Source organism: Triturus cristatus, chromosome 3_1 (genome assembly GCF_964204655.1).
Source record: "Triturus cristatus chromosome 3_1, aTriCri1.1, whole genome shotgun sequence".
Taxonomy (NCBI): Eukaryota; Metazoa; Chordata; class Amphibia; order Caudata; family Salamandridae; genus Triturus; species Triturus cristatus.
The window spans coordinates 1,048,813,860-1,048,958,038 of record NC_140583.1 but is presented as its reverse complement, the minus strand read 5'-3'; the positions used below and the strand labels follow the sequence as shown (position 1 = coordinate 1,048,958,038).

At 43.0% G+C, this 144,179-nt stretch overlaps 1 protein-coding gene across 1 annotated transcript; it reads left to right on the top strand.

Annotated features, from left to right (window-relative positions):
* The first annotated feature begins 57,338 nt into the window (after positions 1 to 57,338).
* Positions 57,339 to 120,531, top strand: LOC146861490 (uncharacterized). Its single transcript, XM_085645814.1, has 11 exons — positions 57,339 to 57,840; positions 61,231 to 61,352; positions 73,526 to 73,562; positions 76,911 to 76,954; positions 77,112 to 77,689; positions 87,035 to 87,140; positions 88,310 to 88,456; positions 91,201 to 91,261; positions 93,932 to 94,098; positions 113,076 to 113,193; positions 117,038 to 120,531. The coding sequence occupies exons 1-10, from the start codon at positions 57,597 to 57,599 to the stop codon at positions 113,175 to 113,177; spliced, it is 1,608 nt and encodes a 535-aa protein (XP_085501940.1). The 5' UTR covers positions 57,339 to 57,596; the 3' UTR covers positions 113,178 to 113,193; positions 117,038 to 120,531.
* The last annotated feature ends 23,648 nt before the right edge of the window (positions 120,532 to 144,179 follow it).

The window sequence follows — 144,179 nt, the reverse complement described above, 5'->3', positions numbered from 1 at the left end:
AATCTAAAAGAACAAAGGGGCATATCAGCAAGCAGGCGATAAAAAATTATCGCCGCTTTTGCGTCCGTTTTCGGACGAAAAGCAGCGATAATTTTATCGCCTTATCAGCAAGGTCACGCTATCGCGTGTAATCTTGCCTTATCGCCATTTCCCTTAACGCCCATCTTTGCATCTCTAATGAGATGCAAAGTGGGTGTTCCTCCCCAGGATAACAGGAGAAATGTCGCTAAGCGACATTTCTCCTCTTATAAAGCCTCACGCAAAGCAGCATAGTGACAAGAAAAGTAGAGATAACCTCTGTTATCGCTACTTTCCTTACGCCTGCTTTGAAACTGACTTAGCTATGATATCCTATGGAAGGTGGATATCATGGCTAAGTATGTGAGGCCCTATCAGCAAGCTATCGCCAAACTTCGTGGGATTATCACTGGGTTTCCAGCGATAGTCTCACGTTTGGCAGTTAGCGCTAGGATTTTCATCGCTTTTGAGCTAAGCGTTGCTAATAGCACGCTATCTCAGCTATAAAAATCCACGCTAGCCGGCGATAATTATCCTAGCGCTAAGTGAGCTTAGCGATAATTATCGCCGGTTGTTGCTGATATGCCCCAAAGCTTTTTTTGGAAACCCTTCTCAAACGATTCTAGAAAAGTTATTAGAGAGAATTAAGTAATGAATTCTAATACCTGAACTGTTTTGTATTTATTAAGACTCAGGATTTTCTCAGAAGTCATTTTGTGTGCTGAAAGAAAGTGGGGGAAGAATTATTGTAAAGTTTGCCAAACTGATATATGTAAAAATGTAATCAGTTTTGTTAGAACATAGTGCTTACTCTGGTCTTACTTTAGCTGCATGGACTTTGGTTCTCAGGTGCCAGACTGTATTCTTGTAGCAGCGCGCTGTATTTTTCATTAGAACCTATTTTAGATAGCTGAAAGGAAGCACAAATGAAAGAGCTCCTAAAACTGGCGTATATGTGCTCGCATTTCTGAATCATTAATCAGAGGAAGCCACATAGTTAGGCTTACTTGCGGATACAATGTTGCAGCAGCCCCCAGGCACGGAAACTTTAAGCAGTATGCAGGTTCGTAGAATGTCAATTTCCACTTGGCTCTGGAGAAAAGGAAAAAGCACTTTGCGTGCGAGTCTTTTGAACTTTGGTTCCCAGTTGAAAATACCTTTGTTGGGAAACTTACTTTAATTATCAGCAAACCCTTGAACTCTTCGCCAACTCTAAAGGCACCTGGCTTCGAAAAGCGATGGTGAACATTGTTAACAAGTGACAAATAGGGCTGCATATGTGAGCTTTACCTCAGTGTTATATATTTTCTCACTGAGGGCTTAGCAAGCTCCATACGCCCCCTTTCCCCCTGCTGCCTAGTCAGAAACAGATGTTTAATGTTACTCATGTCACTGGGGCGTAAAGGCATGGGGTTTGGATACAAATCAGGACAGCCTGGCTGCCTCATCTTTTTATTTTAGCAGAATAAGGACCAATATAACTTCTTTTCATTGGTCCTGGCTATTATTCGCCAGACCTTTATATTTCAGAAAGTTATTTATCTTATTTCAAACTGTTTGCCTGGAAAGTGATACACATAAATCAATTTACATGAAAAACAGTCGTAAACACAAACTGTCATAAACACATTGCAAATATAGCAATTACTGGAAACAATAAAATATCAAGTGCAAAAAATCATTAACGGATAATAATGTTACACCAACAGTTTGTCAGACCAACAATTATTTGGAACTCTATCCAACACTTATTTTTCATCCTTTCATAGAGTTCCGATAGCCATGGGGTTGAGCTCAAAGCATGATTGGAGTTGTAGTCCAACTGTTCTCCCTATGATGCTATTTTGGCTGTATTCATCACCCTCATGGAGTATTTTTAACAAGGGGTTTGTATACAAATCAGGACAGCCTGGCTGCCTCATCTGCTCGAAGATATACCTTAACCAAGGAATATGCAAAGCCCCCTCAAGTGCAGTACAATCCGCTATTACGAGTTGATTTAAAGTGAGAGCTGGGTTAGAGATATGATCGGAGATGTATCCCAGACCAACATCCTCGTGCATCATGAAGGCAGGGGGCAGCGGGGGACAGCAAGGAGTCTACACATACATTTGTTTTCCACCACCTTCAAGTCTCTCACATCCTTGTACACCCACACATCGCATTCATGAGTGGCCATTGGAATACATGTATCAATATACACCTTTAACAGGGCAGGTACAGGCTTTGCAAAGTCCATGGTTGCCCCAACTGCCCTTGCCAAAATGTTCTTTTTGTGTGCTCTTTACGCGACCTACAACCCTCTGTCATCAACCAGCAAACCCAAGTAGGGGAAGGTTGAGACTTTAGTTAGTTCTATCCCTGCAGAAAAACTTACGCCTAACAGCCTTCTAGTTATCGATCGTTATGGTATGAGATTTGGAAAAATTAGTTGCGAGGTCAAGGGAGTCCATAAAATCTATAAAAGCATTTAAGAGCTTTTGAAGACCTGCTGGCAAACAACACTGCGTTATCTGCATAGAGAAGTGCAGGAATAAGTTTGGACCCTGCCCTAGGGATGTCTTTACTGGTTACCGAAAGGACATCTCCAGGCTTGTTGATGTAGAGCATAAAAAGCAAGGGGGCCAATATACAACCCTCCCTGACCCCTCTCTGACCTCTCAAGAGGCTGACAGACAGCCATCCTCATTGTACCTCACAGCAGATGTAATGTTAGCATGGGCAGTGTTAGACCTGGCACCATTGGCGTGAGTCTCCTTTCCATTTTTCGCTGTCTCCCCTCTGTTTTTGCTGGTTATAGATGCTCTGGGCACTGTGCCACTGCCATTCAGTGCCACAGCGCGATGCTCCCTTTGTAAAGATGACATGTGAATTGGTACATCCATGATTGGCTTATTTGGTTTACCTGTTAGTCCCTAGTAGCGTGGCCCGTGTGTGCCCAGGGCTGGTAAACCGAATGCTGCTGGTGGGCCTGCAGCACTGGTTTGTGCCACCCACAGAAGCAGCTTGTAAAGTGTGTCTCAGACCTGCCACTGCAGTGTCTGCGTGCAGTCCAGAACTGCCATCTTGGCTGTGAAGTGCACCCACTTCCCAGCCTCTAAACCTTCCCTTGGCATCCTGTAAGTCCCCCTTATGATAGGGTACATTGTATGTGTAAGGTAGGACATGCCCTGATGTGTGTAGCAAGTCCTAGTAGTGAATTACACCCAATTTCGTTTTTCACTACTGTAAGGCTATCTGTTCTCCATAGGTCAGAATGGGAGGTCTGGGCTATTACATTCTATAGTCCTAACTGACCCACAGAACATGGTAGAAAAACGAATTTAGTATGCCTGAGTTCAGAATATTAAAATACATCTTTTAGTGAAGGTTATTTTTATATTCTGTGTTTGAAACTACCACTTTTAGAGTATAGGTACTTTCGTGCCTAAGCCTTCCAGTTTGCTCTGCTATTATGTGTATTGGCTGTCTGGTTTTGGAGGGACAGGGCAGGCTGAGTCAGACCTGGGTTGAATAGAGAGATCTGCCTTGGAGTGAGGGGAGGGGTAGCTTCTGCACTTGAATAGGGCTGTGCCTGGCAAGGTGAATGCTGGCTCCACCTCCCACTGTGCATCTGAAGGCAGACCCCCTCTTTCTGAAAGGAAGGATGCAGCCTGGTAAACAAAGTGCTCCAGGGCTGGGCATAACTGGTTCTGGCTGGGTTCAGAGACTTGTGACCCCTAAGAACAAAGACTTTGGGGGTATAAATATTTGTGCCCAAACCCCTACAATTTGTATTGCTCCTGGACAACAAGAAGAACCTCTGTCCGTGTGACTACAGGAATCTGCAGGAGAAGGACTGTCCTTGTGCTTGTGTGCTGTTTCTGGGACTGGCCTGCATTGGTTACTACTGGACTTGGAAGAAGAGGAAAAGGACTTTGAAGGAACTTTTATTTTGTGGCTACAGCAATCACCCAAGGGCTAGAAGAGAGCTAGCCTCCTCCAGGAGTCTCAGGCACATCAGACTCCACCACCAGCCTCCTGTTTCCTCCCAGTGAGGATTTCTATCTGCAGGGGAGGCTCCTGTGAGTTCCAGGGCCACTAGTTCTACTGCTGCGAAGAGAGTGTTGAAAAACGTCGCCAACCCCCGTTAGCGAGCCGCTGCAGCTGGTGAGCGTGAGAAAAATCATCGCTCTGCTATCGCCGAGCGCTCGCTAACCCCGAAGATTATCGCATCATCCGTCAGCGGGCCTGAAAATGCCCGCTATCCCGAAGATCATCGCATCACCTGTCAGCAGGCCTGAAAACGCCCGCAATCCCAAAGTTCGTCGCAGCACCTGTCTGCGGGCCTGAAAACGCCCGCTATCCCAAAGATTGTCGCATTGCTTGTTAGCGGGCCCCAAAGCGCTCGCTAACCCCGAATCCTCGCATCAAGCTCATCGCAGCGCGGACGCCGAGCGTTCGCCATTTTCCCTGCATCGCATCAGGATCGTCGCTTTCTCGCGGAACGCCATTTTCCTTCATCGCAGCAAGATCGCACACGCAACAGGCTCGGTGCATCATCCTCCCTTAGCGGCAAGGATTTTATCGCATCACCGGCTTAGCGTGAAGAAGTTTGTCGCTTTGTCCCGCCCGCAATCCAGCGCATCATCCTCCCTTGCGGTAAGGATTCATCGCATCGCTGGTTAGCGGGAGGAAATTTATCGCTACAACTCCTTAGCGACATTTTTGTTGCTTTGCTACAGAATCCAGATACTTTGTGAGTAAAAGGGGCGCAGAGACCACTGCATTGAACTGAACATCATTTTGTGCATCTTGAACTATTTTTGCAGCATTTTTAAAGTAACCCTATTTTTCTAGTATTGTGGATTTTTACTGTTATTGTTCTTGTGATTAAGTCTATATAAATATACCTATTTTTTATAACTACTTGAGTGGTGTCCATTTGTAGTGTTCCTCATTATATTACTGTGTATGGTCATAAATGCTTCACACACTGCCTCTGAGATAAGCCTAGCTGCTCGTGCTACGTTACCACAGGGTTGAGCAGAGGTTGTCAAAGGGTGTAGGCTGCTTACTCTGACTTAGGAAGAAGGGTCCCTACATGGACAGTGGCCAGCCATTGCCAACTAGAGACCCCCATTTCTAACAGGCAGTGTGTAGAAACGGCACCAAATCTACACCCATGCCCAGATCCAAGAGAATAGACCACAGCTTGAATCTGTTGACGCAGTCGAATGCCAAAGTTAGGTCCATAAATACCATATTCAGGGATCCCCTCTTGGCTAATTTATATTTCCCCACCACCAAATGTGCATTGATCTAACGTCCCGCTGCCCTGTCTAAACCACAGTGTAAGTCTGAAATGACCTTAAAATTATCTAACCAGGAGGTAAACCAGGAGGTTAAACGCTCCAGGATCACCTTTACCATAATATTTGCAACTGAATCTAAAAGGGAAATGGGTCGATAGCATGCTGGGTCATCCCTCATGCCTATAAAAATCGGTAAAAAGATAGCCTTTGACCAAGAAGAGGGAAAACCACAGAGACAGACCGCATTAAAGTCCCATGTCAATATCTTGCCCCAGGTCAGAGGGTCAGCTTTGTACAGGTCCGAAGGGATCCCATCCGAGCCCGTGCTTTTCCCCCAGCCGTGGCCAAGATGGCTTTATGCACCTCATCTATATTGAAATGCTTTGGCACAGTGACTGTGCCAAATTCCCATGGTGAATCTGAGCCTTCTAAATCGTCGCCACTGTACCTCCCTTCAAACTGGTGGACCCATCTCTCAGCAGCTACAGTGCAATCTACTCTAGAGTTTGCTGTGTCTGAAAAAAAGGGACTATTGAACACTTCCCAAAACTTGGTGCTATCTGCCAGCACAATTGCCTGACCTCGGAACTCCCATGCCCGCTCCCTGACAGCCTTCTTCCTCTGCTAGGTTGCCAGTTTGTAGGCCCTCCTACAAGACCTGACCCTTACCTCATCCCTCAGGTTTTGCTTAAGGGCCAGCATTAAATTCCTGTGAGCCTTAGAGCAGGTGCCATCAAACCACTTTTTCTCCTTAACTCCATTCGACCTATGGTTAGTGGTTAGGTTATCAGCTATCTGCTTGGTTAGTTTGTTAAAAGCAACTAATACAGTTCTGTCCTGTGTTCCCATGTCCAGACAGAAGGAGATCTCGTCTGCACATTCTACATACAAATTATCTAGAAAAGCCTAAGGTATAACCGTCTCCCATTTTAACCTGCACGCTTGAGCTTTTGTGCTGATAGCAGTATTTGGGATGCTCCTTCCTTCCCCTCTATGTGAGTCTAAGGAATGAGCCAGTTCAAGCGTTAGGGGATTATGATTACTATACCTGCTCCAGAAGACACTCAGTTTGTGAACTGCAGACGCTAGAGGGGCAGAGAGCATTATAAAGTCAATAGTGGTGGAGGAACCCCTGCCTGAGTAGGTGGGAACAGGAGCATTCACTCCAGTCTGTTCTAGGCAAAGCAAATTGCTAGCTGCAAGGAGCTCGTCTATGCTATGACTTGATTCTGAGTGCACAAAATGGGCAACCAGTATAATGTATCCACATGCCCCTTTACAGAAGTGCAATCAAGCTGACATTGATGTGTGCTAAAATCACCTAAGATTATGACCTCATAGTAAGAGTGTTTCCTCTCCCCATATTGTTCTAGAAACCCCTTAAATGCTGCGATATGTTCATTATCAAAATTTGTACAAAAGGAATTGTAAAGATTTACTACCAACAGGGGGGCAGGATGGTTTATGAAGAACAGCTCTACTGCTAATAAGTGGGGTGATTTACTGTCTAGCACTCTGTTGGTGCAAGTTAATTTGAGTGAAACCATAAGAGGGAGACCACCCTTAGCTCTGTCCACTGGAGAGGGGACTGCACTTAAAAATGCAGAAAAGCCATCTAAGAAAAAAGTCATGTTAGTATCCCATGTTTCTTGCAAAGCAATATGTGTCAAAGAACAAGGGACCTCCACCACAATGTGTAGTCTCTTTTAGACCTCAGTCCCGCTATATTCCAGGACATAATCTTTATACAAGAGGGAAAAGGAGTGATGGAAGCTGGCTTGGGGGGTGAAATAGATGCATTACCTACCAGACCCACGAGCATTGGGCTTAACAACTCTGCCAGAGCAGATACTAGTCTATCATTGCCATCTAGCCCATTTAGACCTAGCAAGGGTTTGAACCTGTTGGCTAGTGGAAGTGCGAACCTACCATTATTGCCCTGAGAAAGTCTCGATGGCCTGAATACAGACTGTCTACAGCAATCAAGAAGAAGGGAGTTAGTGGGATAAAACTATTAAAGGAGAACAATCTTGATTGTTGTATTAGAGACTTGCATGAAATTACTCTCAGCCAATGCTTTGACATTTACAGTGTGTCTTACATTAACTACGACAGCCCACCTCAACATTTTTCGTCACCCTATGAGCCACCCACCCCACTCTTCTAGACATTATAACATCAGGGACAAGAGTTACCCATTTACTATGTAACTGTCGTACCAGTGAGTAACCTTGTGAATAAGATCCATCGTGGATTCTTTCGATCCTTGCATAATTGGTGGGACTCCCAATAAGATGGCCACTAGAGGTGCTGATTCTGGCAAGAGTTCTAAGGAGATCAGAATTCCCACTCAGGTCATTAGGGGTCTGTTTGTGTAGGATATATTAGCTTTGCTCCCGTTTGATGATTGTGCCACCTGAATGGTGATGCACGGGATCTCAGTGGCATGGCTGATCCCTGTCCCTTGGCCCTCCCCCTGAGTGGGTAATGTACTGATTTGACTCTCCTGGTTTGAACGACTTGCCTCGTGTGATGTTCTTCCTATGCTAAGTGATTCTGTAGATGTGAGCCAAGCTGCACAACTGGTCCACGCAGCCACAGGCTTCGTACCGTTGATTGGAGCACCAGGGGCAAGCAGGGGTAAAGAACCGAGCTTGGCCTCTATACCTTCAAGCTGTGACAAAATGGGGGCAAACAGCGCTTTAAACTGGGATGTCAACCTAGGAAAAAGATTGTCTGAAAATTGTAAAATAGTCAATATTGGCTGATGGAGAAGCCTAGTTCTGTGATTGGGACTGGGTTGTTCTTTTTCCCCCTGGCCTTCTTCCTTATGACTGGGGGTTCAACCGGGGCAATATCATCCTCTGCCATTAACTCTCCAGCCTTGTCATTCATGACCAGAGTTGATGATATTACTGTTGACAAAGAACTTCCCCTGCTGCATCATGAATGTCCTGGGGAGTAGAATCTGGAGTAATATTCTCAATTTCCAGGAAAAGCCTCCTCTCGGTCAGGGCTATCTCCTTGGAGATTACACTAGCTGCCCTGACTAGGAAAGAGTCTATAGTAGTTACAGTGTCCCCCGAATTGCGCCGGAGGTCATTTTCTTTTTGCCCATTATTGCAAACTTTGCGCACGTTTAGGTAGAGGATAGAGGGTCATGGGGAATTGACGTGTATTATATACCATGCTGTAGGCCTTGTTGCCTTGAATTGGCTGTTAGGCCCACCCCAAACACCAAGTTATGCGATGCTCTTGAGATAAACTAGGGTGGGCAAAACACTCATACAGCCTACACGGAGCCAACTACAGAGCACCAAGGGATTCAATAAAAAGTGGAAAACTGTACCTTAGTCCTGTAAAGGAGTCAAGAGATATGGCCCAGCCCAGTCTCTGTCATCTGTTGATGGGCGCAGATGGGCCAATCTTGCCCCAGTCTTCGCGCAGGCATGTCCCATGCAGCGGGAGCTCCAACCTGCAGATAAGTGTGCCTCCAGGCGCAGAGCAGCAACATGGGCGTTTGCCGCAACGGACTCTGGGGCTTGTGGTCCTCCTACCCCCTCCTCTGCTGAGCAACAACAAGCGTCTGTGAGATACAGTGCATTCCTGTCCTATTTCACTGTGCGGGCACCCAATGGTTGCCTTACCTCAATGCAGGCATCCTCACGCCTTGGTGAAATGGTGTCCGTGTTGTAGGACTTATTGTTTTTATGCAGGAAAGTACGCCTTCCTGCACAAAAACAATCAATGGAGGCATGTTCCTTTCTGCAGCACACATAGAAAGAGGAAAAAACAAGGAGAAATAAAGTTATTTCTCCTTGTTGCACCACCCCTGGGGAGGCACACGGTTTAGACACATTCCCAAATTTACACCATGTTGTAAATGTGTGAATTTTTCATAATCCATGGGCGTTGCATGGGAACACCCACCACAACGCCCATGGCATGCCTCCCTGATGCAGTGTGAGGCAACGCAGTGACTTGTGTTGCGTTGACTCACACCATATCTATGAGGCCATGAAAAGGCACTCAGGGTGGCTTTGCGTGGCCTCATAGATATGATTGAGAGGCCTGCACCAACGGAGCATCATTAAAAGTGATGCCCCAGTGGCACATGCCTGTTGTAAATGAGGACCTAAGTTTTCTAAGGGCTTATTGACTTGGTTTCTGGTGCTAAAGTCTCAGGGATATCAAAGACTTCACTTTCATCTCAACTTAGCACCTCTATATTACCTGCTGTAAGTCTTGCTCTGCCAAGTGGTGCCAGTCAAGTCCAGGGCCCATGGAAGTGTGTTTAAAGTGCTGTCCCTGCAAGAACCTGCGTATCCATACCATTGAGGCCCTTACACCTTACAATTAGGTCTTCCTCAGAAGATATACAATATCTATAACACTGATTTAGGGTATGGTACTATCCACATGAACCAATTTACCATCCCTACATGAGTAGATAAGGATTCTTTGGTCCTGATGAAAAGCCATGATCCTTCGGACAATAATAGTCACGAAACATGTTGACACACATTCACTAGGGCTGGAGTGAATCATCATATCCTTCTCTCGCCTTGACTTTTGGTTTTTAATCATAACAAAGGAACCCAGTGAATAAAGAGTCATCTGGATTCCTTTAATTATTTTTATAAACATACCTATTGTGATGTGTGACAAGTAGCCCAGGAGTATCTTTGAAGATTCTTTATTAAGTCTTAGTTATAGGTTAGCATCCATGTAAAGCAGTTGCACCAGGAGCATCCTGCCTGCTGCTCAGTCCATCTTCAACTGTCACACCTCACCACATAGGCAACCAAACATTCCATTCATCTCCATCACACCAACATACCACTCTGTACACTCATGCTGGCTGAGCAGCTAGGAGCCAAGTAACAAAGGAGATGCATTAATACCTAAGCAGGATATAATAAGACCTTTTCTCCACTTCTATTCAGACTCAAGCACTACACCCCCCGCCACACCTCACACTTCACGTTGGCAAAAAAAAAGAACTCCGGCAAAGAGCCCCCCCGCGTGGGCCATTGGGCATTGCAGTGCCGGACCAACGAGGAGCTGCCCAATGATAAAGCATGACACTCCTTGGAGTGCATGAGGGCCATTGCTCCTAAAAGGAGAAACTCCCCTTCTACCTCCCTTCTGGTAGACATAGACTCCCCCTTAGAAACTGCATACTTTTTGTCTTGCTAGGTTGGAAGAGAAAGGCATAACGTGAGCTCAAAACTACATTCCATCTCCACTGTCCCCCAGGGACATTCCTGAGAGAAAAAATAGACATGACAATGCTATCAAGAAATGTTATTCATGTTCTAGGTGATTTCCCCTTCAGCAAAGGACTGTCTGGGCTATTTTTGACTTCCTGGTGAGAGTTTTCTAGATGACGCAAATAGTTTTAACTATGCTCAATTCTCCACAGGAAACAACTGTACACTGAACTAATGAGAAGTTAAATGTGCAAAGTGTTTTTGCCATAAAAAGATTGCTTTTGCTGCTGTGAATGGATAGCAATGAGTAAGGGGATTGTCTGAGGAGGCCTGGGCAGCACCATTTTGGGCTGTTCTGCGCAGCCCAGAGCCGTGCATTTATCGATTTAATGTGCATGCAGGGCGAAAAGTGAATGTGTTTAACCTGAAATTTCTTTGAGTTAGTGTTTTATTTTTAGAGAATACAGCACCAAAACAGAAAAAGGGAAGCCCTGCTCACTGTTTTCAGCTGTACTATTTGAAAATAATGCAAATAATACATCTGAGAAAAAAGGAGTCAAATGAATTCACCTTACAGACTGCAGGCACATAAAAGAGACTCTTGGTTCTGCTTTGTGCGAGCGAAGCCCTTCATGTTATCAGATTCTGACTAGCCTATAGGGCACTCAGGCGGTGCTCGATGGGCCGGTCTTTCACACCAGTGTGTGGGCCGTGCTTTTGGCTGTTTGTAGGCCTGTTTTATGGTCAGGTGGGCCACTTTTTATTCTAGATTTCCCTGATATTAAAACAAATATTGCTTGTAGTAAGCTAAAATCTATGCAGTCCTCCATCCCTTGTGAAACATGTATACAGCGTGTTTTTACAAGTAAAAAAAATGCCCCAGTTTGCAAATCTGGGCCACTTTTCAGTAATGGGGGCCAAATATATTTTGGGGTCAGGCCTATTATTTATTCCAGTCAGACCCTGAATGATACGGCCCCAGATTGGAATAGTGAACAAGATCACAAAGGGGCATATCAGCAAGGAACGACGATGAATAAGGCAAAGCGCACTTAGCGCTTTGTTATTCATTGCCGTCTATCTCTGGAATTTATCGCCCTGGTCGCGCGTTATCAACAACGCGTTGCTCCAGGGCGATAAAAATTCCAGGGATAGCGGGGGAAATCGCCTTTTTGCAGGGAACATCGCTGGTTTTCCAGCGATGTTCCCTGCAAAAGGGCGATAACCTTGCTGATACGACCCTGTGGTCGTAGCAGCAAAATCCACCCCCTATGTTAGGGATTGGTAAGTCAGGATTTTAGCAGACGTTAGTTTTGGGAGAAAACAGCGGTTTCTCCAAAAACTAACATCTGCTAAAATGCTGGGGCAGCCTTGTAAATATCGCGATGTGCACCTCAGCGATATTTGCAAGGCTGTACTACCCAGTGACGCCCACTTTGCATCTCATTAGAGATGCAAAGGGAGGCGGCGGGAAAAAGGGTGCTAACATGCGATTATGCATGTTAGCACCCTCTTGTAAATAGGGCGATAGTTTTCTCTCTGCTTTTTTGGCTTTTAAAGCCAAAAAAGTGGAGATAAAGCCCTTGTTAATATGCCCCAAACATTTTTGACCTGCGCTATCAAATGTCCTTGTGGGTATGTTAGGCAGTACTTGGTGCAAACACCTTTTGTCAAGATAATATGAAAGAAAATTGTGGAGCTGGCAATCTGTGAAAATAATGGGGCATATCAGCAAGGAACGGCGATGAATAACGCAAAGCGCGCTTAGCGCTTTGTTATTCATCACGTCTATCTCTGGAATTTATCGCCCTGGTAGCGCGTTATCAACAACGCGTTGCTCCAGGATGATAAAAATTCCAGAAATAGCGGGGGAAATCGCCGTTTTGCAGGGAACATCGCTGGTTTTCCAGCAATGTTCCCTGCAAAAGGGCGATAACCTTGCTGATACGACCCTGTGGTCGTAGCAGCAAAATCCACCCCCTATGTTAGGGATGGGTAAGTCAGGATTTTAGCAGACGTTAGTTTTGGGAGAAAACAGCGGTTTCTCCAAAAACTAACGTCTGCTAAAATGCTGGGGCAGCCTTGTAAATATCGCGATGTGCACCTCAGCGATATTTGCAAGGCTGTACTACCCAGTGACGCCCACTTTGCATCTCATTAGAGATGCAAAGGGAGGCGGCGGGAAAAAGGGTGCTAACATGCGATTATGCATGTTAGCACCCTCTTGTAAATAGGGCGATAGTTTTCTCTCTGCTTTTTTGGCTTTTAAAGCCAAAAAAGTGGAGATAAAGCCCTTGTTAATATGCCCCAAACATTTTTGACCTGCGCTATCAAATGTCCTTGTGGGTATGTTAGGCAGTACTTGGTGCAAACACCTTTTGTCAAGATAATATGAAAGAAAATTGTGGAGCTGGCAATCTGTGAAAATAATGGGGCATATCAGCAAGGAACGGCGATGAATAACGCAAAGCGCGCTTAGCGCTTTGTTATTCATCACCGTCTATCTCTGGAATTTATCGCCCTGGTAGCGCGTTATCAACAATGCGTTGCTCCAGGATGATAAAAATTACAGAAATAGCGGGGGAAATCGCCGTTTTGCAGGGAACATCGCTGGTTTTCCAGCGATGTTCCCTGCAAAAGGGCGATAACCTTGCTGATACGTCCCTGTGGCCGTAGCAGCAAAATCCACCCCCTATGTTAGGGATGGGTAAGTCAGGATTTTAGCAGACGTTAGTTTTTGGAGAAAACAGCGGTTTTCTCCAAAAACTAACGTCTGCTAAAATGCTGGAGTAGCCTTGTAAATATTGCGATGTGCACCTCAGCGATATTTGCAAGGCTGTACTACCCAGTGACGCCCACTTTGCATCTCATTAGAGATGCAAAGGGAGGCGTCGGGAAAAAGGGTGCTAACATGCGATTATGCATGTTAGCACCCTCTTGTAAATAGGGCAATAGTTTTATCACCGCTTTTTTGGCTTTTAAAGCCAAAAAAGTGGAGATAAAGCCCTTGTTAATATGCCCCAAACATTTTTGACCTGCGCTATCAAATGTCCTTGTGGGTATGTTAGGCAATACTTGGTGCAAACACCTTTTGTCAAGATAATATGAAAGAAAATTGTGGAGCTGGCAATCTGTGAAAATAATGGGGCATATCAGCAAGGAACGGCGATGAATAACGCAAAGCGCGCTTAGCGCTTTGTTATTCATCACCGTCTATCTCTGGAATTTATCGCCCTGGTAGCGCGTTATCAACAATGCGTTGCTCCAGGATGATAAAAATTCCAGAAATAGCGGGGGAAATCGCCGTTTTGCAGGGAACATCGCTGGTTTTCCAGCGATGTTCCCTGCAAAAGGGCGATAACCTTGCTGATACGTCCCTGTGGCCGTAGCAGCAAAATCCACCCCCTATGTTAGGGATGGGTAAGTCAGGATTTTAGCAGACGTTAGTTTTTGGAGAAAACAGCGGTTTTCTCCAAAAACTAACGTCTGCTAAAATGCTGGGGTAGCCTTGTAAATATTGCGATGTGCACCTCAGCGATATTTGCAAGGCTGTACTACCCAGTGACGCCCACTTTGCATCTCATTAGAGATGCAAAGGGAGGCGTCGGGAAAAAGGGTGCTAACATGCGATTATGCATGTTAGCACCCTCTTGTAAATAGGGCAATAGTTTTATCACCGCTTTTTTGGCTTTTAAAGCCAAAAAAGCGGAGATAAAGCCCTTGTTAATATGCCCCAATATCCGTCCATTTATAAGTAATGAGAATTCAAATGAGATGATGCAACAGCGCAAAACCATAGCACGATAAAACATTATATTAACAGCAAGTCAAAGTAACAAAACACTACACTCAGGTCTTAATTTGAGTTGCATTTGCACCGCCACTTTTTTGTCCACAAAGGCACTTTCTATTTGAAAATAAAAAAATGTAATCCTATTTTCAGCATGGGATTCATCTACATGGCGGGAGAAGCATTATTTGGTTTTTATTGTCCATCGCTGCCAGGTTATGTCATGTTTTTACTTTTCGTCACTCACTGCCAGGTAATTGCCTGGCGGTATTCCATCACCACCGCCAGGAATAAGCTGGCGGTGATGGAATGTAAAAATATGGCTGCATGTCCACCCATCATTATTGGGCAGGACGACATAAAGCCATTTCCCCAACGGCCCTTACTGCGTCGAGTGGTCTGAGAGGTTTGGCTAAGGCAGTGACGGAGTAGTCACTGCCATAACCAAATCAAAGGTCTGCCTACATTAAATTAGAGTGGGCAGACCTTCATGTTGGCAGTATGTATACTCTGATACCATTGTGGCGGAGTATACATAACAAACACAAGGAGATGATGAACAGGGTGCTGAAACATTTCAGACACTCACCCCCAGTCATAGATCTGAGTTGAATCCATCATCGTTCTTTAGCTCACTTCGCCACCCCAGTTCAGAGTACATATCGCCAACTTATAAATCAGGCCCATAGTACCTTGTGTATGGTTTTTGTGTATTGTTGAATTGTGTAGGATTGTGCTTTTTCTCCTTCTGGAATGCCGATATCCACTGGTATTGACCTGTGTTTTACTCTTGAGTGATGAGGCTGATAGAGGAATTTGGTAAACCTTGTGTATGATGCTTTTTGTGTCAGGCACACCTGCCTTCTTGCATGTGAGGGCACTTTGTAACTATGTTATGGTTTTTGTGTCATCTTTGTAGTTTAGACACAACCTCTTTGAATGGATTATTAGTGGCAATAGTCTGGTATGCGAGTGCTTAATTTATAGAAAAAAATGGCAGTGCCCAACTTTTTAGGTCTTGCCTAGAAAGTGGATGCACTATCTCTTCGAGGCATGTTGCATACAGATAGAGAGCTACGGCTAGCGCACAGGCTTACCATTTGTTAGCTGCAACGTCCCTCTCATATCCTTTGCTGCAGTTTGCCTTAACATGCATGTGTCATGGCTCTTGTGTTTGGCCATCCTCTAGAGCATGGACCAAGTACTTGTGTTCATCAACTGCTCCCATTTTTAGAGCTACTTTCTAAATTGTGTTTAGACACTCCATAAATGTGCTTGTATTATCACCTGCTCCTTTCCCCATTCGTGTTGCTTCCTCTCTGTCTCCTTCCTCACCCAATCTGTTTTTTTACCTCCCCACCCCGCCGTCCTTTTAAATGTGTATAAGTACTCCATACGAGTGCTTGCTACTTAGGATCAATTTCTATTTTTTTTATAATAACAAACAAGCAAATGTCACTGACTCTATATTCCATGTTCTTCCTCCAACCCCACACTCTACTTCCCAATAGCTGTTGTTGCTTCCCCATCACACTTGGAAGCAGGAGAAGCTGCAATGTTTTGCAAGCAGAATGTGAGCTGCACCAAAATAATTTAGCACAGTAGATAAAGCCCTAATCTGAGAAGTTTTTAAAGTGGGAGTAAGTGGGAAAACTAGAACCCATGCACTCTGTTCTCTCTACTGGCAACTTTCAAACATATTGCTGGTGTGGCTAAAAGACAATTAAAAGCATGACACAGCTTAAATCGGCAGTTAGAGCCCATGGCATTATTGCCATGCAAATGAACTCGAATGGCTTTCTCAACATTTGTTGGAAGGTGGTTTATTAGTAGGTATAGGTAGGCACCTACAGCTAGTAATAACACCACAATCACAAATAAGGTCCAGTCAAGTTATCAATACATGAATCCTTTCTTAACCCTTGGTAGCTTGACTGCGAGAAGACAGTCTTAACTTAGGATTCAGGTGTGCAAAGCATTTAAAAACACCAATACACTGAATAAGTAAAACACAAAACACAGTAAAAATCTAAAAAAAATGGGAACTATTTTTATGGTTAAAATGACACCAAACAACCAATATCCAATGTAGGGAATAGGAGACATACATGTTTAATGATTATAAGTGAAACTAGTGCTTTGAAGAAATAGCACTCAAAGGGTTAAAAAAGGGTCGCACTAGAGGGGGACAAAGTCAAGAGAACAGGCTTCCTGTGATGTAGCACTTTTACACTTACTTCCAGAATTGTTTCTTGATGTAGGAAAGTGATCCACAGCCCCACCCAACTGTTTAGTAGCTCCGAATTGCCTCTTGTGGTCTGGGACTACAACTCCCACAATCCACCTGCTCAATCCAAGTAAAATTCAGGTGAAGCCTGACAGCCATAATTGCCCTTGTTGTTGATGTTGCAGGTAGCCCTTCCAGCACTTTTCTACTTATTGCTGTTCAGGGAGTCCACTCCTTACCCTTTGAGACAGGTAAAATCCTTCTGTTGTGAAGCCTTGTGAGTGCATCAGACGCAGTCCTTATGACTACAGTCCCCTCTTGTGCAGACCAAAGGTCCAGTAGGGCACATTCCTCTCTAGATGTTTCTTTTGCGTCTTTGAGGATGCACAACACCAGCCAAGGATACAGAATCTCTGAATTGCCCAAAATTTGGTATACCTCCCCCATTCTGCATGAAAATACTAATTGAATAATCTATTAATTATAATATTATTAAATGAGTTTGCATGAATATTAAACCAACATTACTAATATCCAAATTACACATGAGTTTGCATATTGCATGGCTAAATAACCTTTATGACTAAAATCTGTATGCATACTAACAGTAGTATATGTAATAAATAGAATACTGCATGATATATGTTGCTTCGTGATGTCTTTGTAATGTTGCTCGAGAGGAGGACCAAAAGGGTGAATATAAATGCTTTAAATGTTGCTATACGCTAGATAAATACAAGCACTTAGAGGGATTAGTAAGGGGTCAATATTAGATTTATTAATTCTATGCATTAATTATTGTTTTGTGTTTGTTTCGCTTAAATTGGCGTTTGGGCCTAAAACCCAAAATGGCCGCCGACACGACGAAGTGGCCACTGTCCCATGAGGCATGGAGTGAAGTGCGCAGAAGCGACAAAGTCTTCCAGACCTCGTCGTGAACCATGATCTCCGTGTACCAAAGCAAGGACACTGTGGGATGACGGCAAAGATGAAAGACAATAGACTTTCACAGTAAACCAGAACGGACTGACGTTAAATGAACTTGTGACATCACCCCTTGAACTGTACCAAAATCCCAAAAAGATTCTATCGGACGATCTCAACCAACCAATCACAACCGTATTAAAATAACGAAATATATCTTCTTGCTTTGATTTTATTATAAAAATACACGGTAGAATAGAGAGGCTCTCAATCGTTCTTTCCGATGACAACAACGGTGACGCTACCCGAACTCTACTACTTAGGGTGACTGCTGCGATTTCCTGAATCCTAGATGCTCCGGATGCTGCCCAATTATCTGAAGACTGCGAACTTTTCCTAATTCTATGGGCACTGGCAGATGCTTGCACGTCTCTGGTCTTTACCGATCCTTTGAGACTGTAGCGTGCTGAGCAAAGAACTTTGAACTTTTAGACGAATGACGACAGATCTGAGTATGCAGACCTAATGATTTAGAGGACTTCAGATAGCCAGATTAGGTAAATATGATGTTCTGCGATTTACTTGAAATTTATTATAAACTTTCCAAATGCAAACCTAAAACAGATATTGATTAACAAGAATTGAGTTTGTGGTTTATCAAGAAGGGTAAGATCTAAATCTTGAAATGTGTTTTAGCTGGTTCTAGATCACCATCAACCAATCCAACTTTTTGGTCCTTTGACCACGTGGGAGGAGTGCCTTGATGTTTAGGATTGAGATCTGTAGGTGGAAGGGGTATTGATGTATATTTTGTAAATTAACTTTTCTTTCCCTATAGGTTATAAGGTGTTCCCCCACATGTCGAGCGCTCGAACCGCTCATCCCTCCAACTGCGTGCAGACTGGTGAATGGTTAGTGTGAATGTTGGTGTTATGGGCTCCACCAATGACTGCATGTGTGAATGAGTTAGTGTGAAGTCGGGTCTGTGACGCAGGGGAGGATACCGGTACGGGTTTTGCTTTTCCCCGTTACCAGGGTTTTCGCGCTCCATCACAGACATGAGCTTAAGCAGGACAGTCCTTCTTATCTTAATGTTTCTAGGTAGGGATCTCGATTGCTAGGCATCTCTCCCATATTTATTGCAGTTTCTGAGCTAGCAAGCACGGGGCACCCCTGGCTGATGAGGTGAATGGTACCACCTTCTGTGATGACAACTTACTTAGAAGTGTGACATGTTTTTGTCCCAGAAAGCACTTATGAACAAAAATCAAAATGGAGAAAATCTCTCCTGTAGGGGCAGGTATGGCTAACCCAACCCACAGGTATGACTAACTTTTCCATACACTCCCCTTCTAGCTCCTCTCCTAATTCAATTACAGGGGCTCCCATCTAACTGTGGTTACAGGTAGAGCCCTGGTTCCAGTTGTAATTGTCTTTCTCCCTTTCAAGGCCAGTTTGGCTACCAGCCCCCTTCCTGTTCTGACATCTGCAAGCAGCAGATCTCTTCCCACCAGATCTCCTTTGTCTCAGTACGTGCCACTTCACACCTCATCAGACCAGCTTGGCTCAGCCTGTCAAAGGCTTGCCAATCGGAAGAGGATGCTACTGGGCTGAACTGGGTAACTTTAGGAAAGCAGTTCTATAACCTCTTTCCTACAATAGTTATAATAAATCCCACATTGGCAAGTTTTTGGATTCATTGGAACTATTAATGTGACTCTTTGGGATATTATTTTAGCTCACTCCTGTCAAAAAATAAACTTTATTAATGTTAAATAAAGCCTTCTCATGTTAGCCTATAGAGATAATGTACTACAATGGAGAAAAGCAAAATTGGTTGTTTTTCCCTCACTAGGGCATATAAAAACCATATTTTATAATGTTCCTGCTTATTTTAACATATTTTAGGTGTGACATATGTGTATAAATAAGGTGGTTTAAGACTCTGGAAGTACCATTAATTCTAAAGTCGAATCTAGACATGGTTTTATTTTAAAAGCAGCCTGCAGACACACCTGGCTGTTAAAATCACAGCTGGCACTACAGCAGTGCACACTTAAGCGCATTAAATTCAAGGCAAATGTAAACCAACTTGCCCTACCATATACCAGGGACTTACAGGTAGGTTGTCAAAACCAATGACCAAATTACTATGTACCTTTTAATAGAGCACTGGCCCTGGGCCTGGTTAGCAGGTTCCTGGGCACATTCAGAGTCAGTAAACACCAGTATCAGTCAAAAATGGGGCAGAAAGTGGGTGGACGCTGCAAAAAGCAGTTTTCTCACAAAATTGCAGTTATGGACTAGTACGAAATGACTGCTGATATGCACTGAAACAAAATTTGTCAATAATGCAGTTGTTGGCCTGGAGCAACATACATTTTAGGCAAAGTCAAAAAATTACACAAAATGAATTAGTCATATTATCAAAATACCAACACTTGGAACAGCTCCCAAGCATTTGAAACTGGATCGTTGGTATTTCGTTCTGTACCTGCAATGGGATAACTGTGTCATGGGCCGGAAAAGTCTTATTTTCACTTTTTAAACAAATTGCCTACACAGCTATTGATAATAGAAAGGAACGTGCACTTCATCGTAATAATGCCCTCACTTCCTCATTGCACCGCTGGCCACTCTCTTCATTGCACTACTGCTCCTCCATATTGATGGCACTGTTTCTCACGTTTACTCCATGTGATACTGCTCCCCTGCTTCATCGCATCGCACATGCACCACTCCAATCTACCCTATTCCACCCCACTTCAATCTGCCCCAGTCTACCCCACTCCAATCTACCCCACCAAATCTGCCCTACTCCAATCTACCCCACTCTACCCCACTACAATCTACCCCATTCTACCCCACTAAAATCGACATCACTTCAAACAACAGCAATCTACACCACTCCAATTGACTTCATTCTACCCAACCTACCCCACTCCAATCTACCTTAACCTATCCCACTCTAATCTATCCCAATATACCCCACTCCATTTTAGGCCACTCCAATCTACTACTCCCCTATCAACCCCACCTAATCTACCTCACTCCAGTCTTCCCCATATATCCCACTCCACTTTACCCCTCTCCAATCCACCCCATCCAGTCTAACCCAATCTACCACACCTACCCAAATCTACCCCCTTCCACCTTACCCCATACACCCCACTTCAATCTACTACACTCCAATTTAACCCACTCTACCCCACTACAATCACCCCACTCTAATCTGCTGCAATCCACCACACTCCAATCTACCTCAATCTACCGTGCTCTTCCCCACTCCAATCTATTCCATGACAATCTACCCCACACCAATCAACCACAGTGTATCACAATCCAAATTACCCCAACCTATTGTACTCCAATCTTCCCCACTCCAATCTACGGCACTCCAATCTACTTTAAACTACCCAACTCTAATCTAAACTCAAACTACCCCATTCCAATCTTCCACAATCTACCACATTCCAATCTACCATAATCTACTCCACTCCAATCTACCCCTCCCATCCTATCTCAATCTACCCCACTCAATCTACCCTACCCCAATTTACGCCAATCTGCTCCAATCTACACCACTCCAATCTACCCCACCCAATCAACCTCAATCTACCTAACCCAATCTACCCCACACACATCTGCCCCAATCTACCATACCTCAATCTACCCCATCCAATCTACCCCACTCCAATCTACCCCAATCTACTGCACTCCAATCTACCCCAATATATACCCCACTCCAATCAAACCCACTCCAGTCTAACTCAATTTACCCCACTCAGTCTTCCCAAATCTACCCCACTCAAATCTACCACAGTTTACCACATTCCAATCTACCATAATCTATCCCACTCAAATCTATCCCACCCATCCTACCCCAATCTACTCCACTCAATCTACCCCACCCAAATCTACTCCAATCTGCCTCAATGCACACCATTCCAATCTGCCCACGCAATCTACTTCAATCTACCTACCCCAATTCAATTAATTACAAATCTGCCCACCCCAATCTACCTCCATCTGCTCCAATCTACCGCAACTCAATTTACCACAATCTACCATATTCAATTTATCCCACTTCAATCTACTCTAATCTTCTGCACACCGATCTACCCCACTCCAATCAAACCCGCTCCAATCTAACCAACTCCAATCCAACTCAATCTACCCCACTCCAATCTTTCCCAATCTACCCCACTCCACTCCACCCCAATCTACCCCACTCTCCAATCTACTCCACAGCAGTCTACCCCTCTCCAATCTACCCCATTCTATCCCAAGCCAATTTACTCCAATCTACCACATACAACCTACCCTGTCCAACCTATCGCACTTCAGTCTTTTCCATCTACTCCAACTCCAATGTACCCTACCCAGTCTGCACAATCTACCCCATCCAATCTAACCAAGCTACCCCACTCTAATATACCCCATCTACCCCATTTTAATCTACCCCACTCCAATTTAGCCCACTCTACCCCACGATAATCACCTCACTCCAATCCACCATAATCCACCCCACTCCAATCTACTCCACAGCAATCTACCCCACACCAATATATGCCAATCTATTACAATCCAAATTACCCCAATCTAACACACTGCAATCTACGCCACTCCAATCTACCTCAAACTAGCCCCCAATCTGCCCTAAACTGCCCCACTTCAATCTACCACATTCCAATCTACCACAATCTATCCCACCCATCATATCTCAATCTACCCCCTCAATGTACCCCACCCCAGTCTACCCCAATCTACACCACTCCAATCTACCCCACTGAATCTACCTACCCCAATTTACCACATCCCAATCTACCACACCTCCATTGCCCCAATCTACCACACCTCTATCTACCCCAATCTACCACACCCAATCTACCCCAGTCCAATCTACCCCACTCCAATTTTAACTCAATCTACCCCGCTCCAACTTTTCCCAATCCACCCCATTCCAATCCACCCCAATCTACCACACTATACCCCACAACAATCTACCCCTCTCCAATCTACTCCATTCTCCCCAATATACCCCTCCAACTACTCCAATCTACACAATCTACCCCACTTTAATCTGTCCCACTCACTCAACCCCACTCCAATCTACTCCACTCCAATGTACCCCACCCACCCTACCCCAATCTATTCTACCCAATCTATGTCACCCCAATCTACTCCAATCTGCCCCAGTCTCCCCATCCAAATCTACTTTAATCTGCCTACCCCAATCTACCCCACACAAATCTGCCCAAGCCAATCTACCCCACCCCAATCTACTGCAACTCGACCTTCCCCAATAAACCACACCCCAATCTACTCAATTCTGCCACACCCAATATACCCCACTCCAATATACCCCAATCTGCCCCTCTCCAATCTACCCCACTATACCCAATCCAATCTATCCCACACCAATCTACCCCACCTGCCTACCCCACTCAATCTTCCACAATCTACCACATTGCAATCTACCATAATCTACTGCACTCCAATCTACCCCACCCATCCTGTTCCAATCTATTCCACTCAATCTACCCCAACCCACCCCAATCTACCCCCATCTGCCCCAATGTACACCCCTTCAATTTGTCCCACCAAATCTACCTCTATCTACCTATCCCAATGTACCCCACACAAATCTGCCCACCCCATCTATATCACCTCCATCTGCTCCAATCTACCACACTGCAATCTACCACACTCAATCCACCCCACTCCAATCTAAACCAATCTACTATACTCCAATCTACCTGACTCCAATCAAACCCACTCCAATCTAGCTCAATCTACCCCACTCCAATCTTTCCCAATCTCGCCCATTCCAATCCACCCCAATCTACCCCACTCTACCACACTCCAATCTACTCCACAACAATCTACCCCACTCTATCCCACTCCAATTTACCCCAGTCTTCCCCACCCAACCTACCCCTCTCCAATCTATCCCACTCCAGTCTTCCCCATGGACTCCACTCAAATCTACCCCACCCAGCCTGCTCAATAAACCTCACCCAACCTAACCCAATCTACCCAATTCCAGTCTACCCCATCTGCCCATTTCAATCTACCCCACTCCAAATTAGCCCACTCTTCCCCACTCAAATTACCTCACTCCAATCCACCCCAATACCCTACACTCCAATCTACCTCAATCTACCACACTCTACCACACTCCAGTCTACTTCACGACAATCTACCCCAATCTGTCACAATCCAAATTACCCCAATCTACAGCACTCCTATCCACCCCAATCTAGCCCATTGCATTCTACGCCACTCCAATCTACCTCAAACTATTGAACTCCAATCTAACCCCCAATCTGCCCCACTCACATTTTCCACAATCTACCCCATTCCAATGTACTATAATCTACCCCACTCCAATCTACCCCACCCATCCTACCCCAATCTAACTCACTCAATCTACCCCATCCTATTCTACCGCAATCTGTCCCAATCCACACCACTCTAATCTACCCACCCAATCTTCCTCAATCTACCTACCCCAATCTACCCTGCACAAATCTCCCCACCCCAATCTACCACACCTCCATTGCCCCAATATACCACACTCTAAACAAACACACTACAATCTAACCCACTCCAATCTAACTCAATCTAACCCACTCCAGCCTTAGTCAATCTACCCCACTCCAATCCACCCCAATCTACCACACTCTATCCCACAACAATCTGCCCCACTGCAATCTACTCCATTCTATCCCACTCCAATTTACCCCCTCTACCAACTCCAATCTACTCCTATCTACTATCTCCAACTACGCCATTCCACACAATCTTCCCCACTCCAATATGCCCCACTCAAGCTACCTCAACCAACCCCACTCCAATCTACAACAATCTACTCCAATCCAATGTACCTCACCGATCCCACCCCAATCTTCCCCACCCAATCGTCACCCCAATCTACCCCAATCTGCACACACCTCAATCTACCCCATCCCAATCTACTTAAATCTGCCGTCCACAATCTACCCCACACAAATCTGCCCAAGCCAGTCTACCCCACCCCAATCTCAACCTTCCTTAATCTACCACACCCCAATCTACCCCCATTCTGCCACTCCCAATCTACCCCACTCCAATTTACAACAATCTGCCCCTCTCCAATCTACCCCAATATACCCCAATTTAATCTAATCCACTCTACTCTACCCCACTCCAACAGTCCCAATCGACCCCACTCCAATCTACCCTAATCTACCACACTCTACCTTACTCCAATCTACTCCATGACAATGTACCCCACTCCAATCTACCCCAATCTATCCCACTCCAATTTAATCCAACATATCCCTCTCCAATCTACAGCAATCTGCCCCACTCTAATCAACTCCTCTCAGCCCCAATCTACCCCCTCCAACTACTCCAATCTACACAATCTACCCCACTCCAATCTACCCCACTCACTCTACCCCAACCTTCCCCACTCCAATCTACCATACTCTGCCCCATTCTAGTCTACTCCACCCACTCCAATCTACCTCACTCCAGTCTATCCCAATATACCCCACTCCAATCTACACAATTCTCTCTACCTCACTCCAAACTACCCCAATCTACCCCACTCCAATCTACCCCAACCTGCCCCACTTCAATCTACCCTCCCCAATCCACACCACCCCAATGTACACCTTCCCAAACTACCCCAACCTGCCCCAATATACCCCACAACAACCTACTCCACCCCAGCCTAGCCCACCACAACCTGATTCAATCGACCTAACCCAATGTACCCCAATCTACCCACCCCAATCTACCCCACTCCAATCTACCCCACCCCAATCTACTACACCACACCCCACCACACTCACCTTTAGCCATGTTGAACAGCAGCGACAGTGGTGTACAACATGGCTAAAACACATTGCCAAAGCCAATAGCTCTCGCATAGGTGAGACCTAGTGCCTTTACCAATTCTTGTTTCTTGAGAAGCTACTGCTGGCATTCGCTGTTGACCCCACCAACCACAGAAATCATAATGCTGCTCACTTCCATCAATTTCAGTGCCAGCACTATGAATCTCTCCTCCCTTCGATTGGCTTTCTCTCATGTCCCCCTTCCAGACTGGCTACAAGGCACCCATTGGGACAGCTGATAGTTTGGTGATAGCAATATCTTCATCCTGCTTCCTCATCTCTTTACTACCTCTCTTTAATGCCTAGCACCCAGAAGCTGTACAAAGCATCCATTCATTTAGTTATTCAGTCAAAAGGAAAGGCAGGTATTCACAGATTTCCACGCTTGCTCCTGGAAAACATTTGAGAATGTGTGGTAGTGGCCCCAATTGCAAATCATGCAGAATGCTAATATTACTTGTTTTATGTGGTGATACTGTTCCAGGAGATTACAAATAATTTTACCAGCAGTGTTAGCACATGTGGTGATACTGATGGAGCAAGGATTCAAAAAACGAAACTTGCTCGGAGAAATCCTTCCTTAACATTTACTAATAGCTAAAACTATAGATAAGATGAGACTAATACGCACCCGACAAACACATGGGGAGCAAAGCTTTACGCATGCTTAACTAATGTGGAATAAAATGCAGCGCGACTAAAACCCATTCTAAATCAGAAAAACGCTTTGCACATATGCAACCCGGAATGACGTAGAAATAACATGACTAACACGCTTTAAGAGGAAAACTCTCACGCATGCACAGGAAGAACTAATATGTAGTTTCGAGGAGCCACATGCCCGACATATGCTTGCTTGAACTTAAAAGAAAGCTGCTATTGTTAACGCTTTTGCCCAAAAGAATAATAATAACATGGGATAGAGTAGAAATGGGTGGTGATGGTGAACAGTGAGAACTATATATTTGAGAAATTTACATCTGTTTATGTTTTCTTTATTAATAGAGTATATTTGGGCCTATCGCAACCAGTAGCAATAGGAAAAGATTGTGACTCGCGCATGCTCAGTGATTACGTGAGATGACCCGATGACCGCAAGAGCTGAATGACTGCCAAGGAGCAAGGATAGCAGACGTGAGAAACGGCAAAGAGAATCTCGCATTAATGGAGCCTGTACATAATATTAATTAAAAAATTTGCAATAATACATGTATGAAAATAAAAGTAGTTAATGAGCTAAATGGGAAGGGCTAGCAAATAAAAGGAACCTTAATAAAGGTGAGTGTGCCAGCATGGTGTGACAAAAACTCCCCTGGCCCGTCCAATCATATCCCGTATTTCATCCATATTTGCAACTTTTGAGGGTGGGCCATGAAAAATAACGACTATAAGTAGACTGGCTTAAGTTAATTAAGCAGCGCAGTCCACATACATCGATGCTGAGAGAAAGGAGACAGCTGCTAGAAGAAGAGAAAAGAGAGCAGACTGGGAAGATTCAGATCCAAAGACAGCCTGATTAGATTAGAAGATTCCAGAAGAATATCGAGGAGGCATAGAGTGTAAGAGAGGGATGCACCCTGGTGCGTCGGGTTTATAGAGAAGTCTAGTAAGTATCTGCCCTGTCCTAATCCAGTCCTATAGTTCTTTGTCTTCTGATCCTAAATCAGGTGACCTCTACCAGTCCTTTGGCCAGAGGGGTGGTTTTCCAGTATTTCACTAGGTAAATGTCACTTTGTCTTAAAATTTGCATATTTCTCTGCAAATGTATCTTATTTTGTGCCTTTTGTCTCTTCACCTATCCACTCTTTGCATTTTAAATTGTTGAATGAAGTCTGTGTAAGTGAATGTAATTGCTAAATGAGATTTTTTTCTCAAGTTAAAGAGTAATGGAGTTTGCACTGTGAATCTGTATTAAATCAGTGTTCGATTCATGACAAACATTTGAGATAAAACTTTATGAATCTTACCAAGAGTCTGTGGTGATTTCACTAAGATCTGTGATTTTAGATAGATAGTTGTTATTATCGCCATCAACTAACTCAACTAATGGTCCAGAGGAAAGAATGTTGATTTTTGAAGATTAGTAGGCATAAAAGTTCTATGGAATATTTTATATTTCACAGAAACCTAACTAATCAGAACCTAGGTGAACTATAAAACTTAACTTCCCGTGGATTACCCAGGGATTGTGTATAAACATTTGAGTAAAAGTGTATTGGCCCTATTGAAATATCTGTTTTGTGAATTTGTTCATCCCAGGGGCTTTCCGCTGGATCAGTTTTTCTTATAGCAGATTTATCGCTATTATTGATTAGTTTGGTGATTATTGATTATAGTTTATTGATTATCATCTATATGTTTAACACTAAGAGTTAGTGTTGCGTTCTATGTTGTCTGGAAGTACTGGTACAGAGATACCTGGGAATCCCAGGAATGGAATTTAGAAAAGAGTGGTAAGGAAATCACACTGCGGAAGGTTACTCGTCGGTTGTCATAATACCTAAAAAGCTACGGAGGGCTGTAGGTGTTTTATTAGGGACTATATTATATAAGAGTAGAGTGTGAATGATAGCGAAGGGTCTACCTCTGAATCTTTGGCCTCCTCAAAGGAGGAGTATCCCAAGAGGAGTAATAGGTCCTCCCGAGCTTAAGTGAAGGGTTAACAGTGGTTTTTGCTCATAGTGAAAGGAAGTACTTTCTCTTTGAAGCAAGAGAAGAATATTATCTTTGGTTTAGTGGAGCAGACAGAGTAGCGCTGTTTTTACGTTGTCACAAACCAAAGTTTTTGTAAAGGAAAAGTGAGAATATGCATTATCGAATTACCTTGTGAAGGAATGGTCAGTAGCAGGAGTAGTACTGCCGTCACAAAGAGCCACGCTGTAATTGGTTGAGACAGCGGGCATGTAACAAGTGCAGATTGTAAAGGGAGAGTCAGTAGTAGGAGTAATACTGACATCACAAAGAGCCGCGCTGGCATTGGTCAGACAAGTGGGTGGGTTATAAACGCTGACTGGCCAGTAGACGAGAACTGCGCTGGTATTGGTTGCAGAAGAGGAAACGTAGAGAGCCCGGATTGGATTGTTGGTGTGAGTCGCGCTGGTATAGGATGAGTGTTAGCAAATAGGAAAGAGTTTCCTGAAATTGCTTATTGAGGTGGTTAAGTTTAGGCCTGGGCAAAATTTCCGTTCCGTTCGCGGAATTTGCGATAATTTGGCATTTCTGCGTTCTGCGGAGAGCGCGGAAATGTCAAAATTTCCGCATTCCGCAGCTTTGCGATAATTTGGTTCTTGCTCGCGCTGTAAAATAATACATTCTCGCGCGCGCGAGATCGCCTTACCTGAATCCCCGCGTTCGCCGACAAGTTTTCCCGATCCGGTCGCGTTCTCCATGAGATGTTGTATTGTTTTAGCCATTTGCGCTGTCTCGCGACAGTTCGCGTCCGCAGTGACGTCATGCGTCGCGCGATCACGTCTTTTTTCTCGCAATCATGCACCGCGAGACAACTGAAAACAAGATGGCCGCGCCCGCGAGCAACCGCAGGGGTAAGTTAGCGACCCGCAACCATGCAAAAAATATCGCGAACGGGCGGGAAAAAAACTTCCGCATCTTCGCGATATTTACGCTTGTTTGCGGAGATTTTTAACATTTTCGCGATAATTTTCCGAAAGTCGCTTTCGCAAATTCCGCCCACCCCTAGTTAAGTTACAGGAGTCGGAAAAATTAAGTTGATTAATAAAATCAAGAATTTCTTTAAGAAGGATAAGCGTGTAGTAACTTGGGAGGGAATTCTTATGCCACCTACTAACACGCCTGCTTCCTGTATGATGATGGAACGAGGATACCATACATGTGTTTGGTTGGAAAATTGGATGGAATATACAAAAGGTGACAGTGTTTTAGCTTTTCCAGAACATGGTAAGTTCAATGTAAGGATTCTTCCGAATTTGAGAAATCGAATGAATTCATTAGAACCAAATCCTAGGTTGACACAGTATGAAGCTTTGGAGGAATGGGAAGTTGAGGCATTTGAGCGAGAAAAATACAGAGGAGGTAGAAGGATTAATAGAGGATTCTTACCTAGATACCCATTTGACACTCAAGGGGATCAGATGAAAAGATGGAGGAGAGCCGTAGTAACGGAGGGTTTGTATCCAGTGTTGATGACTGAGGATCAAGTAGAGAATAAGTGTAAAGAAAAGATGAAACACATAGGTATGACAGGAACAGGATGTGATGAATCTGATGATGAGTTATTAGAAGACATTTTAGTTAAAAGACCTCCACCTTATCAAGAAAGTGCTAGAGATGCAACCCCAGGTGTACCAATTATGGGAACTCCATTAGTTCCACAGGTTCTATATGATCCAACAGTCACCTGAGTACCACAGGAAAAAGAAAGGGAAGCCTTGAATAAGACGAAAGAAGAAATAATTCAGAAAATAAATCAGTTTGGTTTGAATGCTGAAGCATTGACAGTACCAGTAACAATTGGTCCTGTTATCTCATTGTATGGTGATAACCGAGATACCCAGAAACTGCAAACAGTAACAGTCCCACAGAATAGTGCTATAAAAGAGGTAGTGATGCTAGAAGATACAATTAGTGAGAGTGATTTGAATGGCTCATTACTAGATCTTCCTAATCTTGAGACAGTGACTGAAACTCTGAATAGAATTTCACCAGTGAATATAAGAAGAAAAGAACCAATTATCACTCCAGTAGCAGGGAATTCTAAAGGGTTTTCACCAGAGTACCTAGAGGAATGGGTAAAGGGACTTGAGAAGAAAAAGCACCGGAAACAAAATATTGATGTAAGCAAGTTGAGAGCAGATTTGGAAGAAATGATTATTGGTACGATAAATTCAGATAGATTAGGTTTGTATGAGGATGAGGAATTGTTGCTTTTGTGTAAAAGTATAATTTGGAGAGCAAAGAATCTCCAAGAAAGGATAGTACATGTAGCTACAGAATTTGGAATAGACGTAAAAAAGTCAAAAATATTACAAAAACCATATAGGTCAGAATTTACAGGAAAAGATTTGGAAAGTCTGAATGCGTCAGGAAGGAGATTGCAGACAAAAGAATTGATGTCTATTTTGAAGAAATTGGGAGATGTAGGCAAATGGAGAGGTAGATGGACAAGAAGAGGGGATGAAGCAGCTACGAAGGAAACATCTGCATTTCTATTAAAAGAAACAGAACAGGCTGAGAGAATGTGTCCAATGAGAGAAGTTCCTGGTGGTTGATATGTTCATGTTCCTTGGTCTAGAGAGGATATTTTGTCTTTTACAAATTATTTTCCCAGATTAAGAGAGAAACCAGTTGAATGGTATAAACGGGTAGAAAGGTTTGTGAAAGTCTCAAAGGTTTTGTTAAAAGATTTGGATGGCCTGTTTGACATAGTGGTGCCAACTGATTTGTGGACAGAATGTAAGATTACTGTTGATTTGCCAGCTGAAGAGTATCCTAGGGATGCAAGGACAGGTGCACCTTCAGAGGAGGTGATGAAAAAGTATCATCAGGTGATTACTTTCTTGAAAGGCCAAATTCCTCCGCAAGAAACAGATTGGGTTAAGATAGACAGAACAACTCAAGAACCAAAAGAGTCAGTGCATGCGTATTATGAAAGTTTGTTACAGGTGTTCAAGCAGTATAGTGAATTTGAAAATATTGGTGATAAGGATTTGGGACATTTTGTGTATCGGTTTGTGTATGGAATAAGATCAGAAATTAGTCAGATGATTCAGCAACATATGCTTTGTTGGCAAGGCAAGCACGTAGATGACATTTTAAAGTATGCCAGGTATTGTAGTGGTGATATTGATGTAAAGCACAAGAAGCTGAAAGAGAAGATGATGTGGGCACAAGTGAAGTTGGCAGAACATCAAGAGACAAATTCTGGTTCTCATATGATAACCAGTCGAATGATCAGAATCAAAATAGTCAAGTTTCGAACGGAAATAAGGGAAAAATGACTGAGATAAAGAATAAGAGAATGGAGAAAAAGAGGAAAAGGGAAGAAATTGAAATGGAAGAAATAAAAGGAAGTCTACATGATAAAATGAAAGCTAATTCTTTCATTTTATCATGTAGACTTCCTTTTATTTCTTCCTTTGTAGAAGAAGAGAGAGACACTAAAATTAGATAAATTAAGTTGGTACTTCGTTATGATTGGTATTTTATGATGCCTCAAAAATGCCATCAGAGGGGAATTGATGGAGCAAGGATTCAAGAAAACCAAACTTGCTCGTAGAAATCCTTCCTTAATGTTTACTAATAGCTAAAACTATAGATAAGATGAGACTAAAATGCATCAGACACCAACACATGGGGAGAAAAGCTTTACACATGCTTAACTAATATGGACTAATATGCAACAGGACTAAAACCTCCTCTAAATCAGAAAAATGCTTTGCACATATGCAACCCGGAATGATTTAAAAAAAATAACGTGCGAGGGAAACTCTCACGAATGCGCAGGAATAACTAATATGTGGTCTCGAGGAGCCACATGCCCAACATATTCTTGCTTGGACTTAAAAGAAAGCTGCTATTGTTAACGCTTTAGCCCAAAAGAATAATACTAACATGGGATAGAGTAGAAGTGGGTGGTGAACAGTGAGAAATTTACATCTGTTTATGTTTTCTTTATTAATAGAGTATATTTGGGCCTACCTAAAACAGTAGCAATAAGAAAAGATGGCAACTCGCGCATGCTCAGTAAATACGTGAGATGACCTGATGACCGCAAGAGCTGAATGACTGCTAAGGAGCAAGGACAGAAGACGTGAGAAACGGCAAAGAGAATCCCTCGTCATTGGAGCCTGTATATAATGTTAATAAAAATTTGCAACAATACATGTATGAGAATAAAAGTAGTAAATGAGTTAAAGGGGAAGGGCTAGCAACAAAAGGAACCTTAATAAAGAGCATGGTGAGACGGAAACTCCCCTGGCCCCCTCAATCATATGCTGTATTTCATCCATATTTGCAACTTTTGAGGGTGAGACATGAAAAATAAAGACTATAACTAGAATGGCTTAAGTTAATTAAGCAGCGCAGTCCACATACATCACTGCTGAGAGAAAGGAGAGAGCTGCTAGAATAAGAGAAAAGAGAGAAGACTGGGAAGATTCAGATCCAAAGACAGTCTGATTAGATTCGAAGACTCCGGAAGAATATCGAGGAGGGAGAGAGTGTAAGAGAGGGATGCACCCTGGTGTGGCGGGTTTATAGAGAAGTCTAGTAAGTATCTGCCCTGTCCTAATCCTGTCCTATAGTTCTTTGTCTCCTGATTCTAAATCAGGAGACATCTACCAGTCCTTTGTCCAGAGGGGTGGTTTACTAGTATTTCACTAGGTAAATGTCACTTTGTCTTAAAATTTGCATATTCTCTGCAAATGTATCTTATTTTGTGCCTTTTGTCTCTTCACCTATCCACTCTTTGCATTTTAAATTGTTGAATGAAGTCTGTGTAAGTGAATGTAATTTCTAAATGAGATTTTTCTCTCAAGTTAAAGAGTAATGGAGTTTGCGCTGTGAATCTGTATTAATTGAGCGTTCGATTTATGACTAAAAGTTTAGATAAATCTTATGAATCTTACCCAGAGTCTGTGGTTATTTCTGTAAGATCTGTGGATTTAGATAGATAGTTGTTATTATCACCATCAACTAACTCAACTAATGGTCCATCGACCAGAGGAAAGAGTGTTGATTCGTAAAGATTAGTTAGGCATTGAAGTTCTAGAGAATATTTTATATTTCACAGGAAACTAACTAATCAGAACCTAGGTGAACTATAAAACTTGACTTCCCGCGAATTACCCAGGAATTTTGTAAGAACATTTGAGTAAAAGTGTATGGGCCCTATTGAAATATCTGTTTTGTGAATTTGTTCATCCCTGGGGCTTTCTGCTGGATCAATACGATGTACATGGGTGGGTATCACCACTTGCAACAATACTGCATGTAGGAATAAGGAGCCCATATATAACAACTCAGAACAAAATCAAATACTGAAAATTATTAGCATTTGTTTCTATATCAGGCTAAGCACAAATGGTTCCATTTTCCCGGAAATGAAAACATGAGATATTAATCCAGCAACAGCAGTGCAACATCAAAGAGAAACATAACTGCAACTGGATTTTTTTTTTAATGATAACCGACATATCCAATACCATGGTTGCAATGAATCACATTGGCACATTAATGCAGTCCATGCATTCACACTAATATGGAACAAGCAAACAAGACATCAGGCCGCATGTCATTGCATGTTATGACCATTCAAGCTGCTCTGCAGCCAGTACTAGAGTATGCTGCCAAGCAACAAATGGACGTTCCATGCATATGTGTATGAGAAGGACGTCATCCTTAGAAGACTCATCTAGCTAACATGTTCCAGCCCACATCTAAACTGTTAGCTACATATGGACTTCATCCTGATTACTGGCGCATAAGATCTTACTACTTTTCATGCTTTTCTAACAGAGCTCCCTCTGCAGACGCCATGTACACACATGACTTGATCATGCTGTCCATTCATTCAGTCGTCTCATTTGTTTGGGGGGGTATTTAGTGCCATCCTCTGAAGCAGCACTGTTATCACTCTACATAAACATCAGATTTCCTCTGATGTGAAATGCACTCTATGGGGTATATGTACAAGAATTGCCGCTAACTGACGTTAGCGTTAGTTAGCGGCAATTTTCCTACCGCCTTGTACTGCTGAAAAAGATTGCCAAGGCGATAGTTTCTCATCGTGGCTGGATTTGTCGATGTTAACCTCTATGTTACGGCAATAAAAATATTGACGTACATGGGAAAAAAGTGCCAACCGGCCAGTCAACGGCCAGAAACTACACGCTGATCAGCGTGACGCACAACAGTGTGATAGCCCTACTCATGCCTTAACAACAATCATGTGGCATTGCCAACAGCGAATAGTGGTAGCATGCAATCCGCACCTCCAAAACTGCACAATCTTAAAAAAGATCACAGTGTACTGTCTAAATGTGCCTCAAACACATGCAGTGTACAGACACGTAAATCAGATCTAATCTGCATGACAACAATGTGGTACAACCTGTACCATGGTCACTACTGAACAGAGGACACAATTGGTGCTGCATGTGTGTAGAAATTGGCCACTCACATTTGGCATAAAGGTAAACTGTATGAAAAAAATTGAAAACCATAATGTCACATCAGTGATGTTGTACAATGATTCACTTTCCTGCATGTAATAGGTCTCTCCTAAACATTCTGTATGGACATTGTCATGAAGTCTGCTTGTAAACTGATCTAATGCATGATCATACTTGAGACACAAATACAACAGCATCTCACCTTTACATTGCAGAGGGAGAAACATCACCTCCTGTACAGCCGAAGACATCTCAACCATTGACCAGGACACCCTCCAAGAGCTGCTTAACTCCATTGGCAGCCCATCCCCGGAAGCAGGGACATCCAGCAGCGTTGTGCTAGCTCCACCCCTTGCACAAAACACACAGCAGAAAGCACCCACCACCACACCTGTCTCCCAGGACCTTGAGGACCCACCTCTAACATTTCAACGTCATGCGGTAGAGGTCCAGCGGGAGATAGCTGGTCAGGTGCAGGTGGGGTTTGACAGCCTGGCGGCCAAAATAGATGGTGTACGTGGGTGTCTCAGTCCCATTCGGAACCACCTAGAGTCCATCACGGGCACCCACAGTCTCCAGCATTCCATGGCTGACATCGCTGGAGTACTGACTCAGAGACAACTGCCCAGTCAAAGTGGCTCCAGCGATGTCACCAAGGAGTTGTGTCACATGAAAATGATCATGGAGAACATGAAGCGGATGCAAGCTTCACACTTGGCAGCCATTGCTGCATACCACAGAGACGGTGCTGGAGTCAGCCAAGCCCTGCAGCTTCTCATCACAGCATTGCTGCCTCATCCTTTGGCACAGATTAATGCTGCTGCACCTTCAATATCCACATGTCACCCCCCTGAAGTGTCACTGCCTCACATTGCCCCAGCCAATCCACCATCACGCACAAAGGAGTCACATGACACATCAGAGGAGGAAGATGTGGAGGAATCAACAATTGTGCAGAGAAGTCAGCAGTAGCACTCATCTCTGTCAAATGGACTGTTTCTGTTTGAACCTGTGCCTAGCATCATGCCCAGCAACGTCACCTTCCAATGTCCCCTTTATCACTCTGCTACACTCCCCTTGGACTTTGATATGGATTGCCATCTTTTGTGTTGTTCCCAATGACACTGCAATCAGCCTGCTGATTGAACTCTGCCTCTTCCTCAACTTGTCTCTGCACATGTTCCACCCTGGACTCGGTTTGCCCCCCCACCCTCACCCCCTGGCATTGGTTTGTTGTTGCACAAAGAAGTGGGCCAGTCTAACACAGCAGTCACTGCACATGTCAATACAATTCATTGAGTCAGGAAGTTGTTTGTTGCCTGTGACCAATCATGTTTGAAATGTGCCAGCAATGCATGTTCTCAGGGTAGCCATTACTACTAATCCAAGAACATCTGACAAAGGGAATATGCTTACTCTGTGTCCATGATACGCAATGTGAGTGCCTGACACGTGTGACATAAACAATGCCCTGATCTGTTAGACAACACTGTCTCCCAGCAAGGAATTGACTCCATGCCCATGATGTTGATTGTGACTTTAAACAATGCTCACGTCAGTGTACAGCCACATGAAGGGGCATATGTACAAGCCACTATCGCCAACACAAGGTCACCTTTTCCAATGTTATGGTGGCGAGAGGGGCATAGCCTTAGTTAGAAGGCAGTGTTAGGCCGCTTAACGTGGCTTAACACTACCTTGTAAATAAGGCACACTTTCAAGCTATGGTCAGTGTCAAAGTGGTGGGCAGTGGGTGTTGTGGTGGGCGTTCCACCGCAACACCCATTCCTTTTGACTCAGCCCCCTCTGTACAAGGGCAGTGTACATAGGAGGCAGCGCATAAATTCAGACCATGGAAAACCTGCTCTAAACCTGGCAAAAACATGAGAAATTCATCTTTCCTCCACGTATCTGATTTTCACGTGTTTTGCCTTGTGCAGCACACATGGAAAAAGCTAACTGCCTTGGATTGTCAATGTTCAGGAAGGTGTCCCTTCCTGTACATAAATGTTCTGTATAAACCATGCCATTTAGTGACTTACAAGTGTGCTGCATGAAGCAGCACACATAAAAGTGAGAAAAAGAGATTTTAGGACTGTTAATGTGTAGGAAGGGACACCTTCCTACACATAAACAATCACACCCTAAACGCAGACCCCGTTTCACTATGGTGCAAGGGTGCCTGCGTTGGCGCCACACTGCTAAGTGTAGCACCAGCGCAGGTGTGAAATGCAAGGTTACACCATAATGTTGGATATAATATGCAGCATTGTGTTTCTGAAGTAGCGGAGAATGGTGTTAATCCATGACAGGTAACGCCTAGGTCTGCCACTTCCTCGTATATATGCCCGAAGTGCCTACCAACAATACATGATAATTATATACACTGAAGAACTAGCCATAGTCAATGTGGTGGACAATGTGTAAAAATATGTGTGTCGTGGTATGACACATGTAAAATCAGTTCACTTAACATGTCACATATCCAACATAATTATATCAAGCAGAAAGAGGAGGAATAGTGTAGGAAAGAATAGCTCTGAAATTGATAATGGTTCCAAGACGTGCCCATGTTAGTTGTAACGTACATCACTACATCCCTCGCACAACACTTGCCAAATTGGTCACAGTGTTGTTCAAAATCTACAAGGCTGTGCAGAAACATGTAAAGAGACATCAGAAGGACGTGTGAAGAATGATAACCATTCATCCCCTGCAGCGCAACGTGGAAAGTGAAGCTATTGTTGAGACTGGTGTAACAAAAGATGTCAAAAAGTGTACAGACTCCATAACCACAGCATCCAAACAATGCTGTGCAGAGCACAATGCCGACAGTGCATCCTGTGTATATCTGCTCTAGCTAAATAACCACATATGGTTAAACTTTGTTCCCCAAAACATCAATAAGTTTGTTCAAAACAATTTTCAAATGAGGTTTGTTTGTAGCCTGTCCCTTGAAGATGCTGTAATCACAATGTAGACATCAAAATTGATTGGGGGGGTGCATCTGTCGTGATACACTACCAATCCAACAGGACAGGTCCACACAGCAAAAAATATTGGGAACACAAAGCCTCAACCATTGGCAATTTATTTTTAACAAAACACTTGTAAAAAAATCCACTAATTATTCTAATTAATCCTACATTACACTAACCTAACTTGTACTAACATGTAACTACACTGAACTAACTAGCTTACCTAAGACTATACACATAACAACATATCTTAAACCTCAACCCACCACCCTCCTTATGGCACATCATTGATGGCACAAAGACACATTTTTCTATATATAAAATTACTAAACATACATACTAAATAAAGATATATTTTTGGGCATTGTTTTATTAACACATCAAAAAACACATCAACCCCCCACTCAAAGGATATGGAAACTTAAACAAAAGCACTATAAAGATAAAATCCTATAATTAATAAGCTACCTACACCTAACACTACATTATCCCTACACTAAATCTACACTTAGCACTAAATAACTACTAAATATGTTAACATGATGTAAAATAGGATAGAGTAAATGTGGGACTGGACAGGGTGGGTAACAGAACAACCATTGTCAATCAATAAGGGAGCCCCAGAGCCCACTCAATTTCCATGAGGTGGCCCTTAATGTCATCCTTGTTCCGTTCAAGTCGGGCAACGCTGATGTTCAAACAGAATATTAACCTCCTCTCCCTCTTTGTGAGGACAGACCTTTCCCGAAGTGCTGGAGCTCTGGAGGATGTCCGTGGTTGTGCGCTCTGTGAGTGGTGAAGACTCATGTGAAAAGATGTGGCTGATGCACGTGGGGCAGCTCCTAATGTACCTTTGACAGCTGACCTTCTCCTCTTATTGGGCAGATGACTTCCGGATGGGTCAGGGATTTGCTGGGTCTGGCTCTGGTGTGTTGATGATGCAGGCAGTGTTGTGTGTTTCTTACCAGCATTCATTGTACTGTCTGTGATGGACTTCCATCTGCCTGCAGCCCTTTCCTCCTGGTACCTCTTGGCCATTGCCTTGTACCCCTTAGCCACACGCCTGATGTGTTGATAATGTTCCTTTCGCAGGAGGAACTGACGCTTCTCCTCCGGGCACATGTTATCTGAAAAAATGAAATGATAATTGTCATGTTTCCTGACTCCAAGAACATGATGGCATGATGCTGAATTTCCACACCTATGAACAATGAGCCATAGCTTATGTGAAAATCATCTAAAAGAACATGCAAATCGACACATGGTCTGATAAATCACAAACACATCATAGCCATATTCCAAATTAGATGGTCCTGACAGAGAAGCATCCTTTACCCCGCATGCACGACTCCGCAGTGCCATTAGCCCGCAGTTATTACACCGCAAAATCTTTCACAACCCAGGGCTGTACACCGCAAACTATTACAATGTATTCACCATTATAACGCCACATTGGAGCTAGAATAGTAAATTGCATTGTAATGGGGAATGCGTTGTACTAGCTTGCGGTGTAAAGCCCTGCGTTGTTAAGGATTTTGCAGCGTAAAAACTGCATGCTAATGGCACTGCGGAGTAACGCATGCGGGGTAAAGTTTCCTATTCGTCATGACAACATGATTATTCATGTGCTTGGACAAGGCAGGCACAGAGTGCAGTGACAACAAATCGTGGATTTCTGTTTGCAATTTAGCAATGCAAATTAACAGAATTAACTGCCATTTGGGGGAGTACAGTAAGTATGAAGTATGACAGTACCATAGCAGACCCTGCCATTCCAACTAACCAAGACAGTAGACTGCACAGTCTGTGATCAAGTCTAATGACTAATCACAACAGTGAAAGTCATGTAATACATTTGAGCTAATGTGAAATCATTGTATGAGTGAGTCCTTGGAGGTGCCACCACAGCTTCACAACAAGATTAGATCATGAACACATGTTATTGTCAATTTGTGGAACAATGCAAAAATGTTGGCATGCATGTAAGGAAAGAGGGCAAATGTTGCATGCAGCTGTGTGTACAAGTATTAACCATCTCTGCACATGTATGTGCCTGGAACAAATGTGACAGAAAAAATGCTGCATGTGAACCACACATTTGTCTGCACTGCTTTTAAAACAGTGGCAGTGTGAACACAATTAAGGCATTGTTAAGGAAAACACCCTTGCCCAAAAGTGCTCTGTTGTCTGGTTTGAGCACATGTTAGTCAATGTTATTCAAGGATCACCATCATGCACCTGATCCATAAGTGAACTATTCTGTATTTCATGTGTGACACATCTAGATGACCAACTAGTAACATGTGAATTGGCAGAACTGATGAGCATTTCAATGTAAAGAGCATGTTAATGACATTATTCACACACAATATGAAAAGCAGACACTACACAGAATTGAAGGTGCCCCTGTGTGAATGGTACTGTGTTATGGTGCGTGGGCTTAGCTGTGTAACAATATCCAACAATCATCAACTAAATGCGGTCTGAAAGGATGCCTGTATTGAGATTGTCCTACCTTGATTTTCTAATGCATGCTTCCACACTGACTCTGCATTATTCTGTCCAAGACTATGTTGTGACTAAACGCTTTCGTATTGGCTACAAAGGCTTGCTTATTTGCCTCAGCATTGAAGTGATTTGCCTTATTCCTCTGCAAATACACAAGTATTTGATGTGACCGATTTAGGTACCAACAATCTGTTACACATTGTGTGACTGTTCCAGAGATACTTGTTGATGTTTCATCATGTCATTCATCCCTCTGTGACACGTACTCATGGGGGAACATGTACAAGGAAGTGGCGGAGAGATGTGTTATGCTTCCTGGCTTAACGCCTCACTCCGCCAGTTCTGAAATGCAAGGCTGCACCATATTTACAAGAATGTGGTGCAGCTCTGCGTTTCACCCTGTGGTGGCACTAAGTTTAGCAAGTTAGCGGCGACGCAGGCAGCCTTGCACCATGGTGCTAGGGTGTCTGTGTGCAGTGGAGTATTGTTCACGTGTCTGAAAGTGCACCAAATTGTATATACACAATCCTAAAATGCCATATTGTCACTTTCATGTGTGCTGCTTCATGCAGCGCACATACAAGTGCCAAAATGGCATTTTCTTTAAAGTTTGTTTATGTACAGTAAGGGCCACCTTCCTGTACATAAAAAAAGGCAATTTTGCATTTTCATCTGTGCTGAGCAAGACAGCACACATGGGAAGAGACTGATGCGAAAAGATACAATGCATTAGGTGGCTTAACGGCGCCTTGTCAATAACGTGCACACACCATTGCCGACACTGAATAGAAAAAAAGTGACTTTTTGGCGGCCATAGGGGCTCGTACATATGTCCCACTGTATTGTGGTGAATCAGTTGATGCCATGGGGTCAAATACCATATGGTGATGGTAGTACATTCTAGTTATTGTTCAATAATGTTGTATGTGGTTATCTGTCAATAGTTCATGTCTGAATGCCACATTACTTTGCATAATAATGAACAACAACCGATGTGACATGTTCAGTGCCACAAACTTATCATCATATACAACTGTCTCCAATTGAGATTGACGGATGTAGATTTGGAACCCTTGCACAATAATGTCAGGGCACATAGATGTTTGTGATGCTGTGTGATTGGGTCTATGACATGGTTATGATATCACCCATATCATGTATTCGGGGCTTGGACATAGATATTGTGTTGTGAATCATATGAGGCATTCCAACACCAAGTTTCAAATGGCAAATCTGTCCTCCAGCATCACATGATGCTGAAGTGCAATACACTTGACTTGATGCCGCATCATCACACCAGAGGTGATTGTCATGTGATGCACATCCACACTGTGTGCTACAACATACAGGGGCTGTGGCATTTCTTGCATATGTCAACACATTATCCAGAGCTAGGTACGCCACACTCACCTGTGGCATGTGGGTCCATGAATGCATCCACATCTCCTTGTGTGATCAAGGGTCTTCCTGCTGTTGGAAAAATGTGTAGGGTACAATTAATGTCATTAGCATCACATTTGACAAGATCACATACATCATTGATAGTTACATGCAAAAAATGCATTCATTTGAATAGTCTGGTGTGTGGCCACGTAACATACATGTTGCAATCTGCTGAGCTGGTCTTACATACAAGACATGTTAATGGTCACATTGGTGCCCTAATAGGCATCCATGCCATGATCTGATTGACATAAAATACTATGACCTGTGCCAATTCTACATGGATGTTAAATCTACTCTCACACCTCAATAGGCGTGGCATTTGAGGGCCAAATCAGTTTTTAATATACGCACAGATATGGCACTTGTGCAGAACTTTCGGTGACCCACATTATGTATCTTGTAGAGATTGGCAGCCAGTTGATCATGTGAAGTGTACCCAATTATTAATGATGTATGTGTGGCAGAGTATGTCATGACAGGCAAGCTATTATGCTAAATGGCAATTTAAATGATGTGTGTTTCTATCGTGTGCACAACAGAATTTGTGTCTTGTGCATTCATCCTCTGATGTGATACGATGTTGGTCATGTACTTACCACCTTGCATCCCGACGATTAGTCCAAGGTGATCCAATAGGTCCCCCTCACGGCAACAAAGTCCTGCCACCTGTGCTTCCACTGCTGGATAGTCCTGTCCAAACCTAACAAGTTCTACATATTTTCATGTATGTGCTCCCATCTCAACTTCCGTACCTTTACATCGTACCACAGTAGGATGCATCCCCCAGCCTCATCCAACCTGGGCAGGTAAAATTGTGCGATCCAGAGGAAGGCCCCCGCGGCCCCCTCTGACATCCTGCCCTCTCTACCCTGCCCTGACATACCCCAATACAATATTTCCCCCAGGCAAACTAAAAACAGACCCTCAGGCAACCCCTATTAACTACTAAACTAAACAAAGATACCCCAGAGACTTACACCCGACAAAACAATCGGACAGTTGCAATTAATACCCAGGGACAGAGACACAGGACTTAACTAGGACACTATGGACAGTACACAACACACAGAACTCTCTCAAACACACCAAGAACAGCAGACACCTTCCAAAACCTCCACAACTCTCAAAACACAGTAACAGTGTTGGTGAAAGAGAAAGCGAAAGTGTACTGTACTCCCCCATGTGCCAGAATGCAGACTGACATAATTTCCTGTCAGTTTGGGGCCCGTTATTTCACTTTGCGACGCAATTTCACACATCTAGGGTTGGGTGTGAATATTTCATGTATATATGTGTATTTTGCGAGTATTTTTCATCCCGGAAATGAACAAAAAGTTCTGCAACGGGGTAATTGTGTTGTTTTTTATCGCTAATTTATACATCAACAATATATGTTCCATTTCATGCATTTAGTTTGGAATAACAGTACAATATATCTTAGTGATGCGATCTGTGTGTTGTACTTTTGTGTGGTGTATCTGTTCCGTACACATATTATTGGTCCAGAGCCATTATGAGGCACTATTGTCTCACATTGGTGTCTGTTCCTGACTGGGCATAAGTGTACATAGATCCCTTGACAGGGTGTCACACATTACTGATGGCATTGGTGGTATGTGTCACTTCATGTGTGCCTCTAACATCACACATTGCTGTGATGTTTGTGTGAGTCTGATGGTATGCTACACATATGTACTTGATCAACAGGCAGTCACTACTTGTCCATGAAATTAGCAAATCCGCATGCAATGCACAGCTATGGCTTCACATTCACAATGGAGTGTATGAATATTTGTGGACACAGATGGGGACATTGATGAAAGTCTGTGGTACGGCACTCATGGCTTGCTATTAACTAGATATGTGTATGCTTTTCCTGCATTGCTAGCCATTACATGGTCTCTGCTTGGTGTGCAAAGACCATCTCCATTGACAAAATTAATTAAAATGCTAGTCAGAACATTACATGGTGTGGGTCTGTTCTTGTGCACACAACGTCACATGAAAAGACATGCATGTCAGCAATGAGCTAATGTTATCTTGTATGTTATAAGTTGTGTTAGATGCACAGCTAACATTGTAAGTTAGTTTTGGTGTTGTCTCTACACATATTATTAGTACCCAATGGACTACAATATCCAACAGACACAGATCAGATGATGCATACTTAAAGCTGTGTAACAGACAGCATGAGGGAGCTGCATCCTCAGATTTAAGCATAGCTCTACATGACACACTGAGCCATGATTAAGCGTGTCGCAGACCCAGCTTCACATGTGAAAATGTCATTGATACTTTGTAATGTCAAGGCTGCACTTTGCATGTCACAGTCATTGCAAAAGGAAAAGTGATAATGCCTGTTAGCACGAGCAGTCCACATGTCCTGCGTATCATACTGTGCCTTTATATGAGACCCTGGTGTCTGGACACAGATGCTGCTTAGTTACAGCAGAGTGACACGGATGACATTGCCTGCATTGTACATGATCTAGTGGTCCAATTTCCTTGGACTTATTGCATGAACAATGAACATTACCTGATGTCTAGGATTGTCATGTTCTTGTTTTAACATCACTCACATGTGTAGTATGCATGTTGCAACTTTCTGTGATCATAATTGAAGGATGGTACTGGTTATGTACAAATGTTAGTGTGCATTGCAGGACACACACCATGAGTGCACTGATGTTGCAGGGTAGACATCCTATCTCTTTGAATGTGCTCTCTATGTATTTTCAGCAACAGAATGTTACGCAGAACGTCGCTGTCGAGGAGGAGGCCCATCTGCTCTGCCGGGGACATGTGATGAGTAAAATTGGAGTGTCCACTGCCATCCCCTGCATCAGTATTTTGAATTGCATAGTTTGCATTCCATGCTGTACCCTGTATTTGATTATCTGTGCTCACAAAGGATTATGCTTGCTTAGTCAGTGAGTCTGAGAGAGTGTTGTATATTGACGCCTGCTGAAGTATTGAGTTGTTAATAATGGTTTAAAGTGAGGGAGAAGAAGACCAGGGGTTCTATCAGCAGCTTATCCATGAAAAAGCCTGCTTGTTCCTAAGTTTTTTAAATGGACAATATGGTCCATGTGATCTGCTTGCAGATGTTGTCATACAAGAGGCAAACATATGTGGCATCCTATCACCAACACATGTTGGTGATCACTTTGTTGTATATCATATTCACATGGATGATTGATATTCGGTCCACTGCTATATGTGATAGGTGTGTTGCACAAATTATGATTTAAATTTGAGTTGACAGGACAGATATATGTACTTGTGAAGTGATACAACAAGCATACAGGACTTAGGTGTGGTGATATTTTATTTTACAAAGTTACAATTTTTAATATTTTTGAGAGGAATATACATGTGATCTGATATTTGGTCCTGTGATTAGGTAAAAAAAAATAGAGATTATTTGTTCTCTTCTTGCGGTTCCTGCAGCAGAAGCTGGTGTGTGTCTGGAATATTCCTCTTCATCCTGGCCATCAGATGGGTTGTCATGCTCCTCCTGCTCTTCATCCAATGGCGTGTTTGTGCATACACATATATTGCAACAGGTCATTATGATCTGTACAAGAGTCGGCACTCCGATACGTCTAGGCACTAGAAGCCGGATTTGAGGACTCTAAATGTCTGTTCAACTATGGGCCTTGTGCGACCCAGTGAAACATTGTAGTCTCTCTGAATGTGTGTCACTCTGAGAGGTTTCATCAGCCATGGCATGAGTGCATATCCTTGATCCCCTGAAACACATTGAAGTGATATGTGGCCATTAGTACATGTGCCTGCTGTGTTTGTAGAGTGCCTTCTGAGGTGTGTATGTGCATTGTGCAACTTTGTACTTTCTGGTTTGACATGTTGACTTTCCTACACTTTACCAGCACCATTGAAATTGACTTGCCTATACTTGACAGACTACACATCACCATGTTGTCATTGCCCTTGTCCTGTGTATTGACTCCATGTTGTGACAGTCAGGATGTATGTGTCAATGAAAAAGAACATGGTATTTTCTTTACAGGCATGTTGCACAAACCTGACGTCTCCTGTGCACATATTGTTGAGGGTGCACCACTGGCACATGTGCCATGTTAGGCATCAACCGTGACTTTTTGATGACTACTATGTTGGGACATCATCTGAGTACCTCATTGTTAGTCATTGTGCTCAGGGTGACTGAGAGTGTAAATCTTGTCTGCTAAAGATTTGACTCAGTGGGTGCTCTTTACATCCGCTTGCCACAAATGTGGGACAGAGTCTAGGTGACAGTGATGCTGCTACTTAGTGCACTTGACTTACTGGGACAATTGTGGACTACATACATATGTATTGACGTACTTGTGCATGGTTTGACTTATACTCTGCGGGCCCGATTCACAGAACTAACTTAAGACAAAATCCTAAACTTACTACCATTTTGGTATTCACAATGACACTTTACCAGCATCATTGAAATTGACTTGCCTTTACTTGACAGACTACACATCACCATATTGTCATTGCCCTTGTCCTGTGTATTGACTCCATGTTGTGACAGTCAGGATGTATGTGTCAATGAAAAAGAACATGGTACTTACTTACTTACTTACTTACTTACTCATTTTGAGTAACTTACTCATTTTGGTATTCACAGAAGCCACTTACTCATTGATGAGTAAATGCCTTCTGTGAATACCAACATGAGTAACTTACTCATTTTGGTATTCACAGAAGGCACTTACTCATCAATGAATAAGTGCCTTCTGTGAATACTAAAATGAGTAAGTTACTCAAAATGAGTAAGTTTCTCAAAATGAGTAAGTAAGTACCTTCTGTGAATACCAAAATGAGTAAGTGTCTTCTGTGAATACCAAAATGGTAGTAAGTTTAGAATTTTATCTTAAGTTAGTTCTGTGTATCGGGCCCTGCATGTATGCATGTTGTGGAACGACATGTGAATGTACCCATGTGTGTGTCTGTTCCCACACAACACATATTCCGATTTCAGATTTTGTGTCTCAGATTCCTACACCTCAGCAGGGGAGACATGTGTATGTATGACATGTGTTGAGGATGTGATTTGGATAGTATGTATGCTCTTCCTATGCATGTTCCATTCAGCAACAACACAGAATGATGTTCAAAAGAACTTTTGTTTTTATTTGTGGACAGTTGGTGCTCCCTTCATTCGGCACTACTTGCAGAGCCATGATGCAGGTACACCCACTACATGGTGCATGGCTGACTGTGTTGTTGCATGTCCGCAAATTGTGCACTTTCACAAGTGAGAGCAGGGTGATCTGTCATCAGTTTGTACATATGGTGCATGTGTTGTATTCAACATGTATGTGGCACAGCAGTATCATATGTTCAGTGTAATGTACTGCATTGATTATTTAAAATGTGTGTCTGATGAGCTCTGCTAAATCTATATTATAAGAATGTCATAGTGGTTTGTGTGAGATTTTCAGGGCTCTTCCCTTGTTGGGCTGTCTTCCACATGTTTTGATTGATTTGCATTGTGCGGTTGTGTGCATTGTTTGGACCTGTTCCAAGGTATGCAGTGTTACATTTGCTACCTGTGCATTGCCTCATATTTGAACTATGTGCGTGTGTACTTGAGGTGTGTGGTGTGTTCAGTTTGTACTTACAATGAGCAGTCCATTTCCATAAGTGCCGTTCTCAAACCGCTGGTTGATGACCAATTGGAAAATATGTAAGAGTCATGCACACACTCCCAGGGAACTTAGCAACGACATTGATGAACAGGCCCAGGTGTTCCACAATTGCCTGAAAGTTAATGGAGTGTGTGTGTGCTTCCTGTTCCTGTATATGTGTGCAGTGTCCGCAGGAGGCACAAGTAGGACATGGGTCTAGTCAATTTCCCCATCACATGTGGAAATTCAGTAATGTCATAGAAGCCTTGTTTGTTCTCAAGTGGTTCCTGTGCAGTGTTGGGGAAGTGTAGATGCTGTGGCATCCAAGACTTTGGGGAGGAACCTGGAGAAGGATGACTGTGAGACTCCACCCACTCTGGCAGTGGTTGGTTGGAAGGTACCAGAGGCCAATATGTGCAGCACTGCAAGTAGCTTAGTCTTCAGGGGGATGTTTGTGAAGCGCTGGTATGGTGCCTGAAGCCTTGGTGCTATCTGTGTGAGTATGCATATAATGGAGGTCGTCTTGAGCCTGTAGTGGGCTATCACATCCTCTGGCCGGAGGACTATCAGGGTGATGCGTTGGCAGTAACCCGCTCTCTTCTTTGGTGCTGCCTCTGTAGTGGTCCTGGTGGCGGTGGCAGTGGTGGTTGAGGTATTCTTGGGGCTCCAAGCTGCAAGAGTAGTACCTCCATGGCATCAATGAGGCTTTGGGTTTATCTCCCTTATGTTCTGGTTTTCTTGCTCAATTTTTTAGACCAGCTTGTTCGCGTCTTAAAAAACAGCTGCTAACTGGCCTTAGCTGCATTTTTTTGGGAGTATCGCCGGACCGAATATTCATTGTAAATATCGCGAAGTGAGGTTAGTGGCAATGTTTTCGCGGGAACACCCACCTTGCAAATCGTTTTCATTAAGTCATGGTTACAGAAGTGGCAATCGTAAATTAGCACGTTTATGCAGGAAAACTGCTGCTAACTGCAGTTAGTGGCAAATTATAAATACAGCGATAAAAAATAAAGCCGCCATAGCATCAAAAAGTTGATGCTACGGCGGGGTTAACTCCTTGTACACATGCCCCAATCTGTTTTTTTGCTTTGTTGGAATTTATTTCTAACAAACTCCTCCTTAGGAAACTCAGTCACTGTTAAATGTTATCACCCCTTTGCCGAACATAATCCATTATCGGAGTAATAATCGACCATCACAAGAAAGAATTTCCCATTAACTGGCTAGACTTTTGAATCATAAGATCCATGTATGAAATTGCTCCTTAAAACAAGTGGCCTCCTTGGTAACTTTGGACTTGTAGTATCTTGCATAGATGGCACTTTCTCATGTGACACTCATTAATGCTATATATGAATCAAAAGGAGGGAGAAAGAAGGGGTTGTGACCCACTCAGCTTCTTTTACAAATGTCTAAATATCAGGTAGAGAGTGGATCACTGGTCCTGAAAGAACCAAGGTTAGCATCAACAGTTCAAAGAACTGTTAAGAAACCCTCAATCACGTTTATCGCAGATGGTATTGCAGCGGTATGTTCGATTATCCGCTTATGCTTAACAACGTGACAGCATCATCATCGGGTTAATGTGTGCTTCCTCCACCCGGAGGTTTTTGCCTCTGGTTTTTTCAGTAGTGATCGTAGTAGTGAGAATGTGGAACCGTGTGTGGTGAGTTGGTTCAAGTGAGTGTAAGTTAAAAAACTCGTAAAACCAGTCAATAATTTTAATAAAACTGGGTTCGAGTTTGTTAAAAACGCTTTTCGTGCAGAGGCAGACACTTTAGGGTCTGGTGCACTATGTGAAAATGTCCAAAGGAGAGGTCGACATGTTTCAGCCCTATCTCGTGGCCCTAAGGGTCAGGTGGGCTTTCATCAGGACCTAGTGTATGTGTGGAGGACCCTAATATTCATGGGACTCCTTGAAAAGGATGGAGTGAGTTGTTCCACCAACACATATATGTTCAATTTGAACCTTGTATACTCAAGTTGAGGATACCATCGGGTAATGAGAGGCGGCGGCAGAACAAGTCACTAACTCCCCAGCGCAAGAGCGGGGTTTAGCCTCCTGTACCCAATGGTACCTGATATTTACTCATTAATGCTAACCATTTGAAACATCTATGAGAATCTGTCCCCTTAGTAAAACTACTCCACAGATGTCCCCCAGATGCCAAATTCATAATCTTTTGGCAGACTCCCATTGGTGGCATCAACTTTCCATTTCTCTGAGAGTAACCTCTTGCATTTCTAATTCATTCCACACATTAAAATAATCTTCTTCACAATCTGTAAGTTCATCCTTCCTTGCCCAACCTTTAGCTACCATATCCATAACCTTGACTAAGATAGTATAACTCCTCAAAACATCCTCCTCTCTGCCTCACCCAGAGCCAGCTCCTTCGCCTATAGTATATAAGCATCACCTTACTCCACCCCTATTCCCTCAACCAGCAATCCAGTTAAACAATCAGCCACCCTTTCCCCCAAACCAGAAACATATTCTACTTGCAAATCATATTATTTCAACTCACCAATCTACTTAACAGTCTTTGGTGCTGATCCCTATCAATGGTTAATAGAAAAAAAAGTGTAGTGTTTCTGACTTGACTTCACCACAAATGGTAAACCCCACAGAAAATAAATCGTGAAGTGATGGATTGCCGAGCTACCTTCTAATGGTTCCGTCATGATGACTGAGTATTTTTCTCAGCTCCTTACCGAACTCTAGAGCAGAGGCCTTCAAATGCTTTTGCTCAGACCTTCCCCCAAAACAAAATGTTTTGAAGTCGGGCCTCCCTTCAAAACTTTATGGAAAGACTTGGAGTGGGACAGGCAGGGCTGAACTCAGGGGGTGGGCTTTTTAAATAATTCTGGAGTACTTTTTTATAAGCTCCTAATCCATACTAAATGTGGGACTACATAAAAAAAACGCACATGGACAAAAAAATCACTACTCCCTTTATTTGGGGTTTTGTTGGCCCCTCACGCTCCTCAGCCCCTGTGAAAGCGCACCTTCAGCATTAATGATAGCTGTGGCCTTGAGTAGAAGGATATCCCCTAAGCCTCTTTCCCTTCTGGCCATCACTCCAATCTTGAAACAGATTCTCTATCTATTGCAGCAACGGTGCCTGCAGCCCTAATGCTCTCGCTGTGCCTCTATTGTAAATTAATACAATCAAAATTGTGATGCAGACAGCCCTCCACACTCTGGGTCCCAGTGCCACAGCACCTGCAGTGTGCAGGAGAGCTACTGTCATAGTGGGTAGCCTCCTCTGCCCCCTGGTAGCCCCCCATCCTCCTTTCTGCCATCTCCCTAAAGCTTAAGCTATGGTGTCTCCTCTGCTTCAATTTCCCCTCCCCTGGACCACTTATTTGATGCCAAACTCAACACTGGCACAGCAAAGATTCACTGAGCTCTAATACAAAGCAAGCAATTACAGTAAAACTCCTATAATAATGGGTTTAGTTGAGCCATCACCCTACTGGGCCCCGGAGCCACTGCATCTGCAGCACCAATAATGCCTACTCTTCTGTCGATTTCACTGCGCCATCATTCTTAGGCCTACGGTTCAAACCAGGCTGTCAGCCCCTTTGTGTCAAAAAAGGGGAAATACCCACATCTCACCCCCCCCCTATCGTCGCTTTGGACCTTATCCCTTTGCTGTGGTGACCTGCGCCCCAATGTTAACCAGGAAAATAGCTCCCCATTCCCCTTTGAGCTAGTAAAAAATCCATAATTGGAATACAGTGACCCCTCACACCATTGCCCAAGTGTCAATAGGCCTAATGCACTAAAGTTAGTGATGGCCTGTTGAAAATAAATGAGCCCGCATTTCTCAACACCTTCTCTGGGCTATCTCTTTGAAGCCGTCCATGGATTTTGCTTCTTAATGCTTTCTCCTGGGCCATTATTCTGAGGCCCCAGCGATCCGGATGATCAAGGCTCTGAACATGCTCCTTTTGGCCTCTCCCCTGTCACACCCTCGACTCCCTTGAAAGGACATCTGCAGGTAAACAGATGTTGAATTTGGCAGGTTGTATGGGGCCATGTGATTTTTGATTTTATAAGAACAGTTCCCATGCTATTTGTTAAAAACAAGCATCCCTGGGACCTAGAGGTACCTCTGTGGGTGAGGGTTAAAGGTGAGTGTGGGCGCAGCAGGCGTAGTGCCTCTACGTGCCCTCCCAAAGTAATTATAAAGTAATAAAAAAGGCACTTACCTGCTGTGGCTGCCTCCTCCTCGCCATGGGCGCTCTCCTTCCTCGTCCTCGCCATCCTTCTTCTTAGATAACCCCTGCGCATTCGCAAGACGTACAAAGTAGGCGTTATCAGAGAAGAAGGACAGCGAGGAGGAGGAAGGAGAGTGGCCATGGTGAGGAGGAGGCAGCCACGGCAAGTAAGTGCCTTTTTTATTACTTTATAATTACTTTGGGAGGGTGGAGAGAACGGCTAACTATGCTCCACCATGGAGTCGTAGTTTTGCCTAAGCTCCGCATTCGCAATGGAACGCATTCGCAATCCTGGCGGAGCATAGTTACCCACCTGGGCTTAGTTAAAGGGCTTTATGGCGTCACTTGAAGCATCATAATGGCACCCAGTTATTATTTTTTAGAGGTATTGTAAGGATGCTGAATATTGGCAAGTGTCCTTTTAATGCACTTTAGAAAATGTCTGCACGATGTTCAGTCTGGGTTAACTATTAATGATATGTAATCTTTGAACCCTCCTTTTTTATCATATGCATTAAATTGTTATGCGGCAGCCTATCTTATCTGTGTGTAACACAGTTTTAAGTTGAGTAGTTGCACATTCTTGGTGTTTTCTGTTACATGCTGGGACCTCAAAGCTCTCTAATTGACTGTCACTCTTCCACACTTCAAGAAGATAGAATTTTCAATATTCAATTTTGTGATTCCCAAGTTTCACAAACAGACATCTGCAGTGATTGCATTAACCAACTGACGTTTCATAATGTAAAAGAGTGCATTTGCATTTATGATTCATTTAAGATGTATGATTTATTTTATGAAATGTCAAGAGGAGAGCGAGGAAATAAGAGCAGCTTGTTCCTTTACCCTATGTTAAACAATATAGATCAAGAAGAACAGGCTCGTAGCGAAATTTAAACCATTCGATTACTAGTTTGTGCTTGAAAAACCGATTGGCTTTAAAAGAACCCTCACCCACCAACTTAGTTGGTGGCATGCTTTATCATCGGGTTTCCACCCAAGGCGCCGAATGCACCCTGGGTGTGCTGCGATGCCTAAATTACAGCGGAGCTGGGTTTTTTTGTCAAGTGGGGTGCAGTGATAAGTGAGTTTAAATCTGTCTATAGGGTGCCCCTCAGTAAAGAGAATTATTTTATTATTGGGGCCCTATGGCAGGGTTAAATAGGAAAAGGTGGATACGTCTAGAGTCTTAAATTTAGCTCATGTGTACTGTAAAAAGGTCTACCTGGTTCAGTCAGTCATTACCACATGCTGGCTTTCATCGGGACCTCAAATCGTGAAAACAGACTGAGGGAGTACCAACAGTCTGAAGTGAATTTAGTGCGCACACGATAAGGTGCATTTAGTGAGAGAAAACCTTTTTGTTTTCTCCTAGCTGTCAAGAGCTAACTTACGGTAGTTTTGTTAGGACTTGTCATCTGTAAAAGGAAAAACACAAACGGTAATCAAAGACACACAAGTAAATAATAACCAATATACATGAGGAAAACATGCACCCATGTGTGCATCACACAGTGCCTGGCTGGATAGAAATAGATCACTGTGTTGAGGACAGCTTATACACCCATGCGTGCATCACACTTTTTGATGGATAAAGGTTTGGCAAGCACTAGGAACATTCGTGACGCGAGTAGAGCACCCGGTCTCAAACACCGGAAGAACGCACACCATGGTCTCTATTAGCAAGACCCAAAACCTCTTTATTTTCTCCTCTTTTCGTTTCAGAGTGTGACTATAGGCACGTTCTTTGGTCCTGACGGAAGCCATTCTTTTTTATGCACTTCAACCGCTTCATGAAAATGAGGATGGCCAGGAAACATGAACAGTAAACAAAGTTTATTTTGTGGCCCTCTTAATTTACAAGTAATTACTGAGGCATTTGCCTCCATGGGAACGCCACCACAAACCCCCAGGGGCGCGCCCCCAGTTAGAAGACTTCTGCTCTAGAGGGAAATTATTTGATTATTTTTTGCCCTATAGCAATCTGGCTGAGAGCTGCTCCTAATATCTTGACATGCACATTCCTTCTCATTACTCTTTTTCTTTTAATCAAAACAGCACAATACATTTACATTGATGCTTCTGTATTTAATATCCCTCTGAAACATGGCCATTCTTGGTGCCAATCCAAAGGGCTTCTGAATAGATCTAGAAGCTTCCAGCAGTGAGACTCACCTGATAAGCAATTACAAATCCGAAAAAGTAAAACATTTTCCCCACCCACCATGACCACCAACACCCCAAATATATTTGGATGCCAGTAATCCCAAATGGTTTTGTGTAGCGTTCTGAGGTTGACACATATCCACATAACTTTGTCATTCACCTTGGAGGTTAGAACTGGAAGCCTTTATTTCTTCTAGCACCCTGGCATTACCAAGCTGTCTTACTCTGAACTCAATGGCTTCCTCATCAATTATAACAACAACAACAAAGTAATGGATGTAATGCTGAATTCATCTCAGCCACAGGCCATCACTTGGGGCCTCATCCCAATCATCCTTTTCCGCCCACCATTCCACCCCAGTTTGGGACCAGCCATATACAAATCAGTCTTGACCCTGCTACAATGGGAGAAGTCAACCATGAACTGCCAGAAGCTACCTGACCTGGAACATTAGCAACTCAGTATTGTTGTCACCCCGATTAGGGCTCATCAGCCAGGTACTGCTTGGTTACAGTGGCACAGTAAGCATAGGACCCATGTCTGGGCATACCCATCACACTTAGAGCATCAACTGCAACAACAAAAAGGTGATGGATGGAATGCTTGAATTCATCTCAACCACTGGCAATCGCTTGGCATGTATTTTTTTGTTTACTTTAGTTTGTCGACCTAAGTGGTACGGGTATGCCCATACATGGTTCCTGTGCAAACTGTGTCACTGGAATCAAGCTATACTTGGCTGATGACCCCTAACTAGGGCAAAACTGGTACTAGGTTGCTTGCATTCTGATTCACTAGGAACTCGCTTGGCAGTCCGTTCTGGAGTGTTTCCATTGGAGCAGGGTCAAGACAGATTTGCATATGGTTGGGTCCAAACTGAGGTGGCACTGTATGCAAAATGACAATAGACTGGGGTTCGGCCCCAGTAATGCTCCGTTCACACTGTACAGCATTGTGTGGTTTTTATCAGAATATGGTCTAAATACACTGATTCAATCATGTGGTGTGTCCTGGCTATTTCTTACTGAAAGTAGGCATTTGTTTATTTAAATTAGGCACTTGTGTGATTTTTTGATTGTTGTTGTGATCCTTTTACTGTAAATTTCATGTTGTGTTTCATCATCTTACTTTATGAATATTTTATTGCCATTTTTGCTCTTGAAGTGCTTGTGTTCTGATTTATATGGTTGGATCGGTTGAGGACCTATGGTGTTTTGTACATTGTGTCTTGGATGATTTGAGGGTCCGTTTCTGCTCCGAAGCATTTGGTTGCCAAAGAAAATCTTACATTGTGGTGTTTGAGGTATTCGGTGTTTAGACTCTGGTGATTGTTGTACATGATGAGGTAATCTGGCTCTTGGGGGCCTATTTACTGAGAAGTGAAGAAGGTCTCCCTTCCTGCACATAAACATTTTTTAAATGGGAAAAAAGGATTGGAAGCAGCCGGGACATAAATGACTGCACCACCAAACTAGTCACAAAGGTATATCATATTGCCCACCTCAAATGATCTGCGGCTTGTAGATCACAAAAATAATAGAGCTAATTTAGTAGGATGAGAGGCAATATATAGAAAACAGACACTTAGGTACATACGAACACGTAGAAACAAGCAATTACAGATAAATTAATTTAAGATGTCTTTATTCTTTGTTGTGCTTCACAAGATATAACCAGCCAACGCGTTTCGCCCAAACACGGGCTTCTTCAGGGCAGGGCACTGGGGTGGGCCTGCAAAGGATGCTGGACTCTTTTGCCTCTTTTATGGACCAGTTAGACCTGAAGGTGAACATTAATAAATCTCACGCCATGGTCGCGGGCAGAAGTAGCCGCAGCTGTAAATTAAAAACCTTTCATTGTAAGGGGGCGGAGGTGACAAGGGTTCGTACCTTTCCATATCTAGGCGTTCTCTTTGATTATAAGGGTTCTTGGGGCCCCCAAATTAAGTTAAAAAGCATTTCTATGGCAAGGTCCACCAGTGCTCTTTTGGGTTTCTCAAAAAGGTTGGGGGCGAGACCCATGGAGGCACTGATAAAAGTATACAATGCTAAATGTTTGTCTATCGTCTTGTATGGTGCCCCGTTGTGGGGCCACGTAGCCCAAGTCCAAATACAAAGAGTTGAAAACAGGTTTTTGAGATCCCTCCTGTCTGTCCCCCAATCCACCCCCACATTTAGTACTCATACAGAGGTGGGGATTGGATATATTACGGACAAATTGAGGGTGGCCCCCCTGGTTTGTTGGGCAAAAACATGGTTAAATAAGGAAATTACGTTGAACCATGCCATACTTACAGACATTATTGCCATGGAAAATGCTAAAAGGATCCCCTGGGTTGAGTATGTGAGAAAGACTTTTGCTGATCTAGGTCGTCCAGAGCTCTTTACGTCCCCGGAGAATATTGTCAAGAAGGACGTCCTATGGATCAGGGCTACTTTTCTAGAAGAGGCAAGGTTGACCCGGGAGGAGATGGAGCTTAAAAAACCAGTTGTGAGACAGAACTATGTTCTGGTCACCTCGCCCTCCCTGGAGCCATATTTACAGCTCGTAACTAAACCTTTTCATAGATTCTTACTGACCAGGTTTAGACTTAACCTAATTCACTACTCCCTGAGGAGTTTCCCTGTGTGGGCCAAACCTGAATGTAGTACGCCCTGCAGGTGCGACAATTTTTCAACCCAAGATACCCTGCATTTTATCATGTTTTGTAGTTTTTATTCTGAAATGAGGAAAAAATATCTGCTCCCACTTTTAAAAGAGAAAGGTTTTATCCAAGTTAGACCAGCCCTAATACATTTACAGATGCTGAGTAGCACCCGCGATATTTTTTATGTGGCCAGCTTCTTGGTGGCAGCTATGAGGCTTAAGAACAAAAAACTGTCTTCCTCTGGGGAGATTGATTGTTAATTTGTACAATTGGGGTTTTTGTGTCTCTTTTAATTGTATTTTGTGGCTCCGTATGAATCCTGCTCCTTGCACATAGAATGACTTCCTACTTTTATAACTTCTTTCATTATTGTTTTTATCATACTTGTTTTAGCCAAATTTTTATATGCTATTTACCAATGAATTGTATTTGTTAGTAATTTTGTGTGATTGCTCATTGCTTTTATGATTTTAATTAATCGAAATAAAGTGCTTTGACTGACTGACTGACTGACTGAAGTATAGGGTGAAAGGAGGCCTTATTTACAAGGCAGTGTTAAGCTACGTTAAGTGGCTTAACACTGCCTTGTAAATAAGACATAGCCCCTATCACCACTACAACATCCTGAAAAGTGACGTTGTGGTGGCAATAGGGGCTTGTGAATATGCCCCTTGGCGCTGTTTTCGAAAGCACATTTATGTTGGTGCGTCTAGTGTGTTCGGGCACGTTGATTATGTTTGTTGTTAAGATAAACACAATTGATAGGGTTACTCTATGTTGTTTGTGATTTGCATCGCTGGGATTTAAACTTTGACCTCAGTTGATCCTCACCGATATCTATTTTTGTCTTTTTTGTTCTAAATGGAAATATTTCCATAACTTGACCTTTCTTTTATAAGATCCTCTTTTCCTTAAAAAAATAGCTTTAGGCACATCATATCTTCTTTTCAGCCCTTGCTTTCCTACTGACCCAACCACAAAAAAGATTTGTTTTAAAGACAGCTGAGAAGCAAGTTTGTTTTTTAATTCACTTCCTCAATTCCTTTCATCTGTGCGCAGAAGAAGGTAAATGCTTTCCTGCAGCCTCGCTGTCACCTAAGAGTCTGTCGAATAACTGGTAGGCCTTGTTTTGTCACCTAGTTCCTAGGAAAAGAAGGCGTGTCTACAAGCTACACCTAACTGTTTATAAAGCCTGCACGTTCACATGCCACTCAGGCAGTTTAGCGGTGCTGAGGGAACCTGAAGCAATAAAACACAGGTGATAAAGATTATACAGCCAGACAGGTCAATTTAGTATATACGGTATCCATGGACACGTCACGCCAACTCCAATAATGAACACTATTAATAATTTCTGGAGACCTGTGTCTTTTTTTAGAACATATATTAGTTGAAACTTTGAAATCAAACCAGAGTACAGGCTTGGACCCACTGCGAAAGCTTCAACGGTGACCCTCACCTGGAAGGGTACATGACGACAGAAATGCTACTGAACCGAGGAATGGGCTGTGATTCCTGGCGTCAAGAGAGCTCTGGAGGAAGTGATGACTATAGTGGCCACACTAGTGGACAAGGGTCACCTCTACCTGGGGAAGCTGCCAGCCCACAAAGCAGTACCACACGGAGCCCCTCTTCCCCCGCTTCTGGGCAGACAGAAGAGAGCAACAGTGGTATGTCAGGGACCGCACACTGCAAGAAGAAACCCAAGCACTCAGGTAAGGATGGACTATTTGTGCTGTTTGGTTGCACTTTGCAATTGAATATGCAACCTTAATTTAATATTCACTGTGTGTGTGCGTGTGTGTGTGTGTGGGTGGGTGCAGTTTGTTGCACTTTCCAATTGAATATGCAACCTTAATTTAATATTCTGTGTGTGTGTGTGTGTGTGTGTGTGTGTGTGTGTAGCTTGTTGCACTTTGCAATTGAATATGTAACCTTAAGTTAATATAATATTCACTGTGTGTGTACTGTTTGTTGCACTTTGCAATTGAATACGTAACCTTAATTTAATATTCACTGTGTGTGTGCGCGTGTGTGTATGTCTGTGTGTGTGTGTGTGTGTGTGTGTGTGTGTGTGTGTGTTTGTGGTTTAACTGCACATGTAAATAGGCGAGTGAGTGAGTGTGTGGTAGAATTTGTGTGCGGTTGAATTGAGTAAATACGTTCATTAAGTCAAAAGTTAAGTGAATATGCTTCAGATCATAATATATTTGCTCGAAAAATATATGTAAACATGTCAAAGTCATGTGATCTAGTATATCTGTACATGTTATTTTTAATGTAAAAATATTTACTTATATGATTTTACGAGTAACTTAGGATGTTGTGCAACTGCCCTAGGGAGCAGTGAGTACATTACATCTAAATGTGAAATGTTTGCACACGTATTGCTCTTAGAAGTGCATTGGTCACGGCTGAGGCAAGTAGCGCTACATGATTACTCCGAACTGAGAACTTTACGAAGGTCATTGGAACATTTTTAAGGTTGATCTTGGTTTGAAAGTGTAGATAATGGACATTCTAGGTTTCCAGCCTTTTGGAGACTTTAACAATTGTAAATATTCATACACTCTATGCTAAAAATTGGTATCTTGAAACTCTGTGCTATCAGAATAGTTTAGAAAGCAATGAAACGAAATATCACATCGAGGTAAGACAGGGAGAATGGCCTACATGTGATAGTTCAGTTTCAAAGCACTTCTGTGAACATACATTTTGTAACGCACATTCTATGAATCTAGTACTTTTATGGTGAATGCAAAACTATTTTAAGAATGTGTTTCTAGCCAATTGTGCCTTGCATATTTCTGTAGAACAGTGCATTATCACGTACAATTACTCGACATGTTAAAAGAAATCCTGGATTTCTTAGTGAACTATTATTTGAAAAGAATGCCTACGTGATCGAGACCTCAGTTCACCCATAGTTCCCACGCTGTACAGTTTTGAGAAATGCAGAGAACTAGTGATGGCGCGTGCAATTGTTCCAATGCATTTCAGCACGTGGGAACTGGTTGTGGGCGTGGCAGTGGCGTGTTCCTGACACTTTTGCTTTTCATTTAAGATCTCGTATTTTCCTTCCTCTTTTTTACACAGATCTTAACCGATAGGCACATTTTCTTTTTAACCAATGCTTTGTATATTAAATTAACCAATTTCTAAACACTTGAAATGTGAAAAGTGGATTTATAAAATAGGAAATTTGCCAAACCATCCAGGTTCATCACAAGGAGAGGCTAGGTCCCCCCTAACTAGTGTGTCTGTATTCATTGTTCAAGTCCGTCTGCAAACATAGGTTTCTCCCAGTGAGTTTTCATGCCCTGGGTCAGCTAATTTGTCATAAATAAATATTTTGATGAATCCTTATCATTGCTCAAAATGTCCTCACGTTTCTTACAACCTACATATCTAAAGACTTGCTAAGTGGAGTTTCAGAATGGTCAAATAGTTATGCGAAGTGCGGTTTGAGGCTATGTTTAGCCAGTCCAAAAATGCAAAAAAACTACTGATTTTCTGTGGATTGACATTTTATTAGTAAGCGAAGCATTCAAAGTCATAAGACAGCATCTTCAGATGGTATTAGTAAACTGTTCATGAGGTACAATGCAAATGATGTGGGTGCACTCAATGAAACAGGCCTTAATAATTTACAGGTGTGTTTCTGTGCACCTTGTAGTGATATATCTAGCAGATAATGTACTTGGAAAAATTGCATTCAGTCATTGGCATATTAGCTAATATACTAAAGTTCCAGATCGTATTGGTCACTGAAGTCGTTCGTGTGTTAATATATCTCCTTTAACACGACTTACCCTCAGATCTACACTCTCAGCGCAATTATTCATGTGGTAACGTTTTCTTACATTTTGCTTCAGTGTAACTGCTGAATTGTAATTCACTCTGGTTGAAACTCATCTGAGGAGTGTAAAGTTTGAAAGCAGATACATTTCACTGTAATGCCTCAGTACATCTTCGGTAGGTCACTTAGCTGGTTTAGACAAACAATTTTTGCACAGACAGAAGTATATTGGTGCTATGACTAGTGGTAAAGCATGAAAAGTCAGCCCAGTCAGTTGTCACCAGCTACTGAACGCCATATTTCTTATAGCAGCATCAAATATGGCGCATGGTCGCCTGTTGGACAAAGGGAGTGGCAAATTGACACTTTGCATTGGGTACCAAAAACCTAGGTCCAAATTGATCAAAGAGTTGTGTTGCCCCTACACAATACATGGGGCGCAAGAGCGATGCAACTTTTAAGTTGGATATACCAAGCCACGCAAGACCACTTTGTGTGTCCCTGAGTGGCTTTATAAATCTGCAATAATGCAACACAGCGCAAATCGATTCATTGCGTGACTCTGCCCCAGGGTTTAATGGTTGGAGCCAGTGGCATAACGAAAGTTGAGGAGGGCTCCCTGCAAGGTTCATGGAGAGGCCCCCTCTCCAGATTTAATCCGTAGCTCTCAGGCTTGAGTATTGTGCTGAAGAGGCCCCCTGCAGCTCGGGCCTCCCCCGTCCAGCAGGCGCTGCGGGGGCCGGTGTTACGCCACTGGTTGGAGCGTGGGTGTTCCCACGCATCCACCCATGGATTTTGGTGCATTCCCGGATTTACCATTTCAAGTAGACCTGGGAATGCATGAAACAGCTACGCCATGCCAAATGAGGTATAACAATGAGAAATATCTTTATTTCTCTTCGCTTTTTCCCCTTTCTATGTGTGCTGCCGCAAACATAGGAAGAGAAAAATGCTTCCTCAGGGGATTGATTTTGTGCAGGAAGGTGTCTCTTCCTGCACAAAAACAATCTTGCTTACAATGCAGGTAACCTTTCACCATGTGCAAGAGTGCTTGCGTTGGCACTAAGCAGCCAAAAGTGCAGCAGCACTAGGAATGGACAGAAAAGAGCTGTATAATGTTAAACACGGTGCATTCCTGCTCTTTCCCTATTAAGTATCGCAGTAAGTTGACTTACGACACTCCCTGCTTTATAAAAAAAATATGCTTGCTAGTCCCCACCCTGATTTGGTCTGTAAAGAGACAGCAACTGCAACTAAGGAATCTAAGGATATTAGTTCCACATGTCACTGACTTGCTGTTTTCCAGATCCTGCCAGTTGCAACAGCCGTTCTGCCAAGAAATATGTTGGCGTGAGAGTGAGAATGCCAGTCAAAGAAATACTCAAGAAAATCCGCATAGGAAATGCACAGGCAACTGGTGAGACACAGGTAAGAACTGTATGCACTTGGCGAAATCCTGATAGAATTGTTTGTGCTTCACAAAAGTAAAAAAAAAAAACATAATACCAAGGAGAGGGTTGGGATTTTAGTGCGGTCCGGGCCTCAACAGTGAAAAGACTTTTGTCGCACACTGATATCGTTTAAGGCTTCCCGCCATTAGTGACAGCGTGCTATGGCATCATCACATTGCCAGGGCGGCAGGCAAGGAAGAAAGAAATCAGTTACCATGGGCAACTTGGGCGTCCTCTCACTCACAAACTACCTTGGACTTAATGCCACGCCCGTGGGCAGTGTGTTTAACTAGACTAACTGATTACTACTCCATGGGGGCTAAAAAGGGGATTTGAGCGCATACTCATTGTGGATGCAGATCACTGTGGGAGTATGAAAAACAATGTCAATAAATGCAAGATCATTCTTAAAGAATATTATCATATCCTCATCATCATCACTATTAATATAAGCATACTTTTTTATTATTGCTAACATTTTTGTTGCTCATTAATCTTATACAGTGCACACAGAATGGCAGAACGTTAGGAGGATAGGCAGGAGAGGTGAGAAGGATGAAAAGTTGAAGGAAAGGAAGATGGGAGAGGAGGGAAGGGGAGCACAAAGAAAACTGTGCTGTGAAAAGGTATTGGACATGAAGGCTTGATTCATTGGAGCCCAGGCGAGGCTATAAAACCAATGAAGGGTATGGAAGAGGAACCGAGTACGATTCCCGCAGACGTCAGGGAGTTCCATTTCAAGACTGCTGATCCTAAGGAAGGTTGAGTTTGAATTTTGGTGTTTGTAGAATATCCGCATGTCAGATCTCCTATGTCTCCATTGATACCTAGAAGATTGGATGAGTAAGATGGTGTGACCAGAATGGATAAGATCAGAAAGTTTATGGGCCCGATTCACAGAACTAACTTAAGACAAAATCCTAAGCTTACTACCATTTTTGTATTCACAGAAGGCACTTACTCATTTCGGTATTCACAGAAGGCACTTACTCATTTCGGTATTCACAGAAGTTAGGAGTCCTAACTTTAGGACTCCTAAATGCCTTCTGTGAATACCGAAAGTCTTAAAATTAGGATTTTTCTCAGTTTCGTAGTAGTATAGTTAGGACTCCTAACTTTAGAACTCCTAAATGCCTTCTGTGAATACCGAAAGTCTTAAAATAAGGATTTTTCTCAATTTAGTAGTAGTAAAGTTAGGACTCCTAAGTTTAGGACTCCTAAATGCCTTCTGTGAATACCGAAAGTCTTAAAATTAGGATTTTTCTCAATTTAGTAGTTGTAAAGGTAGGACTCCTAACTTTAGGACTCCTAAATGCGTTCTGTGAATACCGAAAGCCTTAAAATTAGGATTTTTCACAGTTTAGTAGTAGTAAAGTTAGGAGTCCTAACTTTAGGACTCCTAAACTGAGAAAAATCCTAATTTTAAGACTTTCGGTATTCACAGAAGGCATTTAGGAGTCCTAAACTTAGGACTCCTAACTTCAGCGAATACCGAAATGAGTAAGTGTCTTCTGTGAATACCAAAATGAGTAAGTGCCTTCTGTGAATACAAAAATGGTAGTAAGTTTAGGATTTTGTCTTAAGTTAGTTCTGTGAATCGGGCCCTAAATGTTGTCCAAACTTCTAATGAGAGACAATATAAGTATTTGCATACCAGCATGTTGCGGTTCAATCAAACCAGCCTTTCAGGAGGAAGAGGAAACCTTGGTCGGCCTGCCAGAGAGCATTTCTGTGGTTTGTGTCAGACATACCAAAGAACCAGGTCAGCTGCAAACTGTCTAGGAAATTGAGAACCTGAACAGCAGTTGTGGTGGTATGAATGGGTAATTACACTGAGTTCACTGTCAGTTGGATGTCAGCTATGAATTGTTAACCGTTACATGGAGCCAAGACAGAAACCCAATTATGTTAAAAATGGCTACCTAAAGTTCTGGCACTCAGGTGATGTTGAATATATCAGTAATTTATGGTGAGAAAATTGCGGTAATTTACATATTCACAAGTGTAAATTCAATCATCTTTATTCAGTAGACGTACTATGACCTCCAACCAGCTCGCAGCTCATTTAACTGTCAGCCACTAGCATCCCATCCTCGTTGGCAAAATATGTGGTGATTTACACATACACAAGTGTAAATTCAATCTTCTTTATTCAGTAGAAGTCAAGTCAAGTCGATCCTTTAGATCATAACAGAAGTACTGCAACCCCCAACCAGCTCATAGCTCATCAAACTGCCAGCCACTGGAATTCTAACTCCCTTACATTCCATATTACATCATATGCTCTTGCAAAAATGCGGATCTTTTTGCTAATAGGCTCTATTTGGCAATCTTATAGTCCTTGATCGGTTTTACCAGCGGTAGTAGGCAAAGGACAATCTGTCCCATCATAGATACTGCAAACCAATAAGTTAGGGAACCAATGGCGCAGGACAGGACTTCAACACGACAGGGTAAAACCAGCCAGTCAAAACACCAAGAAATAACCTGGCAGCATCTCTCAACCTATGATAAGGAACTCAGTTTGCCTGCTAACGAGACTAGATGCTAAACCATCAACCAGCAGAGTACAGATAATGACACCGCTACACATTCACTGGAGGTCACAAAAAGACGATCTGAACCTAACCCGCTTCAGGCAAGTGACAGCTCACAGGTTCAAAGCAGAGGGCCACCAAGCCGCAATCCCCAATATGAATCCCGATGCAAAAACTCTCCACCACCCACTCCACATTCACTAAGTGAGATTGGAAAAGATCAAATAAACACCCTGAACTTCCAAGCCACCCACAATAATTATTCCCAGTAGAAAATCTCTACACATCAAGTCTGTACAAGCAATTGTCACACGCTGTGCTTCTCACATCCAGTAACATGCTATATGAAGATTACCTTGTGAAGACCCAAACTACCAACATTTTGCATTAGGATACAATGTCTTAGTGAATAATCAATTAATCAAATTGGTTGTTTATCACGTTTAACTCTACAGTTAGGTATGTTTATGTTTTGTAATCATTATGTGAAAACTAAAACACTTAAGTAAAAAACAGTTCCCTGTAAAACTAAAGGTGTAGTCCAGTTGACTGGCAGCACTACATATCATACCACTACAAATGTACATGTGTTTATATTTTAGAGGGATGATCATAGATCAGTACGGAAATTGTGCATGAGCTCTGGTTAAGGGAATTTCCATCACAGACTCTGACATTAATGAAATTGAGCGATTGTTGAAATTTGCATTGATGTTGTGAAAAAGCAAAAGGCAAATGAGTCCAATGATGTGCAAGTAGCAGCAGAAGAAAACAACATGTATATAGGAATCAGATGGTTAACAGAGGCTGTTGCTATAGCATTATGCATTGCTGCCGAGGGCTACATTGGTTGTTAAGGGCTCGGAACCCAATCTATAGTCAAGGACCTAAAATGAAGGCAAAGGCCTAGCTAACTTGCATTCACATTGGATTATTTTGATATGTTATGGTGCTAATGTGCAAGGTCCCAAGCAGGCGTAGAAAGTAGAAGAACTTATCACCACTAGACCTACCAATTGGTCAAGAGCAGTCCTCATAACATTCATGTCATATTAATTATTTTTGCACCACAAAAGATTTGGGACAAAAGTTAGATGTTGCAACTTGTTGTTACTTTGTTGGTCAATCACCAGGTATGTGCTTTGGGTAATGGCCCAGCTGTTAAAGTCTGACCCCCCCCACCACTGTTTTTTGATGGAGTTGTCATTATCTTTTCTCATTTCTTTTTCACATAACAGCCAGTGAATCTTTGAGGACAGTGGGATATTCCACAATAAAGCGGAACAGAGTACAAGCTGTCCCGCTTTCCAGTAAGCAGTACCCCAACTTCAATGGTTCCACCCACCCATGATGATAATTTAGTTTTCCTAGATAGCCTAAAAACACCAAACTATTCTGACCTTTTAGGCCACAGATGTATTTGGAGTTTAGGAGGTGCTCTATTTTTATCACCGTCTCTAACGGTAGGAATGGTGACATTCGACACTTTCCCCTTTCTTGCTCTTGGTGCCTGCCTCACCGGGTACTGGACAGAACTGAGCGCACTTAGAAGTGAACAGAGCTGTCATTGGCTCCTCGGCATTACGCATTATCCCGGAAGTGCTCAGCACATAGCCCCAACACATGCAGTGTTACAGGTAACTTACTCACACTTAAGAGTTTGTCTTTTTCAACTAGAAGGTGCAGTGCCCCTACGGACGCATGGGAATCATGAAGTCATTAGAACCAATACAGATTACATGTACTTACCACTGACTAACATGGCAATTCAAAATGTGGAACTAAAATGATGGAATAACTGAGACAAATATCTTTCTTTCTCCCTTTTGCTTTTCTCCTCTTTTACAATTCATATTGCTGCTTTCAATTACTTGTGGATGTCGCGTCGTGAAGCATTCACACTTGACACTCCAGGGAGTGTGAAAGGCCATTTATTAGGACAGGATGCATCATCCAAAGCAATTCGATAACATATAACATCTTCACAGAATCTCATATCTCCCCCTTTTGTACTTCCTTCCAGATCTTTCACCCATCCAGTTGCATCACTTCTCTTCACACCTCCTGATCCCACAATCTCCTTCCCTCCATAGACTCATCCTCACTTTGTCTGCAAACTTCCTTTCGATGTAACATTTCATTGCCCTATCCCAGGGCCCTCTGCTCACTGTCACACTAACCTGCGTCCACCCCCTCGTGGTTTGGGTAGACCGGCATGTGCCTCCCCACCCTCCAACTCTCCTGCTCTAACCTGCCCTACAACCTGTCCTAACCATGGTATCCCCTATTCGCTAAGCAACCAAACTCACTCCCTCCCCCATCCGCTGGGTGGGTGGGAGGCAATCGCGACAGCTGCTGTGCTGAGGGTAAGAGCCAGAGAGAGTTTAAGCCTCTCTCGTCATTTGTTTAAAGCCTAAGCTCAAACCCTTCCCCTGCCCACTGAGACCCTACCCTGTACTGTTACGTCATCCGCCCCTTCACGAACACGCCCCTGGGAAGACTAGGCTGCGCCTTTGCTTCCCATGGGACCCTGCAATGCCGCTACTGTATTTCTTGTGGACCATTGCTATTCTCTTGGACCTGTATGCATAAGCTTTTATTTTTTATGGACCCCTGGATCATTTTATATCTAATAATCGCATGGTTCTTCAATTTGGATGATTTTTAATATTTCTATGAACAATATGAATCACTTTCACTGATCACTTGACCCGTATGTATATTATGTTTTTGCGTGATTTTTCTTTATTTGCATGAACTTGTCATTATGCATCCTAACAACACCTGGACATGGTTTCTCGCTGATCATTCTAACTCAATGATGGTGAATTATGTTATTTGCTGAGTTCATGAACCTAATTGTCTATTGTGATTTAACACTTGACCTATGAAATTTGGGACCGTACATGAAATGCCATTTGACTAATGCTTTGATAATGAAATTCTGCTGCACTTGAACTTTGCCCTCTTTGGGTCGGGATCTTTGACCTCCACATGTAATTTGGTTCTCACTTTTTTCGTTGTCTTCTTATGTTTTTTGTCTTTGACTGGTGAGAAAATTACAATTGGATTTTTCTTTCGTTTGCTTCCCCTTATTTTCTCTCTTCCGCATTCTTTTCAGTTAATGCTATGAATACAACTTATACTATCAGCCTTGAGAAAGCCCCAGGCCTGCACGCCGAGAAGGGGCGAAACACGTGTTGGTTGTTTTTCTGCTTTGCTCTGGAAGAATTATTCTGGATCATCAGAACTATAATACAAATAATAAATTATTGATTACTCTGGACCTATGTATCCATTTTGGAAATACAGCAAAGCAAGATGAGTTAGTTATCCAGCTCTATCCTACACCCAATTCAGGTATCTTGTCTTAATGGGTTAAGGGTTTCCCATATGGACATCTGGATTCAATTGAATATCACCCATTAAACTAGGACGAATCATACCTGGGATACATTACCCCTCCCTACTGCTCAAGAGTTTACAATGATAATCTGTCCAGCGAGGTCAAACTGAAAGTGCATTGCAACCTGTGTGCCTTAGCTTTTGGAGAAGGCATAGAAGTCTGGTGTGGAAGCAAAAGCCATGACAGAGCCATGGGGCAGAGGAGTGGTAACAGGGGTGTGCCAAGACGATGAGCAGATGAGGTTGGAAATAGTGCCATGGATCAAGGACACCGTAATGAACTGGCGAAGGCATAGCATGGTTGTGTTTTGCAAGGAAAGGTGACGTGTTGATGACAGGACAATTGATAGAATCTTTCCATGTTTTTAGAATGCATGATCTATATCTAGAAGTCTTTCCAGTGGGTAGCTGGATAACTTAGAGATTGATCCAATAAATCGGCTGTGCTGGATAGACTTGATGCCACATCTTCGTTTTACCTTATTTGGATTATATTTCTAAAATGTTTTCTTCGCTTTTCTGATACTTTTTAGTTCTTGGCTAGACAGCGCATGCACCGTCTCTTTGAGACATGTTGTTTACAGTTAGTGGGCTTCCACATTAGTTCTCAGTCGTCATGGCATGCATGGGTCATGCCTCTCCTTGTGTTTGGCCCTCCCTTAGAGCATGGACCAAGTGCTTGTGTTCATCCACTGCTCCCATTTTTGGAGCTACTTTTTAAATTGTAGTTAAGCACACCATACAAGTGGTTGTGATTTCACTCGCTCCTTTCCCTTTCCACCCACCCCAATCCTGATGCTTCTTTTCCCCTCCCCTCCCATCCATTCCTATTGCTTCTTTTCTGTCTCACCCTCATGTCCCTGTCTATTTTTTCTTTACCTCCCCATCCCTGCCGGCCTTTAGCTATGTTTAAGCACTGCATACATGCTTGCTACTTAGGTTCCATTCCTAATTTTGTGCAATATCAAGCAAATGCCACTGACTCAGTATTTCCATGTTGCTTCTCCCAACCCCAAACCCTCCTTCTCAATCACTGTTGTTTTAAGCAGGAGAAGCTGCAATGTTTTCCAGGCAGAACGTGAACTGCAACAAAAATAAAACAGGACAGTGTAAAAGCCCTATTCTGAAAAGATTTTAAAATTAGGGTGATTTTGAAAACTGCGACCCCTACCCATACACTCTGTGCTGTCTATTGGCAACTTTCAAACATATCGCTGGTGTGCCTAAAAGACAATTGAAAAGGAGGAAGCAATAACTGGTAATTAGAGCCCATGGAATAATGGGCAAGCAAATGAACTATGGAAAGGCTTTCTTGACATTGCACTTACGGATTAGTAAGAAATGAAACTGATATACAGTAAACCAGAATTTTTGGATATTGCAGTTGGTTACCTGGAGCAAGAACATTTTTGGCAAAGTCAAAAAACTACACAAATCAAACATGGTTTATTAACAAAATACCTGCATTTAAAACAGATGCCCAGGATTTTCAAAACAAGCTGGCTACATAGTTATTGACAATAGAGAGGACCGTGCACTTTATCCCAATAATGATCTCACTACTTCATGGCAGTACTGCCCCTCCCTCTTCATTGCACTACTGCTCCTCCTTCATGACACTGCTTCTCCCATTTGTGCTATTACTCCCTTCCTTCTTTGCATCGCACTCCACCCCACTCCAATCTGCTCCAATCTACTCCAATCTACCCCATCTACCCCACTCCATCTACCCCAATCTACCAAACTCAATCCACCTGATCTACCCCACTCAAGTCTACTCCAATTTAGCCCGCCCCACTCCACTCCACCCCACTCCAATCTACTTTACTTCACCCCACTTCAATCTGCACTAATCTACCCTACTCCAATCCACCCAATCTACCCCACTTCAACCTACCACACACTAGCCCACTTCAATCTACCCCACCCACTCTACCCTACTCCAGTCTACCCCTTCTATCCCACTCCAACCTACCCCAATCTACCCCACTCCAATATATCCCACTCAAATGTACCCCAATCTACTTCACTTCAAATCTACCCCACTCCAATCTACCCCACTCCAATCTACCCAGCTCCTACCTAGCTCACTCTAACCCACTCCAATCTACCCCACTAAAATCTACACCACTTCAATTTACACCAATCCGCACCACTCCAATTTATTCTAATCTACCCCAATGCACTTCGCTCCAATCTACCCCACTCCCACTACTCCAGTCTACCCAATGTTCCCTACTCCAATCTACCTCAATTTTCCACACTCTAATCTACTCAAGTCTGCCACAAACAACCCCAATCTACCCCACGCCAATCTACCCCTCTCCAATCAACCCCAGTCTACCCCACCCCACCCCAATCTACCACACTCCAATTTACCCAACCACAATCTACCCCACTCCAATCTACCTCAGTCTACCCCGCTCAAATCTACCCAATCTACCCCAATAGACCCCACAACAATCTAATCCACCTAACCTACCCCAATCTACTCCATCCAATCTACCCCAATCTATTCCACTCAAATCTACCCAACTATAATCTACCCATTCCAATTTACCCCACTTCATCCCACTCCAATCTACCCCACTTCAATCTACCCCACCCAAACCTAACCAACTCCAATATACACCACTTTAATCTAATCAATCCACCTAACTCCAGTCTACCCCACTTCAGTCTAACCCACCTTAATGTTCCCAACCTGTCTACCCCACATAACCTACCCAAATCTACCCTACTGCAATCTATCCCACTCCAATCCACATTACTCCAATCCATCCCACTCCAGCCCAGCCCACTCCACTCCAATCTACCCCACACCAATCTTCACCACTCATATATATCCCACTCCAATTTACCCCAATCTGCCCCACTCCAATCTGTCCCAAGCCTCTCCACACCAATGTACCCCACTACAATCTACCCCACCCAATCGTTCCGAATCTATCTCACTCCAATCTACCCCACCCAATCTAACTCACTCCAGTCTACCCCACTCCAAGCTACCTCACACAAGGTTGCTCCACTCCACCCTACTACATCCCATTCTACTCTAATCTACCCTCTCCCATCTACCTTTCCCAAATCTACCCCACCAAACTCTCCCCATACCAATCTACCCCACGCCAATCTACCACAATACAATCTACCCCACTCTAGTCTCTCCCAATCTACCACTCTATACCCCACTCCAATATACTCCTCTGTACCCCACTCCAATCTATTCCATTCCAATCTACCCCGTTCCAATGTATCCTACTCCAATCTACCCCGCTCCAATTTGCCCCAATCTACCACACTCCATTCTCACCAATCTACCCCACTCCAATCTACTTCAACCTTAATCTGCCCCAGTCTACCCCACTCCAATATGCCTCACATCAATCTACCCCACCCCAATCTACTAGTCAGCCCCTATATACCCCAATCTACGCCACCTGAATCTATCCCACCCCAGTCTACCTCAGTCTGCCCACTCAAATCTACCACACCCCAATCTGCCGACCCCAATCTACCCCACCTTAATCAACCCACCCTACCCCACTCTAATCTAACCCAATCCACCCTACCTCCATCTACCCCAATCTACACCACTCAATCTACCCCAAATAACCACAACCCAATCTACCTCAAATAACCACAACCCAATATACCCCAACCTAAGCCACTCCAATCTACCACACCCCAATCTACCACACCCCAATCTACCTCAATCTTCCTTGTGCCAATCTACCCCACCCAACCTTCTTTGATTTAACCCACTCCAATCTATCCCACTCCGATCTACCCCACCCCAATTTACTCCAAACGACCCCACTCTACTCTACCCCACTCCAACCTACCCCACTGCAGCCTACAGAACTCTACCCCTCCTAACCAAACCTAATTCAAACCACCCCACTACAATTTACACAAACATACTCCACCCCAATCCACCACACTTCAGTCTAACCTAATATACTGCACTGTACCCCACTCCAATCTACTCCATGACAATCTAGCACATTCCAACCTAACCCAATCTATGCCACTCCAATTTATCCTAATCTATCCCACTCCAATCTACCCCACTCTAATCTACTCCCATCTAACCCAATCTACCCCACTCCAACAACTCCAATCTATCCAATCTTCCCCACTCCAATCTACCTCAGCCTAGACCATTTCAATCTACCCCACAGTGGCGTAGCTAACTGTTGTGCCACCCATGACAGTCCCTACATCTGCCGCCCGGTGGCCCCATTTCAGAGTGGTGGATGGTGCAGGCAATTCCCACGACAGCTGCCTTCCCCCTTCTACACCACTGCTACCACAAATTACCTCACTCCAATCTACCCCACCCAACTTTACTCGATCAACCCCACTCCAATCTACCTCATCTATCCCACTCCAATCTGCCCCACTCCAGTTTTCACCAAACTACCCCACTCTAATCTACTCCAATCTACCCCACTTCAATCTATCCCACTCTACCCCACTCCAACCTACACCACTACAGCCTACAGCGATCTACTCCACCTAATCTAAATCACTCCAAACTAACCTACTGCAATTTACAACAACCTATCACACTCCTATCTATCCTAATCTACCACACTCTACTTCACTCCAATCTACTCCACAACAATCTACCCCTTTCCAATACAATAAAATCCACGTCATTCCAATTTGCTCTAATCTACCCCACTGCAGTCTACTCCCATCAACTCCAACCTACCCCACTTCAAGTACTCAAATCTAGCCACTCTAACCCACTACAATCTACCTCAACCTAACCCACTCCAATCTACCCCAATCTACCTCACTCAAATCTACCCCACCCAATCTACTCCACCCCAACCTACCCCAATCTACCACACTCCAATCGGCCCACCCCAACCTACTTGTGGAGAAGTGTGGCTTAATGGTTAGAGCGGCAGACCTCGATGCAGAGCACTGGTCCGGGACCAGGGTTCGATTCCCGTCGCGGCAGGGTCTCGGGCTATAAATTCCGCGGACCGGATATTCTCGCCTCAGTGCCTATTCTAATCATGGGTCCCACGCTGCAACTCTGGGCAGTAGCTTGCTTAATCTCCACAACGGCCCCACAGCGCTGGGGATGCCTGGCTTCACCCTGGGGATGCCCAGGAGTGGACATTTCACAGGGAAAGCCAGGAAGGGTTCCCTAGCGGTATGAATACAGCGCCGGGAGACCCCGGTCCGGGGTAGCTGTGCGCTATATAAGTACTAGCACATTTACATTTACATTTACATTTTACATTTACTCCACCCCAATGAACCACACCCCAATCTACCCCAATGTGCCCCAATCCACCCCAATCCACCCACCCAAATCTACCCCATCAGCGCCTATCTACTCCCCTCCAATCTGCCCACCCCAATCTCCCCCACCACAACCCCATCCCAATCTACCCCACCCCAATCTACCCACCCCATTGTACCACACTCCAACATACCCCGCCCCAATCTACCAGAATCTACCTAACCCCACTCCACCCACTTTTAGCCATGCTGAACAGCAGCCATACTTCTCTACTGCACGGCTAAAACACATTGCTAAAGCCAATAGCTCTTGTATAGACAGGACCTTTTGGCTTTGCTAATGCTAGCTTTACATTTCTGATATCTATTTTATTTTTTATGTTTTCACCAATTGTTATTCCAGGCTGTACAGCATGGATTACTTCCTCGACCCAATTTCTTTACACACACATTAACCCTGACACAGACACACACATACGCTGCTGTTTTCCTTCAATCCGCTATCTCCCCCTTATTTTGCATATTCTGTTTCGCATACTCTGACATTTCACCTACCAACTCTTTTTGGAGCATGCTTCATTTAAATGGATGACTTTGCTATTAAGCAACCTATTCTGCTTTACCATTCAAGATTTGCATGTGCCATCACGTTCTCTTTCTAATGTATTCAACAAACATACTAGACATTGTACAAAGATTCCATCATAGTATAGTCTTGCTGCAGTGCTAATGAATGAGATGCTAGACACTGTAGAAAAACTCCACACAACAGAGTCAGAACAGAAAGACAGTATCACATCGAAAGCAAAGCGAGTAGACCAAAGTTGTAAAGATGTGAGGCAGGCAGTTTCATGTTTGGCCGGCACCACCTGCGATCTACACACAGGTATCTTTAAATTGCTTCCTAATTCAAATTCTAACATTTTTTTGTATTATGTTGCAGGACACAGCTCTTCAGGGAGAACTGAATGCTGTAACAAGTAGGTGAAAACATTAATAATTCAATTGCTTACATTTACGCAAACAAAGATAACCAAAACCATTCACGGTGTAAATGGTCACCTTGAATTATATTTTCTTCCTGTTATCTACATGTAAGTTTTTGGACTAAACATTGAATAATTAGATCAGTTTTATTCTAGGCACTAGTATTTCTTCTCTCACAACTCTGAACCAGCAAAATGATCTTCTTACCCAAATCTTCAATTTCTGCTTTCTTGTTCAACTAATCAGGAATTGGCATTTGTGCCTTGCAACATTCGTTTTGCACATGTTTTAATGCTTAAGGTATGTTAAAGAAAGTCATACCCACCAATTAGAGTGAAATACCAGACGTCAGCGCACAACCAATGCCAGAATTTTCTAATCTAAAGTCTCACAGTTGTTTCATTAGTGGTTATCACTTTTCCTAAATTAAATGACACTTCAACCTTAATATATTGGAGAAGTGAAGTTCACAGACAATACATACGACCTTACACATATTTGCAATGAAAACAGATGGATCGCTCAATTTTTGATAAGGAGATCTGTCAACATTAAGGAAAGCCAAGGCTTAACAAATAATAGATGCTTGAATGACCTAGCACTAGTAATACAAGTTAGTTCTGTGGAGGGTCATTGTCAACTAAGTAGTATGATGAAAAGAGGGTAAGAGGAAGTATGAAGTATTGGCTTCAGAAAACATCCTAACAATTTATTTTATTCATATTGTGGGTACCCATAAAATAAAGAGAAATTAGATTCTGGATCCCAGCTCCAAACCAGAGTATTTTTTATTCAGAGATCTCACTACTGGTCAAATACATCAACGGGGTATTTACCTACCTTGATGGAGATGGAGAGAGGACACGGATGATGATGCATTCCATGATATTCTGTGGGTGAAGTGTCCTCTTCCAATATCTTGGGATATTTGCGGTCCACTCCTGAGACCTGAAGGTAGGCTCTAACAGCTAAATTCCCTAACTTTCTTGTGTATTCATTACATGTGGCTGGGAGGCTGCACTTAGGTGTCATTTCTTCTCACTCTCCCCTTGGTGTGAAAACAATGATTGCTATTGTGTCTTCTTTAGTGAGGAAGTCTTCTTAAAATTGGGTGATACCTCTAAATGCATGTGGATGTATGGACTTGTGTAAGACCTAGTGGAATATCTCATGATAACAAACGTTTTACTCTCTGGGAGTCTAAATGCAAAGTCTAAGTATTTCATCCCATCTTCAGTAAGTAACTGCCTACTCAAATACTCCCTTTCCCTCTACACACATAGAATGTTCCTTTCTCTACTGATCTATGGATGAAATTATAGTAAGTGGTAACTTTAATTTGGATGTGAACCCTAATATAAATATGAAAGAGTATTACAGGGAAAAATATTCATTCTACCTCCATGTACCAGAATCAAATAGAGAGCTACTTGGGGAATATACCAGGCAGGGAGTGATAATGTTGAAATTTAAGTGACTCAAAATGGACGAAAGCCAGCAGATATTCCTATTGACTTTTTGCATTTCTCTAGATATTGGAAGCAACTTTAAGATGACATATTTAATTCAATTCTGCTTTTTAAATCCTGTTTTGGTGTTTTTGTTTCATAGAGGGATGTAAGGTGATCACTCCTACAGGTGCACACTGTGATCTGGCCTGGAAATGTTTCAGCCCATTAGAAATTAGAGTCCTAGTTTAAAGTTTGATGTAAAGTTATTCCATCACAAATGTGACAGATTTATTGCATTATTGCAAGTTCCATAGCATATAATGCACTTGAGATAAGACAGTGGGGGTAATCATCAGGTTTGATTGAAACAACTTGTCCAACAAACTGTAAAGCAAGCACTAAAGGCCTGATTATGAGTTCGGCGGTCCCCGTAGTGGCCGTCTGACCTGGCAGCTGGACCACTGCAAGAACACTGCAACTTCCAGGGATTTCTGACCACTTGGCGGTGATGGAGCGGTCAGAGGCAGTTATATGCTGGTGGTGCCACTGCGGTACTGCCAAGCATATTACGAGTTGCCTCACTGACATCCTTTCAATGGTGGTGAGCCCACCATGGAAAGGGTGATGGAGAAGCAACTGAGGGAGCCCCCAGTGGCCTTGTGCCTTGGGGTACCTGCATGGGGGGACATGTTGTGCCCCCTTGTATTTTTGCACTCCTAGTTCCTGCATGGGAAGTAATGCACAACAAGGTACATTTCTTCCTGTGCAGGAATGTGCTGCAATGGTGCCTGTTTAAGGCACTCCTATACGCTCTAGACAGGCACGACTGTGCCACCGTCTGCCAACACAGGATTGCAATTGGAATCCAGCAGGTGTTGTGGGAATGGCTTTGGCTGTCCTGCGGAGTGCTTGGTTGTCCGCAGGAGGACAGCCAAAGTCATAATCAGGCCCTAACTGCCTGGTGGTGGGTTGAGGGACAGTTTGGTGTGTCTAAGGGCCAAAGGGAGGTGCCGAAACAGAATGCTGACAGCAGATTGTGGTCTCTGTGTGGAGGGGTTAAGGATACTAATGGCTTGTTGAAGTTCTCTAAAGGCCTGCTGGTAAAGTCTGAAGACAGGCTGATGGTCTGTAAGGGACATCTAGTAGGATAAATTGAAACGCTGAGGGTTTCTGAAAAGTAAAGTGGGCCTGGATTGGCCAGCGAACCACATTTCCATAAACAATGTCTGAATGCTGGTTGAACCTCATAGGATGATATGTTGAGGATTACTGGTAATTAGTTGAGGCTGGGCTGGCACTGTTCAAGAGTGGATTGGGTTAGGGGTGTCTCAATGACGAAGATTTCTATCCTTCATCCGGAAAATATTTAAAGCAAGAAATGATTTGTTTATGCAAGCAACCCTATTTGATATATGAATGAATTCAATAGATAATACGTACATAGACATATACTCAGGGTAGCTTTTTCTATCCTAATACTGACGAATTCTGGAGAGATTATAAAATAGTTTGATTTGGCTTGTGTTCAGAGCATTGAGTGAGTGAGAAAGGGAAGAGAGAGTTATGAAGACCTATTTAATGAGACCCACATGCAGCGAAAAGGCTGTTTGTTCAGATTCTTGATGGTGATCACAACTCCATCTGCTGGAAGTCATGGAAAGTGCTTCTGTCTCAGCATGGAGATTCAGAGAGGCATAATACAAGTGAAAACAGAACATCGACCCTCTTATCATGATCTCTTATAGTCAATCAACAAACCTCATGTAAAGTTTTTTTGTGACTGTAGGTAGTGCTTGCTGTACTCAGTTACTTACATCTTTGTAATTGCTAACAATTTGTAAATGGTAATTAATGTTAACGTATTTATAAAATATTCTTTCTCTTTCGCAGAAAAGGGAAGAGTGCATCCTTACTCAGCAAAACGCCACAAACATGTAAATATAATCTTTTTTGTTATAGATGATCAAGAAAAAAATTGACTCTCTCATTAGATTTGATCTTATTTTTAGTCTCACTGTACAGATAACTATAAAAATAAAAGTTCATTTTTCCATTTACAGATCATTTTCATGATTGTATTTTCCCTTTCAGAACAAGAGCAGGGAGGATTTCAGAGTAAGAAAGATTGTAGATGAAGAGTTGGATGCGCTGTACGAGATCCTGCAGAAGGACTTGAAGCAGAAGCCTCATGGGGCTGCTACACCTGCCCTAAACAGTTGCTGCAAGGAAAAAGGCGGTAGTACATTAAATGATTTGCTGGATGTTGACGAGTGCTGTATGGACGAACACAGGTGCTACACCAAACATGGTAGCCCTCCACATTCGCATGCACAACTTCACTGTGAAACTCCAGAGTGCTTAAGGGCTCAGGCTCAACAACCAGGTTGCCCAAGCGCAACAAGGATTCAGGAAGCCTTTTCCAAATACTATAGTGATGATGCTCGTGTTGATATTTCTGACGTCGACAACCACAGTCCTTCATCTCAATGTTCTGGTGGGCACTATGATCCTGTACAGAATTGCCCAGAATTAGTGACATCTCCAAATCTCTCATCAGACCAAGATCACTGCGCTTTTTCCGTCTTCCAGTTTCAAATTCTTCAAGAAGAACTTCGGCTGCATACTCTTCCTCTGGAAGTACTATTTGCTTTGGATGAAAATGGCAATGGGTATGGAAATCATTTCATTTTCTTCACTTTATAAATTCTGAACATTATTGTGCTTGAGGTATTAAGTCATTTTATTTTGTGTGTTCTGATAGTCGCCTCTGTCAGCCTTGAATTGTTGGCAATACAATGTGTGTGATGAACAGAAAAATTGAAATGTGATTTTATCTAGGGGAGTTTGAAAATGTATTTTGCGTAGTTACACAGAATCTGGAATTTTTTTTCAAAATTACACTTAATTATGCAAAATGTAAATCTGTCATTTTACTATATATTTTAGTGCAAAATGTGTCCCCACGTCAATTTTTGACACGAAGATACATTCAATCCAAGCACCACAAACAACAATCGTTTACATTCTGTTGTTTGTATGAGTTCATGGTACATATTTGCCACTAAAGGTGCATTTTGTTGTAAATTTGATCACGATCCGCTAGTAAATACCCAAAAAGGTGTAATTTCTGGAACTTTTCATAATAAACGTAATGCAAAATTCCTGAATTGATGTGAATTTATGTAAATTTCGCCCAGGCCTTATTTAGTGCAATGACAACCACTCCAAATGATTACTATTGACAGTAATCTAAACAAGGTGGACCATGTCAGTCCACCCTTTCACACTCAGGTCGTCACCAGAATCCCAAAGTTCATTAAAAAGGTCTCAAATAGTGGTTACAGATTGCACCCTAACTTATTGCAACCTGCCTGGAGTTTTGAGATGCAACCTATAGACTAATAGGTTGCTTTGCAAAATCTCCAACTGCAGAAGGTTGCAGAACGACCAGCCTAATGAATAGTAATTAGGTAGATCACTATATGTGACTCCATATGATTGGCTACAAACACAGAGATAGTGGCCTGCAAGGAACAAAAGAGCACCATCGCTATGTTTGTATTCCCAAACTAGAAACTTTCATTTTTTATAGTAGCCCATGTTTCTTAAAGGAGATGGTGATGCTTTAAAAAAATATGTTTTCTATTTGAGAAGAAATCGGGGGAAGTGGGCAATAATCACCTGGCCCACTGACTTTTTCTTACTGGGCCGCACAACACAATTCCCACAGAGGAAGCTGTCCTATTGGAAATGGAGACAGATTCTGCTTTGCAAATGGGTTACCACCTGTTTTGCAGAATTAGCACCTTATTAATAGTTTGTGGCAGCAATTGCAGCTGCAAACTATTGATATATCTCTTTTTTTTAATGGAGTTTCATATAGCGCAAACCTGACCCGAATGTATCGGGTATCAGAGCGCTTTACATAGCACCAGTTGCGTTACATGAGGACATTCATTTTTGTTAGGCACAGGGAGATTAAGTGATTTGCCCCGAATCACAGGATGTTCAGCGTCATTGCCGAGACTCAAGCCCGGTTCCCCAGATTCGAGGTCAACTGCCCTAGCCCTTAGGCCAACTCCTCTCCTTTCATTATGATTACGTATTGGAAGGGGACACTACCTTTATTCCCATTCCTAATTTTGCTTCAGAATGTTTTAATAAGCTTCATTTGTGATTCTAGAAGGGCTTTCTGAATCACAAAAGAGGTTCCGTGCATTGCCAAATTTCATTATACTGTCACAACCCCTCTAATGTGAATCGGAACCACTTTTCTGAGTCAGTGAATATGATTAGTAGACTCTGATTTATTGAATCAGAGGGTTTGAAAACATTAAAAGGTTTTGTACATCAGGTCTCAGGATTATTTGTATGTTTCTATCATTACGTTACATGAATACATGAATATTACAAGTGGTGTCCAGTCAATGACAAAGAGACACATGTTTCAAAAATCCATTTTACATTCTCTAAAAAGTGAAATTTAGGTAATCGCTATTTAAGTAGTGCAAAATGGTATGTAAGAAAATAGCGAATAATACAGAGTCGCAATCACAATTCGGTAATCGCTATTAGGTAATACTACTCCATTCATTCCTATGGGCCCATGGGTGCGAATGGTTTTGCATTACTATTAGGTAATTGGTAATCACAAATTAGGTATTACAAAACCAAGGGTGCACGGGGGCCTAAGGCCAGAAATAAATGTGTACATGTAAAGCGCACACATGCCTAAGGGGCATGTGTGCGCTACATGGTTCTGCAAAAAATTGTGATTACCCAAAATGCACTTCCAAATCCTTTCATACAACTTGAAAGGCTATTTTTCATTCGCAAGTGGTCAAATTGAGCAAATCGCACTATTTGTGAATGCACAATAGGTTGGTACATGTGGCTGAAAACGTTGCCATATTTTGTTTGATTTGCGATAAATATGAGCCATTCCTTTGGTTTGTGTGAAAGGACACCCCAAACCATAATCTACCCCTTGACATTTGAAGAATTGAGAAGCTGCCTTACAAGTTAAACAATGGGTGCCTGATTGAAAAATAAGTGATAAAATCATTAGTCACTATTTTAAGACCTTCGATTGCTGGAGATTTAGAATTTTTTTTGATTCAACAAAGCTTTTAAAGGTTGCACGTTGAAAACCTGCAGCAGGTTTTTAGACATACTCCTCAGAAACCTTTGTGGCTATTCAGTTGCCATCATGCAGCTACATTACCACATTCATATCTTTACTTAATACATCATTGTGCTAGGTAAAATGCCACTGTATGCATGAAATGTATTTTTTTTCTCCATGAACAAAAAAAAACCAACATGAAGAAACTGAAAAATTTGCCAATAAATCCCACTCTGGTGCGCCCTCTTCACTTTGTGAATTACGCCAGTGCAATATTGTACTACGGTGAGTATTAATACATATGAAGAAGGATTTTTTAGTGCAAGCGAGCTTCTATGAATACCTGGCAGTTATAAATCAAGACATTATTGGAATTAATCATATCAAGATACCTGAGGGATCATGAAGCAAAGGATATAGGGATATGGCTAAGCAGCAGAAAATGGCAGACGCTTATGCTATAAGCTCCTGCCTCACCGATCACATCCTCACGTTATCCTTACTACGATGCTTCATTACTCCGTGCTGAGAAGCACAGCAAATCATCACAAGCCCTGGTCAGAGCCCAGATGGTGTATTATTATTATATCTGGATCCCGATAGGTAGGTATGGTGACAACCCATCTACTGCCATTGAAGCCTAAGATAGTGGATTTTGGGACCTGACGCAGATTCATCTCACAAGTCACACACCAGCTGTGACTGTGGGGAGGAATTGTGGTGCCTATGTTCACCCCCTTCAATTGTTGACAGCAGTGTCGAAGTTTGGGGGGGGGGATGAGTCGGCAACGTGCCGGTGAAGGACTGTGCCCACATGGGATGGTCCAGCCTGGAGCACTCAGCCGCAACATAGGTTGTGTGACGGAACCAGAGCTAGCGACATCGGAGATCCCCTCGGGTAAAACGGAGCACAAGGTGCTTGCCTCTGCCCAAGCGTGCATCGGGAATCTCTCTGGGGGTGAGTGCTTCGTGAAGTGGGGATTGTTGAGGGGTACAAGAAGGAAGCCATGGGTGCCATGAGGTAAAGAAACCTGTATTGTACAACAAAGAAGTGCTGTTCTCTACAGGCCTCATCTTCATAACCGTGTGGTGCACTGCTGATGGCCGACATGCTTGTATTGATATCACAGTGAGACATTCCTCCAGTCAGCATATAAGAAGGTATTATTTCCTGGCGGCTTGCACTGTTAGACCTGAGGGATTGTATGAAGGTCTAGCAGGAAGACCATGAGTGATCTGAAGCAACATTATCTGATTGAAATTATTAAAAAATCAAGTTTAACATGACTGGCTTCGTGAGTCAGGTCTATAACCGGCTGTTGTGTTCCTCAGAATCCAGATGAGGCAATAGTCGAGAAATGTCTCAGACACTGACATTTTCACCTTGCTAGTTAAAATCACCCAACAGTGAAAATGTTTGCTTTCAGACTATGCGGAAGTAACAATTCAAATAGTGTTAAACTAGATTGGTATGTCGGGCCAGTAGATCAGAGACTCTCTCTAGTTTATGAAATTGGGAGAGTCAGATTGAAACAGCAGTATTTCTAACTGATAAGACAAATGGGACTCCAGAGTAGAAATATTGAGCTTGTTAGAAAAGGCAATTGCCCCCCCCCCACCCCTCCAGACCTGTCTTCTCTGTCCAGTTTCACCAGTTTATAATGAGCGACAGCAATGTTAGGGAAAGCACCCGGGTGTAACTAAGTCGCCGTGAAAAAGCATACATACAGATTTGCCAAAATGGCAAAAAATCCCAGATACATGACGCATGTTTAGGGAGAGACCTGACATTGCAGAGTGCTCATCTTAGTATAGACTCAAAGCTGCTCTAGGCTTTAATGGACGTCCCAAATCCTGAGACCACTGTAGTTATGCAACTGAGATCAAGGTGGCTCACACTTGCATGTGTAAAGGCACAGATAGCAAGAAAAGTGACCCTTCCAATCCACCTACTATGCTCCCAACACTTCTTAGAGAATGTAGTACCTCACTGGAATATGTCTATCTCATCCCGGAATCCTGAGGGGATTTGGGCAGGGGTTCTAGCATCAGGCGAGGGTCTGGCATGGATGAATGCAGACAGGCTTGTCTTTGGCAGGCATGTGGCGCCCCAACAGTGTGCCCGCTGCGTGCGTTTGCTGAGTGTCCACACTGCTGACATCCTTTTAAGGATTGCTCCTGTGCTCGATTAGATCATCCTGAAAATGGCAGCTGCAGATGGCCAATAAAAGGAAAAATGGCAGCGAGCTGGAAGGCTCTCTCCATCAAAGGGTACAAACCGGGGCAGACCAGAGAGTAGTCAAGATGCTCAAAAAAGTCAACAGTATAAAATATGTTCCAATATGTCTTGTTATTCACCATTTCTAAAATCTAAAATATAATCCATTATAATCACAAATGTGTCCACCGCTAAAAACGCCAAGCTGTAGAAGATTGCAAGCCCACTACCACTTTCCTGGACAGACAATTGCATCATTAAGGTTGAGCTTTCCTTTGGTAAACACTTGGCTCTCAGAAGATGGGGAAACAGAGTCGGTCTCGCTCTTAAAAAAAAGTTATCCTAGTAACTTGGGTCCCGTCTACAATTGCTGGATATGGGGTCAGCCACTGACTTTGGGCCCGATTCACAGAACTAACTTAAGACAAAATCCTAAACTTACTACCCTTTTTTTATTCACAGAGGCACTTACTCATTTTGGTATTCACAGAAGGCACTTACTCATTTCGGTATTCACAGAAGTTAGGAGTCCTAACTTTAGGACTCCTAAATGCCTTCTGTAAATACCAAAAGTCTTAAAGTTAGGATTTTTCTCAGTTTAGGAGTAGTAAAGTTAGGAGTCCTAACTTTAGGACTCCTAAATGCCTTCTGTGAATACCGAAAGTCTTAAAGTTAGGATTTTTCTCAGTTTAGGAGTAGTAAAGTTAGGACTCCTAACTTTAGGACTCCTAATTGCCTTCTGTGAATACCGAAAGTCTTAAAGTTAGGATTTTTCTCAGTTTAGGAGTAGTAAAGTTAACTAGGAAATGACACTGTTTACAAGGGGAAATTTTTAGGTGTGGACATAATGCACAGGCGGACAGGATGCTCGCGGATACACGTCAAGAATGAAGTAATGGACCCATGGTCCAGCTATCTATTTTCACTGTTGTAATTATGAGATTATATATGAAAAAGAGTTACCTATGACTATAACCTAAATCGTAATGTATAATAATGCACCCCTGTAAGAAAGACATGCTGACAAAGGTATTTGCAGTGAAACTAAATAAAAACGAGCTATTTAAAAAAATGTAGCAAGGGAGGTTCAACGCATAGCTATGATGCACTGGGCCCTAAAGCAAGCAAGGAAAATGCGACCACATCCCTTAGTTTCATAGTAAAAGAAAATAGCCACGTTTAGGGGTGCTGTGGTGCCCTCAGATCCATGGGCTCCGTTGCCATTCCACCCGCTGCACTATTATCAACAGCCGCGCCTCCTTGGAGGGTCGAAGTCTCGGAGCTTCGCCACCGCAGTTCCCTGGAAGTAGGTGTGCCCGGCTTTGATGTCATCCGATTTACACAGAATGAAAAGCAGCTGTGGGTTTGTTGTCTTGCCCTGAAAGGCAGACTGGCAAGCAAATATTTAACAAGCCACTCATGCTCCAGGATTCTAGATAAAAATGGTTTGCTTTGTGATAAGAAATATCAAGATGTATAAGGCATGGGCATAATTTAGGAGTCACCAGAGTTTACAGCTAAGACCCCTGGCTTACCTCCTGCGACTCCTGGCGCTGCCTTTGCAACCCCTGGCCTCAGAGGTAGAGAAACCAGTGCTTGGAACACAGACAAGCGCTGCATCCTTCATGTTTCTTCTCTTTTTCAATGTCCTGACAGTGAATAATAAATTATTATTAACTGTTAGTGTAAACAATGGAAAAGGACCTTTGGTGACAGCTATGATAAGTAAAAATTGTTTCAAATGTATGTTGTGGACATGCTAGAGGGTGAGAGTGTGTTTAAGTGAGAAGATAGCGTGTATGTGGGAGCAAATGGGTGTTGTCTGTATAAGCATGCATGGGTGAGGAAAAGTGAGTGAGAGTCAGTGACGGGTAGTGAGGGCAATTGAGTGAGATTGAGGTCCAGATGTACTATTCTTTGACGCAAAGCGACGCCGCGCCAACGCTGCTGCGCTGACTTGCACCAAAAGGAGAGGAAAAAATGTGGCATATCTTCTCACCCCGTGTGCTGGCGTGCTTTTGGCAGCCACTTGACAATTTACACACTCATGTTCCGGAGCGCAAGAGTTTGTGAGTTTGTGTGTTCTCGGAAGCATAGGTTTTGTATTGAAAGGTGTCCCTTCCAGTATAATAACTTTGCTTTGAGGCTTTTCCAACTTTGTGTGTGTGCTCTGCAATGCAGCACACATGCAAAGTTGGAAAAACAAGTATAAATTAAAACACCTCTCCGCGTTCTGCTTGCCTTGAGGAGGTGTACGATTTTGGTGCAAATTCCTATCTACCAATCTTTGTAGGCTTCTGCATCCAAACCCATTTGGGGGTTACAAAGGAACGTCGATGCACCACCCTTGAAATGACTACTTAATGCAAAAATAATGCAAAGCAGCGCGTAGCGTAACTTTGAGCTACTTCGGGTTACTTTTCAAATCGAATTCTGATTTGAATTGGATACAAAGGGGCAGATTTATGAGTTTTTGCCATAGGGAAGCGCAGCAGGCCTTCCTGCTGCGCTTCCCTACGGCAAAAGAAAAGGGCAGGGATTCGCCGTATCTATAAAATGCTGTGCATTCCTGTCCTTTTCCCCTGTGCCGGTGCACAATGGGCTGCCTGCGCCAACGCAGGCACCTCTGCACCATGGTGCAAGGGTGCCTGCGTTGCGGAGATGAATATTTTTGTACAGGAAGGGAAACCTTTCTGTACAAAAATAATCACAAGAGGTTTTTCCTCTTTGTATGGGTGCTGCAGAATGCAGCACACATAGAAAAAGGGAAAACGAGGAGAAATAAAGATATTTCTCCCCGTTGCGCCTCCCTTACGCCTCCCCTGGGGAGGCGGAAGCTTTTGGCGCTGCCTCAGATTTACGATTTCTCGTAAATCTGGGTCAGTGTCAAAAGGCCATGGATGTTGCTGGGAACGCCCCCAGCAACACCCATTGCACGCCCCTTTAACGCAGAACACTGCGTTAAAGGGACTGATATTTATGAGGCAGCATTAAGCCAAACAAAGTGGCACAGTGCTGCCTGATAAATATCACGCAGGCTTCTGCGCCACGGAACGTCACAAAAAGTGACGTTCCGATGGCGCAACGGGCCTCATAAATCTGCCCCAAAGTGACGCAAACCCAGCGCAAAATGTTAGTAAGCCTGTGCCTGAGTGTCAGAAAGTATGTGTGGGTGGGAATGAGTGAGATTAAGAGGGAATGCAAGCAAGTGAGTGAGAATGAATAAGAATAGGCGTAAGAGAGAATGAATGAATAAGAGTGAGAGTAAGTGAGAAAATGTGTGTGAGCGAGTAAATGTGAGTGTGAACGGGTGTGAGATGTGATACTTGTGAGCTTGCCTTTGCCTCTGGCATGCTGAAGGTAATTATTGTCTCACATAGATACCCAGGACAAAACAACTTGTGCTGGCATACTTGCAGCAATTATCAGCATGCCAGACACCTCTGACAAAATACTGGCACACTGAGGAAATCTCTTGCGATACAGGGCACCAATGGTAAAAATACTGGTAACAGCATTCTAGAGGTACTTCATGGCATATAGGGCACCAGTGAAAAATATACTGACATGCTTGAGAAAATTCTTGGCATGTAGACACCAGGGGCAGAATGCTGGTACTTGCACAATGGCAGTAATTCTTGGCATAAAGATGAACAATCTGGCTTATGGGAGGGTGGCATTCAGGACAAAATGCTGGCCCCGACAAACTAAGGGAATTTTCGAAGTAAGGATCATCTACGGTATATGGATAGCAAAAATCCAAAATGTTGGCACTTTAATATTTTATGTTATTTTTTTTACATAAGGGGGCTCCCATGGAATAAGGGGTCAACTATGACAAAATGTTGGATCTTGCACAATGGAGCTAATGTATGACCTATACAGGCACCCATACCACATTTTCCAAAAAGGGGGTTAGCTTCTTGGGACAGTCAAGTGTCAATGGCTTGACACAGCATAAAAGGTTTTGAATATTTGAGTGCCCTTTCAGCGCCTATAGCATTTTAGCAAATTTATGTGAAACCTGTGCTTTAAAATGCACAATTTCATCTCCATCCTTTAAAAAAAATTCCCAAAGGGACCAACCCACTGAAAGAGGTCAGGCTAACTAGCTTTGCTTGCTACCTACTATTCAGGCCAAGTATTATGCCCTAGAACTTTCAAAGATCAATTCATTACTATAACATAGGTCGTATATTAAATAGACACTTGTCTGTGTTATACTAATCATGCCGTTATTATGGAACTTCAGTATTGTCCATTGTTGTGATATTAGAGTCATGTGACATGCCTTCCTCGATAAAAGCAGGGTCCAGGGGTCTTGTGATGTCACTTCCTGTGATCTCATTAACGTCAAAGGGTATACCTGCTAGCCCTGGCATTTTGGTGTATCGATACCTATTGTTTAAGGCAAGCCTGGCAGGGGTATAACAGGCACCCCCAAAGCCCCTGCAGTGATGGGGGGGTAGTCTTCCAAATATAAATGGGGGCCCCTCAGCTTGTCAGCTCGAGGGTATGAGTATTGCAAGGCGTCCCCTCACGATTACTTGTAGGGTGGCCCCTTAAGGTTATCTTACACCAAGGAAGCCCTGCTGGACAAGTGTGATATTATTCTAAAAACAAATCTGAAATAAATAATAGCTAATAAAAATAAATCTTATTTTACGACAGGTTGATTCACAATGCGGTGATCAATGGGAGAAGAGCACTGGTCTTTGCCCTTGCACGGCAATTAGCTGCTTTTAACATCATTGACATGAAGGATGCTATGAACAAGGTATATATGTCATTTATTTATTTATTTGTGGTTTTGTAAATCGTGAACCAAACAACTGAGAGTTTTCCATGAACAGAATGTATTTAAGAACTGTTAGTTGCAAAAGCAAGAATTAAAATGTAAGCCACAACAACATTTGCATAATTTCAATTGTGGAAATTACATGCAATGCCCCCAAATAACGAAAAATTATATGCGATTATGCAAAAGGCCAACCTTGCATGCATCTCTATTTGTTAGAGCAAAATGTGTTCTTCTGTCCATTTTTGGCACGAGGATGTGCTTACCGTTAAAAATTGTGCACAATGGCGCTTGACGCAAACACCAGCTACTCTTGTTTGGTTTTTCAAGTTCTCCCCGTGCTCCCATCACAGGGAATTTTACCTGAATTAAGTCTCCATGGCATCATGGGGTAATGGTGAAATCTCAGGCATTTTACGCAACAATGGTAACACAAAACCCCAGAAGTTACGCAAGATACACCAGTGTAATTTAAATTACACGCAAGCCTAAAATTATACATTAGTTATACAATAGTACAGCCAATCACATCTAAATCCGCTGGCATAAATTACTAAAAACAACACTTGGGCAATTAAGTTTGTCATAATTTCGACCCATCAAAGCATCTTTCTGTTTAAAATAGGATCTAGAATATAACCTTCAGGGGACTGTCTATGCTATCCGGTGTAATCATGCTAACTTTACTCCTCTTTCACTCTTTTCTCCAACTCTTTCCTGCCCTTTTCTTCTGGAGGCACTCAGTGGAGATCGACAAGCAGATACTTATTCCTAACAGACCGCCCATAAATAAATACAGCTGTATCATCGCCATAATCCGCACCAAGGGTACAATGCATTAGAATCCACTAAACGAACAGAGTATACACAAATGGAAATACAATTGACAATATATTATCAAGAAAGACAGTGTACCACTCTGAGTTCACCTTGGAAGTTAAAAAGATTGATTGTTGATCACCTAACTATGTAATAAAAACAATTCATAAAATCCTAACTTAGTCAAAGGAATTCCGTAGAATTAGAATTGACTCAGAAGGTCAAAGTCCCTTAGCTGAGACTCATACTGAAGGCAAGTCAAAGATGAAAGGGAAACTCAAACTATGTGCATCTCTTTGACTCTCTTCCTCATTCCCCCTTGTTTTTAGACCGCGCTACATTTGGCTGCCGAACGGAACCAACACTTGATGGTGAGGGACTTGCTTTCCCTGGGAGCCAATGGGGATGAGGCCGACCGTTCGGGGAAGACGGCGCTACACATCTGTGCAGAACATGGCTACTGGGGAGTTCTAGAGGTGCGTCAAAGCTGTCACCTTGAAATCCAACATGTTCTATGTATCTGACTATAATGCACGCTAACTATAATTCATGCGAGTGGTCAACTTCATAGATTTGTCATGCATAGTCTTAATTGGTCTTCTACAAAATATACAGGCTTCAACAGGCATGACTGAGAAATCTGGATTGCTTCACTGTGAGGGATTATCAGTCCTTGAGGGTGGCCTTATATGATGCGGAGCTCTGGGGTCACAAAAATATAATACTGTTAGATATGGTGGAAAGTCAGTTTTTGAGGCAGGTGCTGTGTATTCCGGTCAGCACTCCCCTGATTCTCCTAAGGTCTGATGCTGGTTTTAGATCAGTCTTGGCGTGGGTGGCGATTAGACCCCTAATTTTTTGGGGGAGAATTTGGGTTACTCCAGAATTGATATATTACCCCAAAGGTCTTGAGGAAATCCTTAGGTAGTCTGCCACTACAGATCTCCCCGGGATGAGATATGTCAGAGAAATGTTTTCTGAATTGGGCTTAGGAAATCTGTTGAAAGACCCCTGGGGGTAGTTGCTGTTCCATTTCAGTTATTGATCTGAAATCATTTTTTAGATATGATTGTTTTAATAAACTCCCAACCTCATCAGCATTGTGTACATTAGCTGGCACATTTTTAATGACATGGAATTTTTATTGTGCAGAGTCTTTTCTAGATGATATTGAACCACATCTGGCCAGGAAACTCTTCATCCTTTTAAGATATGGTACTTTGCTTCTTTACACTTTTACTTCAAGATGGAAGAAGTCACCAGAACTCGCTGTTATAGGCTGCCCATCTTGTGGATATGCGCGAGAATCTGTAGCCCATATGTTGTTTTTCTGTCCTGCTTATAGCAGCGCGAGGGCTCGGTGGATAATTCCAATTTGCAGACGTTTAGGTGTCAGAAGGCATGTAGAGTTCTCCAGACTGATTTGTAACCCCCTATTGTCTTTGCAGTATTGAGGTTCTTAATGAGTATGTGGCTTGTAAGTAAGAAAATGGGAGTAGTTGCCTAATCAGATTAATTAGGAATATGTATGGTGAACAATTGATAAGGATTCACTGATCTGAAGATTTTAAATCATTTGTATTGCTCTTAGGAAATTGTGTGATTTTGTAATTTTTGATTTTTGTTTTTATGTATTTATTATTTTAAGAATATGAATGTATTTAATGATTGTATTTGTATGTCTCTCTTATGGCATCTTTTTTACCGAAATAAAGAATGTTGAACTGAACTGAGTACCAAGTAACATTTTCTCAGTAGTGTAACGTGCCAAATTCGGCCTTACAAAAAGCAAAACTACAAACATATCTAAGCCCTACATCTTAACTTCCTGTTACATACCTAGCTTCAATATCCCATCCCCAAAAATACTGTTTTTCCCTATGCTAGGACAAAGAAAAGTGACCTTGTTTTGCTTCAGTAGACACATCCCCTCAAGAGCACTTTACATCACACCAGCTATTTAACAACGCAGCTCACAGACACATAATGCTGAGGAAATCCAAAATGGCAGTTAAAAATACTGCCACAGGACAGAACCAGATGTATGTATGTATGTGTAGAAATATGTATGTATATAGGTATGTATGTGGTATTTCTATAGTGCAAACCTGGCCAAAAGACAGTGCTGTACATGGCTGAAGACAAGCATAAATCATTGAGTGCTAGGAGAGGATGCTGAGTTGTGGTCAAGTGATGCCTGTAGGAACCTAACAAAAAGTACAATTGATGGATAGAATGTTGAACAATGTCAAACATTCACTCCAGTACAGAGATCCTGGCCTAAATCCATTGTTTGTTTGCTGCCCAACCCATTCCAGTTTGGAACCCAGCCATATGCAAATCAGTCTTGACCCGGTTCCCCATGGGGACAGTCCAGCCTGCACTGCCAGGCCAGATCTTTGTGACTGGGGTTAAATGTTTGCATTGTTCAGCATTCCGCCCATCATTTGTTCCTTTTGCTTTTGTTGCCCTAAGTGGGAAGGGTTTGCCCAGACGTTGGTCCTGGGCTCACTGAGCCACTGGATTCAAGCTAGCCTGGTTGATGAGGAGTGATGCCCTGAAACTGGTCCTAGGATGCTAGTTTCCAGTCCAGGTAGGACCTGGCTTGGCTGTTGGGGCTGGACTGTTCCCGTGAGGAATAGAGTCAAGACTGATTTGCATATGGCTGGGTCCAAACTGGGGTGGCGTGGTGAGTAAAAGAACGATGGAGTAAACCCAGATCTTTGTGACTGTGGGGTGAATGTTTGCATTGTGCAGCATTCCATCCATCAATTGTTCCTTTAGTTGTATTAACCTAACAAACAGAGATTTAGGACAGATGCTTATTCGTATCCATACAACAACTACCACATATCGTTTTCACCTACCACTTGTTCTCACTACACCACTCTCTGGTCCCAGGTTTGGGATCTGAAAAAATCCCTGGTTGGTTACTGATACACTGGTGGAAATTGATTAGTAATGTTAATTCATAACAAGTCTCTCTTTTCCATTAATTGCAGTTCCGAAAAGGCAAAACCGAATTCTAGTACACACTTGAGAGATGAGGCCCAGTAACAAAGTGCCTGTTTCCCACTTTAAGGCAACCACTTGTGTTTATTTTCTAGCAAAATGTTTCAAATGTTTCTAGAGTTGCTTTGTCATGTTGTAACAAAAGACAGGTTCATGTACACGTACACATATTTCTTAAAGCTTAATCCCTTCTCTTCTGTCTTTTTAGATGTTTAGAAAGAGTCAAGATGAAGGACTCCATTTTCAAGTTGATGCCATTGACCATAATGGTGAGTTTGAATAGACTGTAAGGCGAATAAAATAGTATTTTTATAAAACTTTCAAAAATACCCTACAACCCTTTATACATATGTACAATATTATACGTGGCAAAAAAGGAGTGTATGATAAGAATAATGGATTACAGTCAACAGCTTACTTTATGGTAACTGCAAAAATAACAATTAAGATTATTTAGAAGTCCTTCTGTTAGAAATTGGGTTGTAGGTTTACAGGAGTATGAGTCCTAGTCAGGCAGCAACCATAATCCTAGTCAGTGTCAGAAGCAGGCAAACCCTAAATTAACCTGTGCTCCCCCTCTGGTAGCTTGGCACAGAGCAGTCAGGCTTAACTCAGAGTCAATGGGTAAAGTATTTGTGCAACACTTCAAACAGTAAAATAGTGAAAACACCACACAAAAAGATTCCACATCAGTTTAGAAACATAGAGATTGAATTATTAAAGCAAGACTAAAATCACAAACATCCCATAAGTAGAACATGTGATTTAAATTTGTAATGAATAAACTGTAAAATAGTGCTCAGAAGCAATAAGCGCTTACTTGGGATATCTAGTCATATCAGAATACAACAAAGTCAAAGATTCAGGCCAAACACGATGGAGGGCTGGCCAGATACAGGACCCCAGTGAGGCCCACTGAACAAAATTACCTTGGTCCTGGTTGTATCAAAGTCAAGGATGCAGAGTGCAGCTGCTGCGATGCGTTTGTGTCAATCCAGGCATCAGAGGCGATATGCCGGCCCTGATCTGTGCAGCAGCGGCGATGCATAGGCTTCAATGAGCATCGTTGTCAAGACAGATGTAGACAGGAATGCAAATACCTTGCACTGGGAAGAGCTTTGTGCAGTTGTGGTTCCAAAAGTGGTGTGTCGGGTCCGATCCACAGAGAAGAGGCGATGTGCTGGTTTTGGCCCACACAGTGGCGGTGATGCATCAATGCTGAACCATGTAACAGGGGCGATGCACCAGTTCCAATGCCCACAGCAGATGTGATATTGCGGTTCTGATCCGCACCCCATAGGCAATGTGTTGGTTCATCAGAAGATACATAGGTTCTGCTGGAGCAAACACTTTATAACCTCTTCCAAGGGTTCAAGACTAGGGTGGCACCACTTGGCAGGGCAGACTAACAGATGGCAGAGTGCAGGAGGAAAAGCAGGGTAGTAGTCCTTCTTCCTTGCACAGTATTCACAGGTCCAGAAGTGTACTGAAGTGGTTGTGTTAGAGGTCCAGTACTTACACCACGTTTTGCTGTTGAAGTGGGAGAGACTTCAAAAAGCTGCCTTTGAAGTGCACAGAGATCCTTCCATCCTGCCCTGGCTCCAAACTCACTACAGGGGGTTTGCAGCCCTTGTGTGGGGACAGGACACAGCCTATTCAGGTGTGAGTGAGTCTGGGTCCAGCACTGCCCTCCCATCATACCATGATGGCCCATTAAGTCACACTTAAACTCCCATTGTGTGTAGCTGTCTAGGGGGAAGCCCAGCTGTCACCCTCCCAGACATTTAACAGAAACAGGCAGCAGGCACTAAATAACTAAAGTAAGAAAATTAAACATTTTGAAAAGTAAATTGATTGACCGAGTACTGAACTATGTCAAAAGCTCACCATTAGTACAGAGATCTGGCCCTAAATCTATCACTTTTTTGCTTATACGCCACCCCAAGTTTGGGCATAGCCATATGAAAATCAGCCTTGAGCCTGCTCCCCATGGGAACAGTCCAGCCCGAACTGCCAAGTCAGGTCCTCCCTGGACTAGGAAAAAGCCTCCTATGGCCGGTTTTAGGGTATCACCCCTCATCAGCCACTATAGCTTGAATCTAGTGACATGGCAGCATGGAACCCACGTCTGGACAGCCCCATCTCACTTCAGGCCAAGAGCAAAAAGAATAATTTATGGACGGAATCCTGAACACTGTCGAACACTCAAACTTAGAACTTAAGATTTTAAAGTTTTTCAGATGATGTTGAAACTAGCCAGTGAGTACTAAAGATGATGAATATGTATTGGCTTCCTGAATGACCCTTCTCAGGGATCAGAGTCTTCTCTGAGTGACAATATTCTGTTCTTGAGATCACCTGAATGAATGTTGCTCCCGTATCAGCAAGCATTTGTTAAGGGAGTTTGGCACTCAACACTAATACATCTGTACCTGTAAAAGGGCAGTAAGTGTGTGCATGTTGAGTGCCATTACAAGTTACTTAGAAGTCAGATGTATTCCCAGTGTGCATTGTTCATGTCCTAATACCGACCTTAATTTGACACGAATGAAATGCATTATCCAGACAAGCAATGGTATCATATTTCTGTACAAATCGATTGTGCGTTGTCAATGCTGATTGGATGCCTTCTCTGTCACACACCTTGGCGAATCAGCCACTATAACCAGGAGTGTTGATCCAACACTACTTCTTCTAAATTTGTAATGTAATCTTAAAAGAGTGGGCAATAGAGCAAGGGAAGTTTTCGACTGATAGAACTATCATTGTCCTAACACAAAATCAGTAAATTCCTTTAAAGCATGCAAAGGTAAATTGAATGTTTTTAGTTGTTTTACCCTTACCACCCATCACTAAATTAAGTGTTTATTTCCAGTATTCACATATATTTCTCTGGCAACAAAGCCATATTCTGAGCTTACTGTTTTATTCTTTCACAGGTTTAACCCCATTACAGTATGCTGTTCGAGGGCAATATGAAGCGGTGAAAGAGCTTCAGAGAAATGACTTGACCATCGACACTCAAAAAAATCTCCTTCTCAAGAAAGATCGATTGTCTGAAGCAGTAAACTGCTTACTAAGCATGGGAGCAGATCCTCTTACAGAGGTAAGTGTAACTTTTACACACTCAAAGTTTGTGATTATATATAATGCATTCTTCAGCAACATATTCTTCCAGTCCAAATTAATTTAATATGTAATATAATTGTATAATTGGGGCTGTGAGAAAATTCAGGATTCAGCCTATGCATGGGTGTCTGTCACTTCACTACATCACACGTAAGTCATTACATTACTGCCAGCACATCTGAAATATTACTGCTATTACATTGGCACTTTGCAGGTAAGTTGAAATGTTTCTTTAAAAATACATATACACATATATTTATTACCTATTGGCAGTCGCCAGTAGGTAGTTATAGTTAGAACCTATTTTCCATAGGAAATCCGCAACATTCTATTTGGAATAACGTTGGTGTCGATTGATGAATCTTGGCGAAATTTTCCAAACTTTTGGCCAGCTCCGGTCCGCTCCTATCCTGAAAATTTCACAGTGATTCGTCAAGCGGGGGGCCGAGAAAAAAGGGGGGTCCCAAAACGCGTTTTCCCCATGCATTGTCCCATAGGACCTGTTGACGCAGCTACAGCCCGAAGTGCTGAACGGAATTATACCAAATTTGGCAAAGAGGTAGTCCTCAGTTCAGACTCGTGCCTTTTGCTTAAATGGTGTAAATCCGTTCAGTAGTTCCTGAGAAAATCAAAAGTAAAATCACATATATATCTGGGCGGAGCCTAACCACACATCTCATCGTGAGATCTGATTGGCTGTCAGCACTTCATCCAAGAAGTGTTGGCAGCCATCTTGGGACCAATATACATGATAGCACCTCATTAAAAAGCATTGCAGTTAATAGAAGGTTTTAAGACTTTAGTTACATTATAAATCATTTGTTGATGGTACCATACTCATTTTAGGAATTGTGGTGTGTTCTAAGGTGATTTTACCATGTGAAAAAGCCTTCTGCTGTGATATCATGAATCATGTTTGAGAGAAAACTATTTTCTCATGCTTTTCCCACAGAGGTTTGGAAGGTGATCTATAAGCTGAACTGAGAGCACATTTTCTGTAAATTCACATCATCTTTCTCAGTCATGTGAGAATGAAGTCTGACATTCTCAGTAAAACATGTACATCCAACAAGGGCAGAGACTGTCAGTTGATTCCTTTGTGTTCTACTGCAGCTTCCCAGAGTGTTCTAAAGAACAACTAGAGTGCTAACAGTCCTACTTATGACAAACGTATGGCACACCTGAAGCCATCTTGGTTGGAATAAAGTGGTAACTCTTAAAACATTTAATTTAAAAAGGAACAAAATTAGGTGGTTCATTTTGCCATAGAAAGTATGATTAGTGCTGCAGAAAGAAAAATTAGGGCACATTTTGAGTGACTTCTCAAATCCTCTTCTATTTCATAAAAAAATTCTGACATGCAGACTGAAACATGCACTTTCAATACCAGCAGCAGACTTCCCTGGTGAGCAGTAGCTTTACTACAGTGATCTAATAAGCAGCTAGAGTGCTAAAATTCTGAATTTATGGCAAATGTGTAACACATCTGAATGCCTTTTTGATGGAATCAAAGTAAAAAACTGAAAGTATTTCCTACTGAGGAGACTGTAGTAAATGAGGAAATTAGGAATCATCATAACAAATAAGTCTCCCAAAATGGCCACCAGAGACAAAAGAGCCCAAATGTAGCCCAAATATCACCCAGATGTAGCCCAAGTATAGCCCAATGACAGAATGTCCCAGAGTGTTCTAAAGAACAACTAGAGCGCTAACAGTCTTACTTATGACAAAAGTATGGCACACCTGAAGCCATCTTGATTGGAATAAACTGGTAACACTTAAAACATTTAATTTACAAAGGAACAAAATGAGGGGGTTCATTTTGCCATAGAAATTATGATTAGTGCTGCAGAAAGAAAAATTAGGGCACATTTTGACTTCTTAAATCCTTTTCTATTTCATAAACAAATTCTGACCTGCAGACTGAAACATGCACTTTGAATACCAGCAGCAGACTTCCCTGGTGAGCAGTAGCTTTACTACAGTGATCTTATATTTTGGCTTTATGGACTTAAGCTCAGCATTTGATTTTGTAAACCGTTCTCGCTTATGGTCTATTCTTTTAAATTATGGTTTGGATGAAGCCTTAGTCCACTTTTTGGCCAACCTCCATCGCAATTTGAAAGCCCGCGTACGAATAAACAATGAAGGCGAGGTTTCAAATGATATTTTAATTGGCAAGGGGGTGAGACAGGGCTGCGTCTTGGCCCCCCTGCTTTTTATATTATATATTAATGAACTGTCCAATTCCCTATGCAATCTGACCAAGGATGTTCCCATTATTAACAAGAAACCCATCCCGGCGTTACTCTACGCAGATGATGCGGTCCTTATGGGCCGCACCCCGAATGCTCTGCGCATTTTAATTTCGGGATTTGTTAACTATATGGCCGATTTAGGTTTGTGCACTAATTTTAATAAATCCTTTATAATGACCTGCGGTCCTAAGAATTACAAAATTTTAAAGATTACGATAGGTCAAAACACTCTAAAAAGCACTTGCACTTTCCCCTACTTGGGTCTGTTATTTTCTAATACCGGTTCATGGCAACCCCATGTCGCAATGGGGAGAAATAAACTTTCCAAATCTATTAACTCTGTTACCTCTCTTCACCAACCCCGCCAGGCCGATGTTGTTTCCAGCCTATTACAAGTTTACCGGACCCAATGTCTCCCAACTGGAACGTATGGAGCAGAAGTCTGGGGATCCTCAAATTGCTCAGAATTACAGAGAGAAGAGAATAGATTTTGCCGGAAGATCCTGGGAGGAGTTATTATTGCACCGACCTTCGTATGTCACAATGAATTAAAATTGCATTATATTGAGGATTTTATAAGAGCCAGACCTGCATTATTTTGGTTAAGGATTTGGCAAAACCCAGCAGCCTCCCTTTCCCGTGTGATCATTATGGATTGCTTGCAAAGTGAGAATTCGAGTCTAATCCCATGGATAAATGCGGTAGAAAGGAGCCTTGTGAGCGTCAATTATGGTCACCTATTTTCAAACCCCGACCAGATTGACTGCTCCCATAAAAATTTAGTGAGAAGGGCACTCTATCAACATTTCCATAATGAGAGGGAAAGAGCGCACTCACTGAAACAATCCACAATAAACTACTTAATGATCCGGGAATTACACACTGAATCTCTGATGTTACCCCAGCCCTATTTACGAAAAAAAATGGGCAGGTGGAACAGGATCTTATTATTTAGATTCAGGGACAGGAGCATTGTAAATCTTATCTGCTTCCCACTGGGCTACACTAAAAACCTGTCAAAATTAAATTGCCCTTGTGACCTTGGTGGTACCCAGAGTATGCTCCATTTTATTTTTGGCTGCTGGTTTTACAGGAAATATACAAAGTATTACCTAATCCCTTATTGCAGGAAACACAATCTGATTGATCACAATCATGCTTTTAGACACTTTTTAATGCTTGAATCAGATGAATTAATTTTTAGAGTCACTGGCTTCCTCAATGCAATTGTACGTTCACGCAGGTCTTTGAAAATCGAGTAATTTTATTTTGTATCTTGCACATCAAAGCCTAATTTACATAAATGTAATGCTTTGCATCTGTTTACATATGCATTTTTGCATTTTGAAGCCTAATTTGCACAAACTTAACGTACCATACTAGTTTACATATGCATTTTGCACTTTAAGGCCTAATATGTATAAACATAATGCAACATGTCTGCCTTGCTCCTATAAAACCAGAGGTTACATCTCAGCATATTTTTATATATTGTATGTATATGCATAGTTTAGTAAGAAAGTATATTTGTATTTTATTTGTTGTCTTTGTAAGTCATACTTTTTGTTATCTATCATAAATAGTGGCCCGAAATTGAAGTATCAAACTGTGTATTTTAACTTGGATCTTGTGCTTTTATGGATGATTTTTTGAAATCCGAATAAAGTCTATTTGAATTGAATTTGAATACAGTGATCTAATGAGCAACTAGAGTGCTAACATTCAGAATTTATGGCAAATGTGTGACACATCTGAATGCCTTCTTGATGGAACCAAAGTAAAAAACTGAAAGTATTTCCTACTGAGGAGACTGCAGGAAATTAGGAAACTTCATAACAAATAAATCTCCCAAGATGGCCACCAGAGACAAAAGAGCTCAAATGTAGCCCAAATATCACCCAGATGTAGCCCAAGTATAGCCCAATGACAGAATGTCCCAGAGTGTTCTAACGAACAGCTAGAGCGCTAACAGTCTTACTTATGACAAAAGTATGGCACACCTGAAGCCATCTTGATTGGAATAAAGTGGTAACACTTAAAACATTTAATTTACAAAGGAACAAAATGAGGTGGTTCATTTTGCCACAGAAATTATGATTAGTTCTGCAGAAAGAAAAATTAGGGCACATTTTGACTTCTCAAATCATAAACAAATTCTGACATGCAGACTGAAACATGCAATTTGAATACCAGCAGCAGACTTCCCTGGTGAGCAGTAGCTTTACTACATTGATCTAATGAGCAACTAGAGTGCTAACATTCAGAATTTATGGCAAATGTGTGACACATCTGAATGCCTTCTTGATGGAACCAAAGTAAAAAACTGAAAGTATTTCCTACTGAGGAGACTGCAGGAAATTAGGAAACTTCATAACAAATAAATCTCCCAAGATGGCCACCAGAGACAAAAGAGCCCAAATGTAGACCAAATATCACCCAGATGTAGCCCAAGTATAGCCCAATGACAGAATGTCCCAGATTGTTCTTAAGAACAACTAGAGCACTTACTGTCTTACTTATGACAAAAGTATGGCACACCTGAAGCCATCTTGATTGGAATAAACTGGTAACACTTAAAACATTTAATTTAAAAAGGAACACAATGAGGGGGTTCATTTTGCCATAGAAATTACGATTAGTGCTGAAGAAAGAAAAATTAGGGCACATTTTGAGTGACTTCTCAAATCCTCTTCTGATATGCAGACTGAAACATGCACTTTTAATACCAGCAGCAGACTTCCGTGGTGAGCAGTAGCTTTACTACAGTGATCTAATGAGCCACTAGAGTGCTAACATTCAGAATTTATGGCAAATGTGTGACATATCTGAATACATTCTTGATGGAATCAAAGTAAAAAACTGAAAGCATTTCCTACTGAGGAGACTGCAGTAAATGAGGAAATTAGGAAACTTCATAACAAATAAATCTCCCAAGATGGCCACCAGAGACAAAAGAGCCCAAATGCAGCACAAATATCACCCATATGTAGCCCACATGTAGCCCAATGACAGAAGTGTGCAAAACACTTATTTTTAGTGTATTTGCAGTTTTATATAGTGCACACTTGTCAGGTATTGGAGTGCTTTACATGAGCATTGGTTACATCACACAAGATCAAATTCATTTTGGTTGTAGACATGGGGAGATTAAGTGATTTGACCAGAATCACAGAATGTTGAGCTGAAGCAGAAACTCCAACCTGGTTCCCCAGTTGCAAAGTCTGCAGCTCTGGAAGTAACACCACATCCTCTCCCCTAGGTGCAACATTTAATCAAGTGGTCAACTGGATAAAAAAACATAAAGATTACAAATAATTTAAAAGTTCTTTGTCGCTATTTGAAAACTCAGAAAATATGTCCTCATTTTAGTTTTTTAGAGCACTAACCATAATTTTGATGCAAAGAAGACCCTGTCATATATGTAATTTCTAAAGGAAATACTCTAGGTATTACAGTTTTGATTACATCAAGATGACGTCAGGCGTTCCACACTTTTGTAATAAATATAGAATGTTAGAAATCTAGTTGTTCATTGGGAGACTGTTGAGAGGCAGAGTCCAGGGGCACAGACTCTGAAAAATGAAGGCAGGTAGGAGAGTGCAGATGCAACAATTTGACCACACTGGGCAGGCAGGAAGGGCAGTGGCAGCACAACAGACTATGGAGGGCAGTGGAAAGGGGTGCAGGGGCAACACACCAACAAAACAGGACTGGCAAGAGAGGCTGTGGCAATATAATAGACCATTGTGGGCAGAAGGAAGAGGCAGTAGTAGTACAACCATACATGCCAACAGACCCGTTTCAGCCAGGAAACGTCCAATGTTTTTAAACTCAAATGGGATTTATTTGATCTGTCTCCTGTCTACAATCTCCTCTTTTTCAATGTAACTCAAAGGGGAAAATCAATACCCCAGTTTTTTTCAAAATCTCCCTCTTACAAAGTTCAAAATGTTCGCTAGTATGGTACATTGGATCATGGTAGGCAGGAGGAATTGGGATACGGACATGGACTCGGATAACAGAGGACAGGAGGGACATGGAGAGGTGCACCAAACTGACCCTACAGGGCAGGCATCAGGGTTTTCAGCAGCACAATACACCACACAGCGCATGCGGGACGGGAGTGCAGCACAACAATCCATAGAAAACAATAGGGAGGGGACAGGACCATGCACATGGACAACAGAGAACAGAGGGGAAAGAGGCAATGGTAGCTAGCCGACCATAATGGACAGACAGGAGAGAAAGTTGCAGCATAACAGACCAAAAAGGGCAGGAGGGATGGATCAGGGGCATTACAATGGAACAGACAAGCCAGGAGGGAGGGAATAGGGGTCTGCACATGGAAACAGAGGGCTGGGGGCAAAGGGGCAGGGCAGGAGCAGCAAGATGACCATGGAGGTCAGGCAGGATGGGCACTAGAAACAAGACACACCATGGAGAGCAACAATGAGACTATGATGGCATACACACAGACCATGGAGGGATGGTGGGAGGGGGTCAGGGCAGCTAGCTGACCACACAGGGAAGGTGGGAGGGGCCGTGGAGGCACAGAAGACCATGCATGGCAAGCGGGAGGGTTAGTGTCAGCACAAAGGTAATGATGGGCAAGAAGGAGGGTGCAGGGGCATGCACAAAGGACCATGGAGGATAGAAGGGAGGGTCAGGACCTGGGCACAGTAAAGAGAGTTCAGGGAAAGGGGCCTCACAACAGACCGCGTGGGGCAGGCAGGAGGAGTAGTTGCAGCACAACAGACCAGGGAGGGCAGAAGGGTGTGGCAGTAAAAAGGACCATGGAGCACAGGAGGAAGGGGATAGGGGCATGGCATGTGGACAGGCAGGGTGGAGGTGGCAGGGACAGGTTATAGTCATCTGACAATGCTAGGCAGGTGGGAGGGGAGTGGTAGCTCACCAGAACACTCAGAGTAGATAGGAGTGGCAGGTCCATGGAACATGGTGGGCAAAAAGGATGGAGCAGGGGCATGCACAAAGACATCGGAGGACAGGGGGAAGGAGAATAGGGGCAGCAAGCTAAGCACAGAGGCTAAGCAGGAGGTCAATGATGGGCCATAGAATTGGGCAATGGAGGGCAGGAGGAGTGGACTGGTACATCATGCTAAATGAAGGGCAGTGGCAGCACATCAGACCATGCATGGCAGGAGGGAGGAGGCTAGTTCATGGATTCAGACAACAGAGGATAGGGAGGAGGTGGATGGGGCAGCAAGCTAACTGTTCAGTGAAGGTGGGTATTAGGAACTTTATTGTTTTTAAAATGTGTGTTTGTGCGAACTACTTAAAATATGAACAACTATGCAGCATAATCTCACTTTTATTCAGGAAGAAGAGGACGTTTGTGACTGTGACTCCGGGCTCACTTGGCAGAAACACCCCTTGACCCCCCCCCCCATCGCAAAATGTAATGCCCGTAAAAAGTGTAGGTGGACGCAGTGTTATATAGAGCACGATTGAAAATGAAAACTAGATTTAGTATATGGTATAAACTATGCACCAAAAAGTGTGATATAAGATGAACCGGGGCGTGAAATATAATATGCAATACATTGTGCGCAATGACAGATTCATTGGAGAGCGCGAGATAGCCCAGGCACTAGCGCTGCTATGCGATATGCGCCTTGGAGTGTAATATGCACAGGGCAGTGTTGTGTAACCTAACTAGTCTCTAAAGTTGTAATATAAAATATGTGCTGGGGACAAAGATATGGATCCCAGATTGTAATATGTATGGCATAGCGCCGTGCGTTATAACATAGGCATTGAGGAAGGCACGTTAGATGGAGCAATATAACCCGTGCGAAGGCAAGTGTGGCATGACATATTCACGGGGTGGTGTTACAGTGCACATGGGCTAGAGAGTGTCATTGCATACGCACTAGCTGGTGGAATACAACACAGAGGTGTGAGGCACTCGGCGGGCACTGGTGGGTGTAACACAGCATTGGGCTCAGCCAGGAGCACGCTGTGACTCTCAAGTGAGGTTCGGTGGATGTGTGTTTTATTAACCGTGAGGGGGGTTTCTTGCATAGTTTGGTTGAATTTTTGTCAAACCCCCTTTGAATGGCTTGGTGTGCGTGTATATTAAACGTGCCCGTCAATAGCTACCCATGTTTGTATAAATAAACGACAAGGGTGTCTACTTGGAGAGTACCCACCGGCGGGGGCGCCGGGATTAGGCACGGTAGGGTGTCAGACACGTCAGAGCTTCACTAGCGGTGTAAATACATTCCATGTGGATTCATTCTATGCATAGTCGCCTTTTAATGAATATCACGCAAATCGTCATGGTGATAGGTACATACGGTTTGTCCAGCATGTCCTAGGTGTTTCTATAAATATATATATTTTTAAAATAATAAAAATAAAGGCCGGCCCCGGGGGATGGGGTCCCCGGGGCCATAAGTGGCCTGAGGAGGGGGGCAACGCAGCCCCCTCCTAAAGATTTTTTTTTTAAAAAAGGTCATGACCCGGGGCTTGGGGTCCCCGGGGCCGATTAAGGCCTTGGGAGGGCCAAATTTATTTATTTTCAACAAAAAACATTAGGGTGTAGGGTGCAGGCCCTGGGGGATGGGGTCCCCAGGGCCAGGAAGTTAGAAAAAGAAGGGGGACCACACAGCCCTCCTTCTTAAAAAAATAAAATAAATAAAACACCGGCATCGTGCCGGAGGCCAAGCCCCCTCCTTGCAGCACTCTGCAAATGCGCCCCCTGGCCAGTTGCAAGTTGGGGAATTAATTCCCCGTCAATACTGAGGGTCCCTGAGGGCCAACTAGCCCAACAGGTATCTCCAGTATGTGCCAGGGAGCTGCGTTGCAGACAGGTGTTCTGAGGCCATGCCCCTTTTTACACCTATATGCAACGCAGCTCTGTGGTGCTTACTGGAGGTACCTAGTGGGCTAGTTTGACCCTAGGGACCCTTAGGATTCAAGGGGACTTAATCTCTCAACTTAGAACGGCCACAGGGTGCGTTTACTCAGTGGTGAAGGGTGTGGACGGGGCCTGAGGTGACGTGTGCAAACACGCCCTATGGCGCGTCTTAAATTGGGGAAATAATTCCCCTTCAATCCTGAGGGCCCCTGGGGGCTAAATAGCCCGCCAGGTGCTTCCAGTAAGTGCCACTGAGCTGCGTTACAGAGAGGTGGTCCAGGCCGTGCCACTTTTTACACCTCTCTGCAATGGCGCTTACTGGACGTACCTAGTGGGCTATTTTGCCCCTAGGGATCCTCAGGATTCAAGGGGACTTAATCTCCCAACTTAAAAAATGCCCACAGGGCGTGTTTACACAGTGGGGAAGGGAGGGGACGGGGCCTGAGGTGACGTGTGCAAACACGCCCTATGACGCGTCTTAAATTGGGGAAATAATTCCCCTTCAATCCTGAGGGCCCCTGGGGGCTAACTAGCCCGCCAGGTGCTTCCAGTAAGTGGCACTGAGCTGCGTTACAGAGAGGTGGTCCAGGCCGTGCCACTTTTTTACACCTCTCTGCAACGCAGCTCTGTGGCGCTTACTGGAGGTACCTAGTGGGCTAGTTGGACCCTAGGGACCCTCAGGATTCAAATGAACTTAATCTCCCAACTAAAAACGTTTACAGGGCGTGTTTACACAGTGATGAAGGGAGGGCACGGGGCCTGAGTTAACTTGTGCAAACAAGCCCTGTGGCGCGTTTTAAGTTGGGGAAATAATTCCCCTTCAATCCTGAGGGACCCTGGGGTCCAACTAGCCCACCAGGGGCTTCCAGTAAGTGCCACTGCGCTGCGTTGCAGAGAGGTGGTCTAGGCCGTGCCCCTTTTTACATCTCTCTGCAGCGCAGCTCTGTGGCGCTTACTGGAGGTACCTAGTGGTCTAGTTGGACCCTAGGGACCCTCAGGATTCAAGGGGACTTAATCTCCCAACTTAAAACGGCCACAGGGCGTGTTTACACAGTGGGGAAGTGAGGGGACGGGGCCTGAGGTGACGTGTGCAAACACACCATGTGGCGCGTTTTAAGAGGTAGTTTTAATCCCCTGCCCTATTATATACTAGGGGCTTACAGAGGAGGTCATGCTGATCACAGGGGGACCCCAACGCATAGTGTTCCCTAGTGTATGTAGGTGTTTTCACTGTATTCTGGGTGTCTTTTAACATAGCACTGGCTCTAGGACTGGTTAGTCAGACTCAGTTACCACCAGTATCCGTCTGAAAAAGTTGAGGGTACAGGATGATTTAGCAACAAGGCTTCTTTCTGCTCTTCTGTTTGTTCTTTCTGCACGTTATCCTTCTTCCTGCACTTTTCTTCGTCTTTGAGGACTTCTGTTGCTTCTTTCTGCATTTCTTTTTTTTCTTTCTGTGCGTTTTTTCTTCCTTCACATGTCCTATCTCTGTAGGCATAGTTAGAAATTAGCATTTAAAAAACCTTTGAAATTCACTGAAAAAAACCATAGGTTTCAGGCACATTATCGTTAGGAATTAGCATTTCAAAAACCTTAGAAATTCACTGAAAAAAACCATAGGTTTCAGGGGCGTTATAGTTAGCTGGACTTTTCACTCGTACAAAACCATTGAAATTCCCCTGTTATAGTTAGTTCAGCTAACTATAACTCGCGTGCCCGCAATGCACTGCTGATGACGTCACATATTACATCACTCATGACATGGTCAGTGACATCACTCATGACGCCACTCTGCACTTGCTCAAATTCCGTAGCACGGCCAAAAATAAGGTTTAGTTAAAAGGAGGTAAAATTTGCAGACAAAAACAAAATGTAGCAAGGTCTGGGGAGACATCTCGTCCTATGGGCATGTGCCAATATCAGATGAAGCAAATTGACTTTGTGGGAAACAGAGTAGCATCAGGCATTCAATCCACCGACCTCTCTCATTAGATTTTTTTTATTCTTTATTCAGTATGTAAAAATAACATAAAAGCAGAAATTTATCCTGAAAGGTTACAGGTACAAACATAAAGGATAAATAATTCATCCCTCAATCTAGAATCTACATAATACAATTCCAATAAATAGGTAAAAAGATACACATTACATAAAACCTGTCCCTCATCGATCTAATTCATCTACAGACAAGGAAACCATTTTTAAGACAATAGAGAGCATAGTAGCGAGAAATCAATGAACTTCCACTACCCATTGTATTCCTTTATCTATATGCAGCCTTAAAAAAATTAGTGGTACAAAAAAGTGTAAAAGCATCTGGGGCCAATTTTAAAAATAACAGGGCCACACATGCTTGTTTAAATCTGGCTTTCTTTAAAAGGCTCTTCAGGAAAAGGCTCCTAGGTTGTGAGTAAAATGGGCATAATAAAATGAAATGGAGGCTGTCCTGTGGAGACCTGTGGTCGTGGCCACAGGGCCCCTTCATCTCTATAGACGGTGTGAACCCTGCCGGTTCTGCCAAAACGTGATGCAGAAGATTCAACCTATACCGGGTCATTAGGAATCTATCATGTGCACTGCTTAAACAAGACAGGTATGGTTCAATGCCCTCGGCAGACTTAACTGCTAAATATTCTCTCACAGACGGCTTCGCTAACCCTCTGCCTTCCCGGAGCATTGAAACATGTTTAAAGAACCGATCCTTGACCAGGGCCTTATCTTGCCTACTCACTTTGGAAGGATTGGTGAATAGATCTGCAGATCCAATTTTCTCAAAAGACTCCTTCACATATTTGAGCCAGGGAATTTTGAGCCCATGATCAAGAGAAAGGCAATCTTCTATAACCTGCCTGCTTAAAGCCACCTCCTCATTTGCCCAAAAACGTTATCCCACAAACAAGGGGTTTGATTGCCATCCTGTCCTTGATGTAACAGACACCCAATTCCTCATGAACAATATGAGCTGGCGTGCTCTGGGGGACTTTTAACAGGTGCCGAAAATACATATTCTCTTCAATTTGTAGTTGGTTAGCCTCAATAAATCCCCACACCTCGCTTCCATACAGCACTGTAGCACAGCACATGGAACTGTCTCAAAATCTGCTCTGGGGACCAACGTCCTAAACTATGTGCAAAATTAATTATAGACCCGGTGCATCTAGTCATAGCCCGGCACTTCTCTTCTAATAAATATTTAAAATGTAATCGGCCATCAAATAAAATCCCCAGATACGAGAGGGACTGTACCTTTCCTAAATGATGAGATCCAATTGCGTAGTTATAGGATTTGCCTGGCTTTTACCCAACTTTCATTACATATGATTTTGCAAGATTGTGGGATAAATCCAGATTCTCCATAAACAACACAAAGCCATCAATTAAGAGCTGCAGGCCTTTGGGGGTGCAGGCAAGGAGTACCGTGTCATCTGCATAAAGCAGAACAGGGATCCCCCGAGTACCTATCCTAAGGGTGTCCACCTGTAAAGTGCTTAGTGCATGATCCAAACCATTTATATATAGTGTAAACAAAAAGGGAGCTAATATGCAACCCTGCCTGACCACACTAGAGCACGTAAACGGTTCTGTTATGTTTCCCTCCTGACTGTATCTAACCGCAGCCGTGGTATTCAAATGCAAAGATTTTAAGATGTTAATGAGCCCCAGGTCCACACCGAGGCCACCCATAATTGCCCATAGTTTCCCTCGATTGACTCTGTCAAAGTCCGCGGTCAGATCCATAAATGCCAGATACATCGTCCCTTAGCTGACTATTGTGTATTTGGCCGAGATAAGGTACAGGTTAGGACATTGGACGGTGGTAGATTTCCCAGGCCTGAAGCCAAATTGAATGTCAGTTATGGCCCGATGCTCCTCTGCCAGTCAGTCAACCGGCTCAAAACCACCCGCCCTAATACCTTTGCTGACACATCAATGAGGTAAATTGGGCGGTAACATTGTGGGCTGTCCTTGTTACCTTTTTTTAAATTAGGAACAATCGTGGCTGTGGTCCAGGATGCTGGCATTACCGTATCCACCCCTGCGTTTATAACATTGGTCAGAATAGGCGCCCAAAGATCAACCTTACTTATAAAAAGATCGGGTGGAATCCCATCCGGGCCCGGAGCCTTATTCCTGGTTAAACCTTCAATTCCTATTCTTACCTCACCCAGTGAAAATCTTGGTGGGGATATATCCTGCTCCCAATGCTGCTCCTGCAGCTGGGCCGTGCTTGAATGGTGGTTATAAAGCTCTTGAAAGTACTCATGTTATTGCTCCGGCAGTATGTTATTACTCAACCCCGGTTTGTCGGCATCTTGAAAACAGGGGTTGTTTATGACTCTCCAATAGGTGGTAGAGTCCTTTAATTCCACCGCCTCAGTCAGGTCTTCCCAAACTTGTTTTTGTAGTTGACTTTTACGCCCTTGCCTGCCAACTTGTAATTTTTCCGACACAGGGTCACCCGGTCCCTATCTCTTGGAGAGGTCTTTAAAGAGTCTTTCAGCTCTCTTAGAGCGTGTGAACATTGTGGGTCAAACCATCTTGGGCTGTCCATTTTGGCCTTGTTAGCTGGAGCTCTCAACAAGCTATCAACTATTTGGGCAACACCCTTAAAGGCATCAACTAATTCTGCCTCTTCCACTTCTGGGTCTAGACACCTCTGAATAACATGTTCACCTTCTTTTAAGAGAGATCCGTAAAAGGCCTCACCATTGACCTGTGTCCATCGCAACCTCCTGCCTTGATCCGTGGCCCTAGCCACCGCACCCCCCACTCCAAGTGGTACCTGGTTGCGGCATACATCAGCAAGCGATAAGGCAAGAGGGTTGTGATCACTAAAGGCACTACAATCAATACTGAACCAAGTCACACAATTTCTAAGGGATGCAGAAACAAAAATATAATCAATAAATGAGGCACTTCCTCTACCTTTAAATGTGGGATGAACCATTTTATCCTGCTTAACATCAATCAGATCCATTGTGTGTGTTAACGCATACGTGTTTAAGAGGCCACTGAGTTCCCTTCCCTCCTTTGTATGTTCCATGTGTGGACCGTCCTGAAGAGTACAGGACAACCAATCCCCACGTGGTGCTCTTAAATTTGGGTACAGGTGGCAATGATAATCGCCTGCTCTGTCTCTCTCAAAGTGCAGTCGAATTGTTCCCTAATGCCTGACTTGATCTATACTGTGTTCATCTGAGCTGCTTTATTGCACGATGTAATGTGCCTGTATTTCGGTGCCTCAATAAAGGTTTTTGAAAAATTAAAAAAAAAATAATAATCGCCTGCTAAAACCAGCCGAGGAGCCATCAACCCTTGTTCCTCTGTCTGGATGAGTCTAGTATCCAGTACATGCAAGCTTGCGGAACCCTGTCCATTTGAATTAACATTATAAAAATTTATAAAAAGTAACCTGTAACATTTGTTAATATTTTTTAGCCCCTGCACGACTTCTGAGCCCCAAGCCAAATCTAACCAACTTCCCTGTAATGTAAGATCTACATATATAACTAGCCCTCCCCTGGCTCTCCCTGACGATGACTTACGTGCTGGGCAAAAGAAGGTTTTATATCTCTCTAAGAAAAAGTTGTTATTTACTGATTTCCAAGTTTTCTGTAAGCAAATTATCTGAAATTCCCGTATGTAGAGTAGCCATTACTCATTCTCAAATTTGGTGGATAAACCTGCTATATTCCAAGAGACTGTTTTTAATTGTCTCCCGTTTAGCCTTTCTGCACTAACAATTGCCTGGGGGCTATGAGACCTGTAGGTTATCTTACTTACACCACTAACCACATGGGCATTTGCCACCTGAAGGTCGCAAATATTTTGGTCTTCAGCTGTCCCCGGGATGGACTCTGCTCCCCCCCTAGATCTGTGTTAGTCACGGGGGTATCACAGGCTCTGTCTATCTCCCCCATCCAACCTAGTCAGTCGATGTCATTTAGATCTCTAAGTGGAGACAAGGTGTTACTTATCGACACTGTGTTGGCACACCAAGTTGCGCCCTCCTGTCGACCCACATGTCCATGACTGAGGGTCTATAAAAAAAGCCAGCGGGAGTAGTTTAATACTTGAATCCACTTCGGCTAAATAAAGCCCTCTACTCTTGGATAGAATCTTACACACAAGTTCAGGGAACCTAAGTGTCACAATCACACAGTCCCCTGAAAACACTTTCCAGGATTCGCCGATCCAGGGTACCCTCCTTGCCATCAATATGTGTCTATGATCTCTAATATTAAACCCCACATTCCTACTCATCCAATGCGCTACCTTATTAATCAATTGTGTCGTGGGTTCCTCCTTTTGGTTAGTGTATGCTGGGACACCTGTTAAAACAACTGTATACGGGCATGAAGCTGGGGGTAGGTCTAAGACTGGTAGGCCAGGAGTATTCTGCGCGAATTGTGAGACCATCTCTTTTGGTTGCTGTTGCACATTGTCTCCCCTTCCTGACCTTACAGTATCCACTGGCTGTGTTGGGGGATTACCTGGGGTCCCTTCCCTAGATTCCCTCGGCCCCCCATTAACAATACTTGCATTTGGTCTGAGTACTTCGGGATATGCACGTGGGACTCTATTGACCCCAACACATTCCGCTGGTACATGATCACTATCCCCATTTTTCCTCTTCTCATTCTCATTTACAGGAAATGGGGCTGGGGCTTTAGTGACTTCTGATCCCCCCTGAGCAACACATGTGCACCTACATGCCCCTTGGTTGGCTAATGCGCTATTAGAATTCTGAAGTAGCAACAGTCTTTCTTCTATTGCCTCTAATTTACATAAAAGGGGTCCCATGAGAGCAGTCATCAAAGTCTCCAGTCTTTCCCATAGCTCGAGGTCGTCCCTGGGCTCCGCTAATGTGCAATTGCAGCAATTTGAAATAGGGTTCTCGGCGAGTCCATTGTTAGGTTCTGAGACCAAATTGTCGGGAAACCTAATTGTTTGGTGTTTGGATCTGGGCCCTAGCTTTGCCTTTGTGAGGCTCCTCCCCTCGTGCGCTTTGCAGGCGGCTCACCAGTGCCTGCTATCAGAGACTTCGGTAGGCTTGTCGCACTTTCCCTGGTTGCCCGCGGCCAGTTTTAATCTCTTTGTTCACCGTGGAGGGAATCGACATCTCTTCAACCACTATGGGCGGAAAATCAAAGTTCCCATCTCCTTCGGTGTTCTGGACAGGATTGGTGGTATTGGTCTGTGCAACTGTGATTGTTTCCGATACCGCTGGAGGTAAAACCGGGGGATCAGCTGCTTCCCCATTAATACTAGGACCTGGGATGACAGAGCATGAGTGATTCTCAAGTTGCTGCACACCTCTAGGGGATTTGGCCATAGCTATGCCTGCCATTGATGACCGTTTTTGGACCGAAAATGAGTCAAGCAAGAGTCTTTTTTCTGTAAGTTGCATCTGGTGGGTCAAAAGCGATTCTGCTCTTGTCAGAAAAGCGTCCAGGGTCTCTGCAATCCCACCACCACCTGGTAATAGACCTGTGGCCTTACGTTTGCTCATTTTATCAGATGACTGTTGGTCAATAAAGGATGAACTCCCACACAAACTCAGTTCAGTACCTTATTTTAGTTGCTGAAGTCCATCTTAGTGCGTACGTACAATTTCAGGGGGGTGGCCCAGCCCAGCCTCTTCCTGCCTCTGACGGGCTCGGACGGCCTGCCCTTGAACCGGGCTTTGTCCAGGCACGGCCCAGGCACGCCCGCGCGCGTCCCACACGGCGGGAACCCTGGCCCCGTCTTGAGCACCTCCTGTTGCTTCTGATGCGGTGCGCAGTGTGCGCGCCACGAAGGATGGCGGGAAATTTAGTACACGCAACAGCGGTAATGTGGCAGTGGTATGACCCAACAGCGGTCAAAATCTCAGGCTCGCAGTAGTTGTGTGGCCCAACAGCGGTCGCAGTCCCAATAGTCAGGATAACGGGCTCCCGCACGGCGGGAGCCCTGGCCCCCTCTTGAGCGCCTCCTGGCGCTTCTGACACGGTGCACGGCATGCGCGCCGCGAAGGATGGTGGGAAATGTAGTATGCGCAACAGCGGTAATGTGGCAGTGGTATGACCCAACAGCGGTCAAAATCCCAGGTTCGCAGTAGTTGTGTGGCCCAACAGCGTTCGCAGTCCCAACAGTCAGGATAATGGGCTCCCATTAGATTTATTGCTGGCTTGCTCACTTTCGTCATATGAGCCACCTTCTCAATAACCATTAATTTCTTTTCACAGCACTGCATTAAATAGGTGAAGATGTAAGTTAGTAGAAAGCCATGTACAGGATATAAAATTAATATCAAGGTTTGTTGCCAATGAAATGTAACTGAAAAGATCCACAAAGTTGCACTACCTGCAACTGAAATGTTTGAAATGTTTCAAGGGATCGGATGGACTTAAACAGCAGCTATTAGACAAAACAAAATTACATTTTTCAACAAATTCTAGTATTACTAATTCTTTAATTGTTATATTATTATATTTATTTAATTGTTTTTGTTTAATTTCTGTATGTTAGTTTGTTTCTAGCATCCCACATATTACATTTTTAAATGCAAAAATAATGGAGCTTTGCATAGTCTTGTGTTTGTTAAAAGCAATCCTATTGAAATGTATCAAACCACCATCTATTTTAACAGATTAGTTGTTTGCTAACATGGAAATGGTTTATCTGTTATAGCATTGAAATGCAATCCAAGTCAAGTCAGAAACTGTATTTAGGGCTTGCCTTTCTCTTTAACCCCTTCGCCGCGGCAGGAATTCCGCCGCGGCGCTGGGGGGGTTTGGGGGCAGGTGCGGTGGCGCTGTGCTCGTGACGGAACCACTCCGTCACGAGCCACGGTTGAGCTGTGCTCATGACGGAGTGGTTCCGTCACGTCTCCGCCCACTGCGCTAATCGCCCGCACAGGCGGGGAATTAGTGCCGCGTGGGCGGAGCGGCCGCCAACGGCCGTAGCATGACGGAACCACTCCGTCATGAGCACAGCGCAACCGTGGCTCATGACGGAGTGGTTCCGTCATGAGCGGGGAAGGGGTTAAAGTAAAATACTGACCATGCCAAAGAGTATAAAATGAAAGTATCTCCTGGCGTATTTCACTACTCAAACCTCATCAAAGCAACAAAGTTGAGGTATAGGTACAAATTAAACCAAAGATTGTTGACTATGCAGGCCCAACACAACAATTACATAGTCATTCATGAACAAGTTCAAGGAATATATCCCTTATAATTTACTCATGTTGATCAGGACGCAAACATCTGCTCACACGATAATGACTTTCCTTCTTGCACATGTTTGTACATAAAGGACTTTGCATGATTCTTTTGTTATCAGGGGGCGTATGGGTATCTGTATCTTTAAAAAAAAAAAAAGAAAGCCCATCATTAAAATCATCAAGTGGTTGAAAGACAGGTGTTTTGTCTTTATCAAAGAGAGAGCTCAATTCTGTTTTCCTAGTAAAAAGTGTCTCCCACCAAGAAAACGTTAAAATAAGTTGTTAAATATAATGAATACGACACAAAACTCTGCACTAAGAGAATGAATCATGTACAACCTTTTGTACAATGTCTTGTGCAGATCTCTTGTATAAAGTATAGTAAATGTGAGCCTGTTTTACTTTATCAATTGTGAAGTTGAATCAAGTAAATACATTTCTTAGTGCCCAAAATAGGATTTAATGTTTCCTACACAATATGTCTGGGTGAAGTGAAAGTAAAGTATGTAATTTATTATTCTTTCGTGTGTTACCTTTAGCAATGTGAAGATTGGATGCTTCCAAACACTGGCCTCACTCTATGTTTATGTTTGTTTTGTTTTTGGTAGTATTTTGCATTCTGCTCTTTACTTCATCCAATGGATGACATAAACGCCCAGGTGTTACTTGAGGATACAACAGATTTACCCATGTGGATTCCAAGTTTGTAGGGTTATCTCGTGTAAGGTACGTAAAAGCAGTGCAAAAGCACCATGAATATATGTTAAATGCCTTTTTCGATTCCTTTATTAGGATTCTTAATTTCAGCTCTTCATCATTTAAGGTTGGAAAATGCCTTTGTTATCCAAAGTTTCCAATCCACCCTTTGCTCGTAAATTAATTTACACTCCCTTCCTTTGATCATCTTGTTTAATACCTTTTCCATGGCATTTAATTATTATCTGGGCCACATGAGCATGCAGGAGATAGCAATCTAGCTGAGCCTCTGCTATCGTTCTCTGCTCTTTCAGCTCCAGTAAGGGTCCAACATGATACCTAATGGGCAAGGCATAGTTCCTTGTTAAGGCTTCATTTCAAGTGCCCTAGTATGTGATCTGCTATAACTGCGGATGGGCAGTATTTCATCTGGAGACATCAACTTTCGAAAGCAGCAAATATCTTTTGGTGAACTACTAAGCAAAAACATGCATAAATAAAGGAAAAATATCTACATGTATGACATTCCATAATCTGAAGTATTACCAGTTCACTTACCCTCCCCAGAATTGTTAATGCTCTAGTAACAGTAACTACTAAGCAGTGAGGGCAGGTTAATGGCAGGCGGAAAACTGCCCAACTTGTAATTGTGTCTTTAGACTTCACACCCTCTGAAAATGATCAAGGTCCATATTTATCAAAATGTAATTCAGCACAGCAAGTTACCTTGCTGCACTGCACTGTGTGACAGGGAAAGCGCAGGAGTGCGCCATGTTTATCCCAATATGGCTTATTGTTTTTTTACAGAGATTTATATACCGCAAACTGGACCCAAATCAGGTATCAGAGCGCTTTACATAGCACCAGTTGCATTACATGAGGACACATTCATTTTTGTTAGGCACAGGGAGATTAAGTGATTTGCCCAGAATCACAGGATGTTCAGCGTCATTTGCGAGACTCAAACCCAGGTCCCCGGGTTTGAGGTCGACCGCCCTAGCCGTTAAGCCAACTTCTCTCCCCAGTCCTGCCTTTTCCCAGCACTGGCACACAATGTGTTGCGAAGGGCCGCGCTGGCCTTTTTTCACCATGGTGCAAGGGTGCCCTCATTGTAAGCAAGATTGTTTTTGTGCCGGAAGGGGTACTATCCTGTAAATAAACAATCTCCTGAGGCATGTGCAGCACACATAGAAAGAGTAAAAAACAAGGTGAAATAATTATATTTCTCCTAGTTATGCCTCACCTGGGATGGTGTATCATTTTGGTGCATTCCCAGTTCTACAGCTGATGGTAAATCTGGGAATGTGCCAAAATCCACAGGTGTTGCATTGGAACACCCAAACTCCCCAAATGAAATGCCTCATGCAACAATTTGTGCTGCATTGTGTTACTCTGGATTTATCAAGCCACCCAGGGCCACGCAAGCGAGGCATTGCATGGGTTGATAAATTGCATCTTAGTGGTTGTGTCGCTTTTGCACAAAAGCAACACAACCCATTGATAAATATGCCCCTGAGTACATAGTTGAAGGTAAGGTCAAAAGAGGCCAATCACAGATCCTCAGTAGATGACAATGAATTAACCATGGCTAACCATGTTTTATTCATAAAAACAAGGCCTGTCATATGTTAGCATTAAAGGGTTTGGCACCCATTTAATTTTATTTTGTTTAAGTGGATACATTAGTTGGCTCCCGACCAGAAACATCTTGTCTTTGTGTATCTAGTCAGCAAAACAACAGAGCAAAACTTAAAAATACTTTGTGAGAGGATATAAGAACAAAATATGCCTGTAGAAAATTGGGCCATTAGTTGTGTGGCCTGCACAAGCAATAGATCCACAATTTTATATCCTGGGAACGAAGCACCCCATTGTGGCGCTTGACTCTCTCAGGGTAGCAAGGCAGAGCAGTCCAAGGCCTACTCAGGGGAGGGGGTGTAGGATAGTAATCACCATTCTTTGGCATGCAATAATAACACTCAATAAATGATTGTCCAGTCAGTACACATTTATTACACACACACTACTAAATACTAAACAATCATTTACAAATATGTACATTGGCAGATGTAAAATACCATATATGACATTGTACCATAAAACACAGAAGGCCTCGTTTACCAAATTTCTATACACGGCTGAAGGGGAAAAAAGAGTGAATCAGGGGCAATACGAACACAAAACTTCAGAGCTGGAAGAGTCAAGTTTTCAAACTTTTTCGGAAAGCGTTCTCCGTTGGCTCTACGCGAAGAGAAAAAGAGGTAATGCATTCCAGTTTTTGGCTGCCAAATAACCTAATGAACGCACACCCATGTTTGCTCTTTGAATTTTAGGGACTTTAACCAAGTGAGCCCCCTATGACCTGTGGTGACGCATCGGCTTATGGGGGAATAGATTTGAGGAAAGAGCATAAGTTTTAAACCTTTGGCTTCAGTTGCAATTAGTTGATGAATTTGGTTAATGGATGTTAATAGATTTTAATCCACAGACCTTGAGTCACTGGGTTTGTCAACATAACATTGACCTCCCAACACTCTTATAAGATTAGAGCTGAAAGAAGTTGGAAATCACTATTTGGTTCCCTCATCCCACTATTATCTTTAACAACTGTACTACTGAATATAGACCCTCAGAATATCGAGATGATAGAATATTGAGGGACAAAATATGAAAAGGTAAGTGCATACAAGGAAGTATTCATTCAGGGCTTGATTACGATGTCGGGCGGCCAATTTTGATGCGGCCAGAAAGGCTCCTAGTATTCCTAACTGCACTTCTATGTATATTGAAGACATATGTACCACATAGGTGGAGTTAGGTGTAGAAAAACTAGACTTACATACTTGTTTATATTTGTTTTTTCAATATTTTCCTCAAATTGTGTCTCATCAATATTTCACGGTCGATTAGCGTGCGCACCATCTTTGACTATTCCACCATTATACACATGATATTAGCAATGAAGCAGCCATATTGTCAGTGAGATGCCAAAAAATGCCAAAGTGCAATTAAACAATAATAATTCCTGTATTTCTTTCCATTTTCATGACAAATGTTCAGTCTCCTGGAGTAGGCAGAAAAAAAGCATATACCTAATGTTTGTTTTCTACCTATATTATAAATATATGAGTTCAGTGGTTCTCGACCTTTTCGACTGTACGGGGACCCCCACACTGAGTCATAACTGCTAGCCGAGGGCCCCGGCCTGAGCATTGTCAATGATATGAAATGCAAAACAATACACAAATAATACAGAGAAAAACATTAAAAACAAATACTCAGATGATGACACATTTTATTTTATTCGCAAACATATATAAATAAATAAAATAAAATGTTAATTTTAATATGAAGGTTGTAGCTTTTCCAAATTCAATTGAGGCCACTTATCATCCATACTATATTCTGCTTGATGCTCTTGCACTGGTCTCACAAATCAATCCGAGGATACTAATTCAAATTTTTGATCTCTAAGTTCAAATTCCTTCCCATTTCTAGTCCGTTAAAAATTTTCAATTGGACCTTGAGCTTCTTTATTTATATACACTTTATTAATCTGTTAATAATATTTAATTTTCTAACTAGTCGCGGACCCTCGGAGAAGGTTTTGCGGATATTCAGGGGTCCCTGAATCTCAGGTTGGGAACCACTGTTCTAGTGGATATTGCTTGTAACCTTAACTGTGATAATATGGGCAACACTGTTCACAAGTTCAGCTGATGTTCGGAGACAGTGGCATGGTGCCTATGTACCACTTCTCCATAAGATTGCCTAATGCCAATCATTACCTATAGAATGCCCCACTATTCTTTTACTGAAGCAGGTGACACATATACTCAAAATCCTACAACATATTTGTCTTATTCTATTCTAGGAAGAAGCTTATGGTGCTGGTCGATGTTTGCTATTGCTGTGAAACTAGTGGAGATTCCATACAATAACAGATAATTGCCTGGATACATGCTACATGGTCTTCAAATTTGCATAAAGTGATGTCAGCTGATATGCTCAATGTGCTGATTTAAATGCCCTGGTGCAAATTTTGCTGCCAAAGCGTAGCATCTGTTTGGGAAAGTCACTATCAGAAAATTTTGATGAACTGCACTTCCGTGTCTGTGAAAAAACATTTTGGAGCTGACAGTGAGATTTGTTTCCAGGACTTGTTCATGTCGAATTTGGCTATCTGTTGGATGCAGACATTTCACTTTTGCAATGTTTCACTGTCTGCACTACGGCATTGGAAATCGATGCTTTGTAGCCACATGGAAAATTCCAAAGGATGTCCATGGGCAAACAAATTGGTATGCCATAGGAGTGGCTTTGAAAGCTTTTTTTGGTAAGAACTATTGAGCTACTTTGAGAAATGTTAGTGCCTATAGAACAGTTTGCTGCATTCAGCATAGGCAAACCTTTTATATTATGTAACCAGAGTTTGCAATACAGCAAAACCTATTTGGAAGATCTGTGTCTTTGTAAACCAAAATTTATATTGGTGCCTCAAAAATGTGTTTGAAATAAACATCTTTAAGAAGAAACAACCAAACTAAAGTTCAGAAATTGCATGAAGATGTTGAAGCTCCCCTGAAAAAAAGGAAAAGTATGCATAATTTGTCTTTATTAACATGTGAATATGCAAAATTAGCAATTTAAAAATATCACTAGAATCTGATGTCTATCCTTGAGATCCTTTCATGTACTAGTGCACCCTGTTTAATTCAATGAAATAGACAGCAAGTATGTTGCCATATTAAATGCCAGGGATACTGTGAGTATCGGCAAAAAATATGATAGTTGGAAATGCGATCATTTCAAATGTCAGTGATTTCCATTATAAGACATCCTAATCCAGCTGCATTGTTTATGAATGAGGATTTGTAGATTCTTGCAAGTATGTACAAACTTTCTCAATGAAAAATGAATTTACCCAACCGTTTAACAGCCTGAGCAGATCATTTTTGCATGTATTTCTCAAAAGATTTAGGGGCTTATTACAATGTCGGTTTGCGGAAACGGGACCGACCGACCTCTGGTCAGTGGTGCCGACTGCCTAATTACGATGCCACCAGACATGGTGCGGTCGTATACTCACATTTCCCTATGTGAGCATGTCTTACGACTGTAAAGCAGCCGTAGCACAAGCTCCATAGGGAAATGGTAGGCTGTGTTCATCCCAGCCACACAGTGCAGGGATCAGCAAGGAGGTACGGCCCCCAACCGGAGGCCACAAACAGAAGGGGGCCCTGCTAGGGGCCCCCAAAAACGCTTTCCGACAGGTTATCTATGTCAGAAATCCCAGCATGGAAAGCCTGCCAGAAATCATGCATCATAATCCGGACGGCATAAAATGCTGTCCATATGAGTAACGGGCCGGCCTCCGACTGCCGGGCGGGTTCCTTGAGCCCGTTGAAGCCAGCCAGAATGGCCGACCGGTTTCACTTCCAACCGCCTAGATTGTAATTAGGCGGTCGGAAGTGAAACCAACGATCTTGGTTGGAAAGCCTCTGACCTAAGGTCAGAGGCTTCAAGATAGTAATTGGCCCCTAAATCCTAACAAGTGAAAAGTCACGAGGTGGGGCTAGTCATACAATCTTTACAAACGCATTTCTTTTTTAAAATATTTTGGCATCGAAACAAATTGAAATCTCTGGTTATAAATTAGTTGGTTTCTGTGAAACTTCCTCTGTTTGCTTTAATAATTCAGCAAATTGTAAATAATGATGGTACCAAATAACAATAGAAGTTACTTAAATTTGTTAATCACATTAATCATCTTTTGAATAAGATAAATTAGTGACTATTACACTGAATGTGCTCTTGAACAGACTGCGCTTACATATCGTCTTCGCTGGGACCCCAAAGAATGGTTTATAAAAAATATTTTAGTAAATAAAATGAAGTAGATGCTCTTAATAGGTCAAGTAGGATTCCAGACCTTGATTTCGTTGTATCCACTAATGTAAATTTCAAGTTGTTGTATCTGAGCCATGCATCACTAATAATCAATCTAGAGCAAAGGACAAACATTTGGTGAACTATTCAGCAACTCATTTTCTCTTTGGTGATCATCATGGTGGTTGAGTTAACAAATAGGATACATTCTTTCTCTGTTTTCCACAAACTACTTTGTGCATTTCTTTGTCTTTACAATAAAAGTTTTTTAAATGATTCCAAAAGTTTGGAACATAATTTGGCTTCATAATTTGCTCTTAAATTAAATATAAACTAATTGTCAAGTGGGAAATAGGCCTGTTTTAAAGAGAACAGGCAAGTACTGAGAAGAGAAATAAATCCATCTACTAAAATATGTTACGATGTGCAAACCATGGAAAATTAATTATGTATCTATCTGTGTGCCTCAATAATCATATAGGGAAATTTACTTTCTTTGTGTTGCATCGTCTGTATCAATTAAAAAGGTGACAAAGTTTCTGTGCTTATTAAAGATGCATAGTAAAATAGTGCAAGGCAGTTTGAAAGCATTTGTAATTGTTGCAAAATATGTATAATAGTTGGTAATTTTTGAAATTCTTGATCCCCTTGATCGGGCAGAAAGCTCTGTAAACAAATTTCCCAATTTTCGTAAGTGGAGAGTCAGAAGAAATTCACTGTCACACAATCCTCATGTAAATGTTCTGTAACTAGTATGCAATTGATAAATATAAAAACATCCAGTTAGTCAGTGATATTGACCATATTGTGTTTGTATTCTGTGGGAGATTTTGTTTTCAGCAGCAGTCTGTGCAGGTAAGTATGGTGTGGCGGGGCGGGGTGGTGGTGAGGTGAAAGTGACAAACAACGAGGTAGGGACTGTAAAATAAATAAATAAATAAAACCACTTACCTTGCTCTCTCCACATCGAGTCAGTGATGCGGCAAAGGATGGTAAGTGCTTTTATTTATTTAATTATTTTACATTCCCTATCTCATTGTTTGTCACTTTCAACCCATTCCCCATTCTCATCCCAGCCCCGCCCCGCCACGCTTACTTGCATGGATTGCCACTGTTTGTTTTCTTCTGTAAAGGACAACTGGATGTATCGATTGTGCAAAACATTACCTGTTCTTGGATATGATGATGGGACAAAATACAATTTACAGTTGATAACACATGCACTAAAAACACTTTAACATATCTTTTATGATTTGAGATCTGATCATCAGAACTATTGATTACAGTGCCTCTATGTATTTTTAAGTTTTACATATCCTGGTAGTGAAAATCTCTTAAATTTGTGTCTCACTCCTGTAAGGCCTTCCTCTCCCATATGATAAAATTGTTTATCTTATCAATTTTAATAAATGCTTACTTTTGATTGGGATCAGGTTGAAATGTCATGTTTAGGCTCAAATAAATTCGAATTTAAAATCATGTTTATTGTAGATTCATATTTTAAGTTACAATAAAAAAAATGGCACTTTTAGAAAGTTGACATTTTCCTGCCCTAAACATGCGGTGCCTGATGCCAGGGTTCTGTGTCACGTGACTGTGAATAACTAAACAATTGGCCTTTTTGTATTCCTCCCAGACAGTGAAACAAAGCAGGACTAGAGGTTTTCAGGATGGGCCATTCTGCTAGGATAGTTGACGTGGAGCTGCTTACATTTCAAAAGGCTACCTCCAGCACACACACAAAGGAACCTGATACTAGTCATTTGCCATCCCAGACTTCTTGGAGGCTTGGCAAGGGAAGGGAAGAATGTTCCATAACCAGATGTGGGGGTAGCCAGGATGTCGCTCCACTCAAAAGGCTGGCACTTGGTATAAATATTGGACCCTCCAAACTACTCCTCAGTACACTCCTGGACCTGTTAAAGACTTCAGAAGGACTACCTTGGAGCTCCAGAGAACTGGCCTGGTGTGTCGGGTCTGTCTTGTAACTCAGAAGACAGCCCTGATGCTTGAGGCTTGCCTTTTGCTCCAGAGGATAATTCAGGCACTTTTTCACTTAAAACTTTAAAAAAATGTAAATCCGGTCCTACTGATCGTTTTTAATTTCTTGTGCTGCCATTTTAGTTGACAGATTTTTCTTTATTGCTCTAAACTGCTGTGGGATTTGTGTTATATTTTTAGTGTACTACTATTTGTGAGCTGCATACAGTGCCTCTAAGTTAAGCTTATTTGCTTTTGTGCCGAGCAGCCAGAGGAATAAGCACAGGTTCATTTATGGATCTTTGGGGGTCCCCGTGACAAGGATTATGCTTGTTGCTTGAATCAGGTGTTCACTCTCTTCGATCAATAATCCTATTTCTTTTATAAGGGCAGTCAGTAAACCTTTAACCTTGCAACCACTGAAGCAGTCACAAACCATGTATACATTTCCCTACAACAACAAAAGTAGGGGGATGCCATTTTAATTTGTCTTGTCTTGCAAGGAATCGACATTTTGAATGTGCCTTAAAGACATTTTCAGTTTTCAATATATTTTGATACATTGTGACTAGGGTTTTTGCCCACACAGAAAATGGTGAATGATCTTTACCTGCGTGGGATCAAATTACTGTTCTTCCAGGTAACACAAGGATGAATAATTGGTAGAGAAATCTACAATTTAGTTGGAAACAACATAGGAAAGTAAGCAGAGTGAATCTGGTTGAAAAATCGCCTTGCCTTAAAATTGTGCTTGTTATTGATCTAACCTGAAGACATAAGGAATGCAGAAGATTTTAAAGCATACTTTATGTTAGGCAATACAACTGTCACAGATCAGAAATTGTAACATGGTTAAGATTTTTTAATATGTTTCGGACACTGTGCACTTCAACTTTGTGGACACTTGTCACAAATTCAAATAAGTACCTGAGCTCAACCACAAGGTTATCATGGACAATCGCTCCTTGACCCTCTGAGACTTCCACCGAATGCTAAAGTTGAGTAAAGGAGAAACCTAGGGAAAGAGGGATTGGGAAGGGATACAGCAGCCAGTTGTTCACTGTAGCACTATACAATGTTTGATTACCTAAGGGAACAGAATACACTGATTACTTCAGCTATAGCAGTGCTTTTGAATTGTATAGAGGCAAAGGCTCTCATCACTAACCTTAGTGCTACCTTATATTTCTTAGCTGTCTGCACTCTGTTACAATATATAATCCTTCCAGTAAACAAATTGTTGCAATTATACATTAACTATTTTCGACTCATCCCACCTTTGCCCTGTAAACAAAAATATACTTCTGAGACGTGTGGAACATTCAGAAAATGATCATACAGGGAATTAAACTAATCCCAATTTTCAGTGACTTTTAAACAAATAAATGACTGGATGTAAATAGCTTCTAAATGAAAGGATATTTTTCTGAGTTATTGTTTCCACCCCAAAGAAAACGAAGCTTTCAAAGTTATTTGTTTTGTTTTACATTACCAGCTATAATAGAAATCTTAAAACCTGACCTTTGCCAACTCTTCAAGTCCAACAGCTAAAAGATTGTTGATCCAAAGGAAAACATATATTAGATAGTTTGGGAAGAGTTGAGTGCCTTAAATATAACACTTAGCTGTATCCACAACATCGAGACCACAGTTACACGAATTTTAATGTGGACTTGAACCTGCAACAATTCAATGCTAGAATTCCATTTGGTTTCAAGGTGACTACTTTTCCGAAGACATTTCCCCAGCTGATATTTGAAAATTCATTTCTTGCTGGAAAGATTCATTAATGAAATTATCTTTACTAAAATAGCAGAAAAGTCCTGATAACATTTTCGAAACATAGGGGCATGTGTACAAGCCCCTATTGCCACCATAACGTCACTTTCTGTGACGTGATGGCGATAGGGGCCTTGCCTTATTTACAAGGCAGCGTTAAGCCACTTATTGTGGCTTAACGCTGCCTTGTAAATAAGGCCCCCTTTCACGCTATGCTTAGCGTGAAAGGGGAGGGCATTGGGTGTTGCTGTTGGCATTCCACCACAACACCCTTCGATTCTGAAGCTGCCTCCTATTTACAATCGAGGCGTAAATAGGAGGCAGTGCCAGAATTAAGACCCGGTAAAACCTGGTCTTACCCTGGCGCAATGTGGAGAAATGTTTCATCTATCCTAGTTTTTGCTGTTTTCATACGTGCTGCATTGTGAAGCACACATGAAAACAGTAAAACGCCATTGATTGTTTATGTACAGGAAGTTCCCCCTTCCTGCCCATAAACAATCTTTTTTTTTTAAATGCCATTTTGCAACTTCTGTGTGTGCTGCATTAAGCAGCACACATAGAAGTTACCAAATGGCATTTCAAGATTGTTTATGTGCAGGAAGGGGTACCTTCCTGCACTTAAACAATCTTGCCCTGCAATCAGACAGCAACGCACTATAGTGCAAGGGTGCCTGCGTTGGCGCTAGGCTGCTGAGAGTAGCGCCTGCGCAGGGGGAAAAGCATGGCTGCACCATATTCTTGTAAATATGGTGCATCCCTGCGTTTCTGAAGTGGAGGAGTGAGGCGTTAAGCCATGACGTCTAACTCCCCACTCCACCACTTCTTTGTACATATGGCCCCTAATTTCTTTAAACAACCAGTACAGAATCTTCATTTCTGACATTATTCCTCCTTTAAGATGGAAACGGTCCCTCAGCAAGCCTATCCCTGCCCAAACATTCTGCAACAAGTCGGTTGATCACATCCAAGTCCCTTAAAATTCAGGCTCAATTCTGGAGTGGTGCGAGGGCAGTCTGCGCCTTGCCTGAAAGATTAAAGACCATGGCCGGGTCCCCTGCACTGCAAGCCTTTTGTGTTCTCTTTTTTCCATTCTTACTTCTTCCTCCCAACTTAAAAGTCACTGTCATATTACCCATATTATAAAATGTGCACTTTGCAGCCCCGAACTTTGTCATGCACAACTGACCAGAAGATACTCAGGGAAAGTAAATTCTCAACTCATATCTGCTTAGCATTGGCTGAGAATGTCCAGCAAATCCCCACTGGCCACTACCAATAATGCCTTTTTTTTAAATATATATTTTGAAGCCTTATCACCAAAACCCCATAGGTTGGGAAAAGGAAAGTGTTAGGCACAAAAAGGCTTTTATGTTTATCTCACAGTCACAGCATCCAATGATGCGATGCTAGAGTCTATGATGGTTATTGAAAAAGATAACTCTCCAAAAACTACTGACACTCTTCTAGCAATACAACTTCCTTCCACACCTAAACTGTTTGACTCGATTATGACTAAAGGGCCTATTATGATGGCGGCACATAACGGTGAACAGGACCGTCCGTCAGAGGTGCGCCAGTCCCGCCGTGGCCATTAGGATGCCACCGCCACTGTGGTGGTGGCATCCCCCATCCACAACATTGTGGCGGGCGGTGCTCACAGCACGTGGCAGCAACAGCAAACGTGGCAGGAGTAGCATCATCCTCTGTCGCCACTGTAAAGACGAGGCAATGGCACCAGGACGCTTTTAACACGAAGTATTTATTGAAAGGTACAGAGAGCCGTCCCAACCGGCACAGCCACAGCACGATGTCCCAACTACTCTCCACAGAACCCCAGAGCAGAACCCACTCAAACATTCCACAAGACATCATGACATTCCCTGCCAGTGTCCACATCACATCACCACACACCGCCCGCCACAATGCAGTGGATACATGTTGTGCATTGGCATGCACAAGGTAACAGGCACAGCCCGGTGCCTGCCACCTTGTCCATGCCAATGTAGGGGGTAGCATATTGCACCCCCAACACTCTGGGTGCCCACAACGGGCCCCCAAAAGCAGAAACCACATGCCTTTCCCGCCATGGAAAGGCACAACTCCGCCTGCATCACAATATGGAGGGCGGTGTCTTGCAGACACCGCCACCATATTTGCCTGTTTTCCACCCGGTCGACGAGTCGACCGGCGGAAAAGCGGCGGACAGTCTTCCCATCAGCCGCGGACTCCCCAGTCATCCTAATATGGTGGTGGCTACCGACGGCCCGGCGGGGCGATCCGCCCGTCATCCTAATGGGCCCCTAACTCCTCAGATTCTGATCCAGTATATCCTCAAAGAGCTTGAAGGATATTTCCTACAGAATACAGCCAGCTCAAAAAATGGGCCATCTTGTCCAACATATGAAAAGTTGAAGCATATCAGTGAATGGCTCAAAATCTGTTTACACATTTTGGGAGGCAGGCTGCAAGTAACAGATTGCACAACATATTAGCAGACCCAAGCTCTTCTTTCATTGTATTGGAGAATCATTTTGGCTGCAGAGTGTGTTGTGATGTCTGCCTCGTGGAGGTTCTTCTATGAGATGTCGTAGAGGAAATATTCAGCCACAGCACATTTCTGGAGACATTTAACATTGTAAAACAAATAAGTGAAAAACAGATGCATTCTTTGATGCGTGACGCAGTCCTAGAACTATACAACAGCATCACCATCAATTACACCTGATATTCCACCTGATATTCGTCTAAACAAAGAAAACACTTGAAAGGCTGGCGAAGCCTGTAGATCTGACCTCTATAAGTTAAAGTGCACGTTCACCCGTAGGCATCTTGGCGCTGAATAACAGACGTTTATTGTTACCCTACTCAATAGTACTCACTTTATCAACCTCAGATGGATGAAAAGCTGAGTGGACCCGCCGGGATTTGAATCTGTGACCATGATGTCCAACACAGACACCTGCAGTGGACACATTAGTCCACTGAGCCACCAGACCCAAACAATCTATCGCAAAAGGTTCACATGGGGGAATAATTGCATCATTGGAAAACTTGGATATTAAGGGGCATATTATCAAGCCAGACGATAAAATTATCGCCGCTTTAGCGGCAGAAAACTGCCACTAAAACGGCGATAATGGGCTTGATAATATGCTCTATGGAATTCCAATTGAAGCCCATGTTAGACGTCCTTCACATTTAACATGGGCTTCAATTGGAATTCCATCGAGCATATTATCAAGCCCATTATCGCCGTTTTAGCGGCAGTTTTCTGCCGCCAAAGCGGCGATAATTTTATCGCCTGGCTTGTTAATATGCCCCAAAGTATGTATTATTTAGTTACAGTTCAGCAGGAATATTGGCGACCACAAGGTTCAGTATTAATAGTCTCTTCGCCCAGGTCCAGGCTGTCCGGAAATGCTCTGAAGGAACCTGAGGGCTCTTGACAGAGATAAGCAGGCTCAGGACTAGGCCCGGTGGAAATTTCCATTAACTGGTAAACTCTTGCGTAATTTTGTGAAGTTCACCGTAAGCTTGTTATGCAAGATTTCTGAAATAGGACCAGTGCGCCACTTTCATTGGAAGCTGTTGGCATAGGAGCAGCAGAACGGCACAATTGAAAACAACACTAGTGGCTTTGTTCCCGCCACTTGAGTTTTTTTCACTGCAATGAAAAGTAAAAGTAAATTACATACATTTTGCACACTCCCTACTTGGGTCCTACCAGCCTTTTCTCTTTTTGGACCGCATCCAGGGTGATCGCCACTTTATTTACTTACCACAGCTGCCATCAGAGGTCTCACTCCTGCTAAGTGTGCTCCATTTATTATTGTTTTAATAGATAATAATAAGTCATTTTTCACTGTTCGTGTAATAAAAAACTGGGATAAAATAAATGTGAAGCCATCCCTGTGTCTTTGCATTGATTTTGCCACTTCTAAGATCATGGCAGTGCCAGGGGTTGGAAGGGTCAAGCCATGGGTTGTAGCAGCGTCCCCTGGTGACCCCCCTAAATGACATTCATGGCCTCCTTGTAAGTGAAGAGCAGCTGAAACACACTGGGAGATGTTGATTCTAAGCTTGTTTAAGTAAAAGGCAGTCCCCCACAGCAAAGGAAACCAGTGGCTAAAGTGGCCTGACTTCTTGCCCCATTCTGCACGCTATGGTGGGCGGTAGCAAAATGTGAATAAGGGTTGAAAAGACAAATGGAATAAAAAGGGCTGACTGAAAGCCTCTGCAAGTATATATGTTTATGTTTTTTTGAGAATTAAAAAAAAAAAGGTTTTGGCTAAACCAGACCTAAAAACTCATAAACACAGAACTGACATCAAGCAGGGAATGTTTTGCTATGAAAACAACAAGAAAGAAGTCTTACTCACCCCTAATTGATGGCAAAAGCCTGGCTTTGATAGGCAATTGCAACATGTCTTGCACATTCACCATCCCCCGCAGACTGCTGCATTTCTCATCCTTAGAGATAAGATATTAACTGAGTCCATGGACAGACGTGCATGATAGGTTGAAGAGGACTTCAGTGAGCCACCTCTAGTAAATGAAAAAAAATTACCGACTTGACAGACTTGGTCCGCCACCAGATGACAGTCTGATGTTAAACGATGACCATGTATACCACCTGCAGCAGTATAATTAAAGGCTCCTGTCATGTGAAAGGATAATTAAATCCGAGTTCAAATGTTTTCTCTGGCAGCCTGCAATGATTTTACCAATGCTTATTTAAGCCTTTGGTTGCCAGAAGGGACCACCGCCACCTATTGTCGGGTACCGGCACTTATTTTTCCAGCATTAGATATTTCCTGAGAGCAAGAGAGGGAAACAATACTAAGGAAGACAAATATGGAAAAACTTCCAGGAAGGTGATAGAGCGTCATGTGGTTCTGAAATTTGTAGGGGTGCATCATATTCATCGTTAGTCAGCACCCACATATTAATCGATGTGTGCTAAGTAGTGTCATAGAAATGTATTGCTGCAATCGTTTAACATAGAGGTGATTAGAATTGTAATAATGCTTTTGTGAAGAGTAACGCTGCAAGTCATGGTGAATGTATTTAGTAAAATGTATAATGATTAGTTTCGTGCAATGCAATGTATTAGGTTAACGTGTGCCATGTTAGAATTACACGAGCAAGTTGCTTACTCACGTATATGAGAATAATAAACCAATGCTTAGAATGTGATTCAATAGAGTGTTTAATAGTGTAAAGGCCTGATCGCATATATGTAAAGCGAAAGGCCTGTTCTTTTTCTTATGTTAGCTAACATTGTAGGCCTAAAATGATTTCCCTTGGTAAAGGCTTTGGCTTGCAGGGAAATGTAAAATCTTGGAAACGTGAAATGTTTTTCGTTCCCATGTTTCTGTTCCAGGTGCAAGGACATTTAGCTCGTTAGTGAGACTAGGTCTTTGTTTTAGGAGTTAGGATGCTGCGAGAAGCCAACAGGGGAGTACACTGGAATGTGAGGATGATACTTTCAGCGGAGAAGGTGCCTGGGACCCAAGGTCAAGCTAACCGTTGTTGGACGCCAGAAAGTTGTAGGAAAACTACTGGGAGAAGACCTGGCTGAAGAGGTGTGCCGAAGGGCGTGTTCTACGATTTTGGGATTTTGTATTAGGGACAGTGCCCCGTGGGTTGAGTAGTTGAGGTTTAGACGGGAAGCTAGGAAGAGCATCTTAGATCGAGCTCTGACTAAGTGAGTATTCACTTCTGACACCTTTTGATTCTCTTGCCTGGGAATGCTAAGTAGGGTTGTCACCTTGTAGCTAGTGTAGGGATAGACTAACGCTTTCCTTTTAGACTGATGATTCCTAATTAGGATATTGGCCTAACAATCGCTCTCTTGATGATTTTGGAATCAGTGATTCTTTTTGTTTTGAGTCGCATGAGAATCCTGCGTAGGCTTGCTTTTGTATTAGTGCCCATTTACCTTTTACACCTGGTATTGAGGTGTCTGTATGTTCAGCTATTTTTGGTTGTAATAAAATCCTATAAATTTTAGATACGGAGTCAGTAGTCCTTTCCAAATGAAGTCTAATTTTGGTGATTATGGTCTGATAATTATATTTCCTCCCCTCTACACTATTTAGCAGATAAAAAGATCCTGGCGACCTGAGAGGATTCTTGTAGATAACCAGGTAGGCAAGAATCCGGCCCCATCAAAGGGAAAAAATCAGAAGGTGCACCAGTGAGATAAAGGGACAGGGAGTGTTTGGTAGCCGATTAAGAGGAGTGGGATGGATTTAGGACTACGCTGCTTGGCAAGGCTCATTTATAAAAACATGAACTCAAGGTAATATTCCGCAATTAAATCAAAAGAAGAGTGGGGCACCAAACAGGCCCGATTGAGCCACTCACAGAAACGCCTATTCATCGAAAGCATCTATGACCTGAAGTCAGTAGAAAACAAAAAGTGGTTGGTGTGGTCTAGTCGAGTGCACTTAACTAACCCATGGCTAGAACAGTTTCTATTTTGCATCATACAGCACGTGATGCTTGCGTGCTGTGGTGCATGGGTATGCCTTTGAACAGGACATACCACCAAGGCTTATTCGTTCCATTTTGGAAGCAAAGGGCCTGGAAAGGCTGGAGAAGTGCGGACTGCAACCCCCAACCAGGTGTGTATTGCTAACATTCCTGAAGGCTGGGGATGGACACACTCTTAAGGAAGCGGAGCAGGGCATCCTCTGTGCACATCAAAGGAGGTCTTTTTGATTCAAGGAAGAGTTACTGTTCATTAGGGCCTTGGCTCATTGTCAGGGATATGGAGAAACTCATAAGGCTGGCACTGTGGACAAGGAAATCTTCATGGAGAGGAAGACTCTGAACCGTTACAGGACGTATTTCGGTGGAGGCTGCAGGCAGGTGTGATACCTGGTTACTCTTTTGGCCTATGATGTAAGTTGATCAGAATTGAAGCCATTCCTCCTGTGACAGACTTTAATTTTAGCAGAGGGTAGTGCAAACAAGAGAGCACTTCAGAGGAGCTGACACCTCCAACGCGAATTTCATAGGGCAGACACTAAATCCCATATGTGTCTGGATTTGGAAAATAAAGGTGGGAGCATCACTCCCATACTTAGTTGAACAGCACCATCTCGTCAGGAGAGGGTAAATTGCCAAGACTTCCTGCTGCTGTATCAGGGCTGTGGATCAAGGTCTGGCAGTCTACCTGCTGAGTCAGGGGCCATCACCTTAAAAGTCAAGATCACTTGCCATGTGCTTGGAGCACCTACCATAAGCCTTCCTGCAAGACTAGAGTACCTTGCGAGGAGGAGAGCACCTATGTGCAGGGCAAAGTTGGTGACTCCGTTTGTCTGGAAGAGGGCAACCGTGGCGCCAGGGCCATCGCTCTAACTCTTTCTGTTAAGGGAACTTCTGGAAACACTTACTGATTGCTGGAAGAGCCGAGCAGGAACCTCCGTCATCATTGTGGTTGTCTGGAGGCGGCCAATGCAACAATGGGGTTAGATCACGAGAGGTCAGGTCAGGCATTTATGTGGAGTGCGGAGCCTGCGAGGGAGTGCCTTGGTTCTCTGGAGTTGCCAGTTGCACTCTGATTGGGCAAGAGGATTAAGGCCATCGGCCCTGCAGAAGACTTGTACAAACTTAGCAGCTGAGTGTTGCTCACTTAACTCTTAAAGCCAGACATAGTAGTTGTTTGTATGAGGTTAGCATGGGCTGCATCTGTAAGTCACCTCCTGAATTAAACTGAGAATAACAAACCTCATTAGACTCGACAGAAGGACCTGGGGATTCTGCCCAGGATGACACTAGTGCACCAACCTTAAGAGGTTGTGCAGGTTACTTTATTGCACCAATGCTATGTTTTGTGCGTTACTTTAAAATACTAATTTTTCATAGAAGCAAATATTTGACAGGAAAATCAACTTATTGTTGTTACAGTTTGTACTTTGAGTTGTGAGCTTCTCTGGGAGTTACACCATTCTCCCTCTGAAGAACCATGGACTACTCCACTCGACCATCTACTCAGAGACAAGTGCTGGACAGGGTAGTACTTGGCCCAGTTACTCAGGATCCATAGTAAGTTGGACCCTGGCACATCAGATGTAAAAGGCCTCAGTTCTCACAGTTAGGCCCAGTAACTCCTGATTGCCCCACAGCCCTTTAAAAGTGGTTCTGACACACCCATAATACATTCGTTAATCAAATTCTTGGGGTATGCTCATTAAATGTTGGGGAGTCTGTTGTAAAGGGGCACTGTGCACCTAGATTTGCAGTTCCTTTATTACAGCTGAGGAGCACAGGTGAAACACACCCACAACCTGAAGTGCTCATCAACCAACTCCTTTAACAGTTACACAGTTGAGCATATACATTGTACAATGTCATAGGAATACATCTGAAGAACATCATGCTTTGTAACCTTCCATGTTCCCAAGCAACAAGAACATAACAGAGCCAGTAAACATTTCACAAGACCACGAGTTAGTACATCTTTGGAATCAGGGTTAATTTTCTTTACTAGAAACATGGGCCAAGACTGAATACATACCCTCTAGCAGACTCTAGAGAATAGAATGCCCCTCTAATAAGGTCTTCAAACAAAGGGTATGGCAGGGGGACATATATTTTAGATTTTCTTAAGTTTGGATCTTAAATTTAAAGCACACGTATATGGGAGCACAAGTAGTAATAATATAGAACAATTGATTAATCAGTGTCCATGCCACATAAGATAAAGTTGTTGGTGGTGTGTTTGATAAATCTTGATTCCAATCAATCAGCATAGATATATAGTAATCTGTGTATTTTAATGGGCCAGGATGACATTTATTATGAACATAGGATGTAAATTTGCTTTCTGTCCAGGTATTATAAATTTTAGTGTTTCATGTAATAAAGTTTTTCATTATAATTGTCCTAGTTAACTATACAATAAAGAATGTACTTATAAGTATGCTTTATACTCTTTCTGTTAGGAGGCCCATCACGGAAGCTCATGAGGCCATCAACGATTGTCTCAAAAAGGCCATGAATGAATGCCCCTAGGTGCTACATAACTCTAATTGCAAATAACCAGAGCTAGGAATGTTCTATAAATGTACTTCGACAAATGCATTGATACCATTGAGCGTTTTCTGTTTCTTAGCCTCCTCCTGACTGCTAAACAAACACAGCATACAGATACACAATGCATAAATAGAAAGCACTGGATCGAATCTTTATCTCCTTTTGATGCTAAGAGAATGTTCTTGTCTATCCATTTAAATTGCTTCTTTTACCTCTAATCTATTAGTATTTCGAATAACCCAATTTTTTATTCCAGCCTTTCCTCTATGAGAATAACATTTTTGCTTTAAGCTCTTTTTGTCCCTCCTTTTTTTGTTTTTCTACATTACGCAATCTGCCTAAGAAAGGTGTTTTTCTCCCAATTTTCCCTTTCAACCCGCAAAGTTTGTTTCGATTCTATTTTGCTCATTTATCTGTTTCTCATTTTCATCCTCAAAGAACAAAAGCTTCATAGGCAAGTAAATTATGGGAATTTGAATAAGAAAATGTAAATAAATGTGAAATCTGTTATGTTAGGTTATGTTATGTGTATTTTTAAAGCTACTATCAACCGCAAGAGTATCTTGTCACTTAGCAGGTGTGTGCTTAGCCATGTCTCTGATAAGTTTGTTAATTGAAAAGCCAGATCTTCAACTTCTTGCAGAATTCAAAAGAAGAATAGGAAGCTCTGATGTGGAGTGGGAGGCCAGTCCACACTTTAGGAGTGATGTAAGTGAACAATTGTCCTCTGGGTGTGTGTGGGATGTGTGCGAGTTGAAGTTCTGTAGAGAGGATGTGTCTGTATGCTTGGTGAAAGGAGATAGGACTATTCTGGTAGGTGGGGCCTGAGTTGTGTGGTGACTTGAATTTGTGTGTGAGGAGTTTGAATTGAGCACGTTTGTGTATCGTGAGCCAGTGTAGTTTCCTCAGGTGTGGTGTGATGTGATTTCAGTGTAGGATACGTTTGGCTGCAAAGTTCTGGATGCTTTGTAGTCTTCTGGTGAATTCCTTGGTGGTCCCCGCATAGAGGGTGTTCCTATAGTCCAACTTTCTGGTGACTAAGGCATGAGTGACAGTTATTCTAATGTTGATTGGGAGCCATTTGAAGATCTTTGGTCATGCAGGTAGTGAACTTGTTTCTTATATTGGGGATCTTGTCCGAAAGGGAGAGTTTGAGTTGCGTGTCATCCAGTAGGAGAGAATGTTGATGTTGTGCACGCATATGGTGTTGGCTAGAGGGACCATGTATACATTGACGAGGGTGGTGCCTTACAGTGGTTAACAACCACAGAGATATTGAGTGAACTGAAAGCAAGAACAGAGTGAGGGAAAAGTCTGTTTAAGTGGCAGAGCCCAGTCCTCCCTTCCACAAGAACCAATTGTGAACCACCAAACAAAAGGCATGTGACCTTTCAGTGTGGCACAGCGTCTGTGACACATACTTTTCTTTCAGATCTACCAAATTACATAACCACAATATACAGATTTAGGATTTACTGCTGAATGACTTTCGTAGTCAAAAACACGGAGATCGGGAGGCAGAGGTTTGCCTCATTTAATATGGATGCTGTTCAGTGAAGCTTCCAGATTTTTCCCTGATCAACCATCTTATGCAAAGGACATGTTGAGGGCTAGGAGTGGCCACCTCCTATGGAGGAACAGGCTTGATGCACACTATAGTAATTTGTATGGCAGCAGACCTAAAGGGGATTGTGTGGTTACCAAGGAAGGAAGCACCCTCCTCACAATTGACTCATCTTATATGCACAGAAGTGTGTTCAGAGAGGAGTGGAGATAAAAGAATCCCAAACAAGTCAAGAATCTGAAAGAAGGAAGGCTTGTTGCTGTAGGGAAGTGCAGGACTCACAATCAACGTGACAGCCCACAGAGAGAATGACCTGATGTGAGGAGCAGTCGCAGCTCCTAGTGGGAGTGCTGCGGGGTGGTGGGGTGGGGTGGGGTGGGGGAGGGGCACGGTGCAGTTTAGTAAACTCTGGCATACGGCTGACTGGAGTTAAGTACATAAATAAATAAAACAAATTACATTGAGCACGCTGCAATGCCATTTGCGTTGCAGCGCGCGCAATGTAATTTGTTTTATTTATTTAAATGCACTTAACTCCGGTCGGCCGTATGCCGGAGTTTACTACCCCCCACCCTGCCCCTCCCCCGCCCTACCGCCCCGCAGCACTCCCACTAGGAGCCGCGACTGGTGAGGAGAATTTGAAAACCTCCCTTAATCAACTTTACTCTTCCAGCTAGCATTCCAGACCAGGAGAAAAGCAAGTTTAGGATGGTGGTGAGGAAATGAAGAGCAAGTGCCACAGACAACAGTTTAAGAGCCAGTTGACACTTCGCAAATTCTAAACACTGAAAACGTCACTTGGAAACATGGTTAGGCCAAAGTAGGACATATGCAGGCAATGCAACTGTATGGGAACAAAGGAGTTAAAAGCTATCAGGGTCTTGGTGCTGGAATCCATACTTCGTGAACTTAGAACAATATAAATAGCCATGGCAGCAGTGCTAATTAATAAATAGAACACTAATACAGAAATTAAATCAAGGAGGGTGGACATCACCTCATTTTAGAACGGGTTGGATGCAGTAAAAAAACAGAGCAGAAGACCAATCCTTAATAGATAGCAGAGATACTAGTCTGAAAAAAGAATATAGGGTTCTTTTAAAGAAAGTCATTGATCTGGAGGACAGAAGCTGGTGTGATAATATAAGAATCAAGCGAATTCTGGAGAACATTGAAAGGAACAACATGATGCACATCTTGGGCCCTTTCCTGACCAACCTCTTACACCCTAATTTGAAATCCAAACAAGCCATAGAGTGAGATCAAAACATCATAAAGAGACTGACATTCCAAGAGAGATACTGACATGCATCCTGAGACAAAGGAAATCTGGTGGAAAATGGAGCATAATTTTACAAAGTAGGTGGAGGTAAAGGAAATTGAAGGATGAATATAAGGATGGACATAATATTATAAAACACCCACCTACAAAAGAATTAGACATTTGGCATTCAAAAAATATAAATTTAAATCTACTACTGTAGTGCTATAGACAAAACAGGCTCAAGCATAATTCTGCCTTGTCTTGGAGTAAGTCAAGCACCTCACATAGTGTAGGAAAGTTCCCTTTTTGGAAGGTCACACACCCCGCCCACTTTTTGCTACAATGCTGATGGTCATGACCCTGATAGTGCACTGGAGCTTCTGCCCAGGCCCCCAGTGCCAGTGCTCTTTCCCTAAAACTGTTATGTGTAAATTGGCAACACCAATTATCAAGGGCTTCAAAGGCTACAAAACCTCTGATATGCATCCAGGCTGCCTCCCGAAGGAAGGAACAGCCACCCCTGCCCCCAGGTACATTTGCACCCTGATAGACCAGAAAATTAGATAGTCAGGAGACATACACCCCTTGAAGACTAGTCACACCCACAACTCAAGGGTGGGCTACCTGGTCTGTACAGCCAAGGAAGATTTCTGCCATTTTTAGGTTGAGTATTCAAGACCTCTTTTATATACTTTAGTATATACTTATGCTTCTCTTTTGGGCTGAAAGCCATTTCTTTTGTTTGTTTCAGTGTCCTTTAAAAATCCTTGCTTGCTTGTGGTTAGTCTGCCTCTTTGTCCCTCCTTTTTCACTTTCGTACCTCCCAGAGAGTAGGGACTAAGTACTGTATATTTACGCTTTGGTTCTTCATGTGTTCTTTGGGGGGCTCCGTTGTCTTATTTCTTTTCTGTCCGTGTTTCACTGTGGGTGTGTTTTCAGGTTCTGCCGGTATTTGCTTCCCTTTTCATTTGAGGAGCATTCTTGCTTCTAAACAGGCCTGTAAATCTTAATCTTATCTTTCACGTTTGCTGAGCATTCAAAGAGCAAGTATAAATTCCATAAATCTTTTGAAGGGAAAGCGATCTGGACATGACTCAAGAAGAGGCCGAGAGGGCCAAGAGAGCTTACGTTACAGACTGAGGAATGCCGTGAGAACTTGTTTTTTAACGCAGCTCTTTATCTCTCTGGCTCTGTCCACCAACATGGTGGCTTTTTGTTTCGTTTTGTGACTGCTAACATTCAAAAGGAAGACATGCAAGAGACTCGAAACTTCCATCTACTGCGCTAGTGATATTATTTGGATGTCAAGGGAGCATCTCTCTTGTAAGGCAGATTAATGGTAGTTTCTAGAACATCCCACTTACACAAGTTAAACTAAATAGTAAAGACTGCAGCAAACAGGTATGTAACTGGAGACAGACGCTGCTGCTTAGTGCTGTTGTGCGAAGGAATCATGTCCTACACTCTCGTTGTAGATCTTTCCTCCCCTCCTCCTTCCCACTTAGAAGACCGTCTTCTAGTGCCAGTGTCTCGCCCTGAGTTTTGATTTCAAGTGGTCAGACACTTACGGTGTCTCCTCACTCTGCTCTGGCTCCAGCTCCTTCTCCCTGTCAGAGGCCAGGGCCGGACAGGGAACCAAAACCGACCCTGGCAAAGTGCACGGCCGTCCCCTCTCCCTCCCCCCCCCCCCGCGAGGGGGGGGGGGGTTGGGGGTGCCGCCAAGCTCTTTCCCAGGGCCGGTTTTCGGCCGATTTTGTTACAGGGCCGATTTTGCAGCTATGCTACAAAAACGGCCCTGTAACAAAAACGGCCCCCAGGGGGCAAAAACCGGCCCCCACCCGTGCGGCGCACTGGGGGATTGCCCGGTGCCCGCTACGGCCAGTCCGGCCCTGTCAGAGGCATACAAGGCGCTCACGGACCTCAGTACGCTGCCTGACTAGGAAGGCTGCACAAGAATCCAGCTTTTCGCTTCCATGCTCGCTGCACCGGTGGTGGAGATCTTCTTTTCATGCCCTCCTCTGAGCCCTTCTCTGTCTGCTCCTCTCTAAGCCCTCCACTGTGGCCTGCTGCTATGCCTTCGTCTTCCCGCGATGATCTGTGTATTCTTTTTTAAGTATGATACTTCTGATTCCATTTTTTTATTAGAAAGATATTTCCTTCCCTGGCTGTAGCTCGCGTCTCACCTTGCCTGGGTTATTTCAGCTTCCACTAAACTTCCTGCATTACAACCTGGCCTTTAAAATGCAGGCCAAAGAATAATGAGAAATATGATTTAACAAATTGCCCCTTGAAATTGCTTTAAATGAGTCCCACAATGCCGTGGGATCGCGAAGTGCTAATTTCACCGACAAACGTCGTTATCAACACGGACTGATTCGGAGAGAGGTAATTTGAACAATTGACTAACTCAGTGGTACTCATTTTATTTACCTTAGAAATAATAAAATATATTCACTGCAAAGTGCTCACAATTTCGCAGCATATGCATTGATACACTGAACTATCTAGTTGATTTGGTACTATGGCCATAACCCAGTCCATCACTTCCAAGCTAGATGGATTTTTCTTGTCTTTGCCTCCCAGCTACTATTTTTAGAGAAACCATATGATATATTTTATGACTTGTAACATCTAATTCCCCTTAAATGTTTCACAACACCCTGTCCCATATAGCACTCAGGCAGCGCTGTGGCGCTCCTTCAGAATTTTCACTAGAAACAGGCCTCTGGACAACTAACATTTCAATATCCACGACGTCACCATTTGGGAGGGCCAACCCCCTGCACTTCGAACAGAAAACACAAAACACTAACAGCTTGCAACTAATTTTAAATTTAAAACGAAAATAACCACAAACATCCCAAGCGCTTCTCCCCAATAGTAGTCTTTCCATAAAACGTTTGCAAAAAGGGAAAAAGAGACCCCAGGGAGGAGTACTATTAATGAAACTGTGAAGTTTTGTTTACATTTTCCTTAGTGAGCAAATTGCCATTTGCATTAATTCCAGGAAGTATGTCCTGCTTGACCTCGTATTCAGTACATTAAATGAAACAGCATTAGTACACAAATAGGCCTACAGAGGGTCCTAGACAGCTTTTCTAAATTTAGGAATGACCTTGGTCTTAGTGTGAATATCTCGAAGACTTTTATAATGAGGTGTGGCTGTGGTAGTCAGAGGTCAAGGGACATGTTCATGGACGGACAGAAGATAGAGCCCGCAAAGAGTTTCTCATATCTTGGAATATTATTTCATAAAAATGACTCATGGGTTCAAGCTGTTTCAGTAAAAAAACTGGTGTTTCTAAGGACAACAAGAGTCCTTGTAAACCTTTTGAAAAAATTGGGTAAGATACCTCCAGTAGAGCTTATTAAAATATATAAAGCAAAATGCATCGCCACTGCTATGTATGGGGCAGGGGTGTGGGGCTTCGCAGATACTTACCTGCTACAACTGGTGGAAAACACCTTCTTAAGATACATTTTGTCTGTACCGGCTAGTACTTCTTCGTATGTTTGCCATACTGAGCTGGGGCTTTCATATATTTTTGATCTTATTAAATTGCAACCTATTCTCCTATGGCACAGGATTTGGACAAAAGTAGAGACAAATCTAAACAGGGACATTTTAATGGATAGTCTGAAATTGGAAGGGGCACTAAAGATCCCGTGGGTAAGGTATGTCCTAAACTTCATGCGCAATTTAGGCCATTTCGAATACTTCACTGACCCGAGTACTATCCAGACGATCAAGAGAAAGGATCTAAGAAAGAAGGGTCTCCAATTATTGGATACATTAAGAATGTCGGTAGAGATTGTAAAGCCCAGCGTCCACCATAACCAGTTGATTTTAACTACTTTTAGTATACAACCTTATTTAACATTTGTACCTGGTTTGTACGATAGGCTAACTAGATTCAGGCTGGGGACTTTAATAGATTTGTAAACTTTCTAAATATGAATGATAGGGCCCGAGATCTGCAATTGTGTCCTTGTGATAACCAATCAGGTCAATCTACTATCCATGTTGTTTTGTTTTGTGAATTTTATAGGGAGGTAAGGAAGCTATGGATTGTCTCAATTTTAAAATATCTGGGGATAAGACAATGTCGCCCAGAACTCATTATACTGCATATAGCATGGAGGATAGCAATGTTTTTGAAGAAAGTACTTTACCAAAGAAAATGCATTGTAATTTAAGTACTGAGGCTGAGGGCGCATTGTCATAATTTTATCAAGTCTGACTTTTAGCATAATTTGCATAAATTATTTTTCTCTCCTTTTATACCTTTATTGTGTAATGAATTGCGTGTTTTATGTGCTTTTATGATTGTCTAAAAAAGCAATCAAATAAAATGTTCTTGACTTGACTTGACAGTACATTAAATCAAACAGCATTAGTATATTTACACAGGAAAGCTTTCATTGTGACAAATTTCATGGAAAGAAGTGTGCATGGGTAGAAACACTTTCTATTGTCACTAACACAATCATTAGGGTGCAGATGTACATACACCAAGTCTCTGATGCTTTTCTACCTAGGTAATATCCAGTAAGTGAGGTCTTTCAACGAAATTCCAGTTAGCCATTTACAAATGTTTTTACTGGATATTTGGCTAATGCGTTTTTTAGACTTTGGACTATGCATGTACATCCCCAAAAAAAATAAAAAAAACTCATAGCCTAGGAAGAGCTACCGCTGAACTAAACAGACACAGTTACCCTCACATAAACAATGCCTATGCTTCACAGCAATTCAGCAGATGTTAAAAAAACGATTTATATCCAGCTGGCATCAGGGGAAACCATTTGCAACTGCAATGTCCGCTTGGATAAGGATCCAAGGTGGGCTGAGGATACTGGTTACTGTGGAGCAGGGCCGTTGGAATAAAGCGATCCTCCAGCTGTGGCGTTTGCGGCATGATTATGGATGTGCAGCATTTGCCACTCAATTCATCACCTCCTGCATAATCTGCAGGTTTTAACAAATAATGTTCTAGCTCAAACAGATCAAATGTTATTAATCTTACTGTGACCTGTGTTGCTATGCAATTGAAGGCCTTATGCAAAGGTTGTCCAGTCATTTGTAAGTTGCTTATTACTGTATTTGGATGTTACACTGCTAATAATGCGGTAAAACATTTGCCCAGACAGTGTTAACATGTGAACAAATTGCAACATTATGAAGTAATATTATCTCAAAATGTACCACATTAGGTTGCATAAATTACCTTTTCTTGCCACATCATTTAGCCAATATGGCCGCACAATTTGGTCCTTCCTTGCCGCATAATTCCAGTGACCTCTGCTGTAGAGTTTTCCTCTTGTTCCAGAGCACAGCCTGAGCCTTAATATCTTTCACCCACTATAGTTGTTGCTACTTTTCAGTATAATTAGTAATTTACTTTGCATAACACATAGATCATACATTTCTTACAGTTCTGCATGTGCCTCTCCTTATTACCCTTCTATTTTTCCAGTTTTTATATTATGTCAACCTGAAGCTTACATTATTCAAGGCCATTTTGTTTCCTGGATTTTAGAAAGATGTGTTTGCAGGGTGGTGAACCAACTGCACTTACGCCAACTTAATAATTGCCTGTGTTGAAGCAAACGTGCTTCTTCTGACGATGCGCTCTTATATAAAGTTTTCCATTAATATGCTCCATATTGTTGATCACTTTGAAAACACGGCATTCACACTGTGTCCCTACAGAACTGGGTTTTTGCAGCCCGCACCGCAGAATTCACCAGTCTCTGCAGCAGGCAGGTAAGGGATGCTAGCCCTTCCATTGTAACTGGATAAACGCCCGAGGGTGGCCGCGTCCATTGTTAGACATGGCAACCCGTCGCCTCAACCAGGCCTTCCTGCTGAGGAACAATATGAGCCAGATCTGGCAGCTTCTGGCCGAGGATGTGAGTAGTGACTCCTGCGATAGCCCTCTGCGATCAGCAGGCCATGCAGTGGTGAGTCTGCTTTTCTACCGATCTATAGCGTCGAAGGGGGTGCCCAAGGCCGCCTACCACTTCTGCCCTTCAGCCATTCCGTTGTTTGATAGATATAGAGGCTCTTTCTTCCTGCTTCTCTGCATTTTACTAGTAGCAGTGGCTTAGTCCTCCTACCACTCTAGTGTGTGTCCATGTGGGAAAGTCTTCCCTCCAGCTAATCTCGAGTATGCTTGCTGATATTCTTCTAGTACCAACCCCTCCATAGAGCCATACAATTGCCCATCTATCCCACAACTCTGTCCAGTGCACAAGCTGCTGGGGAGTTCCCATATGGCACGCATTCTGGGGTGCCTTGCTCTCCTACCTCTCATGTAGCTTGCATGTGAAGGTATGTGTCTGTCCAACCAATCTGTGATGTTTCTTGTCGGGGGTCCTGACATCCAGCCTTTTTACACAGTGTGTGCTTCTATCCCCATCTGAGCTATAACGGACCAACGTCGTGCCTCAGTAAAGCAAATCTGTGGAGATAGCTATTCTCCTGTCACTCTTCTGTAGATCACCTACAGGTCTGTGTTTGCAATTCCACACCACATAATTCAACACCAAACCACATACTTCAACACAGCAACAATTACACAACACACCACATAAATCCAATCACCACCACAGAATTCAACATCATGCCACAAGATTCAGTCGCACAACACATAATTAAACTCCACTGCATAACACCCCAAAACTCAAAATACAATTCCACATAATTATGCTCCATAACACACAATCCCACTCCAAATAATTCCACTACACACATTACCACATAATTACTATCCACATAATCCCACTGCACACCATGCCACACAAATCCACTCCACACACACAATCTCATGCCACACAATTGAACAACTAACAATTTTAACCAACCCACATAATTCCACTCCACACCACCTATATCCACTACACTCCATAACACATGGGTAAAAGACAATACATTCACAACACCAATAGCTTAAACCCTTGTAAAAGCGAGACCTATTGGCTTTGCCAATACTTATTAAAAGTGGTACAAATAGTGGATTCTGGGAACAAAAGGCGACCTATACCCCCAGATGTGGTCACTTCAGGGGCAGAGTAGTTGCTGGGATTAGTAGCCCATTCGCCACTTACACCCACAATCCTAAAGCCCCTAAATCTAGGCTTTAAGGCCTATTACATCCTGCTCAGTCGGGCTTCCACCCCTCCTTTAGCACGGAAGGTGCTCTAGTGGAAGTATCGGAAGCTATTCAGGAGTGTCTCGATGCCAGCGGGAGAGCAGCCATAGTGCTGCTCGACCTGTCGGCTGCTTTTGATACGGTCTCCCATTCCTTACTACTAGACAGACTGACAGAGATTGGTGTGGCTGACTCAGCCTGGGGCTGGATTAAATCCTTTTTGGAGGGTCGGTCTCAGCAGGTTTAGCTTCCCCCGGCGGCTTCTTCACCTCAGCGGGTCTGCACAGGGGTGCCTCAGGGTTCATCCCTTAGCCCCCTTCTGTTTAACATCTATCTTACCCCTCTCGTCATACTGGCGGAGCGTTTGGGGGCTAAGGTGATTGCTTACGCAGATGACACGCAACTATTGTTCACTTGGAATAAGAGCACGGCTGCTGTGGCCCCTGTGAAATCGTGCCTCGCTGCAGTTTTCAAATGGTTGGCCAACGCCCATTTGAAATGCAACGAAGACAAGTCAGAGGTTCTGCTGTTTGGAGATTTTCCACCTGGGTTCAGAGATTTGATCTGGCCAGCCGAGTTCCTTCCTGCCCCCACTGTCCAGTAGCCAGATAGCCAAGAACCTGGGTGTTTGGTTCGATGGAAATCTTTCCTTCTCCAGCCAGGTGAATCGACTGGCGGGTTGCTGTTTTGGGCTCCTCAGATTTCTGAGAAGATTTTTTCTGCTTCTTCCGCAGTCGGCTCGCGAGTCGGTGGTGCGTGCGCTTATCTTGTCTCGCCTGGATTACGCTAACGTGCTCTATGTGGGGATTCCAGCCTACTCCCATAATAGGCTCCAGGTGATCCAGAATGCGGCCGCTCGGCTCCTGGGAGGGATCCCACCCAAGGAGAATGTGCGGGCTTACCTGCACTCCCTGCACTGGCTTCCGCTCAAGGCGCGGGTGGTGTTTAAATCTCTCACCATAGCCCATCGGGCACTCCACGGCCTAGGGCCGGGCTATTTGCAGAAACGATTCTCTTTTTACCTTCCGGGGAGGCTTCTGCGCTCCGCTTCCCTCAAACTGGCAAGGATCCCTGGTTTCCAGCGGCATCGCTTGGGGGATGCTTCCCTGTCCGTTCTTGCGGCCCGCGCCTGGAACGCACTTTCCTTCGCTCTTCGCTGTGTTGAAGACATTGCTGTTTTTAAAAAATTGTTAAAAACTCATCTCTTTATTTAAAGGTCAGGCTATGTTTTGTTTCCCCTTGCTCGCGCCGGGACACTCCTTGGAGTAGCTGTGCGCGCTATAAATTTAAATAACATAACATAACATACACTTGACACCAGGACCTCAGGTCTGAACAACCGGCTTTGAAGAGTACAAAGAAGAGCCTTATGTCTGCAACAACAGGACTTGCACAAAGCAAAAGAGGGATACTCTTTCCCTTTGGCAATGTTACTGGAACTGCCTGCTCAAGAATCGTACTAGGCTAACTCTCGGTTCCACCAAAATAACCCCTTTAAGAGCCTAAAGTACCCTCAGACTCCCCTGGACTAGTGGCACTAGTCCCCTGCAAACAGAAGGTAAAACGCTCAGGATCCGAAGAATTGCTAGCCATCAGCCCACTGAAGGATCACCCAAATCCAGATGGTCTAGTGCATTGTGGGAATTGAAGTCCTGTCATCCACAAAGTTAGAAGCAGCTACTTCATTCCCTAAGACCACAAGGTGTCGAAGTACCTTTTGGATTACTGCTGCCAAGGCTTGTTGGTCGCCAATCCGGCAACCGACCCCTGCACTCAATGCTGCCCCTAGAGGGGACTCCATCTGACCGTAGGCCAATGGTAACAACCACCCCATTGTTGTGTTTTTGCCTCGTGTTACCCGCAGCACCATGCAAGCGGCAAAAGCAGCTCTCCCGCAGCTCCCGTTGAGCACCGGGGACTGCCAGGACAACTCGGCACCCGGGCTCCACGGGCCAGGTAAAGTTTATCTGACTCTCATTGTCTGGTCCTGGGACCCGCATCACCTTTACCCTGCAAGGGTTCCAAGCAACTCAACCTGCAAATAAACTGATTGTCACTAATGGTTTTTCCCATTGACCACAATGATAAAGTTTCACTGTGTTGATTTGCAATGATTTTATATTGCTTAAATCCAGAACTCCGTTTATATGTATGCTATTCCGTTCATTTTGGTGTTTAAATTGAGATAAAATAAACTTTATTTTTATGAATTTGAGTCAGATTTCTATTGAGTCGTGTCAATTACTTATTGTTCTTGTTGGTACTCAGAAATGCTCAACACATGTTCCTCTAGTAAAGCCTGAGTACTCTTTGCCACACTACAAGGACTGAGCTAAGA

What these genes read in the sequence shown, in the direction of transcription:
- LOC146861490 (XM_085645814.1), top strand. Translation starts at nt 57,597, where the DNA reads ATGACGACAGAAATGCTACTGAACCGAGGAATGGGCTGTGATTCCTGG. An exon ending in AGGCAACTGGTGAGACACAG is followed by an intron (nt 61,353 to 73,525) that starts GTAAGAACTGTA and finishes ATTATGTTGCAG; the next exon opens with GACACAGCTCTTCAGGGAGA. An exon ending in TGAAGGATGCTATGAACAAG is followed by an intron (nt 87,141 to 88,309) that starts GTATATATGTCA and finishes CCTTGTTTTTAG; the next exon opens with ACCGCGCTACATTTGGCTGC.